The sequence below is a fragment of the Mustela putorius genome, unplaced genomic scaffold (assembly GCF_011764305.1).
Source record: "Mustela putorius furo isolate JIRA1106 unplaced genomic scaffold, ASM1176430v1.1 tig00003952_pilon_pilon_pilon, whole genome shotgun sequence".
NCBI lineage: Eukaryota > Metazoa > Chordata > Mammalia > Carnivora > Mustelidae > Mustela > Mustela putorius.
In genome coordinates, this window is record NW_025422096.1 from 1 (window position 1) to 144,179 (window position 144,179).

The 144,179-nt window shown below is 42.0% G+C and overlaps 2 protein-coding genes and 1 pseudogene across 15 annotated transcripts; 2 read left to right on the forward strand and 1 right to left on the reverse strand.

Moving 5' to 3' along the window:
• The first annotated feature begins 17 nt into the window (after positions 1-17).
• LOC123389134 (conserved oligomeric Golgi complex subunit 2-like) lies at positions 18-57,615 on the forward strand. 11 transcript variants are annotated; one of them, XR_006603662.1, is made up of 9 exons: positions 18,520-18,574; positions 19,655-19,816; positions 20,961-21,023; positions 23,272-23,352; positions 24,989-25,091; positions 27,347-27,446; positions 28,269-29,235; positions 30,101-30,228; positions 30,784-31,592. XR_006603662.1 is itself a non-coding variant. In XM_045069918.1 (4 exons), exons 1-4 carry the CDS (start codon positions 51-53, stop codon positions 23,296-23,298), a joined length of 258 nt encoding a protein of 85 aa, XP_044925853.1. In that variant the 5' UTR covers positions 18-50; the 3' UTR covers positions 23,299-23,352. The 11 variants fall into 11 exon arrangements, 1 of the variants encoding a protein (XP_044925853.1); XR_006603665.1 differs by lacking the exon at positions 30,784-31,592 and adding an exon at positions 57,509-57,615 and having other exon boundaries at positions 28,269-30,228; XR_006603661.1 differs by lacking the exon at positions 30,784-31,592 and adding an exon at positions 44,303-44,480 and having other exon boundaries at positions 28,269-30,228.
• On the reverse strand, positions 4,945-5,614 carry LOC123389133 (annotated as a pseudogene).
• A 1,068-nt stretch (positions 57,616-58,683) lies between the features above and the next one.
• Positions 58,684-101,529, forward strand: LOC123389135 (ral GTPase-activating protein subunit alpha-2-like). Of its 4 annotated transcripts, none has more exons than XR_006603670.1 (3): positions 58,684-58,767; positions 88,476-88,653; positions 94,017-94,413. XR_006603670.1 is itself a non-coding variant. In XM_045069919.1 (3 exons), the coding sequence occupies exons 1-3, from the start codon at positions 71,390-71,392 to the stop codon at positions 101,213-101,215; spliced, it is 348 nt and encodes a 115-aa protein (XP_044925854.1). In that variant the 5' UTR covers positions 71,338-71,389; the 3' UTR covers positions 101,216-101,529. The 4 variants fall into 4 exon arrangements, 2 of the variants coding, with proteins under 2 accessions (XP_044925854.1, XP_044925855.1); XM_045069919.1 differs by lacking the exons at positions 58,684-58,767; positions 94,017-94,413 and adding exons at positions 71,338-71,470; positions 101,127-101,529; XM_045069920.1 differs by lacking the exon at positions 58,684-58,767 and adding an exon at positions 71,338-71,470.
• Positions 101,530-144,179: the final 42,650 nt, after the last annotated feature.

A 144,179-nucleotide genomic window follows, 5' to 3' on the forward strand; every position in this document is an offset into this window, starting at 1 on the left:
GAACCTGCCCAAGGGGCCCGACCTAATCTCTGCTTGACAAGGACGAGTTCATGAAGGTGCGCGCCCCTGGGCTCTGCTCCCTGGATTCCGGGACCGTGTGGTGGCCTGCCCTCCTTGGCCCTCCGGGCCTCTCCATCGGGCTTCTCCTGCGGGCTTCCTGGGCTGTCCCCGACCCGGACGGGTCCTCGGCGGGGACCTCACTGCACTTCGCAGTGAGTCTCTTGGCCTCGGGTGGGCTAGGTGCAGCCTGGAGAAAGCACTCTGTGAAATCGTGCACATTGAATGAAAAGGCCTGAAAGTTCAGGGCAAGTGGTTTTGAGCTAAACGTAAAAAGCCCCGGACCCGTAGGACACACCCGCCTCTGGTACCGTGCGGCACAGTCAGACCACCGCTCCCCCGGCCTGACAGAAGCCTCCCAGTGCCTTGTGCCTAGAAGCTCAGCGACTGTGCGTTGAACACATCTCTGAACACACGTACTTACCAGGAAATCGGGTCAAACAAGGCACTTAACCTAACGTTTATGCCTGACTTTCGTCTTAAGACTCCCGGAATGAGAAATCTGAAAGACTGCACTGTCCTTTACTGGTTCTGGTCCAGTACTACAAAGCATACCAAGCTCCTTTTCTAAAGTTGCCCTACTTCTCTTGGTGAGGTCAGCCTGAAGCTGGCAGCAGATAACTGTAGGACATTAAACTTACAGAATAGAAATTTAAACTGAAAAGACTTTACTGACAGGAAAGGTTCATCAGACATAGCCTTGAAAATGTTCCAAGGTTTGAATCAGATCCAGGAGGAGCTTTTATCTGTTTTCTGTATCCCTCTGGGTCTGTACTTAAAACTATCAAAAACGTATATGTTTAATTTTCTAAGGATTGGGATTTAGTAGCTGGTTTCAGTGTTAAAAAGTTTTGGCTCTGTAGGTACCTAAAATTCTGAAAAGAGTTTGAATTTCTTACTTTTTTATGGCTTCAAGTCACAATATGTTTTTTTCTTTTTTGGGTTAACCAGCTAGTTCCTTTTTGATACTTGCATTCAGATCACATCTCCCAAACTCTGGCTTTAAAAGTGCTTATGTCTGGATCCTCTGCGGGGTGGCCATATCATTTTTAATATGTAGGGATGCCTAGATGAAGGTATATTGTACTCTTGTTCTTGTATGGTGATGTTAAGCCACTGTAATAAAAGGTGTAAATTGAATGGAGTGTCTGAAGGAGAGCACAGAGTGAATTCTCTGATCCAGAAACCTTTTGTTAACGAAGGACACGTGATGAGGAGAGAGGTCATTGGAAGAAGAAAAGGCACACACACAGACTTAAAGAATGTCAAAGCATGGAAGTCTCTTTAGCTTGTCTGTCTTTGGACTTCGTCAGGCTTTCTTTGGGCCTAACACTAGCATTTTCTTGCACTTCCTCGCCCCGCCATCTTTCTCACTCTGAGCTGACAGAATGCCTTTTGGTCAAAGCAGCTTCGGAAATAGAAAATCTCAAAATAGCAGTTCTAAAGTAGGACTTAGAGGTAGGAAGAGAGCAAACTGGGAAAGTGGCTAGAATGCCAGCAATTCCATATTCTTTCAAGGCTCTGACATTTCTGAATATAACGTACAATTTGTAGTGTTAATGAACGTGACCCCTTCATACATAGAAGGAAAATACATGGAACAGCTGTTCTGTGTAAAGTGGTATTGATCTTCTATGTGGGAGCTGGAGATAAAGGTTATATGCAATTTGTGTTTCCGTCAGAGAGATGTTTTGTTAAGTTACAGTTCCGAGGCAGAAATGAGTGGAGAGTTTGCTGTCGGGGTTGTATTTCTACATAGGTGTCTTGTTTGGCACATTTTGGAATGAGACTGAGATGGTAGAAAGGGAGATGGGGTGGGGCTGCGGTTGCACCTTGGACACTGCATACATTGAGGGGTCCACGTTGATGCAGTCTTCACGGTAGAGCTGCAGGTTTACAGCAGGAAGTTGCATGGTCATATCTGTTGAGTTCGAGCTGACTGGTGGCAGGAGACTACTTAAAAAGTCATGTTTATGAGATCTAATGAGAAATAGAAGGGGAAAGGTATGCAAAAGAGGTAGGTGATCAAAGTGCAGGAATGGCAGATGGGGAAGGGTCACCTGGGGCAGAGGCACTGGCAACATCATACTTTGTCAGCTTAGAAATACGAAAATCCTTTGGGTTGACAGCCAACTAATAGATGAGCAGGACATAAGGTATTGGTAGTAGGGGGAGAAAGTGGCATAACAGATAAATTAGACCATTTACATGGGTATGCTATTGACATCATATGTAGCCTTCCTCTTCCATCTCAACATATGACTTCATCTCCAGTTGTACAGAAAAATTAGCAGCCATCCCACGGGACCTCCTCCATCCTGCTGATCATGATCCCATTCTTGTATTTGTCCCTTCTCCTCGTCGCCTGGTACGGGGAGGGGCTCTCCTTCCTCCTCGGGTTCAGTCTCCACTCTGGCTTGGAGTCCATGCCCTCCCACCCTTCCAGGAGCCTGCGAGGATCCTGTCCCCTGCACTCCTTCCCATCATGTGCTCCTGTTTGATTCTCTCCCACTTGACTGCCCCACCTCTAGGTATTGCCCTATCACTGTCATGCATCACAGCCAGTGCTCAGGGGTTGACTTGACTTTCCCACCTTCCACCCTTCAGGCCCTGTCATTCCACTAAAGAGTTCTTACCAAAAATGTTTCTAAGTCAGCGCACCCGACCTTTCTCTGTCTCCTTACTCGACATCGCAGTAGACCAAATGCTCTGCATTGCTTCCTGTCTTTCTTCTACCTCTCTGATGTGTCTCCTGTGCAAAGTCATGCTCCTGGTAGCCACTGAATGCTAATTATGGGCTCAGGCCCATGTTCCTTTCTTTCCCTAGATGACCTTTTGTGCAGCTTCATGACCACCTCTCAGCAGGTCAGGCAGATTCCTGTCTCTGGCCCACACACCTCCTGAGCACCAGTTCTGTGTATCGGACTTGCTGACCTTTCTTCTCGGATGTGTCTGTGGCCCCTCAGACTCATCAGGTTCAAGACGGAATTCATGAGCACCTCCTCCACTGAAAACCACCTTTTTTATTCTATTGCCTCTCTCGGTAAACACTTCATCCGTTTAGCCTGGAATTGGGAAACCAGAAGTCAACTCCTACTCTGTCACCTTTCCAAAATCTAGTCTGTCACACCAAGTCCTGTGGATTTCGCTTCCTAAACCTCTTGAGTCCATATACTTCTTTCCATCTCTTCTTGTACCTTTGCAGTGCGCCCTTGCCGTCACACCGTAGAAGCTTCTCACCCAGTCTCCATGCGCCTTCCTTGTCTTTCTGGCCCCTGGTCTACACTGCAGGCAAGCCACTCTTGTCAGAATGCGGATGTGATCTTGTATGTACCAGGTGACTGGTCAGTCCACCAGCTCTTGAAAAACCATTTTTCCATGCACTCGAATGGATTTCAAAGAGAATCAGTCCCCCATGGGGTAGTTTTCCTTGGTAGACAGTTTGTTTCTGTGCTGAGCCAGTCTGCCTCCTTCGAACTTCTCTGTGTCAGTTCCTCTCTGGAACTTGTGGCTTCGTTGGCACCACGGGTAGGCACATGAAGACCTTTTCCATGAGAAGTGAAGGCAGGAGCCCTCTGGACGGTGAATATATGTACCCTCATGTTCCATAGGTAAAAGAACCGTGTGTGGGGGTGGGGGGGTAAGTCCTTGAGGCTCCTCCCTGTTCTAATTGGGTGAACTGGGAATTTTGAGACAGGCAGCAGGTCCTGTGTGTCCTTGTTTGCAGGGAGCATGCATTCTGATGGACAAAACGGAAAAGGGGAAGAATGAGCAGCTGCTCAGATCTGTTTGTACTGTGCTGGCTGATTAGCTGTGACCTGCAGATGTGGGTCCCATCCTCGGCTCTGCTCTCTGCCTGCTTATGTCTGACTTGGGGCAAATCACTCGCCTCCGGCCTTCTGTTTGCTTGTTAGTATAATGAGGTGGTGCTTATCTATGTGATCTTTGCCGGCTCCTCTGAAAAGACTCCAGTCCATCCTGGCTTGCAGATAAGGAAACTGAGGCCTGAGGTGTGATGACTTCCTTTAAAGCCACACAGCTAGTTGGGGCCAATCACAGGCCAGATCTCCTGACCCCCACGCATCAGTCCTTGGAAATCCTACTGTAATATGTTTCTTTCCAGAGGCCACAGGTGGGAACTGAGGGAAGTGGGACAATCAGAACATTAAGAATAGCCCAGAAGATGGCACAATGTCTGCATGCCTTGGCACCTGCATTTCACCAATAGGGCCACGTCTTACTTTAGAAGAAGTTCCCACAGGGCTGGTGATCTGGATGCCTGGCCTGGAGCTTAGCTACAGTAAATGGGACCAGAGGGAAGTGATGGCTGTTTGAGGTGGACTTTGTTGACGGCAGCTGGAGATAGCAGCTGACAGAGGAGGAAGAGGGAAGAGTGACAGACAGCAGATAGCCGCAGGCCCGCATGTCAGCCACTGTTGCCCAGGGTCACCCATCCCCAGGAGCTGTCTTCGTATCACAGGAGCTGAGTGCTTACCCTGTGGGTTCTTAGTTCGATGTCACGTCTTGATGACAAGATTCCATTCTCTTCCGCATCAGTTTGAGACAGACATCGTAATGAAATTCTAATTAGCCAAATATGGAATGTAAGCCTGGAACTCATTTTATAGAGATATTTTCTTATGTGAACTACTTTCCCTGATGATAGAGGAGTTGTGACGATGTAACATCAGATATAGTTTATCTGATTGGCACTTGTAAGAAGGGTTCCTGGCAAAAAAGAACTGTTTTTTTGTTGTTGTTGTCCTCCCTTTTGATCTTTTCCATTCCTTTTTTTTGTCTTGTGAGTAGTCATCTGATTTATAAAAAGATGCAACAAAAAGTAAAATGGTAGAAGATAATCAGTTTCAAAACATAAAAAAATGAGTGTCTTTAGCCATAGCTCAGAACAGAGGAACTGGGTAAGGAGAATTGCTTGTATGAACTGGCAACAGGAAAAGTTGGTAAAGGAGAGCTGAGGAACTCTATTAAGACATAGGAGTGAGGGGCTCCATCATCATCTGGCATTTGCTCAGTGTCGTCTATATGGTTAGAGATGTCCATGATGGGAACTCCAGCAATCTTCTGGGTCTGGGTCAGCTGATGCCACAGTGTAACACTCTGAATTACTTCCGTACTGAGCAGTCATCTGCATAGTTTGTCTTGTGTGTACGTGGTAATCGTTTGAATCTTGGCTCTTTCGCAATCCTTAGAGCCTCTTGATACTTTCACCCCGGTTTCTCAGTTTCAGCCATTACACAGTCAGTTGTACAACTGGTACACTTGGCACACAGCCCGTTCATCATTGACCGGTCAAGTTTGGCCTAAATAGAAAAGTTGATAAAGTCGGTACCAACCAGGATGTGGTAAGTCGGCCCAGCTGTGTGTTTATATTGGAAAAAGCAGGAGGGATGTTGGGGGACTTCTCTTTCCTTGAGTGCATGGGATCCTTCTTTTCTTTCTTTTTAGGTTTTAATCTGTTCTTCTCTCGGAGAAGGATCTCAGAGCTAAGCATTTGCTTCCCGGTCACATACTTTCTTGCTTTCTCTTGCTTCCCCATGTTTACATCATGCCCATTTCTCCTTGCTTTTGATTTTCTAATTCACTCTTTGTAGTACCATAAAACTCATTTAAATAAAATGTTGGCCTACTAAGTTATTGATTATTAGTAAGTTCTTTGTTCAAAATTTGAGAGCAAGAAGTATTATGTAAATATATCTTTTTGTTATTTAACTAGTCTTACAACATTTAGCATCAAATTTCTTGAAACATTTAAACAAATTAATCACAAACTGGGGCTTGGGCTCTTTCTTTCTTTTATTTTTTTTAAGTAATCTCTATACCCAACATGAGACTTGAACTCACAACCCTGAGATCAAGACCTGCACGCTCCAGTGACTGAACAAGCCAGGTGCCCTTTGGGCTTTTTCTTTTTAAGTTCCTCAGGTGAGGGGGTGCCTTAGTGGCTCAGAGGGTTAAGCTTCTGTCTTCAGCTCAGGTCATGGTCTCAGGGTCCTGGGATCGAGCCCTGCATGGGACACTCTGCTCAGCATGGAGCATGATTCCCTCCCTCTCTGCCTACTTGTGATCTCTCTCTCTGTGTCAAATAAATAAATAAAATCTTAAAAAAAAAAAGTTCCTTAAGTGATTCTAATGTGTGACCAGTGTTGAGAACTCTAGCACTGGATAATTCCTTTAAATAGCTCAAGAAATTAATTTTGAAAAGCGAACTAAAAGCCTACATAGATCATGATTGGTGTTGAATTGAGGGAAAAAAGGAGATAAAGAGAAGAAATCAGCTGGAATAGAGTGTAATTAGGTACTCAAATATTTGTTAGATGGATAAATGCATTTACGGAATGTAGGGTTTTTTTTTTTGTCTCTTCATAAATATGTCAAATGGGTATATAAATTCAAGAAAGGAGTTTGATATAAAATTGATTAAAATGTTAGAACAGAAGTTTTTTAGAATTTCAGTGTTACTATTTCATGATGCTTTTAAGATGATCTCTCTGTAGATGGTTGGAAGATCTTGTTAGCATATGTTTTTAATTTCTCAGGCTTGAATAATTTAGTCACCGAACAAAGATTTAGAATGAGTTTTGGGAGACACAAGTCCTAGATTATGTCCCCACCTAGCTGGGTCAGAGATTTGAGAGCAGGGGCTGGAGGGAAGAGCTCCAAGGACATTTTTGTATACATGCTGATACCTTGGGCGGGAACACTCTTCCCACACTTCCTGTGGCTAGCTCCTTTGTGTCATTTGGATCTCAACTCATTGTTCTATATTTCCTGGTTCATCCAAATTAAAATACATCCCCTTTGTCACTCAACCTTTACTGTGTCCTGTTTTCTTTTTAGCTGTGATCACTATTCATTAATCACTATTTGATCACTGTTCATTAATATAATGTTTGTTTACATATTTATTTTCTCATTTCTGCATTAGAATATCTGCTCCTTAAAAGCAGAGACCTTGTCTTTTCTTTTCATGACTGTGTCCCCAGGTCTTAGAGCAGAGCTGGAGTTGCATGATAAATATTTGAGGAATATTTATGGGATATACAGGGACATTTATTCATCTCTGTTGTCCATTGTTTTCAAGAATGGTTGGAAACACACACATACGTGAGCTCACACAAACTTTCTATGTCTTTCAACCCCTATGTAGTGTGCAGATTAGTGCTCAACTATTTTGGTTTTTTGTCTCGATGAAATGGGACATGTTTCATAAATTTCATATGCCCTCTTAGTACTTCTCATCATTACAGAGTGATGGTTCTGGGGGATTCTGCTTCTCGTGGAGATAGTATATAGTGATTTTATAAGTCCATGTATCTGGGAAGGAGTGTTTTACTTCTTGGCAGCTTAGAGAACTTCAATCTTTCCAAATTCCATGTAATTTTCATAGCATTAAAGCTACTAATTTCAGATTATTGGTAAGTTTTAAATGATTAATTCCCAGGTTACTTTGAATTAGTCTTTGTTTGCCATCCCTGATTGCAGCTAGTTAGTAAAGTAGCTAAACTTTTAAACTCTACTTGGTTTTAATTTTGAGTGATGTCACTGCATCTCTCATGGTTAATGGTTCTTAATTACCTGCAGCTTGTCTGGATTGCTCATTTATTTTCCTGTGTTCCAACACCTCTTGTGATCTCCCAACTTCTGGCCTTTTGGGGGATTTGTACTTTAACTGGGTTCAGATAGGAAATACCCCTGAGTACAAAGAGAAGATATTTTTCTTCTAACTTCACTATCTCCTATTATTAATGTATTACATTGTTGTGGTACATGTGTTACAACTGATGAACCAGCATTGATACAGTATTAATTAAAATCCATGGTTTACATTAGGGTTCACTCCTCTTTCTATAGTTCTGTGGGTTTTGACAAATGTATAATGTTATTTACCTACTGTTGGTATCTTACAGCCTAGTTTCATTGCCTTGAAAAACCCTGTACCTCATCTATTTGTTTCTTCTCCTCTCTCTGCACCCTCCTCGCTCACCCCTCAGCCCGGGGTCTTTTGACTGTCTAGAGTTTTACCTTTTCAGAGGCACCTGGCTGGCTTAGTTGCTAGGGCATCTGACTCTTGATCTCGGGGGTTGTGAGTTTTAACCACCACATTGGGTATAGAGATGACCTAAAAAAAAATAAAATAAAAATAAAAATGTTGGTTAATTTTTACCTTTTCCAGAATGCCATAGAGTTGGAATCATATAGTATTTAGCCTTTGAGACTGGTCTTTCACTTAGCAATATGCATTTAAGGTTCTTCAAAGTCTTGTGGCTTAATAATTCATCTTTTAATTGTTGAATAATCCGTTGTGTGGGTGTGGCACAGTGTACCTGTTCACCTACTGAAGGAGTTTGGATTGCTTCCAAGTTTTGGCACTTCAGAGAATAAAGCTGCTGTAAACATCCGTGTGCAGGTTTTTGTGTGGACACTAGTTTTAAGCTCTTTTGGGTAAATACAAAGGAGCACAATTACTGATCTTATAGTGAGAATGTGTTTAGTTCTGTGAGAAACTGCCAAGCTGTCTCACACAGTGCCTCCCATTTTGCATTCTGACCGAACAGTGAATGAGAGTTCGGTTGTCTCACATCCTTGCTAGCATTTGGTATTACTAGTGCTTTGGATTTTTTATATTCTACGTGATATGTAATAGTACCTTGTTTAAATTTGCAATTTCTTTTTTTTTTTTTTAATATTTTATTTATTTATTTGAGAGAGAGACAGTGAGAGAGAGCATGAGTGAGGAGAAGGTCAGAGAGAGAAGCAGACTCCCCATGGAGCTGGGAGCCCGATGCGGGACTCGATCCCGGGAATCCAGGATCATGACCTGAGCCGAAGGCAGTCATCCAACCAACTGAGCCACCCAGGCGTCCCAAATTTGCAATTTCTTAATGACATACAAAGTTGAGCATCTTTTCAGATCCTTTTTTTTTTCGTTTTTAAAGATTCTATTTATTTATTAACAGCACAAGCATACGGAGAGGTAGCAGCAGGCAGCGGGAGAGGGAAAAAAGCAGGCTCCTCGCTGAGCCACGGGCCCAGTGTGGATTTCAGCTCCAGGACCTGAGCTAAAGGCAGATGCTTAACTGACTGGGTTTCCCAGCCACTGCTCTTTTCACATTTTTAAATTAGGTTTGATTTCTTGTTGCTACTAAGACATCTTTATATTATATTACTTATTTTAAGTCCTTTACCATGGATGTGTTTTGCAGATATTTTCTCTACTCTGTGACTGGTCTTTTCATTCTCTCTCCTTTTTTTTTTTTTAAGATTTTATTTATTTATTTGTCAGAGAAAGAGCGAGCGAGAGTGAGCACAGGCAGACAGAGTAGAAGGTAGAGTCAGCGGGTGAAGCAGGCTCCCTGCGGAGCAAGGATCCCAATGTGGGACTCGATCCCAGGACGCTGGGATCATGACCTGAGCCAAAGGCAGCTGCTTAACCAAGTGAGCCACCCAGGCGTCCCGTCTTTTCATTCTCTTAACAGTGTCTTTTACAGAGAAGTTTAATTTTAACAAAGTCCCTCTCATCAATTTTTTTCTTTTTCTTTCGTAGATCATGCTTTTGGTTTTATATCTGAAAAGTCATTGCCAAATCCAAGGATCCCTACATTTTTTCTTATGTCATCTTTAAGAAGTTTTGCATTTTACGTTTAGGTTTTGTGAAAGGTGTGAAAAGTTTGTTTTTATTCTTTTCATTTGTTTGTTTATTGTTATCAATGTCCCATTGTTCGGTTCCATTTGTTGAAGACTGTCCTTGCCATTGAGTTGCCTTTGCCTGTGTGTGTGGATGTTGTTCTGGGCTCTCCACTCTGTTCCAAGCGCCTGTCTCTTTTGCCAGGCACCCTCTGTCTTAATCGCTATAGCTTTAATAGTAAGTCTTGAGATTGGGTGGTGGCAATCCTCAATTTCCTTTTTTTCCCCACTCTTTAATATTTTGTTGACTACTCTGGGACTCTTGGTTTTCCAGTTTTCCATCCAAATTTTAGAGTCAACATGTTGGTATCCACAGAATAACTTCCTGGCATTTTGATTGGGATTGCATTGAGTCTGTCGATCAGTTTGGGAAGAACTGACCTCTTAACAGTATTGAGTGTTCTTACCCAAGATTATGGACTTTCTTTCCACTTCACATCTTACCTTGCTTGTTATCTTTCATCAGAATTTTATACTTTTTCTCATATAGATCTTGTGCATATTTCATTAGATTTGCACCTAAGTATTAATTTTTTTTTGGTATGCTAATGTAAATGGTCTTGTGTTTTTAACTTCAAATTCCACTTGTACATTGCTGGTATATACGAAAGCAATTGACTTTTTAAATTTTTTAATTAAAATTCAATCTCGTTAACATATAGTGTACTTTTAGTTTCATGGTTAGAATTTTGTGATTCATTGGTTGCATACAACACCCAGAGCTCATCCCAACAAGTGCCCTCCTTAATACCCCTCACCCAGTTACCCCAACTTTCCCCTCTCCAGTAACCCTCAGTTTGTTTCCTGTAGTTAAGTCTCTTGTGATTTGCCTCCCTGTATGTTTCTATTTTTCCTTCCCTTCTCCTATATTCATCTGTTGTTTCTTAAGTTCCACATGTGACTGAAACTATATGGTATTTGTCTTCCTCTAGTTCCATCCATGTCCTTGCAAATGGCAAGATTTTGTTCTTTTTGATGGCTGAGTAGTGTGTGTGTGTGTGTGTGTGTGTGTGTGTATACCACATCTTCTTTATCCATTCATCTCTTGATGGACATCTGGGCTCTTTCAATAGTTTGACTATAAACATCAGGGTGCTTTTGCCCCTTCAAATCACTTTGTGTACTTTGGATAAACATCTAATAGGGCAATTGCTAAGTCGTTGGGTTGTTACATTTTTAACTTTTTGAGGAGCCTCCATACTGTTTCCCAGAGTTGCATTCCCACCAACAGTGTAGGAGGATTCCCCTTTCTCCACATCCTCGCCAACATCTGTTGTTTCCTGACTTGTTAATTTTAGCCATTTTGACTGATGTAAGGTGGTGTCTCATTGTGGTTTTGATTTGTATTTCCCTGATGCTGAGTGATGTGGAGCCCTTTTTCATGTGTCTGTTGGCCATTTGGATGTCTTCTTTGGTCTGTTCATGTCTTCTGTCCATTTTTGACTGGACTTTTTTTTGTTTTTTTTGGATGTTGAGTTTGATAAATTCTTTATAAATTTTGAATACTGGCCCTTTGTCTGATACATCATTGGAAAGCAATTGACTTCTGTATTTTAACTGTGTATTGTGCAGACTTGCTATAATCACTTGACTAGTTTCAGGAGGGTGTGGGGTGTGAAGTCTTTGTATTTTCTGTAGACAGTCATGTCATCTGTGAACAAAGTTTTATTCTTTCCCAGGTTGTATACCTTTTGTTTCCTTTTCTTACCTTATTTCATTAGTTTGGCCTTCCAGTATAGTATTGAATAGTAGTAGTAGGAGGGATATCCTTGCCTTGATTCCCTGTCTTCTATTTTCTCAGTATTAATATCATGTTAGCTGTGGATTTTTGGAGACATTCTTTATCAAGTTGAGGAAGTCCTCCTATTCCTAGTTTCCTGAGGGTTAATAATGAAGAGGTGTGGATTTTGTTAAATGTTTTTTTTTCTCCCTTCATTGATATGATCATGTGATTTTTTTTCTGTTGATATGATGGATCACATTGATTTTCTAATGTTGAACATTTTCTAATGTTGCATACCTGGAATAAATCCTACATGAACCTGGTGTATAATTTTTTAATATAGTGTTTGCTTTTATTTGCTAATTTTTGTTGAAGATTTTTGTGTCTGTGTTCATGAGAGATACTAGTTTGTAGCTTCTTTTCTTGTAGTATTAGTTTTGGTGTCAGGGTATTAATGATCTCCTAGAATGATTTAGGAAATATTCCTTCTAGTTTTACTTTCTGGAAGAGATTTTAGAGAATTGTGTAGTATTCCATAAATGTTTGGTTGAATTTACAGTGATTGGGATTGTTAGCAGTAGCCCTCCCTTCTTTCATCTGATATTAGTAATTTATGTCTTCTACCTTTTTTTCTTTGTTTGCCTGGCTAAGGGTGTATCTGTTTTATTGATGTTTTCAAAGAAACAGACTTGGGGTTTATTGATTTAAAAAAAAAAATTCCTGGTTTTAATTACATTGATTTCTGCTCTAATTTTTATTTTTTTCTACTTCCTTTAGGGTTTTGTTTTTTTTTTTAATGATTTTATTTGACACAGAGAGAGTCTGTGAGAGAGGGAATACAGGCAGGAGGAATGGGAGATGGAGAAGCAGCCTCCCTTAGCAGGAAGCTCTGATGCAGGGCTCTGTCCCAGGACCCTAGGACCATGTCCTGAGCCAAAGGCAGATGATTAACCAACTGAACCACCCAGGAGCCCCTCCTTACTTTAGATTTGATTTTGTTGTTGTTGCCTAAAATGGAAGCTTAGATTATTGACTTTAATCTTTTTTTTCTAATATTTGCATTCAGTACTGTATTTTCCCTTTAAGCAGCATTCCACACATTTTGCTACATTGTATTTTGTTGAGACTGGTCTCCTGTCATTTAGAAGTGTGTCATTTAATCTCCATGTATTTTGGACTTCTTCAGCTATCTTCTGTTACTGATTTTTAATTCCATTGCGGTCTGAGAACATACTTGGTATAATTTTTATTTTAAAAAATTTGTTGTGTTTTGTGGCCCAGAATTATTCTGTCTTGATGAGTGTTCCATATGAGCTTAAGAAGAATGTGTGTTGCACTATTACTGGGCGAAATTGTCTGTGTACATCTGTTGTAAGGTAATTGATGGTGGTGTTAAGTGTGCCATGTCTGGACTGAATGTGCACATCTGTCAAATCCTTGTTGCCCTGCTGCTGGATCGGCCCATTAATGATGGAGAAGTGTTGAAGTCACCAGCTGTGATAATGGAATTGTCTATTTCTCCCTGCAGTTCTGTTAGGTTATGTCTCATCTGTGTTGATCAGGCACACATACATTAAGGATAATTGTGTCTTCTTGGTCAGTCGATTTCTTTATCATTATGTAATGCTGCTCTTTATGCCTGATAATTTTCCTTCTCTGAAATCTGCTTTGTCTGAAATTCATGTAGCTACGCCATTGTTCCTGTGATTAGTGTTACTTTGGATTTTTTTTAAATGTATTCTAGCATTTAACTTGTTGATATTTAAGTTGTTTCATTTTTCATCAAAATATAATTCACAAAGCATAATAGTTGCTATTTTAAAGTGTACTCTTCTCTGGTTTTTAGTATATTTACTGTGTATATGGTACATACATCACTTCTGTCTAATTCCAGAATGCTTCCATCACCCGAAAAATAAACCTCTTAGTTCCAATTCTCCCCTCCCCTTATTCCCTGGCAATCATGAATCTACTTTCTGTTTTTATGGATTTGCCTTTTCTGGAACATCTCATATCAGTGGAATTGTATAACACGTGACCTTTTGTGTCTGGCTTCCTTTAACCTGAGAGTAGAATGTTTTCAGACTTCACTCGTGTTGTAGCAAGTAACAGTTTATTCCTTTTTATGGTTGTGTAAGAGGCTCTTCCACATTTTATGTATCCATTCATCAGTTGATGGATGTTGGGTATATACTCTTTTGGCTGTTACGAGCAGTGCTGCTGTGCACATTCATGTACAGGTTGTGGCAGGAACATCTGTTGTCAGTTCTGTCGGTGTCATACCCCTAGACGTAGAACTGCTGGGTAATTGTACGTGTGTAACTTCTTGAGAAGCTACCGAGCTGTTTGCTGCCTTAGCCACACTGTTTTACATTCTCACCGACAATACAGGAGGGTTCCAGCTTCTCCGCCTTCTTGCCAGCACTTTTCTTCTTTTTTTTTCTTTTTCTTTTTCTTATTTTACCATAGTTGTCCTAGTGGGTGTGACGTGGCATCTGCATGTGCTTTTGATTCACATTTCCCCAATGACTAAGGATGTCGAACATCCCGACATGTGCTCTTGACCGTCTGTGTATCATCTTTGGAGAAATGTCTATTCAAAAGTCTTTGGCTTGTTTTTAAATTAGGTTATTTGTCTTTTTGTTGTTGAGTTCTAAGAGTATATTTGCAGATTCTGGTTATTAGGTCCTTGTCAGACAAATGATTTGCAGATACTCTCTCCCATTTTGTGGGTTGTCTTTTCACGTTCTCCGTAGTGTCCTTTGACACATGAATGTTTTTATTTTGATCAAGTTCAGCTTATCTAATATTTCTTATTGCTTTGTGTATCATGTCTAAGAAAGCTTTTCCCCGATCCAAAGTCATACAGATTTTCACCTGTTTTCTCTGAGTGTTACAGTTTTTACTCTTACATTTAAATCTTTGATCCATTTTGAGTTATATTTTTGTGTATGTGTGACGTTGCTGTTCCAAGTTCATTCTTTTGTATGTAGATATTCACTTGTCCCAGTAGTAGGCACTCGAAAAGACTGTTTTTCCCCCATTAAATGGTCTTGGCATCCTTGTGAAAAATCAGTTGACCATAAATGTATGGGTTGTAAATACTTTCTTTTTGAATACTTGGGAAATCTACACTATAAAGTAAAACCATTCCTAAAGTAGTAAAACCATTCTTGGTTAAGTGAAATGGGTCTCTATTATGGCACTGTGAGCTTGGGTTTGCTTTTCACAGCAAACGCTGCCTAACCCAGTATTCACAGATGTTCCGAGTTATTTAGTCATGTGTTATGCAACTTTTGTTTATCTGAGAACAAATGCATAAATGGTAAGTTGAGTACTAATATTACCTAATAGCATTTGTTCACTGAGGCTAAGTTATACGATTTATTTATTTATTTATTTAAGATTTTATTTGAGAGTGAGAGAGTGCAGGAGCAGGAGGAAGGGACAGAGGGAGAAGTAGGCTCCTTGCTCAGCAGAGCGCCTGATGTGGAACTCAAACCCAAGAGACTGGGATCATGACCTGAGCCAAAGGCAGATGCTTAACCACATAGGCACCCCAGTTATACAATTTAGAATGCCGTCATGAAGTTCAAGAACTTCAACAATGTATAACTGAGGCAGGGAAAGTGATCGACCTAAAGGTATACAGTTGGTGAGTAGGATGGCCAGGATTATGAACCGAGACCCCCTCCCGTGATGTACTACATAACTATGATGTAAGGTCTGAAATGGTCTCAGGAGAGAAAGGTCCAGGCTAATTTGGTCACCAGTGTAAGGAGCAGGTGGCTTTCTGTAGATGACTGTCAAATTACAGTTTAGTATGAAGTCCTTCTCTCCGACACTAGCAGGGTCAGTCTTTGGTTGATTAACTAAAAAAGTCAGTTTAAACAAGTACTCTTAGGGAATGGTACATACAGTTTTTAGCATTTTATTTGGAAAAAATATATGTACATTTATTCTCCATTGAAACAGTGCCAGGTCTTTTCTCTGGAAACTGGCCTGCAGATTAGATTTCTGAGTTATCACAGCACTTGGGTCGCTCAATAGGTTAGGCATCTACCTTCGGTTCAGGTCATGACCTCGGGGTCCTGGGATGGAGTCCCGCATTGGGCTCCCTGTTCAGCAGGGAATCTCCTCCCATTGCCCCTTTCCCTGCTCATACTTTCTGTCTGTGTCTCAAATAAATAAAAAGAATCTTTAAAAAAAGCTTTCTATGTTGTCTTTTTTTGCATTCAGTTTCAGTTTCTTTAACTGAATTGAGTGAGAATCCTGTGATCACTCCCTCCCTGCCTGGTACTTGGTCATCTCACCCATACCTAACTTAGCAAAAAATTTCTTATTGATTTCTTTGTATCAAATCTTTCCAAAGTAGCTGTGTTAGTTTTCAAAAGAACAGTGATTTTTTTTTTTTTGCAGTCATATTTTGTTGGTTTACATAGTGTTTAATGAAAAGTAAGTGTAGGTGTCCTTAACTAGTTTGGGAATCATCACATTTGATTCTTGCTGACTAAACAGGTCATGGAGTAGCAGAGTCACAGGGGAAGTAGATAGTAATTTATTGCCTCTAAGCATATAAGCCTACCGGGGTATCACAGTATTGTAAAGGGGAAACACAGGATAGCTAATCCTGTGAGACCAATACTTGGAAATAGGTTATGAAAGATTTGGAACATCTGTTCAATGGGACACTCAGCATGCACATAAAATATTAATAGAAATGTATGTGTTTTATGTAAAGACATTCAAGTTATATTTTTAGATGGGAAATTTTTTTAATAGAATGGGTTTTTATTTTTTATTTTTTTATTCTTTTTTTAAGATTTTATTTATTTATTTGACAGAGAGAGAGAGAGGTCACAAGGAGGCAGAGAGACAGGCAGAGAGAGGGGGGAAAGTAGGCTCCCGGCTGAGCAGAGAGCCTGATGTGAGGCTTGATCTCAGGACCCTGAGATATGACCTGAGCCAAAGGCAGAGGCTTAACCCACTGAAACCCACTGAGCCACCCAGGTGCCCCTAGATGGGAAATAGTTTAGAAGAGCATGCATATTTGTGTGTGTGTGTGTGTGTGTGTGTGTGTGTGTGTACACGTGTGTGCACACATACATAGAGAAGGTCTGGGGTTTCCATTCAAGATGGTGGCATAGGAGGATCTTGAACTCATCTCTTCTATGAAATACACACTGAATCTATAGCTCCATATGGAAAAACTTCCTGTGGACAAAACCCTACAACTAGCTGAGTGACTCCTACACATTAGGTGAGTAAGGAAAAAAACCTATGTTGAAGTAAGAATCAGTCTTGCCATAAACCCCACCCCTGGTACAGCGACCTGGAATTGGGAGGGTACTCAAAACCCCAGGCTTCTCCCTGAGGAGCAAAGGGTTTGAGCCCCACTTCTGGCACCCCAACTTCCAAGATGTACATCTAAGAGACAAGACCCCAAAACATCCAGCTTTGAAAGCCATCAGAGCTTGCACCCATGAGACCCACAAGGCTATAGCAAACTGAGAAACAGTTCTTAAAGCAGTCGCACGAAACAGTTCTTAAAGCAGTCGCGCGAGTAGACTGACCCACCCTGGAACTCAGCACAGAAGCAGCAGACTGAAATGGTTCAGATTTCTGTGAAAGAGGCTCATTTGCTTATCTTAAAGCCCTGAGGGGCAGGCATCTAATTTAACGTGGATCTGGGAGCCTAGTAAGGTATTCTCCAAAGATGGAGCTGATGGGTACCATCTTTGCGCTGTCCCTCTAGCTCGCTTCTACTTTCTGGTATCTCCTGGAAAGGAGCTTGAATGCTCGTATGATGCCCCAAGGTTTGCAGTTGCTACCCAGGGTATACCTCTAGATCACCTGGCTCTAGCGGCCAGCAAGACTCACACTCACAGTAGTGAGTATCACAGTATTCACAACAACCAAGACTTGGAAATAACTAAAGTGTCCACCAACGGGGTGAATGGATAAAGAAAATGTGTGTGTATACGATGGAATATTACTCAACCATAAAAAGAAGGAAGTCTCGCCATTTGCAACAACATGGATGGACCTTAAGGATATTGTGCTGAGAGAAATAAGTCAGACAGAGAAAGAGAAATACTGTATGATCTCCCTCACATGTGGAATCTAAAAAACAAAACAAAATGAAGTCATAGAGAACAGATTGGTGGTTGCCAGAGGCGAGGTTGTGGAGGAAATAGATGAAGGGGTCCAGTGGTATAAACTTCCAGTTAATAAGATAAGCCTTGGGGATGTAATGTACATCATAGTAACTGTAGTAAATAATACTGTGTATTATTGTATATTAATTTTATTATTTTTTATTAGAAATATGTATTATTAGCCCCAGGGTTACAGGTCTATGAATTGTCAGGCTTACACACTTCCCAGCACTCACCGTAGTACATACCTTCCCCAATGTCCACAACCCCACCACCCTCTCCCTACACCCCTCCCCCCAGCAACCCTCAGTTTGTTTTGTGAGATTAAGAGTCTCTTATGGTTTGTCTCCCTCCCAATCCAATCTTTTTTTTTAAGATTTTATTTATTTATTGGACAGACAGAAATCACAAGTAGGCAGAGAGGCAGGCAGAGAGAGAGGAGGAAGCAGGATCCCCATTGAGCAGAGAGCCCAATGTGGCCTCGATTCCAGGACCCTGTGATCATGACCTGAGCCGAAGGCAGAGGCTTTAACCACTGAGCCACCCAGGTGCCCCCCTCCGAATCCAATCTTGTTTCATTTTTCCTTCCCTACCCCCACACCCCCCACTTTGCCTCTCAAATTCCTCATATAAGGGAGATTGTCTTTCTCTGATTATTTCACTCAGCATACCCTCTAGTTCCATCCACGTCATTGCACATGGCAAGATTTCATTTCTTTTGATGGCTGCATAGTATATTATATATATATATATATATTAAGATTTTATTTATTTATTTGACAGAGATCACAAGTAGGAAGAGAGGCAGGCAGAGAGAGAGGAGGAAACAGGCGCCCTGCTGAGGAGAGAGCCTGATGTGGGGCTCGATCCAAGGACCCTGGAATCATGACCTGAGCCGAAGGCAGAGGCCTTAACCCACTGAGCTACCCAGGTGCCGTATATTATTATATATTTAAAGTTGCTAAAGCTTAAGAGTTCTTAGCACAAGAAAAAAATGTGTATGTTTGGTGATGGATGTTAACTAGTCTTAGGGTGATCATTTCACAACAGATAAAAATATGGAATTTTTATGTTGTACGCCTGAAACTAACATGTGTCCATTTTATGTCAGTTTCTTTAAAAAGTAATTGATATTTTGTTTTTTTTTAATTATTTATTTATTAGACAGAGATCACAAGTAGGCAGAGAGGCAGGCAGAGAGAGAGGCAGAGAGAGAGACAGTGAAGCAGGCTCCCTGCTGAGCAGAAAGCCCAATGCGGGCTTGAACCCATAACCCTGGGATCATGACCTGAGCTAACGACAGAGGCCTTAACCCACTGAACCAGCCAGGCACCCCAAAAGTAATTTATATTTTAAAGAGAAAGACTAGGGCACCTGGGTGGCTCAGTCAGTTAAGTGTCTGCCTTCCGTTGAGATCTTGATTTCAGGGTCTTGGAATGAACCCTGGCATCAGGCTCCCAGCTCAGCAGAGAGCCGGCTTCTCCCTCTGCCCCTCTTCCCACTTGTTCTCTCTGTCTCTCTCTCTCAAATAAATAAAATCTTAAAAAAAAAAAAGTAAAGAGAAAGACCAAAACAAAGTCTGGAAGGATGTGAATCGCTGTGTTAAATAGCGAAGAAAAATAAACATTAACAGTGCTTAACTACAGAGCATTAGAGAGTGGGTGATTTTTTTTTTTCTCTCTTACAAAAGTATTTCTTGGTTGGTTGAAAGTTTGACAGTGAACATTTGTTACTTTTAAAATTAAGAAGAAAAAGCTGTTTCTATTTTGAGAAGAGCCTCTTTGAAATGTATAATTAAAAGAAATAAAATGCCTGTAGAGTTAGGCAACAGGAGAGAATGGTCTTGGTGAGGGGCCCCCTTTCCCATAATCTTAGGAAGTGAGCAGACCCCCTGATGTCCTGTGTGTGTTCCCCTGCAGTAATACGGCCTCTTATTCTTTCTCTGATCTTATTTTTCTATGTAAAATGTGGTATCAGTGCAATCATTTTTTCTTTCTGGTTTGATTTTCAGGAAGATTTCGATGTCAATCACTTTGTGTCTGACTGTAGGAAGCGTGTCCAGCTGGAGGAACTAAGAGGAGATCTGGAACTCTACTATAAACTTCTTAAAATAGCCATGGTCGAGCTCATCAACAAGGATTATGCAGATTTTGTCAACCTTTCCACAAACTTGGTAAACCTGAAAGTCACAAGTCCTACACACACACACACACACACACACACACTTTCTCTCTCCATATTTATTAAAAGGGCAGAGTTTTTAGAAACCTTTCAGTTGATTACCCCACCAACCCCACCAGAAACTTGAAGAAATTACCAATTTCATTAATAAAAGAACTAAACTTTTTGGAATACATTTTTTGTTTGTTTTAGTTTTTATTCATTTAAGGTTGCTCCAGTTTGATTATGTTTCAAATTCATTAGTCAACAGTGAAAAGTAAAGGATAATAATACCCAAGGGGTTGTTTTATTAGTTGCTAAGTGATTACCCTGAAGTCTTCCTTGATTTAGACTAATTTATAGGAGCAAATGTCCACCACTCTTACAATGTTTAATTTACTCCCAGGTATATCTGTTAGCCAGAGCTAGGTTGAGGGAACATTGGCCAATATTGATATTTAAAAAGTTTGGTTTTATAAAAATATAAGAATGATTTGCAGTGAGCTTATCAATTGTTTGTAAAAGCCGTTTAGAAATGTTGAATTTTGTTACTTGGCAGAAAAGTCTCCTTGTTGATGCTTCATTTTGTTTTAAATCTGTTTGTCCAGAGAAGCACAGAAAGTTGCAGCTCCGTGGGAATTTCAAGAAGCATTAAAATTAATGATGCACATTTGCTTTGGGGAAATATACCACTAAGATAAATATCCCAATAGGATTAAAAACCTAGAAAATTTTACTTCTGTTTAATTTCTATTTTTCTCAAGGCTTATAATAATGTTTAAGAGAGACGTAGCCCATCAGACTTTCACATCAGCTGGCTGAGTATCATCAATTACAGACAGAGAACTGTTCACCTTCTGTGAAAATTTTTCACATTCATTTAAAATGTCATCTAAAGGCAAATTGTTCTTAAGGAAACTTTCGTTTCTCATGACTTCCCTTATTTTTATAGTTTCATGTATTTCAGCAGATTTTTTTCATATTCTATGAACAACATTAATGGCCAAATAACACTTCTGTTGTTTAGCTAGTTATGTAGCAAAATACGGTTGTGCCAAAAAAATAACTTAAATCTGGTACTGCTTTGATCGTTAAATAGATACGTCACTATTACTCCTTATCGTGATGTGTTTGTGCCAACCTGGTTTTGCCTTTAGGTTGGCATGGACAAAGCCCTCAATGAACTTTCTGTGCCTTTGGGACAGTTACGAGAAGTTCTGGTAAGTCCCCAATTAATGAAAACAGTCTGCTGTGACACCTGTTGACCTCGTCGGCTTTTCTCTAAGAATTCTTTTCATCTGTTAGTTTGGTGGTACTGGTGGTTGTATTTTAACGGTTCATGATTATAATATTCACCTTCAGAAGAGTTGTAAATGATTTTGTTTTTGCATATGCTAAAAACCTAAAAAAACATGTTCAATTTGAAGAAGACATATTCTCAGAGTAGACAACCTTAAAATGTCAGGGGAGAGGAAGCATATTTCCAAATTCAACTTATTAATGCCACTTTGGTCATATGTAAGTGGTTTCTAACTTACGAATGACTTGTATTTTAACAGTTTGTAATCTTGTAAATATCCCCCCCCACCCCACGTAATCTACGTGTGGTTAGGTTCCTAGGCTGATCTACAAAAACTGTGTAATCCCTAATGGAACTGAAGGATAATATAAATAAAATGTAATACTTAATAAATGTTACATTTGCATGTTCTCTCAGAAAAATCTCTGTTGTGGGAATGGGACTCCCCACCTCTAAGCCATTGGGAATAGGAACTCCACCTGGGTGAACAGTGGAGGGGCAGTTGTGGCATCACTTCTAACAGAAAACTGTGCTGCCCTGTCCCCCCCCCTGTCTCCCCCCCCCCCCCCCCCCCCCGTCTGTGTCTGGTGCCCTGACTTACGGCCTCTGTCCGTTCTGATGCCCTGTTGTAAACTTGTCATAAACGACAACATCCTTCCTTGTGTGTCTCCTCTAGCTTGAGTGGCCTCGTGCGTCCCTCCCCTAAGACAGTGCCTGCATCCTAGAGAGAATATAAGGAGAACATAATTTAAGGGAAAACACAGTACATGGTTAGAACCAAGAAAAATGTGGAGTAATGGAAATATCAGTGCTGAGAAGCCTAGGGGAGGGGCAGGCAGGAAAGAGTTCGTGAAACAGGTAAAAATCTTGAGTTGTGCCTTGAGGTAGCCAATACTTTCCATGGTTTATGTCTCATTTGAATTTTACAAAATCTTGTTAAAGGTACTTTTCCTTGGAATGGAAGGGATTTTCATGGTCCGCTGTTGGATTCCACACCAGCCGCTGTGGGGGCTCTCCCACTGCCTCCTTGGTGTGCCTCTTCCTCCCGGGGCCTCATAGTGGTGTTGTTTCCCAAGCCTAGCCTTCCTTTGGCCTCCCACTCTTCTCTCCAACCCCCTCCCTGGAGGCAGATTTGCTCTACTCACACAGGCTCCCGTCCCACCTCACCCCCTGCCATCACCGTATCCCCTCCCTTTTCCATGGCCTGTTTTTATGGCCACTTTGGTCCTGCTCAGCCACAGGCCTGACCTGCCTTTCTGGTCCCAACTCTGAAGCTGTTCTGTGAGATTCTCAGACCACTGAGGGATACGACTATATCTGTCTTCATTGCATCCCTGTGGGCTGCCACAATACTGACGTCCAGGAGGTGTTTCATAATGTTGATGGAGTGAATTAATTCACCTTCCTGTGGAATTTTTGTGATATGCCTACTTCATTCTAGTTGTTTCTGTTAACCTTTGTTTTGGCCCTAATTCCGAATTATCTCTTTATTCATTAGCTTCTGGACATGTTTCTCTACCTCTGTGCTCTGCCTTTTTCTGGTCTTCTGTTCTTCATTCTTGATTCCTGGTATTTCCATACCCACATTTCATCATCATTCATCAGTGCTTTGACATTCTTTCATTCTCCAAAATATGCAGAATCTAAAGACCTCATCTCAGTGAAGTTGGCCCTCCATTCCTATTTCTGCTTCTCTCCAGAAGGAAGCCTGCAGTGCACATGGCTGTGTGCCTGTCTGACCCTGCCCCTGAGTGTGTGTGCACTTACATCTGCTCCCTATCCCCTCCCCACCTCGGCAGCTGTGTACACATGGCTTTCAGAGTCTGATTCGAGCCCCGTCTCATTTCCAGACTCTCCTGTACTTTGCTTCATATCATCTGTTCTCCATTCTATGCCCCCTCATCCCCATAACTTTCACTGTATATGTCATTCTTCTTCTGGCCATGCGACCCTGCCTTCGTGTCATTATGCCCCCAGATCATGAGTCCCCTCAAAAGTAACTGTGTCTGGTATATCATGTTTTTTTTTGTTTGTTTGTTTGTTTTTGTCAATATCTGCATAGTACTGGTGCACAGGTATTAAGTTCTGTGGAATTGAATGAGATGTAGGAACTTGATAATGTGACAAAACAATGTCTGTAATATGTTTTCTGTATTATTCTTTTAAAGAGTCTCAGGTCATCAGTCAGTGAATGAATTCGGGCAGTAGATGAACGAATGTGTAAACAAGAGGACATAAGGAAGAAAAAGGTACCCTCCAGTAGATTTCTTATGCTGCATGCCAGTTGAAGCCCTCTCCTCTTGTCTCCGCGAACTTGTCAGCACTATTCAGCTTTTTTTCTTTTTTTTTTAATTTAGCTTTTTTTTCAAAGCTCTCACGCATGTGCATTTTATGCATTATGTCACGTTATCTACCTGAAATAAGAAGACAGAATTTCAGATGTACCCACACGATCTCAAGATCACCCACTTTTTCCAGAACAAGAAACAATGATAACTGTTGTTGGTGCAGCGCTTGACAGTTAACGACTGTATAAATTGTCAGCGGCCCTGTAAAGAAAATAGGCCTATATTAGAGACTAGGGGAGAAGTGGGCTTTCCAAAGCAAACTCAGGATTCTGCCGTAGGTTTGTTGTTATTTTCTGATCCTGTGTTCTTTATGTTCTGGTGTTCACTTTAATTTTTTCGATTCCCAGTAGTTAGCATGCGGTGTTGGCTTAGTTTCAGGTGTGTGAGACAGGCAACGGCTCTGTACATCTGAGGGCTCACCCCAGGAGTGTGCCCCTTAGTGCTATCTCCAGTTCCAAGTGTTCCCGATATCATTCATGATCATAACGATGTAGGGGCACAGCGGGCATTGGGAGTCTGGGCTTCTGACTCTCGCCTGCTGCTCTGTACAATGTTTTCTATGTGTATTATTAGCACATTTGTTAAAATCTCAGTGGGGAGAAGCCTGTTTGAGGGACCTTCTGTTTAATTCGCCTCTGGATCTCCTCACAGCTTTTGTCCAAAGAATGCTTGTCGTGCACTTCCAGACAAAACAGTAAGTTTTGTGAGAGCAGGGTGTATTTCTTGCTTTATTTTCTCGTGCCCCCCCACCCCCCGTCGGAATGAATGTCGAGCTCCCAGGGGTGTTCATTATTATTATTATTTATTGAATGGATGACTTTGTATTTTTTTGTTCTTTAAGGATGAGAGTTTTCATAATGTCCCTCAACCTCTTTGATAATATTTGTAGTGTAAAGGGTCTTTAATGATTTGGTGCTTGGGCATATAGGTATATGCACATGTAAACTGAGAGGGCCAGTACAATCGGAAGCCAAAGTTAAAACATGAATAAAAGGCCATAAGAAAACAAATGGAGGGGCGCCTGGTGGCTCAGTTGGTTAAACGTCCGACTCTTGATTTTGGCTCAGGTCATGATCTCAGGATCATGAGATTGAGCCCCGCATTGAGCTCTGTGCTCAGCAGGATGTCTGCTCGAGATTCTCTCTCTCCCTCTGCCCCTCCCCTGCACGTGCACATGCAGTCTCTCTCTCTCTCAAATAAACAAATCTTTTTTAAAAAATAGGAAAGAAATGCCCATAGAAAGATTCAGGATGGAGAAAAGAAGAAATAAGAGTATAGAATATGAGAAAGCAAAGTCTAGGGTTTTTTTTTTTTCCTCTATAAACTTGCAATAGAATATGGAAGTATGCTTATTCTAGAACTAAGATTTGCATTCTAGAGAATTCTGTGTTTCATAGAAATATTCAAAATATAGCATGCCCTATATATTTGAAGTTAACTTTTGGTCTTATATTTTCCTGCATTTAGCATGGGAAATAAAGATGATTAAGAGTAAAGATGGTGATGTTTTTTGTTTGCTTAATTTTTATTTTTATAGATGTGTGTGTTGAGGCTTATACAGTTATTTGATCAGTTGAAAAGATGGAAAAAATCTTAAATTCACAAAGTTCTAAAGAAACCTCTGCACTAGAAGCAAGCAGGTAAGCATTTTTTTTTAACTAAGTAGCACATAAATTAATACTTCACATCCAATCTAATTAGGCGGGGATGGCTTAGTTAGAATTCATTTCTGAACAAGAAGAAAATCCAGGTTTGTGGCTAGAATGTAGCTCCAGGAGAGTGGAGAGCATGAAATGATGAAATCTATAACACGTTCCTATAAACCCTTTGGTTATAGACCACAGTTCCAACACGTCATTATGCTTGCAGTGGAAAAGTATATTTGGAATCACCTTCCCTGAGGACTAGCAAAGTCCTGTTGATCTTTAATACATACCTACCATTCATCTTGGTTTTTCTCCATCTCATTTTTTTTCCTAGACATGCCCAGAGTATTACCATTGATGTATTTTGCACCAGCATTATATTATTATGAAACAGTATAGGACATATCCAGTTGAAATTTACAAACAGGAAAGAAAAAGCTTATGAAATAGGGAAAAGATGATGGCTCTCTTTGTTATACTGTGATTGTCTTGTTCCCTTCCTGGTGTGAATTTTCAATCAGGCAGGGTAGATGAGTGACTCAGAAAATGAGTAGTTAGGTCCTGTCAGCACCGTGAGATGCACAGTGGTGCAGTGGGAGTAGCCGGGGCTGGTCCTACACATACCAGCTGGGATGCCTGCGTCAAGGTCGCCTGGTGCCCTGAGTGCTCTGTTGTGTGACGCTAACAGTCCCTCCCCTTGCAGGCGGAGTTAGGTTTCTTAATTTTAGGAATTAAAGTTTTAGATTTGGAAGGAACTTGAGAGACCCTGTGCTCCACATGTCTCATGATGGAGATTAAGAATGGACACATCCCAAAGGAAGCGATTCTCTGGTCCTAGGTCTCTGCCCCCTTTCACATCAAGGCATTCAACTAAGTGGTCAGCCTCCACTGTGCTTGTGTCTCTAGCCCGTTGCACTCATGCTTCTGCCCCGTTCGTCCACACTTAGCAGACAGTCTGCACGCGGCCCTTCTGCAGCCCGTGTGTCTCCAGCAGCTCTGCTTCGCTGCGGCCCTTGGCAGCGCCTGCAGCCCCTCCAGCCATGTCCACGTTCGACCCCTGGGGAGCTGGCCCTCCAGTGTTCTTCCCGTCTTTGCTGTTGCTGCTGTGCTCCTCAGATAGAAACACCTCAGTGAGCTCTGTGTCTACAATCATGTCCCTTTGCAACACTGTCCTTGATAAGCAGACATTGTGCACTTTCTTGCTCAGAATTACCTTGGAGGACTTTTTTCTCCAGAAGAGCAGCTCTGAGCTCTAGAGTCAGGAAAGCCAGAGCAGCGTCAGTGCACGGTAAATCCATCATGCTCTGCCAGGCCCAGAAATGCAGAGAAAAGGATAAATAGGAAATGCGCATGGGATCAGTCAGTAGAGGTTGGGATTAGGCTTCCGCTTTGGTCCTGCTGAGCGCTTGCCTTCCCTCCACACCAGTTCTGATGCTCTGGGATGGGGCACACCATGGCAGGTCTCCAGAGATTTTGGGTTTCCTTACAGTGTGTTTCCTCACTACCTGACTGCCCATCCTCAGATGTGGGATGCCTCATAGAGCCCAGCAGGGGCTTTGGGGCCTTTGTTGTGTTTTTTTTTTTTTCTTTCACTGTTCGACTTCCTTTTGAATGGGGTTGACGCTTTCTAATGTGGGGGGCAAGAGGGAAGTGTATCCAGTCCACTTGATGGCAGATGCACTGTGAGTGATTTCTCACCAGCTCCCGGAGCATTGAGCTTGCTCTTTCTGCCTTTGGGTAAATTTAAACTTGGAGTCCGCTGCTCTGAGCGATTTCCCAGGTTGCTGCTAGGCGGTCAGTTTTAGCTAATTGAGGAGACAGCAGTAGTTGGTTCTGGGGAGGTACTTGGGAGGGAGAATGAGGCAGGCAAAGAATAAGAGGGGGCTTCGGGTATGAACGGTAGGACAGGGCAAGAGAGAGGAGGGGGTTAGAGAATGGGAGAAGAAGGGAGAAGAAGGGCACGAATGGGAGAGCCCGAGGAACGTGGTGGAAACATGCAGTTGTACCCACATTGACCTAAAATAGCTCCATCCCCTTGCCTGGGCCCTGTGGCCCGGGCCAGGCTGCATTGGTGGCTTCTACGACCTCCCCGCTCCTCACCCCTCGCACTGGGGCCTGCTACACAGACAGTTTGTCATGAAAATTGATGGCGTGCAGGTGCAGGTGCCTGAGCGCTGTAAGGCATGGGAGGCTGTGGGGGTGGCAGGTTTTAACTTTGGGAATTACATTTCTCTAATTGTCTCTACTAGCCCTCTCTGGACTAGACAGATTTTGGAGAGAATTGCCACAGAATTTAACCAGTTACAGTTTCATGCTGTTCAGAACAAAGGCATGCCTCTTCTGGACAAAGTAAGACCAGCAAGTGTTGGTTTCAATTTTCAATTTGCTGTTTGTGAATTTCCTGGATGATTTTGGTTTGACCTAGCATTGCCCCTGATAATTGCTACTCTACAGGATTTTGAAGCTAGCTTTGAATTTTTTTTTTTTTTCAGTGTCTCCTGCTTGGGACCCTGCTTCCATTATGTCACACTAGATAGATTTTGTGTAAAGACACAAGCATAGTCTCCAAACTATGCAAGTAAAATTAATTCTGAATTTCATGTAACTTGACACATCATATGATGTAGTCAGACTTCATTTATCCAAAGCCCTTGACTGGGTTTAAATGCACGTTTGTCAGATTTACTCCATAGCTTAAGAGGCAAATAACTTTTTGTCGTTCAGTAATTGTCTAAACTTCACTTTGATGAAGCCGACTTACTTTCAAAGAAATCATAGGGAGGGGACACCTCAGTGGCTCAGTCAGTTAAGCCACTGCCTCTGGCTTAGGTCATGATCCCAGGGTCCTGGGATCGAGTCCCACCTTGGGCTCCTTGCTTGGCAGGAAGCCTGCTTCTCTTTCTGCCTGTACCTCCTTGTGTGCTTGTGCTCTCTCTCGACAAATAAATAAATAAAAACCTTTAAAAAAAAAGAAAGAAAGCAATCATGGGGAGAAGAGATTCATTGTTATTCTCTAGGAAATGTTGGGATTTTATTCTTACATATATTCTGGTAGAATTAGAGGCTCGCTTTATATATATAACACATATGTATATAAATTATACACATATATTTGAGCTTTTAGAAACTGTGGTGCCTGGACCTTCTTTCCTGGTCTCTCTGTTCTTGCAGCGTATAGCCCACATTACGGCCATGCTGCAGCAGTCCCTGGGGGGCCTGCTGCTAGAAGGGCTTCAGACTTCCAAAGTGGACATCATACGGCACTGCCCCCAGACTTACGCTACAATTGACAAGACACGGGATGCAGAGGCGTTAGTTGGTTAAGTACTGGTGAAACCGTACATGGATGAGGTTTGTGCCCCCATGCACCTCATTCCACAAACACAGAGCATCTAATCTGGCTTCGTTTCTTGACTGGGTGTGAGAGAACTCAGGGCTCTTCCTTGAAGATGCTCTTAGTTCCTGCTCTTCTGGTTGTAAGAAAAGGTTGGTCCCGCTTGGTGCCCATCAGCATGGCAGGAATCAGGCATGCGCTCTGGTCTCTTCCAGTGATGCCATAACTCAGGGATCATCTTAATTTAGTAGGGGTGAGGGACTTGCCTAGGAAGAAGGTATGGATCAGAACATTTTCAGGTCAATTTCCATTTCCATAAGTTATACGTTAATGAAGTTGCCGAAAAGCGTGACCCCACCAAGGCGCCCGTGCCCACTGGAGGAGCTGGAAGACAGCTCTGTGCGCAGGGAAAGTCTGTGAGGGGAGGCGTCTTCGCAGAATTGATGTGGCCTAAGTCTTGAAGACCATGGGGGAGTTTGCCAGGCTAGGAAGGTGGGAGGGAGGGAATATTCAAAGATAAAGGGCTTTGAAGGGCGAGTTAGCGGGGTAGTACCTTAAGTCCGGAACTTGGTTACTCAGTGTTCTTGACCTATAAGGATACAGTTAAATACAGGGAGTCAGTGTATCCTGCCTCTGAGCGGCTGGAGTATGGGCTGCACCATGTGAGGCCGCCAGCAATCAGCAGCTTCCCACTTAGAGAACGTCGGTTTCATCTAGTTCAGGCTGACAGAAGTCATGAAGCCAGTCTCAGCGTTTGAGGGCTTTCTAACAGTCACCTGCCAGTGCGAGTGTTCTTTCTGTCTGGTAAGTATAAAGCTACCCACCATGACTTCAGGATGAAAGGCTTCCAGTTTTAAAATGAGACAGTATCCCAGTGATAGAAGTGAAATTGAAGGATTAATTTCAGTAATCTTCTCAGCTTCATTAAGACTACTAAAAGTAAATGATCTGTCAGTTCTTTGTATGTATCCTATTATAGTTCATAGCTCTCTCTGTGGGGGTGAAAAAGATCACATTATTCTTTGTCACTAAATGAAAATATTTTAGTTATTTAATTTATGCCCTTTTCATTGAACTGAATCTAATATGCTAAATGAGGGAAGTACTTTACATTTCTGTGTCATTAAATGAACTGTGGCCACGTTTGTATTTTAAGTTTGTATGCTTGTCATTCACCTCCTGCAACTCAGCCTCACCAAAAAAAAATAATATACTAAAGCAAAATAAGATGTGTTTTCTTCCATCACTTTCCATCTCAGCCCTTTCCCTGTTCTGGAGACGGTAGAGGATAAGGCCAGGGTGAAGATGGTACAGAGCTGTTGTCTGCAGATACAGTATTTCGCTTTTAAGCTCAGAAGGGAAGCAGATGAGTGTGTGTGATGTTTTAGCTTCAGGCCAGTCTCTGTCCCTCAGCCTCTGTGTCCCCCAGGGTTGGAGCAGTATTCCCAAATCCTGGGACCTAGATTTTCATGCCATTGTTACTTACCTCCTGTTTAGAAAGCATACTGAGTGGGGAGGAGGAAGGACGAAGTGCATTTGTAAGGTTTACTCGATTCTTTTCTCTGTAGTGTATAGTTCATACTTCTCTTTTAGGTGCTTTAAAAACAAACAAAACACAAACAAACAAACAAATAAATAAATAAAAATAAAACGCTCTTCCTTCTGCTAGGTGAGTGTAGAGCAGATCGTCGAGTCTCATCCAGACGGCCTGAAGATCATGTATGCTAATAAGCTCCTGGAGTTCGTTCCTCACCACTGCCACCTTCTTCGAGAGGTCACAGGAGGAGCCATCTCAAGGTGACGTAAAATGCTGTGTATGCACCTGAGCTCAGTTTAGTGACCACATGTCACCTCCTCATGTGCCACTGATCCCTGGCTGTCCTGTCTGACCTGGGAACGTGGGAACGTGTGCTCTTCCCTATTTGTTACCAGTGCTGTGAGGCAGGTGTCGTTTGCCTGGGTTTACAGGGAAGGGAATGAAGAGTGGGGACGAATCTCAACGGTGACATTTGTGTGACTCCAGAGCCTCTGCTTTTCTCTTGTCTATACTTTCTCCTTAACCAGGTTCAAAATCAAAATTGGTTTCCTTCCATTATTGTGATGTCATCATCGGTCCAGAAATACCAATTCATTTTAATTCAACACGTTTTATACTGATGGCAATTAAAGTCATGTTCGGTTTTCCCTCCCTCTCTTATTTCATTTCCATGGCTTTCCAGTTCTGTTTCATGAATATCCCATTACCTTCCACCATCTCGGTCATCCCAGTCCAGACCTTTGTTGCCTTTTGTTCGAGGGTAGCGGGCTCTCCCCACCTGGTCTCCCAGCTCCACCTGTCCCTCTTCATTGCAGCCCTCAGCTGTGTCCCACCTGCCCAGAGCTCTTCAGCCTTCCTGAGTCGCTCGTGGCTTCTCATCGCCCACAGAAGAGAATCCAGTCTTCCTGGCACAACCTGTGACCATTGGTGCTTGAGTCCAAGTGGTTCTCCGCTGTAGAACATTCTACTGTGGAACTTTCCCCCATACCACTATGGTTCCTGGCCAGACAGGAACGCTTGACCTTCCCTAACACACCTGGTACAGAAGATCCCTGACTTCACCTTGGTTCAGTTTATGGTTTTTTGACTTTTTATAATAGTGCAGAAGTGATATGCATTTAGTTTGGATCTTTTCCCAGGCTGGCGATCTACAGTAGGGTCCTCTTTTGTAATGCTGGGCAGGGGCAGCGAGCACAGCCCCCAGGCAAACCACGTGATCACGAGGGTCAGCAACCAACACACTTGAACCGTCCTGTTCTGGCTTTCAGTGCAGTGTTCAGTAAGTTACATGAGATACCAGACACTTTATTGTGAAATAGGCTTTGTGTTAGAGGATTTTGCCCAACTGTGCAATACTGTAAGTGTTCTCAAGACATTTAAGTTTGGCGGGGCTAAGCTCTGATGTTCAGTCGCTTAGGTGTTTTCCATGCATTTTCAACTAAAGAGATTTCCAGCTGAACAATGGGTTTATTAGAAGCTAAGGCCGTCATAAGCCGAGGAACATCTGTCTATACTGTGTGCCTCTGTGTTTTCCTTCATTGCTTCCTGTCTCTTATCCCTTTGTCTTTCTGTTGATCTGTCACTCCACATGAAGCTCCAGTCAAATACAACTTCTTTTTTTTTTTTTTAGGTTATTTATTTATTTACTTATTAGAGAAAGCATAAGCAGAGGGGGAGGCAAAGAGTGAAGCAGGCTCCCCACTGAGCAGGGAGCCCGATGTGGGACTCAATCCCAGGACCCTGAGATCATGACCTGAGCCACCCAAGCGCCCCCAGGCTATGGTTATTTCAAGAAAAAGTCATATTTGTGAATTCTTAATCTAGTGAAGATGAATTAAAATCAGAAAGTCAACTCTGCCACATTTAAAAACCAAGGAACAGAAAAAAATTCCATGAGTAGGTATAACCCTATCCACAATAAATCACTTTCAATCCAGTCCTGAAAACTAATACAGAGTAGGAAGAAAGCATTACAGAAAAATTTTGTTTTCATTAATCAAGCTGGAAAATAACGGGCCTTACATGAATGCCCTTTAGGAAGACAGTTCTTATAGTTTTATGTTGATGGAAACTAACATTACATTCGAAATGCATGTTAAAACCATGACTGTAGATTAACTACCACTTTCAGTCGTCAGAAGATGAAAAATGGTCAAGAGTCACCCAAACTGAATCCTGGTTCCTCCTGGAAAATGTGTTCCTAAATATTTTCCCCCTGAACTACTGTGCTCTTTCTGTATCTTACACAGCAGACACTGCGATGCACAAACACATCCAGAAGGCCTTTGAGGGCTGACAGCCTGCTGGAACAATGAGGAATTCACCCAGGTTTCTGCTTTTCTGCCGGGCCCAGAAAGTTCTGGGTAACCTAGGTGACCTGTCATGATAATACAAGTGTAGCGCACACCATATGTATTATCTCCTCAGGGTAGACACCAAAATCCATGTTCATATATGAAAATCCGAGATGCGTACAGAAATCAATAGTGATTCTGTCATCTTGAAAGAAAAACACACTGTTGTGCTGCCACATGCCTCGTTTCTCCTCGAGTGACTGCAGGAAGTAGCGATTGCAGTCAGAAATCTCAGAAAGAAAAATTAGAGTAAGGGCAACACCTGAAGTTTATTCCTGAAAATACTTGGAGAACGACTGTGACCAATAAACCAGGGCTTAGTTCATGAGACTATGTCAATGAGCTTATACCATCCCATGTCCTGGTCAAACCCTCATGTCTGGGAGATGGAGGGACGTCTTCATCTTCCAGAGCTACTATTAGGGAAAAAGGTGGAGACAATACTGACTGAGTCCCTACTTCAGCAGGAGAGCCAAAAACACCTTGCCCCTCCATAATCCCAAATGAAAATAAACATCTCGGGGCGCCTGGGTGGGTTAAGCTTCTGCCTTTGGCTGGGATCGAGCCCCACATCGGGCTCTTTGCTCAGCAGGGAGCCCACTTCCCTCCTTCTCTCTCTGCCTGCCTCTCTGCCTACTTGTGATCTCTGTCTGTCAAATAAATAAAATAAATAAAATCTTTAAAAAAGGAAAGAAAAGAAACATCTCATTTTACTAGTGTGCAGCAGTGACTATGCAGGAGAAATTATTATTATTAGATGATATATTATTATTATTATTATTATTATTGTACTATATTGTTAACCTTTTGAATTCGGACACCTAAAATTTTTAATAAAATATGAAGTCCTTTTTTTTTAAAGATTTTATTTATTTGAAAGACAGAGATCACAAGTAGGCAGAGAGGCAGGCAGAGAGAGGGGGAAGCAGGCTCCCCACTGAACAGAGAATCCGATGCGGGGCTTGATCCCAGGACCCTGGGATCATGACCTGAGCTGAAGGCAAGAGGCTTTAGCCCACTGAGCCACCCAGGTGCCCCATGAAGGCTTTTTTTTTTTTTTTTAAAGATTTTACCTATTTATTTGACAGAGAGATCACAAGTAGGCAGAGAGGCAGGCAGACAGAGAGAGAGGAGGAAGCAGGCTCCCCGCTGAGCAGAGAGCCCAACGTGGGACTCGATCCCAGGACCCTGAGATCATGACTTGAGCAGAAGGCAGCGGCTTAACCCACTGAGCCACCCAGGCGCCCCATGAAGGCTTTTTTTAAAGAACAAGAACTTCAGACTATATCTTTATCCTATAAGTTCCCACTACAGCTGGCTTCTGTCTTGGCCAACATTTAGCCATTCAGATAAAGTCCGTATTTAGTGCTTCGTGTGTATGCATGTGTAAAATAAGAGGACAGTCATAAATCTTTAAGATTGTGTATAATAACCGTGAAATAAGGATTCTTGATACACAAGGTCTTGCCTGGGGAAAACAGCTGGAGAACAGTATGCAGTTTTCAAATGATGGAGGGGAAATACGCATTCGGTTATGAGAAAGGGAAGGAGAACAAGACCAAATATTAATAAAAGGGAAAAAAGCTTTTTCTGCCATCTTTCCGTGCCGCAGTAACAGTGTGAACAAATGTCCCACGGATGCCCTCAAGAACATTAACACTGCTGAAAGGGGGGGCGAAGGCCAGGTTCTTAGGAGGCCCTGCACCAAAGTCATCGTCCCGTTTCCTCACTGTGATGACGAAGCATGAGTACATTGGAAAATTTGAAATACTTGATGACCACAGATCTGGGAAAACTGCTGTGAACCTCACGGGCAAGTTAAACAAGTGTGGCATGACCAGCCCTAGACTTGTATAACTGAAAGATCTAGAAAAGTGGCAGAATATTTCCATCCCCTCAGTTTGGTTTCACTGCATGGAAAAATTCTTCTGGCATCATGCACCATGAAGAAGGAAGAATCCAGGCAGGAGGGAAAATCCTGGGATTCCTATTTCCTAGAAATATAATATACATGGCACGTGAAATGCCTCAATGGGGAAAAAAAAAAAGGAAAATAAATTACAGTCAACTAATGTTTGACAAGGGTGCCAAACAATTCAATGGGGGTAAGAACAGTATTTTACTCCCAAGCAGCCACATGCAAATAATGAAACAGGAGTCCTGCCTCACATCATACAGAGAAAATAACCCAAAATGCATCAAAGACATAAATGTAAGCATTAAAATGATAAACTTTGGGATGCCTGGGTAGCTCAGTTGGTTGGACGGCTGCCTTCTGCTCAGGTCATGATCCCGGAGTTCCCGGATCGAGTCCTGCATCAGGCTCCAAGCTCCACAGGGAGTCTGCTTCTCCCTCTGACCTTCTCCTCGCTCATGCTCTCTCTCATTGTCTCTTTCTCAAATAAATAAAATCTTTTAGAAAATAAAAATAAAGTAAAATGATAAAGTTTTCAGAAGAAAACACAAAGGTAAATGTTAGTGGTCTTGAATCTAACAACGGCTCCTCAGCCAAACACCAAAGTACAAGCAACTTAAAAAAAATAATAAACAAATAAATGGGACTCAACCAAAATATCCCAGTTTTGTGCTTCCAAGGACCCCATTGACAAAGTCAAAAGACAAGCCACTAAATGGGAGAAAATATTTGCAGGTCATATATAAGGAACATGCATTCAGACTGTGTGAAGAATTCTTACAACTCAAATAAAAAGACAACCAAGTTAAGAAATGAGCAAAGAGGGGTGCCTGGGTGGCTCAGGGGGTTAAGCTGCTGCCTTCGGCTCAGGTCTTGAACTCGGAGTCCTGGGATCGAGCCCCATATCAGGCTCTCTGCTCACCAGGGAGCCTGCTTCTTCCTCTCTCTCTGCCTGCCTCTCTGCCTGCTTGTGATCTCTCTCAATAAATCTCTCTCAAATAAATAAAGAAAATCTCTTTAAAAAATGAGCAAAGAACTTGAATATACATTTCTCTAATATTCAAATGTATACATTAATATATAAATGTATATATAAATATATTTTACATTATCATATATTTATATAAACATATAAATATATTTACATTCTTAAATATGTATTTAAATATAAATAAAATATGAAATATATAATATATATTTAAAGATACATATAAGGTATATATAAAATATATGGGACAATACGCACGTGAAAATATTCTCAACATCACTAATCCTTCGGGAAATGCAAATCAAAACCATGGTGAGATACCACCTCCCACCCACGTGGATGGCTACTATCAAAAAACCCAAAAGCAGGTGTTGGAAGGATGTGAAGAGCTGGAACCTGTAAATTGCTGGTGGGCTTGGAAAATGGCACAGTCACATTAGAAATGGTTTAGTAGCTCCTCAAAATGCAGAACACAGAGTTGCCATATGACACATCAATGTCACTCCTGTGTATAGAGCCAAGAAAAAAACTATGCCCACACAAAAACTTGTGCATGAAGGTTTAGGGTTTATTCGTAATAGCGAAAAGGTGAGAACAACCCAGATGTTCATCAACTGATGAAGAGATAAATAAAATGTGATCCATCCAGCCTGTGGAATATTATTCAGCCTTGAAAAGGAATAGAATTTTGATATGTGCCACGACACAGAGGAGCCTTGAAAACATTCTGCTGATTGAGAGAAGTCAGTCACAGAAGACCACATATTGCATAATTTGATTTATATGGAATTTCCAGAATAGCTAAATCTACAGAGACCGAAAGTAGATTAGCGGTTGCCTAAGACTGGTGGTGATGGCTAAAGTTTTCTTTTGAGGATGATGAAAATGTGTAGGTAGTTCAGTATAGTATAGTTAAATATAGTGAAAGCCATTAAATTGTCCACATTAGATGGTGAGTGGTATGGCCTGTGAATTATATCTCAATTAAGCTGTCATCTAAAAATACAAAGAACTATATTTATCAAGTTAGAAAAAGAATGAACTTGATTAAAAACATCAAAAATGGGGAAAATAAAAACAAACAAAATAAGATGGGAGGAATAAAATCATTAATTTAAATGTGTACAGACTGACTTTTTCTATTCAAGTGCCTATCAGGGGGTTACAGATCCACGCTGTTCAAGAAACATACTTAAAATGCAAAAGGGATTGAGAATGTATCAGGTGAGGAGATACCATGCAAAAGAGAAAGCCGGAATGGCAAAATTCATCGCAGACAAGTTGGGTCTAAAGTTATAGGTACTAAGATGAAGAGGGACATTTTTAAAGGCAGAGTTTGGAAAGAAGATGTAAAAGGTATAAGCAGGTATACATCTAACAACATAATACCTAAAGACTCTAAAAATGCAATAGCAAGGTAAAATTTTAGCTTTTCAAATGGGAGTATCTACTAGAAGGAGGGAAAAACAAGGACACACAGAAAATAGACATCCTGGGGCGCCTGGGTGGCTCAGTGGGTTAAAGCCTCTGCCTTCAGCTCAGGTCATGATCCCAGGGTCCTAGGATCGAGCCCCACATCGGGCTCTCTGCTCCGCGGAGAGCCTGCCTCCTCCTCTCTCTCACTCTCTGCCTGCCTCTCTGCCTACTTGTGATCTCTGTCTGTCAAATAAATAAATAAAATATTTAAAAAAAAAAGAAAATAGACATCTTTATTTCCCTTGGAAAACATTTCTTTCTTACACCTAAGGAAAGCCATATTTGTAAAGATTAATTGCATACTAGGCAACAAAAGAAACCTTTACAAGCCTTCCAAATTAAAGATTTAAAGAACAGTTCTTTGATCACAATCCAGTAGAATCAGAATTAGATAACCTGGTAACAAAAAATTGAAACTACATACAAGTTAAGAAATACAGTCTTCAGTCAAAGAAGAAATCATAAGACGACTGAAGAAAATCTTGAAAGCAATGGAAAGGAGACTATATCATACCAAAACTTACAGAAGACACCAGAAGTTATACTCTAAGGAGACTTTAGTCAAATGTCTTCAATTTCAAACATTTTTTTGAATAAAAGAAACTACTCATTTACACCCATCAGAAAAGGGCAGCTCAATCAAAAGAAAGGAAGTAGTTATAATAAAGATAAAATTTTTTTTAAGATTTTATTTATTTATTTGACAGAGAGAGATCACAAGTAGGCAGAGAGAGAGAGGAGGAAGCAGGCTCCCTTCCGAGCAGAGAGCCCGATGCGGGACTCGATCCCAGGACCCCGAGATCATGACCTGAGCCGAAGGCAGCGGCTTAACCCACTGAGCCACCCAGGCGCCCCATAAAGATAAATTTTTAAACTAATAAAAAATATGAGGGGCAAATAAACTCAAAGTTGTTTCTATGAAAGTCAAATGAAATAATAATAATAAAAAAAAACTTCACATGCCCTATTAAGGATAAGAGAGGGGGAAGATGGGGTGTGGGAGGAGGTGGGGAGAGGGAAGGGGAATGGGGAAAGGGGGGTTTCAGGGAGGAGGGGACAGAGAGAGGGAGAGAGTTGCAAAACATATAAGGATTGGGAACAGATATAAAAGCAAATGCATAATATAAAAGAATCACTAAACTGCAAGGCACTTTATACTAATCAATTTGATAACCTAGAAGAAACGATGATTTCCTAGGAAAACAAAATCATCCAAATGATTCAAGAATGGAAAATTAAGAAGATGTGTTCCAAGATCAGACAGGTTTGCAGCTGGATAACTGTCATTCTACTTTTAAATGGCAACAGGCAATTAAACAATAATAAGTCAATTCACTTGATGAAGCTGAGCACAATTTTAATACCCAAACCTGAGAGGGAGGAACGGGGAAGCTATTAACAAATCTGGCTTAGGACAGATTAGTTAACAGAAACTGAACTAATGTTAGCAAATAACAGAAGTCAGGCATCTATCAAAGGACTATATCCTGAGACCAACTTGGATTCATTCCAGGAAAATAAAGGGAGCTCAAGACCAGAAAATCAGTAAGATTTACCTCATCACTAAATTAACTGTGATAAAACTCTTAAGACCATAGCAATAAATGCATTTGATAAAAAAATAAAGGCACCTGATTAAAGGTGAGCAGCCATTCTTTATAAAAATGAAGATAAAAACAGAAGGACGTTATGCAGGAGGGATTATTAACTGGGAAGCACTAGATCAAGGGGTAGATAAAATGAGCCCATATTTGTTAAACAGTGACAGAGCCCCATGCGTGTGTGGATAGAGGCGAATGAGCTTATGGATGAGCACCAGGCTGTCAACAGGTATTATAGGGACGAAGGCAGCGGTGAGGAGAGTCTTAACAACAGGGAAGAAGGTAAAAGGAGGATTGCAGTTAAAAATTGTTCATGATACAAACACATGCAAATAAGACCGGATATTTTCCCGTATATAGTTTTTTAAAACCCTGCACACATTACTGGAACTACCAACTCTTGCTTTCAGCTCCGCAGCCCTCGCGTGCTTTCCCAGTACCAGGATGCAGGGGTAGATCCTCCGTTGGTGACATCCTATGTCATTGTACTCCTAAAGGGACAGGTGAAACAGCGCAGGGGCTGGAGGTCGGAACTTAGGCATCGCTGCGCCCACCCCAGCTCTCTGCTCACCCAGCCCCCACTCTGAAGCAGCGGGCACTTGGAGCTGTTAAGAAGCAGGGATCTGAGCAGTTCTCTGGTTTCCCCTGGAGCCATCTGCATCCATCATATTTCCCACAGCTCTCCCCGAGTGTTGGTGCTGGCTCCCCCCGAGTGTTCCCTTAACTCCTAGCACACCCTTCTTATGACAGCACCTAGTACTCCCCGTCACAGTGCTCTGTCTGTCACATGCATCCATTGATTGACTTTGTGCTGGTTGAGGGCTGGAGCCCCCTCCTGTTAACTTCTCAAGTCCATTTCTAATGCAGCAGCACCTGGCACTTAAGCACCTTGTCAGTACCTGCCAAATGAATGAAATGTACTCAAAACATAGTATGAAGTCTGCGTTTTGAAACTCCTTTTTGGAGCCGTTTGCTATCATTTTCCCAGGCAATTTAAAAAATTTCCAGCCTTGCTGCCAATAACCTGAAGGGGTAAAGGAATGCCGGCGTGCCCCATGGGACATGTCACTCTGGATGGTCCTTCAGCAGCAGGGACTTTGATAGCGCTCTTACAAACCCAGCAGGATGGTGGAATGGGTACGTGGCTGAGTGCCTCCCGGGTCTGACCCTGTGTGACGCCACCCGGTGCCTGCAGCTGCCCTCTGGAAGGTGTTGCTTTTGCGGCAGAGCCGGAGGCAACAAGCGTGTGTCTGTCTCCAAAGTCCTGGGCACCACATCACAATGGCCTTCCTGAGAAGCAGAATCAAGGACAGTTGCTGATCTTCATTCCTTCCCACCAAAGGTATCTCATCATACACCATCTTTGGAAGTTGGAGCCAGGGGGGTGCCTGGGTGGCTCAGTCGGTTAAGTGTCTGCCTTCAGCTCAGGTCATGATCCCAGGGTCCTGGGATCGAGTCCCACACATTTGCCTCCCTGCTCAGCGGGGAGCATGCTTCTCCTTCTCCCTCTGCCATTCCCCCAACTTGTGCTTTCTGGCTCTCTGTGTGTCAAATAAGTGAATAAAAAATTTTTTAAAAGTTTGGGCCATACTCTTTAGCCATTCTACTTTCCCTGGGGTAATTTGCCACCTCCCTGAATTTACCTGAATCTTTCCCCCAAAATCTACTTATCTTCCAGCCTTCTTGACCATAATAAGTCTATAAATTTTCAATAGACAGTGTGAGCTTACACTTGCTAATATTTGCATAACATGCACCTCTTTCAATCTCAAAGAAAAGCTTTGCACTACAATGGTCTCTAATCTCCAATTAGGTTCTGTTCCGGGATCCCACTGGAATTCTATGCGCCTGTCCCAAAGAGATGCCATAAATTGTGGTCCAGTTTTCCCAGCCAGCCAAGGAAAGCACATGGGAAATCTTGCTGAAGTATGAGTAAGAGCCAACGAAAGGGAACATATTTATCTGCCTCGAATGCTGGGACCTGAGGAAAGCAAGTTTCATTACAGACAAATCAGGAAGGAGGTGCAGATTGCTTTTTATGTCACTCTGGAGTGGAGGTCTGCCATTGATCATTAAGGCCATTTCCTGCAATGCACTCACCAAAGTGATACTCACTTCGGAGTGGACAAAACTTAGGAAACGGCCAAGGGGAGCTCTGCTTACACTTTACACTCTCAGCATTTATTTGTATTATTTTCTTTATGGGGCAGTATAGAGACTTGAGACCACATTAAAAAAAGCAAAGCTTGTCATCCTGTGGCCTTGGGTCAAGAATAGAGATAGTGCTGCTCATGTCAGTTTCAACCTCCAGTGGCCAAGTGTTTGATCTGATGCTCTTTCAAGTTTTCACCATAGCCTTTATCAAGCTCAATGGCCAATAATCCCACAGGAGGAGATTTTAGGGCCCTCTCAAACTTCTGTTTTTTGCTATCTCTCCCCAGCCTGCTTCCTCTGCAAAAGTCACCACTTTGCCTGTGCATCTACTACCTCTTAGAGCCTTTGGAATCAGCCACGAATTGCAGTGCTGATTCCTTCCATGACCACATATTGTTTACAGGAAAACTCTTCTTCATTATGCCTTGCCAGTCAGAGTGATGGGTTTCATCCGCAACCTGGACCAGGTTCGGGAATGTTCTACACATAAATGTGAGCAAATGTCTTCTGTATTGAGAGACATGTACATGCTGTAAATGGACTCTATTGAAAAACCAATACATAGGGTACACTTATGTCCTGACCCAGCTGGAAGGAGGCACTTCATTTCCATCTTTCAGAAAATTGGTGTAACACATTGATTTTCATAACAAAGAAAGCAGTTTTGTGTCCTCTACCAAAAGACTGTCATAGTAAGCAATAAATTGCCTCTTTGGGGTGAACAAATTAATAAGACATTTTCTAAATTTCAAAATAACAAAGACAGAACGATGTCTGTAATGCTAAGTGCATCCCCTTCGTTGCAGGGCATTGTGTCATGGACCACCTGAGCAATGACACATGGTGGCCGGTAGTCTGATTTGTACATCAATTCACCTGGCAACCTGTTAAAAGAAAGTCTTGCACATGACAAGCTTTCAATAAGACACTGACAAGATGGCCAGGAAGCCCCCTTAGCTGGCTTTTTCAGGTGTCCAGACATCTAGTCAACCTACCTCACCAACTCATCACCATGCTTACTGGAGTAAACCCAATCTCTTCCTTCCCCCCTGGAGATGGGAGAAGAGCCACTCACACGTTTGTATGGAATTCTCATTCCCCCTCGCTCTGTCCCCACATGGCGCTGTCCGTGTAATAAATAAACAAATCTTTATGTCACCCGGAAGTTCCTGGGTCAAATTACACAACTCGGACAATTTTGGGTCAGTACAGCCTTTTGTTTTTCTCTCCACCTTAAGCCTTCTGGGTGACCAACAACTATCTAAAACTCATGTGGCTGCAATATGCTGTTGTTCTGCTTCATCTTCCCAGTAAAGTTCAGTATTTTTCCCTAAAGTTTGGTTTATCAGCATCTCCAGCGTCTATCTCCAGCTAGGGTCATGATCCCAGGTCCTGGGATCAAGTCCCTTTCTGGACTTCCTGCTCTGCGGGAAGCCTGCTTCTGCCTCTGCCTCCCATTTCTTATGAATAAATAAAGAAAATCTTTAAAAAAATTTTAAAAACCATGTCTATCTTCCCACTTTTAAAGATTAATTCTAGGAATTATTGCTATAAATCCAGTGTCCTATCTCTTTCTTAAAAAGTCTTCTCCAGGGCACCTGAGTGTCTCAGTTGATTAAATGTCTGACTCAAAATTTTGGCTCAAGTCATAATCTCAGGGTCATGGGATTGAGCCCTTAGTGAGGCCTCTGTGCTCAATGGGGAGTCTGCTTCTCTCCTTTTCCCTTTGCCCCACCCCCCTACTCACATGTGCACACACGTGTTGTCTCTCTCTCTCTCTCAATAAATAAATAAACAAATCTTTAAAAAGTCTTCTCCAAAGGGAGTTTGACAAATAGTCCAGTAAGAGGCAGGAAGAAAATATTATAAGTTTTATGCATATTTCATGTCATCCATTTAACTGTTTAGCTTTTGCATGTCATTTATAATGTGCACAATAATTTAGTAGAGTAGTAGAGTTTATACTTTATCAAAAATTTGCTTAAATTGGTGGTATGTCTGCAAATATTTTTTATGTATGTATGTATGTATGTATTTATGTATTTATTTATTTTTGTGAAAGAGAGGTGCACAGTAAAAAAAGGAGATCACTGCTCCAGGGACCCAGATGTTTCCCCAAGTCCTGTTTCCTTCCATTCCTTCTGGGCTTCATTAGACCCCCTTAACACCAATCTTGTCCCTAAAACACGCCCTCTGAAGCACCAAGTTCACTGCAGGCTGTACCAGGATGACCTTAGGGAAAAGGGTGGTGGGTCTCACGGGTTAGCTGTGTCACCTCCATGAACAGTCCTTTGTTCTGAACAGCTAGTGCAGCCCACGTTTGCAATCACAGGCTCTGGCACCAGAGTGGGCGTAGAGCCCAGCTGGCCCCTCAGTAGCAATATGGCTTTGGGAAAGTTGTGCCATTTCTGGCCCAGACTTAAGGCTCATCCATAACGTGGAGGAGAAGACAGTGTGACCCTCAGTGGGCTGTTGAAAGGATCACGAGATGGTTCGACTCAGGTGCTCCGAGGTACCCAGCACACAGTAGGCCCACAGTAGAACAAAAAGTTGTTCTATTGATCTTATAGTTACTATTACTCATACTAACAAAACTGATCATTTGAGATGATTTTCAAGTGAAGTGTCTTCGCCTGGATTTCTAAGATTAACCTACTTCAAAATGAATTCTGCTCTACTGTAAAAAACGAGCTAACCAGCAGGTTTCTTCTGCGTCTTTTCTGAACTTTTTAGGATCCTCTCTAGAGAAAGGTTCTAAAGGAAGGCAAAGTGCAGAAATACTCTTGCTTCAAAGGATGTGTAGGAAATGATTAATTTTGCCAAAAAACAGTGCCTTGAACATAAAAGATGTTTGACGAAGCTCACTGTAGACAGTGTATCCCTCCAGGATTCATAAGTTGAAAACTCAATGTCCAAAGGGACATAACTAGGAGATGGGGTCCTTGGGAGATGTTTAGGTCATGAGGGTGGAGTCCTCATGGGCGAGATTAGTGTCTCCATAAGAGAGACCCCACAAGATCCCTCGCCTCCTCCACCTTGGAGGTTATAGGGAGAAGATGGTCATCTGTGACCCAGGAAGTGGGCACTTGAACAGACACGGAATCTTCCAGGGTCTTGATCGTAGACTTCCCAGCTTCCAGAACTGAGAGAAATAAGTATGTCTTTAAAGCACCTAGTTTATGGTGCTCTTGTTACATCAGCCCAAACTAAGATAAAGCTTGTCTCTTATACTGAAAAATAACACAAATGTTAACAACAATTAAAAAAAGGAACATTGTGGCCAATGACATGTAATGAACATCATCTCTCCTCTACAGTGCCAAGAGCTTAATTAGTTTCGGGCAACTCAGTAGAGTATGATTAAACCAAAGAGCAGCAAAGAGCTCAAGTCCTCTGCCTCCTACTTTTCTGCCAAAACAAAAGAAAAGCCCTAGGCTGGTTTTGGTTACCACCAAGCACAAAACAGCCAAATTCCAAATTAAAAAGCTCTGGGGTTTAATTGTGGATGTATGGAATTACATAGAAGCTCTCTTTGATCATTCCAAAGGATGTTTCCCTCAAAGGTTACAAATACATCTCAGCCTACCAACCATCTCAGGCCTACCACAAAAAATTATATATATACACTTTTAGCATTTTAAAATGTGTCTAAATTTCAGTTTTCGGATCCAGTTTTGACTATTGTTATGGGCTTAGTTGGATGCCCCCAGATTCCTACGTTGACGTCCTAACACCCAGCATCTCAGACTGTGGCAGTATTCAGAGACAGGATTTTTAAAGAGGTGATAAAGGGAAAACGAGCTCACTGGGGGTGGGCACCATCCAACAGGACTGGTGTGCTTACAGGAAGAAGAGATTAGGACACAGACAGTACAGACTGAAGGACAATCGTTTGAAGACAGAGTGGAGAACACAGCTATCTGCAAGCCAAGGAGAGACGTTTGAAGAATGGAACCCTACTGCCACCTTGATCTTGGACTTCCAGCGCCCAGAACCATGAGAAAATAAATTGTATGTTGCCTAAGCCACCCAGCTGTTATTTTGTTTACGACAGCCCATGACTCAGAAATTTGAGGACCTCCCCCCCAGACTTTATCCTGAAGTTCTGTTTCAGCATCAGGGGCTTGTGTAATACTACTGTATCAAGGAGGGAGGCTCCTGCCATTCCCTGCACTGGGTCATTGAGACACTGCACAGCTGTCCCCAGGGCTGGCTACATAATTTACAAGCCCCATGCAAAATGAAGATATAGGGCCCTTTGGGCAAAAACAGGGAGGAAGTGTTTGTTAAAGGTACTAAAATAGAAAGCTCATTTCCTCCATGGTCTGTCTTCTGAAGGGGCATGGCTGCTGTTTTCTATTTGCATTTAATGTCATTCCAAGCAAATAAAAATTTTTTAAAATGTGATTATGGGCATGATTTTTGCCATTCATCTTCGCAGGGTGCAATGTCAGTGTTAAATAATTCACGCAGGGATTCCACAGCTGGGGCACACCCACGTGCCCTCTTCTTATCAGAACCGTGGAAATCCTGCACAAGACCAGCTCTGCCATCTTTACCTCACCTGGGGACTCACACCTGTTCCACCGACCCTGCCGCCCTCGGCTTCCTGATGAGTAAGGAACTTGACAGGATCAGGAGCCGGGGGGCTGCCTTCTTTCCCTTCCCTCCTAAGTCACCACTTCCAAGGCTTGGCTAACACAGGGAGGTGACATGAGTGAGAAAGGACAAGACAGGGTTCTGGGCTGCTCACAAGAGGCCACCGCCTCCTGCCGGTGCTCAGAGCAAGCTCTGGTCTGTAGGGAAGGCGAGCTCCGGTTGACTCGGTCATAGACGTCACGTGGTCAGCGAGTCTCGTTGACCACCACTCACGAGGTGTCCATTTCCATGCTGTGCTCCACGGGCAGGGCGAGCAGTACATGCAAATGAGGAGGCAAGGAATGGTGGATACCCACAGTGGGCTGTCCCCTCCGCTATGTACGTGCTCCACTGTCCCACCTGTTATGCCCCAATAATGGGTCCATGATTAAAAGAGCGAGACTGATACAAAGCGAAGGTCAAACAAAGCTTTATTTCGCACCAAGCATCAAGAATCAAACTGACCAGCCAGGGCCGCTTTTCTTACAGAGAAGTCAACCCCTCTCTCCTTTACGGACTAGCTTTTAAGGACATAGGCCATGCGGTTGGGCCTGGTCATGCACAGGTGGCCAATTAAATTGTAACACACAGAGAAAGCTGCACAGTGATGCTAGGTGACCAATTGAATTACAACTTACCTTTTAGTAGATATTTGACCTAGCCTATCACCTTGGTTAGGATTTTCGCCCAAAAGACTCACAAAGGGCGGGACCCATACTCCTTGGTAGCTAGGGAGACAGTATGCAACCCTCCACTGATCAGATGTCTTACCTGGCCTGACCCACCCTTGTATTTGGGCTTTGTTACCTGAGGTTGATTTCCGGGACTTGTTTTTAAGTAAGTCCCCTGGGAGAAGGGGAGCAGGGACAGCTTAAGGGTTAAACAACAAGGTTATTGTGTAACCTCAATGGAAGCCTCTGGCTAAAATATAAAAATATAAAATAGGTCCTTACACCACCCACTTCGCTCAAAAAAACACAAAGTCAAAAAAATAAAACTGAGTAATTCCTAGACAGTGAGAGAGAAGCACACTGACTTCACCTTAGAACCCTTCTGAGGGCGGGTGCTTGGCAGGGGGGGGGGGGTGTGGGGGGGGGGTGGGTGGGGGTGGATAATGGGACCTCTGAAGGGGTGTGGCCAAAGGGCAGGGCCCTTCTGGGGAAGGGGCTTTCTGGGGGAGGGGCCCTTCTGGGAGCAAAGCCCTGGGTGGGGGCATTCCCTCTGGGGGCAGGGCTGGGAGCAACCCCAGAAACCTGGCCCACAGAGAAGCTGGTCCTACGTCTCTCCCTCTGCCCCCTTTCCCCAGGGACCCCTAGGCTTTGGAGACTAAAGTCAAAATTAAAGCCATATGTCTAAATGGTTCATACTGTGGTTGGGTAGTGTTTTTAACATATTAATTGACTGGTTTTTCTCAGTATTTGTCAAACCTTTCCCAACTCAAGGCTTTCTCTTAAGCAGCAGCGCAAGGCTGGCCCTTCAGTTGGGTCAAGCTGTTTGGTGATTCTCTGTAAAAACCCACCCTCTTGCGCTGCTCAGAAGGGCAGTGTTGCATCCTAGGATAAACATAAATATATATCAAATGTGTTTACAAATTATATTTATATGTATACATTCAATTCTATGTTTACTTATATATGTATAAAATAAAAATAAAAATATTGTTTAAAAGGCTGTTTTCCGGGGTGCCTGGGTGACTCGGTGGGTTAAAGCCTCTGCCTTCGGCTCAGGTCATGATCCCAGGGTCCTGGGATGGAGCCCCGCATCAGGCTCTCTGCTCAGCGGGGAGCCTGCTTCTCCCTCTCTCTCTGCCTGCTTCTCTGCCTACTTGTGATCTCTGTCTGTCAAATTAATAAATAAAATCTTTAAAAAAAATGCTGTTTTGCAGGGAACCTGGGTGGCTCAGTCCTAAAGTGTCTTTTTTCCACTCAGATCATGATCTTAGGGTCTTGGGATGGAGGCCCACATTGGGCTCCCTGCTCAGCAGGAAGCCTTCTTCTCCCTCTCCCACTCCCCCTGCTTGTATTCCTGCTCTGTCTCTCTGTCAAATAAATAATTTTTAAAAAAGAAATACTTTATTAAAAAAATAAGTAAAATGCTATTTTGCCCTCTATCCTGGTAAGATTGAACACATTCCTAATAAGAGATGTTCCTTGACTCCGTGATAAAAATTTAACATTGTCTTAATGAACCCTCACAACATCCGCCTCCCCAACCCTTCTCAGATGTTACAATTAAGGTTCAGTGAAGTCCAAACACTGGGCCTGAGGTAATATACCCAGTATGTGGCCTCTTGGCATAGTCTAGCAGCCCAAATTGGGGGCGAGGGTGTTTGAGTGTCGTTGGCCAGGATGAAAAAGCTGAAAGATGAAAAGAAGGGTAGTCTTGCTTTTTGGCCCAAAAAAAAGAGGATTTAGAAAGAAAGAGACCTGTCGCCCAAAGGAAGAGGCTCCCCACTGATCCCGGCTGGGCAGGAGTCAGAGCAGAAGGAAAACTCCCATCACCAAGGAGAATGGGCTTCTCCTTCATACAAAAGCATAGGATCCCTCTCACCTGATATTTTTCTGTCCCATAGTCATCCCCCTGTGCCTGCCCCATAATAGCATTCACAGGAAATGGCTGAGAGTTACATTCAACTTGCAGAATTATAGCAAATAAAGTAATCTTTGACCCATCCTGGGAGCTTCTGATTACTCGGAGGGGCCAAGCCATCCTAGGGCAAGTGCACTCATTTCAAGAACCAGTAAAATGACTCCAAGAGTATCATAAGGGCTAGTGATCATGACTGGTCCAGAAATATTTCTGGGAGTCCCTTTTAGCATCCCTCCCATCATTTCTTCTCATCTCCAAGGGAATGGTACTTAGATATTCTGAAAGAAATATGCATGACTAGTAAACTGTGTGTGACCCCTGCCGCCTAATTCATCCCTCACCAGCAATTAACACTGATGGTTTGAAGGATGGCTACTCCCCTGGCAGGGCAAGAGCTGAAGCAGAATGTATGGGGCGAGGCGACTCTTCCCCCTGGATATAAATAATTAAACCCAGTAGCCACCCTTCCTGCCTGGCCACTGTCATTTAGGTATGGCTGATTATCCCTAAATGGGAATGAGATGGGGGTGGGGGTGGGGGAGGGAAGCAGGTGACGGTCAAAAAAAACTACAGTAGCTGCCACTGAGGGTCCAACCTGGCATTAGACTGAGCTCAAGTCCTGATTCCATCATATACGAGCTGTATGAACTTGGAAAACTGAGTTCAACTCTCGAAGCATCTGCTTTGCCCCCCCTTGGAGTGAGAATAGTCAGTAGTATTGACTTCACAGGGCTTATTAGGAGGATTAAATTAGATACTGTTCATTTAGCACAGTTTCTGGCCTATAGAAGGCACACATAAAAGTTGATTATCGTTTTTATGGACCTCCAACTTTAAGCCTTCTATAAAGAACCAAATGATATCTCTGAAAAATACCAACTGCCTACAAGGTTGTAGGGAAAGTGGTATCTATGTTGACCTGATTAGAAAAAAGTGGAAAATCTCTCTTGTTTAAGCCTTGTTGAAAATTTTCTAAACTCTGTCCGCTCTTCTGCTTTAGTAATTAGAACAAACGTTGGAGACTCGTGGTTTTCTGATAATTGAGTTGCTCGTTGTAACGCAGGGCAATTCGACATTAGTGTTTATTTAAAAAATTACCGCAAATGAAGATAAATGGTGAGACGCGCACTAAATTTGATGAAAATCCTGACGTGAGTGTTTCTTCTTGGGATTCTCTCTCTCTCTCTTTTTTTTCTCCTATGATCTGAGAGCAGATTACATTCTACTTGGGTGATGGCTCAGGTCAAATGTGTGGTTTTGCAGGTGCCTAGCCTTTCACAGATAATCTTGGAAGAACCATCATTGTCTCTGTAAGAAAACGGAGGGAAAGATGTGATTTTAACACTCAGCCTACAACAGTTCAACAATCTACCAATGTGAATTTAGAAACGCTGAGCAGGTCCCCCTTCTAGTAAGGAATATCTCTCCCGTTTTCTTATAATACCTGAGTTTCTACAACTGAGCAATCTACTCTTTTGTGTAAAACAGCTTCCCAGGATTGTTTCTCCTTTAAACGCAAGTGAACTTTGGGGATGGCACTCAGATCCCTTTCTTTTACTGGACAACTGTGGAGCAGGGGTTGGGTGTGTTTCAAGAGGGAAAATATCCACAAGGGGACAGAAAAAGGACATAAATGTACAAAATCCCATTTTCCAAGAATGTAAAAAGCTAACTTCCAGGGGAGCCTGGGTAGCTCAATTGCTAAGCATCTGCCCTTCGGCTCAGGTCATGATCCCAGGGGCCTGAGAATCCAGCCCCGCGTCGGGCTCCCTTCTCAGAGGAAAAACCTGCTTCTCCCTCTCCCACTCCCCCTGCTTGTATTCCCTATCTCATTGTGTCTCTGTCAAATAAATAAATAAAATCTTAAAAAAAAAAAGCGAACTTCCAATATGTATTTTTTTCCTTTGCTCTAAATATCTCAATGTTCACTTGTTGAAAGCAATTGATTGAAGCCCTGGAAGAGAATGGTGGTAGATTGAAGCACTCATCAGAGTTGTTTGTGCTGCTTTGCAGGGGGGTCTGGCTGCACTAAATTATTTCAAGAAGTATTAATTATCTAAGTCACTCAGAAGAAGCCATTTACCTATTTCATTTTTTTTTTTTTGAAGAGAATCTTTTTTTTTTTTTAAGATTTTATTTATTTTTCAGAGAGAGAGAGGGAGCGAGAGCGAGCACAGGCAGACAGAGTGGCAGGACAGAGACAGAGGGAGAAGCAGGCTCCCTGCCAAGCAAGGAGCCCGATGTGGGACTTGATCCCAGGACGCTGGGATCATGACCTGAGCCGAAGGCAGCTGCTTAACCAACTGAGCCACCCAGGCGTCCCCCTATTTCATTTTCTGTGGTTCTTGATCCTTCCCCCAAATTCTCACAGGCCTCCGCAGCTGGCACAGAGTCCGCTCCCATAACTATAATCCCTGTCCCATACTCTCACCTCCATCATACATCATACATACCTGATAAAACCCCACCTTGGTAAAAACCCAACCCTCTGTCCACCCTACGTCTGCCCCTGGCAGCTGAACGTGGTTGGTGAGAAAAGCAACGATGCTGGAAGCTTTCATATTAAATTCTTTTTTTTTTTAAGACTTTATTTATTTATTTGACAGAGAGAGATCACAGTAGGAGAGAGGAAGGGAAGAGATCACAGAGAGAGAGGAAGGGAAGCAGGCCCCCTGCTGAGCAGAGAGCCCGATGTGGGACTCGATCCCAGGACCCTGAGATCATGACCTGAGCCGAAGGCAGTGGCTTAACCCACTGAGCCACCCAGGTGCCCCTTTCACATTAAATTCTCAGCCACAAATCCAAGTATGTTTCTCTGACCGACAGAATCTCCACTCTTCTCGTGAAATATTTTGACTATTTCACATCTTCTTTCCTCCAACCTTAAGCCAGGGCTTCTCAACACTGGCCACACTTTTGAATAACCTGGAAGACTTTAAAACACAGGAGTGCCCACCTACAGAGGATCTGATCTAATTGGTGTAGAACCAATTAGATTAATAGCCAATTAGGGTCTGGATATAAGTGTGCTTTTAAAATTCTCCCAGTGATTCTAATGTACAGCCATTTTGTTCAGAGTGTGAACTGAACACCTTCCATCAGATACAGCTGATGACCAACCATTCTGATGACTTCACTGAGAAAAGTAAATTGGGGGCACCTGGGTGGCTTCAGCTCAGATCATGGTCTCAGGGTCTCGGGCTCTCGCATCAGGGCTCTCTGCTCAGCAGGGAAACCTGCTTCTCCCTCTCCCTCTGCCTGCCTCTCTGCCTACTTGTGTCTCTCTCTCTCTCTCTCTCTCTCTCTCTGTGTCAAATAAATAAATGAATAAAAATATTTTAAAAAAAAAGAAAGAAAAACAAATTGGGTGGGTGTCTAGGTGGCTAAGTGGTTAAGCGTGTGAATCTTGGCTCAGGTCATGAGCTCAGGGTTATGGAATCGAGCCCCACGTCAGGCTCCATGCTCAGCGGGGAATCTGATTGAGATTCTCTCCCTCTCCTTCTGTCTCTTCCCCCTGCATGTGTGTGCTCTGCTCTCTCTCTCTCTCTCTCTCTCTCTCTCTCTCTCTCTCTCAAATAAATCTTGAAAAGAAAAAAAATCGGTAAGGAAAGAAGACCCACAGAATCCCACTAAGTTTACCTGGGTGGAACCCTTACTCCAATCCCTTCTGAGTGAGGACAAGCCCCTCCACTTGGGGTTTCTTCTCATTTCCCTGATCTCTGAGTATGAATGTGCTCCAGGACCCAACCTCAGACTTCTCCTCTGTCTACACTGAGTCCTTGGTGACTGTCCCTCTTCTACCATCTATCTCCTGATGACTCCACATCTCCACCTCCAGTCCAGACCTGGATTTTGAACTTTCTTCCACTGCCTGCTTTCCAGATCTACCTAGATGAGTTAAACCCAACATGTTCAAAACCAAGCTCTTATTCTTCTCGAGCTCTGCTGGTCTTGCAATAGCTCAAACAGGAAACTGTAGAGTCATTCTTGATTCATCTCTTTCTTTCACTGCCCACGTTTAATTCTTTGGTAGAAGCTGTGGATTCTATCTTCAAAATATATTCTAAATCTGACCAGTTCTCCACACTTCAGTTACTCCCACTGTGGTCCAAAAAAAACACCGTCTTCTATAGCCTGAGTTATTGTAATAGTCTCCTATCTGGTCTTCTGGATTCCATTTTTGCTCTGTTCTAGTTTATTTTCCACTCAGCAGTTAAAGCAATCCGTTTAAGACAAAAGTCAGACCTTGTTATTTCTCTGCTCTAAGATCTCCAATGGCTCCCCACTTCACTCAATACAAAATTCAGTCTTACAAAATTTAACACTCAACTTCCTTCTCAATTCATCTCCTACCTCTTCACTCAGCTGTCTCTGCCTCCGCTCACCAGCCTCCTTAGTGTTTAACAGAGTACAGCAAGTGCGTGCCTCCCTTGGGGGGTTGCACTTGTTTCCTCTTCTTAAATGTACCCGTCTTGTTCTCTGAATCCACTCAAGGATCTGCCAATGTCTTCTTATCAGAGTAATCTCCCCTAACTGCACACACAGCCAGCACCAGCACCATCACAATCAACATAATTTCTGTCCCTCTCTACTTTTGACTTCTTATCAACAGCTGACATATTATATATTTATTTATTTACTATCTGTTCTCTCTCTTCTATTTGAATGCATGTGCTATATAAATGGTATTTGTGGGTTTTTTTCCTGATTTATTCTGTGTTCAGAAGAGGATTTGATACATAATACTCAGTACATAATTGTTGAATGAATGAATGAATCAATCAATCAATGGAAATATCAGGTTATCTCAATCATAAGAGAGATTTCTCTCAAGCATTTTCTATAGTATTGCCCTATTTCATTCTCTGCATCTCTGGGTTGATTAGTAGATAAAATCATCATGTAAAATCAGTTTGAGCAAGGTTGGATCCTTAAGCTTCTATGTCACCTAGGACTCCAAATGTCACGGTGTACCATGCACATTTGCCTCCAGCCTTCTCCCCCATATTTTGGTCATGGTTAAGCAGCTGTGGCATCGTTCAGCTTTCTTTTCCCCTCCCCTGTCTCAGTTCCAGGAGGTCCTCTTTGGCTTTGGGCCCCCTCCTTGTGGGTGATGAAGGCAATGTAGGGAGAGGCAGCAGCTGCCCTGACTCACCCCTGCTTTCTCCATTCATACTGATCCAGTAACACATAGCCTGTGCAGTACAGGGCTGGCCAAGTCAGTCTCTGCCACCTTAGGACCTCATTTTTGTTCCCTGTGGCAGCTTGGCCATTTGCAAAATCAGAAATTGTAAAAGTACAAACAGGAGACAATATGCCATATTTTATGGATTTTAAGATGCCCCTCCCCTCCCATTTTCTTTCACATCTCCAATGTCAGGAATTGTCTTATAGTTGGAGCTGAGCAGGTGGAAGTCCCTATAAAGTTACCACAGCTTGACCCTGTGTCATGTGGTTACTGCTCCTAGGGCACAACTGATCATCTACATCCCTTGGCATGCCAAGCCACAGGCCTTTTGAGGATCATTTAAAGAAAGAAATAAACTGGTTATTATATGAAAATCTCAGATAAGGAAAAAAAAAAGAAAAAAAAAAAAAGAGAAACCCCACCAGCATCAAACCAAGCAGAATGGAGGGGTGGCAATTTGGATGAACTCAGAATACTTTTATAAGAAGTGCAGCATGCAAAACAATCTTGAGAAAGGAGAACAAAGCTGGAGGTATCAGTTTCTTGGATTTCAAGATATACTACAAAGTTATAGTAATTAAAACAGTAGGGTACTGGGAGAAAATATACGCATAAATCAATGGAAACAGGATAGAGAGCCCAGAAATAAATCCACAATTATATGGTCAATTAATCTTTGACAAAGGAGGCAAGAATATGTAACAGAAGAAAGTCTCCTCAAAAACAGTGTTGGGAAAACTGGAGAGCCATATGCAAAAGAATGAAACTAGACCACATTCTTTTACCATACATGTAAAGAAACTCAAAACGGATCAAAGATCTAAATGTGAAATCTGAGGTGTGCCTGCCTGGCTCAGCCTGTACAGCATGCGACTCTTATTCTTGAGGCTGTGAGTTTAGGTCCCACATTCAGTGTAAAGCTTACTTAAAAAAAAATGAAATGAAATGAATAAATGAGAGACCTGAAACCATAAAACTCCTAAAAGACAATAAGCAGTAATCACTTGGGGATTGGTTTTAGCAACATTATTTGTGGATATGTCTGCTTAGGCAAGGGAAACAAGAACAAAAATAAATTATTAAGACTACAACAAAATAAAAAGCTTTTGCACAGTAAGGGAAACCCACAAGAAAACCAAAAGGGAACCTACAGAATGGGAGAAAATAGTGCTGAATGATAAATATAATAAAGGATTAATAACAAAAATATGTAAAGAACACACACACACACACAAAACCCCCAAAAAACCCAAACCCTAACATATAATCCAATTAAAAAATGGGCAGAGGACTTAATAGACATTTTTCCAAAAAATACATACAGACATCCAATAGACATGTGAAAAGATGCTCAATATCACTCATCATCAGGAAAATAAAATCAAAACCACAGGGAGATCTATCACCTTATACTTGTCAGAATGGCTAGTATTAAAAAGACAAGAAAGAACAAGTGTTGGCCAGGATGTGGAGAAAAAGGAACCTCTGTACATTTTTAGTGGGAATGTAAATTGGTGCAACAACTGTGGAAAACAGTATGGAGGTTCCTCAAAAAATTAAAAATAGACTTACCATATGCTTCAGTAATTCTAGTACTTGATATTTACCCAAAGGAAATAAAAACACTTGATTCAAAAAGATATATGCCCTCCTAGGTTTTCTGCAGCACTATTTATAATAGCCAGGATATGGAAGCAGTCCAGGTGTTCATCAGTAGATGAATGGGTAAAGATATGGTGTATATAGATATATAATGGAATATTATCCAGCTATAAAAAAGAATGAGATCTTGCCATTTGTGACAACATGGCTGGATCTAGAGGGTATTAGGTTAAGAGAAATAAGTCAGATCGAGAAAGGCAAATACCATATGATTTCACTTCCTTTTTTTTTTTTCTTTTTTAAGATTTTATTTATTATTTGAAAGAGAGAGAGAGAGATCACAAGTAGGCAGAGAGACAGGCAGAGAGGCAGGTGAAGCAGGGTCCCCACCGAGCAGAGAGCCCGACTCGGGGCTCGATTCCAGGAACCTGGTATCATGACCTGAGCCAAAGGCAGAGGCTTTAACCCACTAAGCCACCCAGGGGCCCCTGTAATTTCACTTCTATATGGAATCTAAAAAAAGAAACAAGTGAACAAAAAAAAAAAAAAAAACCAGAAATAGACTCTTAAATACAAAGAACAAACTGGTGGTTATGGGAGGGAAGGTGGATGGGGGATGGGTGAAATAGGTGAAGGGGATTAAGAGGTACAAATTTCCTGTTATAAAATAAATAAAATAATTTCCTGTTCTCATCTGGAGATGAAAAGTACAGCATTGGGAATACAGCCAATGATATTATAATAAGTTTATATGGTGACGTGATGATATACTTACTGTGGTGATCACTGAGTAATGTATAGAATTGTCAAATTACTATGTTGTACACCTGAAACTAATTTAACATTGAATGTCAGCTATATGTCTAATAATAATTTTTTAAGTGCAGCATGACAGAAGCTCTGGGTGGCTCAGAGGAACATATTGTGAGAAAAATCTGGGCACTGAAATCTCTCAGTTAGAAAGTAAATAAAAGTAGTGAGATTCTTAATGTGAGGTTTGGAAAAACGTTAACCAAAAATTTTAACTTTTATTTTTATGTATGCATTAAGGCCATACGTGATAAAAATCTGTCTAAATACTTACCAAAGAGCTTTTTGAATACATTTAAATTAAAATATTAATGAAAAGAAAACATTGTATCATAGTTTGAATGGTAGCATTTTTTGTTTCTTATTAAACTATACCAGGAAAGGAGGCCAAGACTCAATGAAATATGGCTATTATCCCCAGTTTCACAAGAGCATGAACCTCTCTGGCTTAACAAAGCCTAAGGAATCTACTACAGAAATGGATTGTTCTTACTACCCTGGAGCCTTTTGTGCAGACTATGAACCAAAAGCTCAATATTAATCTTAAAATTAATTATATTACAAAGTTGTATTATTTGGAAGATGTGTTTAAATGACTCAAAGTTAAAAGATCTCAGTATAATGCTGGTTCTATAATTATCCTCCCAGAAAACATTACTTGTAAAACTTAATGATGTAGAACCATAATCATAGCATCGAGTAGGAGGTTGCCAAGCAGATGGGAAAGTTTTTTGGTTTTTGTTTTCCAGTTGTTTTCTTCCCTTTCCTCCCCTCCTTTCACAAGGAGAATCAGCCACCTGTTTTTAAAGGCTGAAGTATTTTTACTGTTCTTGGTCGGAAACATTTGTTTAAACAAAGTAGCACTTGGTTGCTAAACCCTTGATTCTAAATGGACATAGCCATCTCATTTTTGTTGGGCCAGGGTTTGGATAACAATTTGATTTCCCAGTCTGTTTCTTTTGTGACCATATAATCCTCTCCCAGTGTTGCATGCTCTGTGAGCTACAAGCACTTGAGAGCTCATAAGCACAAAGACTCTAAGGTTTCTTTGGGATTAGCACCATACAAATGCAGATTTGGGACAATGGAAGACTGTGTCCATCCTTGTAACTGTTACTGCTCTACTTCCTGCTTCCTCTGGGTAGCAAAGCAAGCCACTGTTTTTAAAATACACACTCACTTTAGCTGCTGACTTTTTCATTGGCTGCCTGGAGAAGAGAAGGAGTTCTTGCCTATGTATTTCAGTGTTTTGATCCCTTTCAATTATTTTTTAAAATATATATCATTAAATTTTACAGGAGTATTACAGAATTCCTAATTGCAGAATTTGAACTTGAGCTACGCAGTCTTACTTTTCGTCTTCAATCTATGTGTCATTGACCTTTTTAAGTCTGATTACCTGTATGAACTCTCTTCAGAATCTTTCCCTGGTTAACACAGTATAGAGAAGTGCTGGAAACCAGTTCTTTTCTGTGACACAATTCTCCCAACGGAGTTGAAATGCTTTGCAAACAATTTCACGTATATCAGCCAATTCATATACAAAGCAATGTCATGTGAATCCTTTCCTTTTTATATATCATCTTTCAGTGATGATCAGGAATTCATGCTGGTACAGAGACTCTGGTTTGGGGGAGGAGGAAACAGGGGCTTGCGAGGGGAGGGCGAGAGCAGAAGCTGCTCACCTGCTGTTAGAACTGACCTTAGCTGGTGGTCCCAACATCTTCACCCTTTATGCATCTGCATCCTTTATGCATGAAATAGCAATATGCCTTTCCTTTTCGTGTAATCCTTATTTAGTTAATACCCAGTAGGATTTGCAAGCCCTTCACATCTCTGTGGATTTATTTTATTTCAGAGTGCAAGTGACTTTATGGCCCAATTACCATCATTGTGACTTATTGCATTATTGTGGGAGGGAGAGAGGAGCAAGAAACGCCTGATCATGTGTATCGTCATCAATGGAATGAGTGCCACGCACTCCTGGCCAAGGCAGAGGGATGGATGAAACCTTTCTGATCTATTGTTTATCAGAACACTGAAGCCTGGGTGATTGTGCCGTATTTTAACAGACAAGTGTGTCAAATGTATGGGTGAAGATGTTGCAATGGTGCTGTTAGAGTAATTAATATTTGGAAGGTAATGAATATTTTGAGTTTAAAGATGTCAAAGGTCAAAGACGGGAGGAATGACTAAGATCGGATGTTGACCCCCTCAAATTACAGGGGTATTGAAGCGAGACTGAGTCACCACCTGACCCCAGGAATGAACCGGCGAGGCGGGCTCCTTATTAGAGCAAGGCTCCCGGAAGCCAGATAGCCCTTGTGCTTGCAAGAGCTCAAGGCACAGCCGGCTGTGGAGCACGGAAGCAGCAGCAGCCACAGCAGCCGCGGGAATCGTGACCCTCGGGCCGGCGCCTACCTGGAATTTCCGCAGCGCCTGGTTCAGAACCACCGGGTAGGACAGCTCCCCGCCGCCGCCGGCGCCGACTGCGGAAGGGGACCGTGAGCCGGCTCGGGCGGCGGGAAGACCGGCTGCGTCCCCCCCCAACCCCCGACACCCACTCGGTTCCTCCCTTCCCCCTGCGGGGCCGCGCGGGGCCTGCGGGTGGCCATCCCGGGCCACACGTCCCGCAGGCGAGGAAGCCACCGGCCGCCCTCCCCCTTGCCGCCGCGCCGCCGCCGCCGCCGCTGCTCTCCTCGCCCCGCTCGGCCCAGGGATGTGGGGCGTGCCCCGCGCGGGCCCCGCCCCGGCCTGCTCCCCATTGGCCGGCGGGCCGGACGTGCGAGGAGGCGGGACCCGTCTCTGGCGGCTCGCGCCCGGGAAGGTCGGCCAGGGAGCGCGGGGTGCGGCGGGAGGGCGCGCAGGGACGCAGCGGGCGCCGAGGAGATGCAGCGGCGGCAGTAGCGGTGGCGCCTGGGCCAGGCCGCAGCCCCTGCCTCCCGCCGGCGCGCCCTGCGTCCCGCCGCGGCCTGCAGCCTGCGGCGCCCGAGCTCCGAGGGCGCTTCCTTGGGCGCTGGGCCCGAGGCGGCCAAGACGGCGGGCCGGCCGGGCGCGGGGCGGCGGGCGCTGTGCTGCGGGCTGCGCTGGTGCGGGGCGGCGAGCCGCGGCGCGGGCCAGGGCCCGGCGCGTGCGGCTGGGAGGCGGCCGGGGCCATGGCCGAGGTCGGCGGGAGCGCGCGGAGGAGGGCGCCCGCGCTGCTCCAGGCGGCCCGTGCGCTACGAGAGCCTGCACATCTGAGACAACGTGTTCGGCGAGTCCGGCCCAGACAACGGCGGGAACCCCTTCTACAGCACGTCCGCCGCCTCGCGCTCCTCCTCTCGGCCGCCTCCTCGGACGACGACGAACACGAGCGCCCCCCCCCCCCCCGCCGCCTCCCGGCGACCCCCCCGAAGCGCAGGAGTCCGACGAGGACGAGGCCAGCGCGGGTTGGAGTGCCACGCTGCGGGACCGCCCCCGCCCCCGCGCTTCGAGGACACTGGCGGTAAGGCGCGGCCCGCGGGGGCGGGGGCGGCCTGGGGAGGCGTGAGCGCGCGGGCTGGGAGAACTCCAGACGCTCCGCGGGCCGGCTGCTTGAGGGCGGCTTTTCGCGTCAGCACACAGATGGGGCCCCGGCAGCGGGCAGCGGGGATTTGAAGTGCGAGAATCAATCTGGTTGCGTGGTGGTGGTTGGTGGGGGGCCGCTCCGACTTCCCCGCGGATGGAGAGGATGAGGCGGAGGCCCAGGCGGCACCCTGCCGCTGGCAAGGACCCAGGGGGGGGGGCCTTCCCTCCCTTGCTGGGAGTGTCCAACCCAGTCACACCTGTGGGGTTGCTCGTTAGGGGTGCGTTTGAGTTAGGTTCCTAAAGCCCGATGCAGTGTGTGTGTGTGTGTGTGTGTGTGTGTGTGTGTGTGTGTGTGTGTGTGTGTGTTGGGGGGGGGGGGGTGCGTAAATCGTTTTGTGTGGATGGCCCCAGAGCAGCGTTACCCAGGTGCCAGGGGTGGGGCAGCCAGCCTTTGGAGGGAGGCCCAGTGCGAGCCGGGACGTCTTCACTGGCTCGTGTTTTCTCCAGTGAATCTGACCAACTTTGTCCATGCCTTTCAGGATCACTTGCTCAGAGCAGAGAAGAGTGAGAGGACCAGTTAGCAGCGTTAAGCTGTCTGCTCTCGCTCCAGAAGGCACTTGTGTGTTCTGCTTACCGACACGGTCATGGTCAAGCCCCTGATATCTGGAGGTCGCAGGCCTGCTGGCAGTTGTGGCTGCTTTGAAGTCCTCCTTTACTGCCTACTTTTTGGGAAGGTAATTCTGACACGTCTCTGCTTAGCCTGCAGAAGCTCTGCGGCCTCTGCCCTCTGGGAGAGGTGGAGACCAGCCAGCAGTCCCACCTGTCCCCTGATGCTTTCTGTTCCTTGCTCGACAGCCTACTGTGGCAGGCCCTTGTTTCTGCACACCATTTTCTTGTGTTGAAGAGTGTGCAACCAGTGTTGTGGAGGACCAGGGAGTGGCCATACTGGACCCAATGCCGCTCTCCCTGTGGCTCTCCATGATTGTTGTTCAACCATAGGAGGGCAGGCCAAAGGGAACCCTGGCTGGTGCCTGGGCTTGGATCTGGACCTTGTGCCACAGCCTGCTGGTAGGCTGATTGGGTTGGCTGGACTCTCTCAGCAGGGAGTGGTCTGCAGACCTCCCACGGACAGGCTGCAGTGTGGACACCCTGAGCTACAGCTGGGCTCTAGGGTCCGAGTCAACTGTGCTGTGTTTTGGAATGGGTGAATTTAACATATTCTCATTTAGGCTTCAGTTCAGAGTTTGGGAATTTTGAAAGTCACATCACCCTGCATAAAAAACCCCATACATTTCCCAGAATGTCATAAGGGTTTCCAGCCCCAGATGGCTGTTTTCCATTCAATTAGCTCTTTAAGAATTGTACGTACCCAGAACTCTGGTTTGGCAGACTTGATGCTGTGAGTGCTGTGATCCAGTTTTTGCTCTTGGAACATGAGAGACATGTCCTCTTGTTTCCCTCCCTATCTGGGGAAAATAGGGGAATCGTGTTAGCTTAAGCCTGGTTATGACTAAGAGCCATGAGTGTTGGTCTGAGAAGGATGAGCGCACCTAAATACATTTTCAAGCAATATTATGTTTCTCAGTAACCTATACTTGGGAGAAATTCTGCATCAGAGCAATTTAATCTAGCCACTGCGGCACTTAAATGGTCATGAAGTTCAGGATCATTTGTCATTTAGCATCAGGTTCAAATTCTGCTTCCTTTGGATGTGCACTGAGCTCACATCTGGACCCGAGAATCACAGGCAGGCAGGTGCTTTAACCAAAGACATTTAGTGGTTATTGGATGGTATTTATACCCAATTTTGTTTTCCAGTTTTTTTTTGTGGAAGCTTGCTTTTAAAATCCAGCCCTAATGAAGAATTTCCTTTTCTTCTTGAAACAGTCTTTCCCTGTGGGAAATTCGGGGTGGTGGCGGAAGGGTGATGTGGATGGTTTATTAAGCATGAGTTCAGATGGCCTGGAACAATGGGATATGATTTATGGGGCCTGGAAATAGATGCCGGGCAGAGAAAACCCTTGTGCCCCCCGCGGGGGGGGGGGAGAGAGATGGACGGGTTTGTTAAGAGTGAGAGCTGCACCCTGGCCAGTCTGAGAGCAGAGAGGCTCAGGCTCTGAGGTTTATTAAAGTGTCAAATATAACCCCACTTTAGGAAGGCAGCTTGGGCCTGTCTTCCATCATTTTTGTTCCCTGGTTCACTGACAGACGTCAGCGGGCCGGTGGGGGTAGGAAAGGGTGGCAAACAGGACGGTGGCATTTGGATCTGTGATCAACCCTCGAATAGGAAAATCCGTAGCAGAAATGGCTGTTGCTGCTAGAAGCAGATGAGGAAAGCAAAGGACTTAGGGAACAGGTTTCATGCCTGCCTTCTGCTGCAAAAGTGTGTGTGTGTGTGTGTGTGTGTGTGTGTGTGTGTGTATGTGTAATAAGTGAATGTGTATGTGTGCATAGGTGTCTTACACATAAATATGTATTGCTTGTGCTGGCTTGGGCTGGTTGGGGATTTTGGTTTTGGTTTTAAATTAGAGATCACAGGTGCTGTCTAGGAGTCCCGCTGATGCCCTAGAGTCCCTGCGCCAGAGAGAGGCATCGGCACTGGGCACCCCTGAGCTTGGATCTGCATCTGGAGTGCAGTAGGGAGGCACCTGGTGCCCAGCCGAGGGGAGGAGGGCAGGGAGGCAGAGGTGTTTCTGTGGTTCAGGTTGAGACTAGTCCGCGAGCAGCTCTTCTAGTCTTCCAGTCTTCCCAGATTCTTCCTTCTGTTCTGTCCACGCATTTAGCTTCCTGGATCAGGCGCTCCAGAAGTGCAGCCAGCAGATAGGAGTGGAGGTACCCTCTCCCTCTCCCCCTTCCCTCTCCTCCCTGGCTTCTGGTTGTGCCTGGAGATATGGGCCCCCTTGAGGTGATTTAAATACAAAGACCATGCTTGCCCTGCTGCCTCTTAAACCCTGTCTGAAGGGAGGGTCAGCCTGGAAGCTGGAGATGTGTGCTGGGACCCCAGGGTCCAGAACCTTCTCCTGATCAGACTTACAGCTCTCCCTCTAAAATAACCCCTTCAAGCTGTCAGCCTCACCTGCCCACTGTGTAAATAACTGACACAGCAGGCGGGCTCACTCCTTGGAAGCAGCACAAAATTCAGGACGCGCTGGTTTCCGGGCTTCTGCCCTTCTCATTTCCCATTCCGAGCAGTCTTGTGACTCGTTCCCTCTGAGGAGGCAAAGGAACAGGCAGATTCCCAGATGCTCAGGGGCCCCTCTGTGTTTGGCTTTGTCCGTGGTTCCTTTGCCGTGGCTGGCTGGTTTCTGAGCTGTTTGCTTTTTCTCTTAGAGGCTGGACATCCTAAGAGTTTTTTTTTCTGTGTACCGTGTCAGCAACCCTCGGTAATCATTCAGCAGGGAGGTGTGACCTTGAGAAGCTGAAGACGACCGTAGGGCTTTGGAAATTAACATGGTTAAATGTTTTATCTTAGGGTTTGTTGTTGGTTTACTCGGCTTAAAGTCTTTTTTGACTGAGAAGTAAGAGGAGAAACATCTTAAAGCTAGAGTTAAATGTATACGCTCGTAATGGGTTTGTGAGCTGAGGTACCTGGGCCCTCGTCATTGGTGTCCACGGTGAGCCCCTGCTCCCAGCTTTAGCTCTGTATGGCATTCGGTGGCTCCGGGAGGAGCTGGGCGTCTGGGCGAGCGACAGGGTACGCCTTAGGAAGTGCTCCCTAATAGTCAGCCACATGCCCCTACCTTCAGAGAAGGGAGCTTCCTGGAGGGAGGTGGTGTTCAGGCTGTGGGCATGACGGTGACCACAACCAGCGGGCCCCAGTCATAGCGTTCCGTTTCATAACCACGCCAAACCTTTGTGAGTACTCCCAGAGAGCCGGGATCACCTCCACTTCACAGAGAAACATGGTTTCCTCTGAGGCGATGAGATTACCTGGGGAAGTGGTAGCCTTCTCTCGAGGGAGACTTGATTAATCAGGGAAGGTCGTGCCTTTTTAGTTTTTTTTTTTTTTTTCTTTTTTCTTTACAGCATCTGAAAACTTTTGCTGTCAGAAATACTTTCGTATTTTTACAGGGAATTACTTGTAACTTTTTCTCAGGGCGTACGCAGTTCAGTGTATGGATTTGGATTTGTGTAACCAATCTGCACAGTCGGATAAGAGACAGGAAATCTGGAATGTTATCTCTTTATTTAATCTGTCTCAGCCACTGTGATGAGCGTCAATAGAGTGCTTCTGCAGGCAGCAGGGCTCTGAATCCATGGGGAATCTGGGGGTTGTGTGGGGTCTGGTACTCAGTTTTATTTTATTTATTTTATTTTTTTAAAAGATTTTATTTATTTTATTTGACAGATAGAGATCACAAGTAGGCAGAGAGGCAGGCAGAGAGAGGGATGAGGAAGCAGACTCCCTGCTGAGCAGAGAGCCCGATGCGGGGCTCAATCCCAGGACCCTGGGATCATGACCTGAGCCGAAGGCAGAGGCTTTAACCGACTGAACCATCCAGGCGCCCCTGGTACTCAGTTTTAGAGTTGAAACTCACCTTTATTTTTAAGAAGTGTGATTGTGTATCTTTTCTTATTAATAAGTAATATATGTACATTTTAGGGAAAAAATGATAAAATTTTAAGAAATCCCATAACCCCTCATGACCTTAGCTAATCATAGTTAATCATATTGAGTATATTCTTCATATATCTTAGGTGTCACCTTGTTGGGTGACCTGCTCTTTAATTGTAATTAATATATTGTAGTCGTTTTCCATTTACATTTTTAAATGTCGATTTTAATGAGTCCGCGGTATCACACAGTTTCCTCTGGGTCGGTGTTGTTGCTGCCTCCCTCTTGTATTTGTTCTGCTGTGATAAATATTCTTGAAACCTAAGTCTGTGTGCACATCTGTAGCACAATCCTTAGCAGAAAATGACCGAAGCAGAATTGAATCAAGGACCCACTGTAAGGTTTTTGGTGTCTGTGGTGAAATAGGTCTCCAGAAAAACATATCTACAATGCTCCTGCCGGCTGTGCACCGAAATCCTTAGAAAGTCATGCTCGGAGGACCTGCTCCAGTGTGTGATTCCTGCCCGCTGGGGCTCTTAGAGGACCGTTGCCTTTGGTAAAGCTTGCTGAGGTGTAATACACACACACAGCACGTGAGTCCTAGCATGCGGCACGCTGTGTGTAACTACTACCCAGATGAGGATCAGGAACGTTCTGAGCACACCAGAGGTTCCCTCCTGCTCCTTCCCAGTCAGTCACTCCCTGCCCCCTGCTTCTCTTCCATCACCAGCGATCAAGTTTGCCTGTTACCTTGCTCTGGTGGTTCGGTTCCTCAGGACATCTGTGGATTCCTTCTTGTTGTCGCGTATGTGGCATCTTAAATTTCGTTATCGTCTGTTGTCTTCCATCACGTAGGTACTGTAGTCGGTTATCCGTTCTCCTGTTAATGGTCTTTTACATGGCATCCAGTTTGGGGCTTCTGAGGATAAGCTGCTTCAGACATTCTTGTGGTTTTGATGGACAGATACATTTCCCTTGAGCATGTAAACCTAGGAAAAGGTTTGCCAGGTCCTAGATTAGATGCGGGTCTCCCCCTCTGCACTGTCGACCTCGTGGACTGGGTGATGTTTTGCTGAGGCCTGTCTTGTGCATGGCCAGATGTTGGCCACCTCCATTCAGCCTCTCCCCACCAAATGCCCATTGGCGCCCTTTCCTCCAATTACATCAACCAAACGTTTCTCCAGGCATTGCCATATGTCCCCTGGGGAGCCAAATCACCTGCAGCTGAGAACAACTGATTAATTTTTTAAAAATTTATTTTAAATTTATTTTTTGAAAAGATTTTATTTATTTATTTGAGAGGGAGGGGAGAAGCAGAGGGAGAGGGAGAAGCCAACTCGCTGTTGAGTAGGGAGCCCGGTGCAGGGCTGGATCCCAGGACCTCAGGATCATGACCTGAGCCGAAGGCAGATGCTTCACTGACCGAGCCCTCTGGTGCTCTGAGAACCCCTGCTTCAGTACATGCTGCCACACTGTGTTCCAGTTCATCCAGCTGCCAGCGATGTGCAGGACATGCCATGTGTTAATTCAGCAACATATTGAACCCTGCTGGGATAAAATGATGAGTGAGACCTGTCTCCTGGGGTCCAGCAGGAGAGACAAAGTAAAGACAAGGAGAAAGAGCCTCTGGGAGGCAGTGGGATCAACGTTCACAGGGATTTATATGGAATTCTGGGGAGGGTCACCTGGTCCAGCGGGTTTGGGGAGGAGGTGGCCCCTCTGATGGAGGTGGCCCCCTGAGCTGCTTCTGGAAGCAGAGATAATGATTACTCAGGTGAAGAGGAAGGAACAGGGCATCTCCAAATCGGGCAAAGGCCAGGAGGAGAGAGAAGGTATGCCATTCTGCCCAGGGGCGGACCCACCCTTTTCCTACCCTGAGCATCCCGACCCGAGGCCTTATTTACGAAAATGTCCTGAAACGCGACATGATGTCCTTGTTACCACAGCACAAGTAACTGTAGCTGGGATCCAAGGTCCCATGTTCAGGTGCAGATACAGATGTTTCCGGCGTTTCCTGGCGCCCACGGGGAGGGGAATGTGGTCGGCTCGGTGAGATCTACGAACTTAGGATGGAATCTCTGGAATCTCTGGAGAAGCCCTGAGCTCTGCCCTCGAAAGAAGGAAGAGGGAAAGGGAAAAACTCAACTTATGTTGGCGGAAAGAGGCACGGTGGGAGGGATGTCGTACTAAAAGGATAACAGGCTCCGAAAACACCCTGTAATGTGACGATGATGTTCCGCCCCGACTGGCACGTGGTGCAGAGAGCCCCTCTCCCCTTTTTGAGTTTCAGAAAAAACTTATTACAAAAGTAGGAACCCCGGGCCATAGTTAGCTGTGTGTTTAATAAGCCACTTTACTAAAAAGTTTAGAACTGCAAATCTTTACACTCTCACTGCGACAGACTCACTCCTTGGCCAGGATATTGGAAACTTCATCTGCTTCCATTTCCAGCTTCTAGGCTCGTGGACACCCAACCCCATCCCCATTTCTTCTGTGGAAGAGGAGTGATCTTTTACAAAGATAGGCTAATCTGATGATTCCCCGCTTAAACCTTCATGTAGCTTCCGGCTGAAACCAAAGGGAATTCCAGAGTCCTTCGCAAGGCCTCCAATGCTGACAGCTGCTCCGCAGCCTTCCTTTCCAGTGTCCCCTTAGTCCCCTGTCCTGCCGTCTGCACATAATCTATTCATTTCCGCCTTCATACCTATGGGGCCCATACCTGGAATGTTCTTCATGGCAGGCTCTGCTTGTTAGTTTGGTCTTGATTCAGATGTCACTGCCTTACCCCATCCCTCTTTGCTGCCACATTTGCTAATATGTTTCCCTTGTGGGATGAGATGCTGGATGTCTTGGTCACAGTTAGGACACGGTGAGTCCTCTGTGTTTGTTGAATAAAGGAACTAACAGAAGACCAGATGAACACACAGCTAGATTGTTAAAAATGAGGATGGAATCAGCACCAATGGAGAAATGTCTAAACGTTTTCTACATCCCAAATAGTGGAAGAGAGGTTGGACCACTCTTGAGGGAACGGATTCCCTACTAGGAAGGCAGCGAAGCAAGTCTGGGATGTATTTTACAGGTTTTCTGTCCTGCATAGAAAACTGAACTTGGCCTCGGAGGAACTCTACAACCTTGGGCTTCTGCGGCCTGTCCACTTCCTAAGAGCTAGAGACCCCCAGACAGGAGCCTATTAGAAATCTGAAGGGAAGCCAGCCTCTTGTACCCTTTTATCTGTTTAACAAGTGCTTTTGTGTCCTGTACTATGTGCAGATAGTGTTCTAAGAACTTCGTTTTATTTTTAAGATTTTATTTATATATTAGAGAGAGAGAGAGAGGGCAGGAAGTGAAGAGGGAGGGAGAGGGACATGCAGACTCCTCGCTGAGCAAGGAGCCTGACACGGCCCTATCCCAGGACCCTGAGATCGTGACCTGAGCTGAAGTCAGATGCTTACCCACTGAGCCACCCAGGTGCCTCTAAACACTTTGTAACGTGTGTGCTCCTCAAAACAATCTTGTGAGGTATTATTATCCTCATTTTTAGTATAAGGAAACTGAGTCACCGATTGGTCAAGTGATCTCGGGTGAAAGAGTTCCTTTGATTAGGGCTCGAGGAAACCCCATCCTTACGGCGTGAATGTGGAACACAGTATATCTGGTCAGATCTGCTAATTAATGGTATTTCCCTTGTGAGGGGCCCTTGAAGGCCAGTGTCATTCTCCAGATCTGTCTGACCTGCTGCCTCTCTTCCTGGTGGCGGCACCTCGTTACTCAGCACCCTTTGTAGTGAGACGGGGCCGCTGCCTGGATTCAGGGTGGTGGAAAATGAGCCCAAGGGTGGGCTCCACTCTCAGGCCTGGCCGCGGGGAGGCCCCTGGGAGCCACACGTCAGGGATGTTGGGGGCCGGCAGGCAAAAGGACCTCGTATCGAAATCACCATTTGGAGAAAAGCTGCTCCCGCATCAGCCACAGCTCTCAGGGATTAAAGGCTTGTCGGCCAGAAATGAACTTCTTCCCCAGTTGGTTCATGGTACGTTTGGTGGGGGGTGTTAGAGGAGCCGGGTTTGCAGACACAGACGCTGAAGAAAAGCGGATTCCTCGGGGGAAGTGGATTCAGAGCAGTAGGGCCCACGCGGCATTGCTGCGTGGGGACTCCTGAGGGGCTACGAGGGAAGACAACCCAGAGGATAAAAATCGATTCCCTGTCTCCTTGCTGCGACATTCCCACGGTGACTTTGGGAGCGGCCAGGGAAGGGTGCCGGGAAGCCACGTGCATCCGGCGCTCTGGAGATGGGTGCTGAACCGCACGTCCGTGGTTTGAGGCTGTAGATGGTTTGGAAGGGGCTAGGGGGTCAGTTTATGGCTGGAGAGGTCCTGGGGCAGGAGGCCGGCTGTGCGTGGGCTCCCCCTGTGACTTTGCACCAAGGAGCTCCTTCCCAGGGTTCTGAGGGTCAGGAAAGATGTGCGGGGAAGCCCAGAGCTGCTGGCTCATTCTGGGGAGCTTTATCTTTCTTCCTTTAAACTCCCTCTGTCCCGTGTGGCCAAAATGCACATGATGGGGCTTTTGTGCTACTTAGGAGATTTTCAGACGTTTGCAGCAACCAGGAACCTTAAAGAGGGCAAACCCAGGGTACCTATATGAGGCAGGGGAAAGCAGGTGCTGTCTTTGAAGTTGGGAGTGGGAGGGCCCCAGAGCCCCCCACCCCACCCCAGGGTGCTTCCACACCCCATCCCGCTCAGTTCCTCATACTCTAATGTGAAGGACCTTTGGCTGGGACCTGGGTCAGGAGGGGAGAGAGGCCTCTGAGAGGCACCCAGTCCTTTTCTGAGATGGTGAAGAGGACACTGATAAGTCAATGAGATTCTGGTGTTTCAAAGCCACCCAAAAGTGTCTATGGCAAAGTGATTAAAAATTGAATTATTTGGGGGCTTCCTGGGTGCCTCAGTTGGTTAAGCATCTGCCTTCGGTTCAGGTCATGGTCTCAGGGTCCTGGGATCGAGCCCCAAATCGGGCTTCCTGCTCAGTGGGAGAGTCTGCTTGTCCCTCTGCTTATGTGTGCTCTGTCTCAACAAATCACAAATTTTTTTTTAATTTTAAAGATTTTTATTTTATTATTTTGGATGGAACTGGAATGGGAGGACACCTGTTTCCTTCTTTAGGAAACTGTTACAAAAAGAAGATCATGGATTGGGAGAGAGGATGATTTTCTAGGAAGAAAAAAGGTAAATAAGTGTAATTGTCTAAAAGTGGTGACAGTCTTGCTTGTAGATGTTCCTCCTGCATTTTGGGAAGTTGGAGAATCCGTAATACTTTCAATTAAAGTTTTCCTGAGAATCCCCAGCTGACTTTGGGGGTGGGGGGCATTGTCCTTTGTGAAGATTTTGAGCTTCTGTGAGTGAGCAGACCTCCACTCCAGAGTGACATAAAAAGCAATCTGCACCTCCTTCCTGATTTGTCTGTAATGAAACTTGCTTTCCTCAGGTCCCAGCATTCGAGGCAGATAAATATGTTCCCTTTCGTTGGCTCTTACTCATACTTCAGCAAGATTTCCCATGTGCTTTCCTTGGCTGGCTGGGAAACTGGACCACAATTTATGGCATCTTAGGGGACAGGCGCGTAGAATTCCAGTGGGATCCCAGAACAGAACCTAATTGGAGATTAGAGACCATTGCGGTGTGAAGCTTTTCTTTGAGATCGAAAGAGGTGCATGTTATGCAAATATTAGCAAGTGTAAGTTCACACTATCTATTGAAAATTTATAGACTCATTATGGTCAAGAAGGCTGGAAGACAAATAGATTTGGGAAAGATGCAGGTAAATTCAGGGAGGTGGCAAATTACCCCAGGGAAAGTAGAATGGCTAAAGAGTATGGCCCAAACTTTTTTTTTTAAGATTTTATTTATTTGCCAGAGATAGAGAGAGAGAGAGTACACATAAGCAGGCAGAGAGGCAGGCAGAGGCAGCAAGAGAAGCAGGCTCCTCGCCGAGCAAGGAGCCCGATGTGGGACTCAATTCCAGGACCTTGGAATCATGACCCGAGCCGAAGGCAGCGGCTTAACCAGGCATCACTGGCCCAAACTTTTTTTTTTTTTTAAGATTTTATTTATTTATTTGACAGAGAGAAATCACAAGTAGATGGAGAGGCAGGCAGAGAGAGAGAGAGAGGGAAGCAGGCTCCCTGCCGAGCAGAGGACTCCATCCCAGGACCCTGAGATCATGACCTGAGCCGAAGGCAGCGACTTAACCCACTGAGCCACCCAGGCGCCCCCTGGCTCCAACTTCCAAAGATGGTGTATGAGCTACCTTTGGTGGGAAGGAATGAAGATCAGCAACTGTCCTTGATTCTGCTTCTCAGGAAGGCATTGTGATGTGGTGCCCAGGACTTTGGAGACAGACACACGCTTGGTGCCCTCCGGCTCTGCCGCTAAAGCAACACCTTCCAGAGGGCAGCTGCAGGCACCGGGTGGCGTCACACAGGGTCAGACCCGGGAGGCACTCAGCCATGTACCCCTTCCACCATCCTGCTGGGGTTAAAAAAATTACCTATATATATATATAAAAAAAAATGAACCAGAATAGTGGGAATGAATGAAAAATAAAAGTTTTCCTATGAAGTAGTGGTGGTTCTCTTGTAGTACCTTTTCTCTCTCTCTCTCTTTTTTTTTTCTTTCTTGGTTTGTTTTCTGGGGAAGGGGCCTGCCATGTGGGTTTTCAGTCAATGATGTTCCCCCTGACTTAAGTCCTCCCGCCCCCCTCAAGGGGGTGGGCTCTGAGGAAACTTTTTTTTTTTTTTCAGGCTTTTGTTCTCTGGCGGTTTTTTTGTTTATTCACTTTTTTTCTCATTTTGACCGCTTTTGATGGTTTTTGTAGTTTTAGAGGAAAACAAACCGCACCCTGATCTCCCTCTCAGAGAGAAGCCTCAGTCTGGCTGCAGAGCCCAAATAAGTTCCCCCTTGGCCGCTGGCAGAGCAGGTTCCAAGTCGCTGTCCCTGGGGATGGAGGATCTTTTGCTTGTACCCAAAACCACGGCAGCAGCAGCTTTGGGCACCTCCAGACCGCTAGAGAGGTTCCAAGCAGCAATCGCACACTGAGATTTTCCCGCTGGCCCGGGCTGGGAGTGCCTGGTCTTTCTGGTCTAAGAGCGCCCACCTTGTACGCACCAATTTCAGGGAAGGCAGAGGTTCGCGCGCGCGGGTCTCAGGCCCTGAGAACGGGGCACAGGTCCGAGAGCACCAGGCTGGGCCTTCGCGCACCTCTCTGGGGCGAGAGTTTGGTGCAGGCTCTGAAACAAGGGCGTGTATCAAAGGGCACCGGCGGGGCCTTTATACCTCTCTCAGGGGAGTATCTCAGGCTCTATAGCAGGACTCTCGCATTCTGCCGCCTGGTGTGGCTCCCATCCCCTCACAGGAAAGGGACCCCATGCATTCTCTGGTGCGCTGGCAGCTTAGGGACCAAGAGCTGGTTTCTCCGCCGCACTCTCTCTGCCTCAGCGCCACGGGAGGCTGTCCTGGGACCGGGGACTTAAGCCCCTGTCCCTAGCCGCCCCGATTCCCACAATTTCCCCCGAGATCCTTTGCTCTTTTGGAGTGCTTTCAACCAGTCTCCGAGTTAATGCTGGTCCCCAGACGCAGGGCACTCTCGCTCGTATTGGGGTATTACTTTCCAACTGGTTGCCTCTGGTAGCTCCCTCCCCCTTTTGTTTATCTTCTGATATCAGTTCACAGTTCCCACTCCGCTTTACCTGCCCACTGGCATCTTCTCCCCCTGTAGAGATCCAGACGTGTATAATTCTGATCTCAGGCTGATTTCATGGGTGATTGGAGTTCATGGGTGATTGGTAGGTAATCAGCTCATTTTGGGGTACAAGTTGAAAAGACGCCTCCTCCTACTTCTGCGCCATTTTGTCCCCCCTCTTAACTTTTTTTTTTTTTTAATTTTATTTGACAGCACAAGTAGAGGGAGAGGATGAAAGAGAAGCAGGATCTGCACTGAGCAGGGAGCCAGATGCAGGGCTGGATCCCAGGACCCTGGACAGATGCTGCACTGAGGGAGCCACCCAGACACCCTTTTAGACCTAGGATGCAGGTAGGAGAAGCAAGCCAGGGGTTCCTTGGCCCAACACTAATGACCATGGCTCAGACAAATCCATCTTCCACTGCAGGCTTCCAGATACTCTGCGAAGGAGACATTCCCCTTCCTGTCCCTGAATGCTCTGCCAGTTCAAGGCAGATCCATGTTTCTGAGGGTTCCTCTTTGGTCATTCTGTCAGGGACAGCCAAGAGGGCTCCAAGCCTGTGTGGACCCCAGGCCTGGGGATCCCAGCCCTGAACTCTTTCCTCTGCCCTTGATGACCCCAGAATAGATCAATTCAGCAACTGTCAATCCATGCCAGGCCAGGGAACAAACACAGCAGTACACAAGATCAACTTGCTTTGGCCCCAGGAGCCTGGATTCCCCAAGGAGGGCTTCACCTGGTCTCTGAAGGGGATTCCGGGGGTTCCAAGATGGCCATGGGTGGAGCCCACCAGGTAGAGAGGCCCCTGGAGAGTGTCCACTGGCGCTGAGCAGACGGAAGATCCCCTCAGGCCTTCCCTCGCGGCTCCACTGTGCCCTGGGGAGAGAAAAGGGCCAGCCACACCGCACCGGGGGGCCGCAGCTCGGCCGCCCAGGAGCGGCAGCGGGCCTAGCCTGGAGCTCAAGCAGCGGCAGGGAGGCCGGGACTGGGCGGGGGACTGGGGTCCTGGAGTCAGCAGAAGAGCAGTGGGAACCGGCAGGGGGCGCAGCCAGCCCCCTCACCGGACAGGACAGAACAGGAGGCTGGGCGAGGGCCCGCGGGCCTGCAGAGGCCTGCACCGCTGTTTGCCGCCCCCCACCCGCCGCAGCGCGCCCGCACCTGCCTGCCCCGCCCACCGCCTTCTGCGGGCCCAGCGAACTCACTGCGCAAGTAGCGCCTCCCGGGGAGGCAGGGGTTCTGGGCTGGCCGGGCAGGGCACGGGGCAGGGCGCGGGGGATTGCATCGGAGCCCCACTGACTCAGGTACTGAGGGGCTGGGGAGGGGTAGGGGCGCTAGGGAGAGAGGGAGGCTGGGGCCCTCCTGCCCGCTGCCACCTGCTGCTTCGTCCGCGGGAGCGGGAGGGGGGCCTGGCGGACAGGTTCCTGCTGGCCTGGTGCGCCCCTAGCCCTTGCCCCACAGCCCTTGCCCCACAGCCCTTGCCCCCGCAGCCCTCGCTCCACTTCTCGGTATCCAGGGAACCCGTGTGGGGCCCTACTGACATCAAGGGGCCCAGCACCACTGGGCTCGTCTGACCCCCAGAGAGACGCCTGTGCTGACAGGCTTCTTTTCCAGAACTTGATGGAAAATTTTGTCCCTCAGAATCGCTGGGCTCCCCAGCCCGAGAGGAGCTGGCTCTGCCATGCAGCCTGGGCCCCACTGGGCCCCCTCCACCTCAACTGCTTTTTACCCAGGAGCCCCAGGATACCATTCCTTTCTGGCCCATGGACCCCTTCCCCCCCCCCCCCCCCCCCACACCTCTACTTTGGGCCTGCGACCACCCTGGGATCACTTCCATCCCCGGCCCCCTACCCCACAGGTCCTTGTCCACCTCCAGGCTTGACCCCTGGCCACTCTCACCTCTGGAGTCACTGAAACCCTTCCACTTGGGGGCCACTGGCATCTGAGATCCCAGACTCCCAGGACTCCCCTCTACCTTGGAGCTCCCTACCCTGTTTCCTCTAGGAACTGCTGTGCCTAGAGCACTGAAACCCCACATTCTCAAGCCAGCTGTCTTCGGGCCAGGGACTCAGGTATTCTCAGGGACCCTCCTTTCTGGGGCACATACTCCTCTCTGTGCAGGAGAGACCAGAGAGAGCAGGCTTGGGGATCCTTCACTCCAGCTGGATGGAGGGGCAGAAGCTGGGGTGTGTGTGAGGGGGTGCTCACAGGTGGCCTCCCTGGGTAAGGAGCTTCCAGGAGGAAACTTCAGGGCGAGGCCATGATGTGGAAGCCTCAGGAAGCACTGGCTGCACAGACTCCAGGCTCCTGGCTTGGGCAGTGGGCATTTAGTGGCCAGAGCCCTACAGGGCCAACCCCATCCAAACCCACCCCACCCTGGCCGGCTTTTTTGTCTTGAATTTGCACAGCAACCTTTTCTCCAGTATGAAATTGAAAGCTTTGCTTTGGAAAGTTTTGTGTCCAGGAGGCTCCTGGGCATCCACTTACTTTATTTCCGGAGGCTAGTTGAGGAGGGTGGAGTCTTTGGGACCTTAACAGCAGGTCTCCTGATCCTTCCTGACTTCCTTTTTTTTTTTTTTTTTTTTTTTAGATTTATTTATTTGAGAGAGAGAGAGAGATAAAGAGCACACCACAGAACACATGCAGGCACAGGTGAATGGGCCAGGTGAATGGACCTGTGCCAAAACAAAGAGTCAGATGCTCAACCAGCTGCAACCACCACCCCCCGCCCCCCTTTTACAGATGGGTTACATCTACACACTGTTAGGTGCTTTGCCTGGACCCGGCTAGTCTTACAGCAGTCCTAGGACACCGTCTCTTGCCCAGTGTCTCTGGTCAGTACCAACCCATGCCTCAAGTGTGGGAATGACTTCTTCCTGACTCCTTTTTTTTTTTTTAAGATTTTTTATTTTATTTTATTTATTTGACAGAGAGAGATCACAAGTAGGCAGAGAGGCAGGCAGAGAGAGAGAGAGGAGGAAGCAGGCTCCCTGCTGAGCAGAGAGCCCGATGCGGGACTCGATCCCAGGACCCTGAGATCATGACCTGAGCCGAAGGCAGCGGCTTAACCCACTGAGCCACCCAGGCGCCCTTCCTGACTCCTTCTTAACTCCCTGTCCAGCCTGGGTTGCCCACCCCCCTCCAGGCTGTCCTAGTTGTATATATTGGATCTCTGTAGATTGTGGGCACCATCAGATCCTCACCTGTCGTGGCCGGCGCAACAAATCAACCAGGAACATGAGGGTAAGAGGATGAAGAAAAGAACTCGAGAAGCAAAGAGATGGGGGGCAGGAGGAGCACTGAGGAGGATGTCCAACAGTGCTAAGTTTATTCAAAGCATTAAGGCCATATATATAGTGACATTACATCTGTGTTTAGTTAAGCAACTACGGTTCCTCATGACGCCAAATGGCTGATGCCAGTACAAATACAGCAAACCTGAAAGTAATTTATGGGCTGTACTAAGGCAGCAAGGACCAGCAACGAACTTTTTAGCCCAACCGAATTGTTCTCATTTGTTTAGTAAGCGTGTGGGAAGTCACGTAGGCGAGCGCACAACACATAGCACAGACTCTTTCCCAGTGCTACTCAACTTTTCCCGTCCTAAACCTTTTGTTAGGTTATTTGGACTTTAAAGGAGGCACAAGTCAGGGTCTGGTTTGGTTCTCGTCTCAAGCCTTATTGCGGCCTCCCACACTCACCGAAATGAGAACATGGCTCAGGGGTTATGGAGTGAATATACCCTTTAGGAAACATTAAAGGACGTAGCATAACTGGTCCGGGGTCACCCAGCCTGTGAGAGGCATGGGTGAGATTCAGACTGCACTGGGTCCCACAGCCATTTTCAGCTCACCTTAGTGTCCAACCTGGTCCCAGAAGGTTCCTGCTCAGGACTTTGCTTTGTGCTGAGCTGGGCTTGCTTCCTGCCTGTGAAGCCATTTTCACAGTGTGTCCCCAGCCCACCCTCTCACATTGAGCATCAGTGCTGCCTTGGCTGGCCTCTGTTGATCGTGCCGTTCCTCTCCATCCCTCTGTCACCCCTCCGGCCCACTGTCCTACTGCCCTCTGTCCAGTGGGCCAAGTTCTGAGTTTCTTGCCTGCACTTCCTCTTAACTGTGCTCTGTTGAAATCCTCTCTAACAGGGAGGACCTGCTTATCAGAGCAGCTTGATTTGGAATCCGTCTCCCCTGGAGGTCAGAGCTTCTGACCATCATGTCCCCAGCCTCAGCACTGGGGATGCCTGCCCAGCCTATTCTGGGTGCTCGTGGAGCTCTGGGATCTTGGAGAAGATTTGCCATGAAAATAAGCATTTATACATAATACGGAAGAGAAGATTTGAGGAAAATGAGTGGGTGTCATCTGGTAATGTTTGTGTTAGGATGGTTCTGAAATTTCTGGGCCCTGAGTTACCAAGAATCCTAGGTTGCCCAGCTGGAAGGACCTCAGATAGATCAGCTGGGCTCCTCACCTCATTTGACAGATGGGAAGTTGAGGCCCAGAGCTTAGTGCCACAGAGCAGGAGTGAGTGAGGAGAGATGTTAGTGACAGGAAGAAACCATAGGGTAAGCACAAAGTGGCTGAGCCTGGGCTTTGTTTATGCAAATGAGTTGCTAAAACAGTGGGCCTGAGGCTGCTGACCCTATCTAGTGCCCAGCAAGAAGTAACACCAGCCCACACCTTCTGAGGTTTAACTCATGCCAGGAATGATTCTCAATGTTTTATTTGTGGGCACCTGGGTGGCTCAGTTGTTCAGCTGAGGTTATGCTCCCAGGGTGCTGGGATCTAATCCTCACCAGGCTTCCTGCTCAGTGGGAAGCCTGCTTCTCCCTTTCACACTCCCCCTGTGTGTGTTCCCTCTCACCCTGTCTCTCTCTCTCTGTCAAATAAATAATAAAATCTTAAAACAACAACAACAACAACACCAAAATGCTTTATTTGCCTTAGGAGATAGGGTCTGTTATGGCTACCATTTTAATGCATGGAAATATGGGCACAGGGGAGCTAAAGGAGTCCAAGGTCACACAGCTTGCAAGTGGAGGAGCCAAGATTTGAACCCTGGGCAGCCTGCCTCCAGAACCTGTATTATTTTTTCCCCTTGTGTATGTCATTTTTAAAAACCTTTCCCTGAATTCTAACAGAGATGTGTAAACATTGTTAAGCATGTAGTTTATTGATCATCACAAAGCTTAGGTTCTGAAGCATTGCAGCAAGCTGGGGTGGGCTTTGATGTCAGACCTAATTGGAATCCAGTTTCTGGTGCTGCATGACCTTAGGTGACTTACTCAGCCTCAGTTTCTGCACTGAGTTGGGCAGCCTTGTGATGAGTAGATCATGTGACAGTGCCTAGCGGGTTTGGTGCCTGGCGAGTGTTTAATAAATGGTTTTCTCTTCTTAATAATGAAGATTCTAAGTTGTGTTGGTTTTGTTAAGCAGTCCGAATACCTTCCTCATCGGTCAGTTGCCTGTCAGTCGCCTTGTAGGTACTTGTGATGAGTCACTTTGGTAAGTCACTATATATAGCTGAAACATTTGGGGGTAGGGGGGACACCCCCCTGCCCCCACTGCCCCTGCATTGAAAGTCTGTAATTTAAAATGTTCCACCTGTGCCTGTTTTTTTTTTTTTTTTTTTTTTAAACATAATCACTTTGGGACAGTGAAATTTATATGTCTTCTCCTTAGGGTTGTGACGGAGCCTTTGGGGACCTGCAACAGCTTACTTCCAGTTTCTGTCTGGCATGCTGATGGGCCAGAACTTATTTTAACAACATTCCATCACATTCCAGGCACCTGGAAGGAGGAATATGTTGAACTTCTCGGAAATTATTTTTTGGAACTGTTTTTATCCTGAGGAATAACCCATTTAAAAATTGAATGACCTTTATGGTTGACTTTTCCACTCTACATAATGCAAACTGAAAAACTCGTTGTTTTCAGCTGCTTCTGCAGCAGTGGGAAGAGCAAGCCTGTGGGAGTCCTCCCCAGGTTGGCCCCAGCACAGAGCTGCATCATTCTACACACCCCTCATGCCTTGTCTCCTTGTCTGTGAGGTGGTAATGATGGTGCAGGGAGCTCCAGGGGTTGTCGTGAAGGTTACAGAGATGGGGGGTGTAAACTTTGAACAGTGTGCCCCACATAAAATGCAGATCTGGTGAGCAGAGGCAGCTGCTCACATTAATTGTTGATGCCAAGGCACTGGAGTTCCACAACAGCCTATGCCTTTCTTTCCTGGGTCCTTTTTGTCTCAGCCACCACCTTAGAGAAAGTGACTCAGCAAGGCTGGTGCTTGTGGAGCCCTCTACAAAGCCAGCTAATTCACACGGGCGATGCCCTGGAGATAAGGGGGTTTTCCTGGGTGGTAGGACCCCATTTCAGAGGCTTAACTAGCCGGTTTCTCCTAACTGGTCCTGTCCTCCAGGGTCAAGATGAAGGCCTGCCAGGAGCCTGGTGGTCTCACCAGAGTTTTCCACTGGAAGCATGAAGGACCCCATGGGGCCTCGTGCAGAATGACATGGGTGTGGAGGGGAGGAGAACAGGGGGGACATCGCCTGTACCATCATGGGCAGGTCACTATATCTGGCTCAGCCGGCTTTCTTCCCATCTGGGAAATGGCAGAAGACCATGCTTTTTCACAGGAGGGATGAGGGTTTAGGGAGGTATTTGATGACTGTGTTGGGGCTGCATGAGTAACAGAGTTGACGGAGGGGCCTTGGAGTCACAGACTTGGGTTCAGGCCCCTGCTGCTGCCACATAAAAGTAGATCGCTTGGGTAAGCCATGGACCTCAGTGTCCCCCTCTGTGCACTGGGGATAATACCTAGCATGTAGGTCTGTGAGGGGTACAAAATAGAAGGCCATATTAGGAGCTTAGAGCAGAGCCTGGTACTCACTAGATTGTAGTTTTATGGTGATACTCTGGCATCACTGGTGTTGCAGACCTGGTCCTATCCTCTGGAAGCTTTGGCTGTGTGACAGATGGCTTATGAGGCCGTGGCTGACAGAAAGAAGTGGTGTCTGTCTTTTCTTAAGATTAAGGGTACAGAGGGGTGCCTGGTGGCTCAGTCGTTGAAGCATCCAACTCTTGGTTTCAGCTAAGGTCATGATCTCAGGGTGGTGGGATTGAGCCCTGAGGTGTGCTCTGCTCTCAGTGTAGAATCTGCTGGAGGTTCTATCTCCCTGTATTTGTGTGTGTGTGCTCTCTCTGTATCTCTGTCTCTGTCTCTCTCTCCCTAAAATAAATGAATCTGTAAAAATAAATAAATACATACATGCATAAGTTAATTAATTATGGGGACAGAAATCAGTGATGGAGCTGGGCTGATGGGACGCTTGGCAGCAAACACAGGTGCACCCTGCTTGAAGGCTCGGGGGTAGCTGCGGTGTCGCCAGTGGTGATGGGGGTGTGAGGAAGTTGCCTCATGCAGCATCCAGAGGGGAACTTAGATGGGGAGGGTTCCAGGGAGTAAATGCCCATGGGTAGGAAGCATCTTCAGGCAGATGAATGTCAGAGGGTGTCCTCATGGATGGGGAGGCACCCTTTCTCCCTGAAGCTGCCCACGAGTGGAGGTTTGCCTGCTGGGGACATAACTAAATCATTGGGGTTTAGCCTCCTAAGCTGTTAATTTATGAAGATGTGGCCAAGACCTTGTCTCACTGCTTTTTAAAGAGAAGTAAATTAAACTGTTGTTTGGGATGGTGTTGTCTTCCAAAGGCTCATTCAGAGTCAGTGGCAGAGCTGCTGTGGGCTTTCCAACTTGTCTTGAAAGCCTGGTCCAGGCAAGGGTGAGGGATATTCCCATCTCTTGGGGTCTCTTGCCCTCTCTGTTTATGGCAGAACGTGGTTTTGTGACTGGTAAATGAACAGGCATCTTGTGCAGATCCTTCAGCTCTTCGTGTGGCTGCAGTAGAGGAAATTCCCATTCACTGGGCACAGACTGTGGCTGGACGGGCGGTGTGGCGGGGCTCTCACCGAGCATTCTCCTTTCACGTAATCCCCGACCAGACATGAGTTTTGTGGTGTTGCCACTTTCCTGCTGGCCAGGAGGGAAGTTGAGGCCCAGGAAAGTTACACTTTCTCGCTGTGGTAAGCGGCAGAGCCATGTCAGCCGGTCCAGGCCCTGGCTTTCAGGTCTGTTTGCTGTGAGCATTTCCTCTTGTGTTTCCAGCTTTTGGCCTGTTTGACCTATCAAACTATTGATGGTGTATTGATAATTCTAATACTCTCGACATTGTGAGAGATTAGCTCTTCACTTTTGTGCTAGAAATGTTTCTTGCTGTATTTTTCTTTTAATTAAAAAAAAAAAAAGTCAAAGTCCCACGTTTCTGCCCATTTGAATCTCCCTGAGTCTCCCTGTTGTGAAGTGGTTGGGTTTGGGGATTTCTAGGGCAGGGGCCCTGACATAGTTGGTGGTGGCTTTGCCTGGAGGAGCCCATGGCTCAGGACTTAGAGTGGGGACTGGAGCAGTGTGAACTGTGGCCTGAAAATGTGTTCGTGTGTGCTGAGGTGGTGCCCAGATTCTTTTGGAGGATGAACTGAGGTTTTGATCAGTAGGTTAGAGAAACACTTGATGGAATAACACTGATAATTTTGTTTTTGTATTCAATCCTAATTTTGTGTTTTTGTTTTCGTGTAGTGCAGTGTGCTCTATGTTCTAAGAAAAAATTGGCAATCAATTCATACAGTATCATGATTTAATAATCCTTCCTCACTCACCGGGTCATATTTCAGGTTTTTATATGTAGTTTTTATATCTGTAGTTCTGTTTCTGAATTCTGCATTTTGATTCATTCCTTCATTTTTAAATTTCTTATTTTAAAGATTTTATTTATTTGAGAGAGAGAGAGAGAGAATGAGCTAGGAGCAGGGGCAGAGGGAGAAGGAAAGGGAGACTCCTCACTGAGCAGGGAGCCTGATGTGGGTCTCAGATCCCAGGTCTCTGAGATCAGGACCTGACCCAAAGGCAGATGCTTAACAGACTGAGCTACCCAGGTGCTGCCACATTCCTTCATATTTTTATTTTTACTCCAGTGCTGCACTGTTTGGCTGGTTGCTTCAGTTTCTGGGAGGGAGGGAGATGACCCCCTCCCCTGTTCTTCTAACAAGTTTGCTTTTGCTGCGTTGACTGGAGAAGGGCCAGGCTTCCTGAAGATGAGTAGGATGATTCAGTGACACCCAAAAGGCAGTGGCTATCATTGTTCCCACTGTGCTTCAACAACTTCACCCACTGACTCTTTGATGATGGCAGCCACCAGCAAATCTTCTGCAGAGGACTGCTGCCTTGGGATGCTTTTCTTGTGGTGCTGGACTTCATTCCCCCTGGCAGCCAGTACAGCTAGGATTAGAACCTAGGAAAAGTCCCATTAGAACCCAAGAAAGTGGGGTGCCTGGGTGGCTTAATCGATTGTCTGCCTTTGGCTCAGTTCATGGTCTTAGGGTCCTGAGATCAAACCCTGCACTAGTGTCCGTGCTGGCTGTGGAGCCTACTTAAAATCAAACAATCAGAAATCAGCCCAAGAAAGTACCATCCTTTGTGTTGTTCTATACTGTGGATCAGATTTTTTTTTTTCTTTCTTTTTTCTTTCTTCTTTCTTTTTAAAGATTATTTATTTGTCAGTGAGAGAGCACAAGCAGGGGGAGCAACAGGCAGAGGGAGAGGCAGGCTTCTGGTTGGGTAAGGAGTCTGATGCCGGACTTGATCCCAGGACCCTGTGATCATGACCTGAGTCATGTTAGGCTGCTGCCTAACAGACTGAGCCAACCAGGCATCCCCCAGGATCAGACTTCAATAACCCTACCAGATTTCTTTAGCTTTGACATTTTAAAGGACAATGAAAGCTAGCTAAACCTACACCAGGATTCTGCATCTGCTGGGGCTGTGCTGTCCGGGCCTATGTGCCTCCTGTTCTTCTAACCCCATCAATTCCACCCATGTTTTAGCCAGAGAACTGTAGGCAGGTGTGGGTGTGTCACTGAAAGCTTTGACTCATCATTCATATCTTTATTGTAAGCTTATAATCTTATTTTTTTTTTTTTTTTGGGTAAGATTTTATTGATTTGTTTTGTTTATGAGAATGAATGGGGGGGAGCAGAGGCAGAGGGAGAAGCAGACTCCCTGCTGAGCAGGAAGTCTGACATAGGGCAAGATCCCAGGATTATGACCTGAGCCCAATGCAGATGCTTAACCGACTGAGCCACCCAGGCGCCTCTTTATTTTTCCTTTATTGATTATCTGCCTTTCTGAGGCAGCGTTCTACCTGGGTTTTCATAACTCCACACTAAGGTATTCTTCCACTAGTGTGGCCTATTTTGAGGTAATTCCTATACATTCTGGCTATGCTGCTAAATGATGCTATGATCTTGGACTCTTTTTTTTTTTTTAACCTCTCTGAGCCTTGGTTTCCTCTGTGCTAATGGGGATAATATACCCTCTCTTGCAGATGTGTGGAGGGCCATGGCTGACTTGGATGCAGTTGGAGTCCTCTCACGGCACATGGAATACACAATTTATCTTGCTTCCTGTCTTGATAACATCTTGGTTTTCATGCTGTCTTAGAACAAGTAGAACTTGACTTACATGTAAGGTGTGAATTCACGTACTTTTGACAGAGGTGTTATTTTAGTTTAGTTTAGTTTAGTTTAGTTTAGTTTAGTTTAAAGCAGGCTCCACACCCAGTGCAGAGCCCAGTGTGGAACTCAAACTCACCACCGTGAGATCAAGACCCGAGCTGAGATCAAGAGTTGGCCGCTCAACCAGCCTAGTCACCCAGGCATCCCTTCTGTTTATCATTTTTCAAAAAATGTGACAAGTAACACTTTCTCTGCCTGGACCTGTCCTCACACCTGCTATGCTGTCCTGGGGGTCAGACGTGTAACTGGTGTGGTGCTGGTGATGAGGAGCAAGACAATTGTTAAGTCTTTTTACCCTAATTGCTGTTGTCCTATTATTTCCCTTTTTTAAAAAAAAGATTTTATTTTATATCGTGGTGATATATGCTAAAACTGTTGCTTCTGGTCCTGCATTAAAACTTGAATATGTAGGGCATTTTTCAAGGATTCATCCCTGGAGATACAGTATTTGTTTTTCTCTGTCTGACTTATTTTGCTTAGCACAATACCCTCTAGGTACATCCATACTGTTGTAAATATCAGGATCTCATCCTTTTTGATGGCTGAGTAATATACCATTGTGTGTATGTACCACTTTGTCTTCTCTTGCCGGATACTTGGGCTGCTTCCATATCTCGGCTATGGAAAAAAAAAATGCTGCAGTAGGCTTAGGGGTGCCTCTGTGCTTTCAGAATGTTGAGTCTGATGTGTCAACTGCCACAACAGTCGTGGCAACTCAGGAAGGGAGCCGGGTCCAGGAGGTAAGAGGAGGAGTGCAGCTTTAGGCAATCTGAGTTGAGGTGTCTGTGGGACCCGCAGGTGTAGGTTCTGGTTGGACAGTCAAAATGTAGGGATGGGTGCTTGGGGGAAGAGAGATGCAATCATGCTGTTGCCAAGGGATATATTCCTTGTAGAGAGAGTGACAGTTAAGGATTTAGGGTAATTCCTTCTTTTCTTGGGCAGATAAAGGGGAAGAATAAAGGAGTAGTGGATGGAAGGGGAGGGACGTGGCTTTGATGCCAGGAAGGCATTTTTGCACAGATGTCTAGAGAAGAGAGATTTCAAGGAATGAAATGTCAGCAATGTTCGATGATGTGAAAAGTTGCAAAGCAGCTTGATTAGGGGGTGGGGGTAGATCGAGGAGGTTGTCACTGAGTACTGAAAGAAAATGGGAGGTGAGTCGTGGAGTCCTAAGCCAGACAGAGAGATAGAGTGACTGGGCCTGAAACCATGGAGGTCACATACAAGAATAGCCTTTTAGAAAGTTTGATGGTAAAGACACAGACGATCATAACTCCAGACATAGCTTGGACAAGGTGGGTTTTACAGGCTGTGTTTACCTATTTGCAGGTTGACTGAAGGGAGATGACAGATGGTGCATGCTGCTGGGTGTTGTGGGTTGAGATGGGATCAGGTATACAGAAAAGCACACAGAGAGGAGTGTATGGATGCCCTGACTGCTTCTGTAGAACGCGAGGCCAACATTAGGCATGGAGGGAATGGAACGAACGTGGCTCAAGGAGATGTGCAGTCTCAGATACAGACCACATGGCTCAGAGTCTTACAGGGCTCTCCTTGCCTCTGCGTGGCCCTTCTCACAGGGTTTAAGTTTTGAACAGTCCTTTTGTTGCTCTGGGTTTGGGGTGTGACTGGAGAGACAGAGCAGAGAGCAAGGGCTGAGGAAAGACCAAGAGGGCAGGAACTCACAGAGGGGAGTCTACTACCCTCTCTGCCTTCCCTTGTATGGGCTCTCTCCTGATCTGGATGGACGGATGACCTGCCATTACTTCTTTTAAAAATGCATTTTGCTTTACCCTGCCAGAAAGCAACACATGTTTATTGAAGAATAGTGGGAAACCCCAGAGAAACTGAAGGAAGAAAATAAGCACTCAGCTGAAGACAACCATTCAAAAGTTCTGGCACCTTTTCCTCCCAACTTTCACTGAAGTTGAACAGAAAATGTATATATATGAAGTGATTTCTGGGAAAGAAAAAAAAAAAAAAAAAAAAAAAAAAAGATACCAACAACAAGAAAACAAAAAAGAGAACAAAGCAGAAGAAAACGGTGTTCATTTTCTTCCTGAGGCTGCCCTTCCTCCGTACTGCTACTTGGTTTTACTACCTGCTTTTCTCCCTGGGCTTTCTTGACAAAACATGGTTCCACTACTTTTACCTTCTTCAAAGTGTTTGACAGAGTCGTTTGCTTTCAACATGGAGTTTGAGCAAAATGGACTATTGTTTATTCTATCATGTGTGCTGTAATATCTCATCCTGGACATGATACAAATGCTATGATAAAAAAAGGTGATGCTTTTAAAGTGATCACCAGAGTTGTGAAATTCATTGGCATGATCCTTTTTTTTTTTTTCAAGATTTTATTTATTTATTTGACAGACAGAGATCACAAGTAGGCAGAGAGGCAGGCAGAGAGAGAGAAGGAAGCAGGCTCCCTGCAGAGCAGAAAGCCCGATGCGGGGCTCGATCCCAGGACCCTGGGATCATGACCTGAGCTGAGGGCAGAGGCTTAACCCACTGAGCCACCCAGGCACCCCGAAATGATCCTTCTTTTGAGGGTCATAATTCATTTAATTTTTTTTCTGCTCCAGCTTAACCTTCGCAGTCTTCAGTTGTTATGTGCATTAGACACAGTATTAGCAGTAGTGGCAGTAAAAATACTCCTGTCACCCTTTACAGGTACCATTTTACTAGCATCTCCTTACCACTGTAGCAGCTTTAAACCCTGTTTCCACCCTGTTCATTCCTTTAAATGCCTTTTCTCTCTGGCTTTCCTTAAAACCTTTTTCTTAGTTTTTGGTGTTCTATAGCTTTACCACAAAATGTTTAATTGAAGATTTCTCATCTTGCTTGGTATCTGTGCATTTCCTGTATTTCTGGATTTATCATTTCTGTAATATCCTCAGCTGTTTTCTTCTGAAATGTTGACTCTGTCCTTCTGCTGTACTTCCCAGGATTCTTATTTAAACCTCCCGTCTGTTGTTCGTGTCTCTCAAGCTGGCGTTCATCCTCTTCTCCTGCCTCCTTGTGTTGCATTCTGGGGAATGTCTTCACTTCTTGGTGCAGTGTTGTGAAGTCCTTCATTCGGGGCTCATCTACTGCCCCACCATTCTGGTGTGTTTTCTGTTGTGTTTTACGTCTCAGTGATTTTTGGTCCCTGTTTAACTTCCTTCAGTTCCATGTTCACACTTGGCCTGTTGCTTTTGATAGGCTCTTGATCCTTCTTCATTTTTAAACCTCTTTTGTGTTCTTTAACAATTAACATGTAATATTTTCTATTCTGTATCTGATCATTCCAGTGTCTGAAGTCTTCATTTTCCCTCAGTCTTCTGTCTCTCACAGTGGCCTCATTTCTTGCATGCTCTGTGAAGGGTTTTTGAGACCAGATTTATTGGAACATAGATGTAATCTCTTTTAATTCTGTTTTTTGGTGGTTTTTTGGTTTGTTTGTTTTTTCCTGGAGGGTTTGTCTTTCCTTTGCCTGGAGGCTGGGAGTGTTCTTAGTTGGGATCACTTTGGTCCCATTTGAGGGTCCTGGTTTATTAAGGAAATCTCAGGTTCAGTTCCCCCAACTTACCATGTGGTGGGAACGGGGTCTGGAGGGCACAGGCCTGTAGAGATCCTGCAGTGAAAATGGCATTTGTTCTCTGGCACCCTGATTTGTTTCTCTTGAACTTGTTGCTTACAGATCAGGTTTTGGCTCACTTGTTTCTGCCACCTCCCTCTTCCTGCTTTTTTTCCTACTGTTTTCTAAGTCCTTTGTTAGTTTTCCGATGTCCTCTAAAGCCCAGAAATGTTTTGTGAATTCCATTTGCCATCACTAATTGCAAGTCTCATCCTGCAGCAGGAAGGCCAGAGCCAGACACTGTAATGCTCTGCCTCCCACAGAGGATATTTTAATACCCTCTCCTCGTGTTCAGAAATTCTAGATTGGAGATGGAGTTATGGATACATTACCATCTACAGAGGATTAGTTGCCTATATAGTAGAACAAGTATGCATTATTCTAATCTTCCTAAAACTTCCATTTTGCATAATAAATATGAATGAATAAGGAACCCGCATTACTTTAGTTTATGCAGATGTTCTCTTTCTGTTTCTGGCTTTAGATGGTTGGTTGTAATTTGTATGGTTCATTCTGAAAATTGGGTAACTTCATTCTTATTTTCTACATGTTGGTGCCATATAAAGTGATGATTTATGGAGATTCAGAGGTAAATATTTATCAACATCTAAATAATTGGGGAAGGCTTCCTTTACAAAAGGTAGAATTATTAAGACCTGTTTAATCACAGAAGGGATATCCTGTAAAGCTAGCCCATAAATAAAAAGTGGATCAGAAGAAAGCAGAGAGAGGAGAGAATTTGGAAGGAGCACGTGTAGGGACACCTACTGCCTATCCCTGTAAGTCAGGGGCAATCCGGAAGGGAAACCTTGTTAAAGGAGGCAGTAGTGTTTAGATGTAATGAGCTACTGGAAACCTCACAGTGTTCTGGTGAAGCAAGTGGTGTGCAATCAAGTCCGCCAGCCCAGTTGAAGTTGTGGCTTCAGGCAGCAAGCGAGCAGGCCTTTCTGTCTGCCTTTATCTCCAGTGGGAGCGACTTGTCCTCCTTGAAGTCAGCCTCCAGACATCTTTTCCTGTCGCTACACATCTGTGCATCACTGAGAATTTCTGCGGTTGCTGCTTCATGGAGATGTTTGTCAGTTTTGGGTTTTGTTTGTTTTGTTTTTTACCGAGGTTCACTTGCTAACTTTTCTTTTCTCTTAAAAAAATATATATTTAATCTAGGGGTGCCTGGGTGGCTCAGTGGGTTAAAGCCTCTGCCTTCGGCTCGGCTCGAAGAGCCCCACATCAGGCTCTCTGCTCAGCAGGGAGCCTGCTTCCCTTCCTCTCTCTCTGCCTGCCTCTCTGCCTATTTGTGATCTCTGTCTGCCAAATAAATAAATAAAATCTTTAAAAAAAAAATATATGTGTTTAATCTAGGGGCACCTGGGTGGCTAAGTGGGTGGGTTAAGCCTGTCTCTTCAGCTCAGGTTATGATCTCAGGGTCCTGGGATTGAGTCCTGCATCAGCAGGGAGCCCTCTTCCTCCTCCTCTCTCTCTCTCTCTCTCTCTGCCTCTCTGCCTACTTGTGATCTCTCTCTGTCAAATAAATAAGTAAGTAAATAAATCTTTTAAAAATATATATATAATCTCTTCCAGGAAGAGATTATGCTGAGTGAAATAAGTCAAGCAGAGAGAGTCAATTATCATATGGTTTCACTTATTTGTGGAGCATTACAAATAGCATGGTGGACAAGGGGAGATGGAGAGAAGGGAGTTGAGGGAAACTGGAAGGGGAGGTGAACCATGACAGACTATGGACTCTGAAAAATAATCTGAGGGTTTTGAAGGGGTAGGGGGGGTGGGAGGTTGGGGGAACTAGGTGGTGGGTATTAGAGAGGGCACGGATTGCATGGAGCACTGGGTGTGGTGCAAAAACAACGAATACTGTTACACTGAAAAATATATATATATATATTTCATCTATCATTACCATGTATTTCAAATGGTAGTGGGGGATGATGGTGTGGGACCCCATGAAGTGAATTTACACTGCCATCTTGACAATATAAGTGTCGTACACAGCCGTCCTGTGTCCCCTTTCCTTCTGAAATGGATTCTCTCTTCCCAGCTGTTATCAATAGAAGACAGGGGTCTTTGTTCTTGTAGGTGACTTGTCCAAGATCGCACAGCATTCGAGGTTTAACCTTTGGTCTGATTGTAGGACCCATTTTCTTTAACTCAGTGCCATGCAACCTACCATGTAGGAGTCTCAATACTCTCCTGCTTTTGAAGCTGTACTCCACAGGCCACGTCTACCAGTGCATATCTATTTTTGTCTAGTTCACTCATTTATTGCACACATTTACTGGATGCCAGCTATGTGTTTCAGGCACCTTTCTAGGTGCTGGAGATATGGCAGTGGGCAAGTCAAACACAACCCCCTGCTCTCATTGAGCATGTTCCATTTCCTACTACTGGAAGCATCCACCAGGAACAATGGACTTAGGCCAGAAATCCATCAATGATATGAGTTCCAGAAATTTCTGAATGGTTCTTTGTGGAAGTGATGATTTGGCGGCAGCCCTCGAGGTAGCTACCTGCACAGGCAAAAAAAAAAAGGAGGGCTGGTGTAGAAATGCCTGATGAATGGGCTTCAAGGTCAAATAACTGAGCCAGGTCTTTAAGGTCTTATTTAGCTCTGAGATTTTTCAAGAGCTTTCCATGATACATATGCATATTATAGAAAAAACCCTATTCAAAGCACACTGTAAATTTGGAGGATGATTGCTTTTGCATTATTTTTGTGATTAAATGACAGTTGATGATACAGGCACTGTTGTAAGTCACTTATCCCCGTGCCAGCACTTTGTGGTAAATTCTTTTATCATCCTTATTTTTCAGAGGTAGAGACTGATGCAAAGGGAGAAGTTTGGTGGTTCTCCACTGGCCACAGCTAAGCTAGCAAAAAGCAAAAAGCAGAGCCTGCATTGGAACCAGGCACTGTGGCTCCAGACCCCAACTCTTCACCCTTGGGCTTCTTGCAGCACGCCTGATTTCTTGTCACTAAGAACTTGATGCAGGAGTTTAACGGTACCTTTAACTTCTAGTTTTTCTTTCTCAGAACTGAATCTGCATTGCAGTGCATCTCTGCATAAACATGTGTTTAATTTTGTCACCTTTAATTTTGTTTTTAGGTAAGATCTGAAGGAGTCAATCTGTTTCTTCTGTGGCTTCAAGCACTTCAGACAAACTTTGCAGAAGAGCAGGTGCTGATTTTTGCTTGCCTCGTGCCTGGTTTCCCAGCGATCATGTCATCCAGAGGGACCTGCATGGTGGAGACACTCATCAGTCCTAGCCCTGGTGTGGCGGATGGTGAGGAACATTTTAGCCAGCCTTACAGGTTGAAATGACTCTGGAAGTTCTCTTGAGGGATTCCTCAGCTTGTCATGATCCTGAATAGAACCCTTTATTTCGTAGATGGGTTTGGAGGAGGAATTATCCCCTGCTCTTGTTCACAGTAATGTCTTACAGACATTAGAATAGAAAGAATCAGAGCCTTTTTTATATGCAATGAGGACGGGAGACATTTACTGAAGTGGTGGAAACAGGAATGGAAGGGAGGACTCAGATGTTGGAAACAGCAGGAAGTGGAGACACATCATGTATCTGGAGTGTTTTCTTGGCTGTGAATGAAATTTAAATCTGCCATCCAAAACTACTGTTTATTGTCCTCAGCATGATTGTTTCACGAGTGGACATTCATCTGCTCACCCAGCTGTGTATTTTCATGCTGCATTCATGGAAAGACAGTAGCTGCTTCCTGGGAAAGTCATGGCAACCATCTGTGTCCCATGAGTTTTTAAGGAACTTGCCAGTTAGGGCCAATGATTGATTAATGCACATCACTTTATTGCCCAAAGACAGGTATTTGATCCTTAGGCTGACCGAAGCAGAATTTGGCAGAGAGAAGAATAGTTTAGAGGGAGAGGTGGCTTCATGGGACTTTGTACCGTATTTCCAACCCCTTGATGCTCGCTGGCCTGGAGTGTAGTAGTGTGAGCAGGTTCCAAAGGAGGGGCAGATGTATTTTAATGAAGGCCATTTTTAAAAACCCTTTGAACGTTGGTGAAAGAACTCCTTTTTTTTCCCCACTCTGGAGCAAAGATATATCCACAAGAATCACTCCACTCTTGCCGGCCATATCAGGGGAAAGGATCGCTGAGGACCAAACATGCTTTTTCCTTCAAGTACTATTGAACTGTATGGTTATTCAGGTAAAAGCAAAATCTTGGATAATTCAGGAATGGTCTTTCTCTTGATAGGAAAGAGGAAACATTGCTTATTTTCTCCCAGCTCATCCATATTTTGTATGTTTGCTTTGTTTGTTTGTTTGTTTGTTTTTTGAGTTGACTCTTTATGATATTTCACTAGAACTTGAATATGTGCTATATCACATCAGCAAAGACCTGGCATACATAATATTTTGTGTGAGAGTGTATGTCAAGGAAACATTTCAGTTCTCCCATCTGCTTTCATATTACCATATTCACACAGAACACTTCACTTCTAACACTGTGGCTGAGGCTGTGGATTTTTCCCTCACCAGGCAACTCTGCAACACCAGCTGGGTGTCCTGTAGTTTCACTCAGCTTTGACACTGTCTGCCTTGATATGGCATCTGATCCCACAGGTTAAGGGCTCAGTCCCGTGAGACTGTTCCATCACATTCAGGTGCCAGTCACAAGTAGGAGGGGCCCAGGTTACCCACAACTTCTCTACAACTTGGCTACAAATCAGAGGTTCCTTCAGCTCCTCCTCCGGTTCAACTGAGTGGCTCGCAGAACTCTGGGAAACATTTGTTTTCATTTACAAATAATAAAAGATATGATAAAGGATGCAGATGAACAGTCAGATGCAGAGACACAAAGGGCACAGTCTGGGAGGGTCCCAAGCACAGGAATGTCTATTCCTGTGGAGCTGGGTTTCATCCCCCTCCTGATACCTGGATATGTTTACTTACCTGGAAGTTTCCTGAAACCCCTGCTTTGAGGATTTTTTTAGAAAAGATTTTATTTATTTATCAGAGAGAGAGAGGGGGAGAGAGCAAACACAGGCAGAGGCAGAGGGAGAAGCAGGCTCCCTGCTGAGCAAGGAGCCCGATGTGGGACTCGATCCCAGGACGCTGGGATCATGACCTGAGCCGAAGGCAGCTGCTTAACCAACTGAGCCACCCAGGCGTCCCTGCTATGAGGATTTTTATGGAGGCTTCCTTACATAGATGTGCTCTGCTTTTAGCCCCCTCCCCTCTCTGGGGGAATGTAGGGGTTGGGGTGGGGGTGCCGAAGATTCTAAATTCTAATCATGGTGTGGTCTTCCTGGTGATGTGTCCCCACTGAGGAGCCATCTGGGAGCCCACCCAGAGTTGTGTTATTAGAACAAAATATTAAACTCAAAATGGATGGAAGACCTCAATGTGAGATAGGAATTCTTGCCAGTTTTCTTAAGGTGATTCTTTCTCTCTGCTATCCCTCAAGATTCTGTCCTTGCCTCCCTTCCTGACTGCACTGTCCTGTTGGGCAATCTTGCCTATTGGGCAGGTGGAATGGACCAGTAGGGTCAAAATGCACAGCTTCTAGAAGACAAAGGGATACTCCAATCTGCTCTCAGGACTTTGGAGTCTTTGTGTTTTTGGTGCTGGTGAAAGGAAATGAGAGAGGAGAGCAGACAAGAAAGAATGCTAAGTCATTAGAGAGAACTGGTGGGATAAAATACAGGCATGATGAGTAGAATGAGTTTAAAAACATGATACCATTGGGTGATTTTTTTTTAATACTCAGTAAGAATATTTTTAACAAAGTGAACCATTTAGTTTTGAAATATTCATTCTTAGCATGTTTTGAGTTTTAAGATAGGATTACATTACATGATTGTCAACATTATTTGTCACCATGACTTTTTTTTAATTTCGGATAGGAATTTTAATAAGATAGCATTTTATTTCAGTAGACATTTAAGTTAAAATTTAAATGTATATATGTTCTTTCCCACATATTATCCAAAGGCTACAAATTAGAGTGGAAGAATAAGGAGAATCAAGATACTTGTTTTAAAGTTCTTTTTACACTGTTGAAAAAAAATATTGTCTTCCTCATTTATTTCCATCATTTACCATGTTAGCAAAATCTACAAACTTGTACTTGGTAAGTACTGATTGGGCTGGGTATAGAGGATGTCCACAGGGAAGCTGCCATTCTCTTTCAAAGTGACCTTTGTTTATTTTTAAGCAAAATAGTCACTTTATTCTTATATTTAATGGTAACTTTATTGTAAGAGGTTTAAAGTTTCCTAATAAATGATTTTACCTATTTGTACAAACTATTTATTTGTACCTCAGGAAGACTGTGGCTCCTAAAATAATTCAACATGTGTCATGATTCTTCTTGGTATAATTATATTTAAAATTAAGTTTTAAAATTTTAATTTTTTATTGAAACTGTTTATTGAAGGCAGTGTTTATTTTCTCAGGCAAAGATGGTGAAATAAACATTCTTGTTGAAGTCTTCTCTTAACGGTGTTGAGGTATGGTGACCCCAGACCCCAGACCTTGCCCAGTGGTGAGGCAGACCATCCCAGGCCATGCAACTGCCCAGAGTAGCCCTTCCTTATATCCTGGATCTTTCATCCACTAGGTGCTACTTACAGCTTCTTATGGAGGGGCCAATATTTGGGCAACTGTGCAACCTAAGGGCAGTAAGCTCCAGAAAGGAAGGAAACATGAGGGAATTTCTAGTTTCACTGCTCAGGGTTTTTTGGGTTTCTGTTTGTTTGTTTGTTTGTTTTCCCCTATGAAAAATGAAGGCTCACAGGACAGAAGTATCCCTTTGATTGGTGCTGGGGTGGGGAAGCAAATTTTCTTCTCCCTATTATTGGAAAGCAGGCAAAATTAGTTAAAGTGAATAATCAGAAACAATTTGGGAGGGAAAGAGATCACAACAGGCATTAATCCATGTGGTGAATGTGGACTACTAATTCAGTTGTCTTTGGGTGTTTACTTACATACACACAAATGTGCATGCTTGGATCAGGGGAAAACAGCAGAAACTTGATGCCTTTTGAAATATGTAGAAGTACTAACCTTTAGAGGTACCGGGCTGTGTATTTGTTAGCTATCTGTATATGGGTATTTTTTTTCAGAACTTGTTTGATTTGATAAATAGTCTATATTCACTGTGGAAAACATAGTATACTTTAATATATTGAAATTAAAGTTCTTTATTGAGAACTTGTCTGCCTCATGCAAGTGCCTCCAGGTATATAAAAGGTGGGAGGTCGGGGTACCAGGTGGTGGGTATTATAGAGGGCACGGATTGCATGGAGCACTGGGTGTGGTACAAAAACAATGAATACTGTTATGCTGAAAATAAAAAAAAAGAAAGTCAGTAAGAGAGCTGGACATACAGCAAGTAGTAGCTCAAGTCCAATACCATGTAACTTTTTGTATTGATTATGAAATTTAAAGAAGGAGAAAGGGACTTTTTTTTTTATTATTCTATTTCTTTTCAGTGTTCCAGAATTCATTGTTTATGTACCACACCCAGTGCTTCATGCAATACGTGCCCTCCATAATACCCATCACCAGGCTCACCCAACCCCCTACCTGCCTCCCTTCTAAAGCCCTCAGTTTGCTTCTCAGAGTCCACAGTCTCTCATGGTTTGTCTCCCCCACCAATTTCCCTCAACTCACTTCTCCCCTCCATCTCCCAATGTCCTCTGTGTTACTCCTTATGCTCCAGAAGTAAGAAACCATATGATAATTGACTCTGGTGACTTATTTCACTCAGCATAATCTCTTCCAGTCCAGTTCATGTTGATACAAAAGTTGGGTATTCATTCTTTCTGATGGAGGCATAATAATCCATATTGTATATGGACCACATCTTTATCCATTCATCCATTGAAGGGCATCTTGGTTCTTTCCACACTTTAGTGACTTTGGCCATTGCTGCTATGAACATTGGTGTACAGATGGCCCTTCTTTTCACTACATCTGTATCTTCTTGGTATATACCGAGTGCAGTTGCAGGGTCATAGGGCAGCTCCATTTTAATTTTTTTGAGGAATTTCCACACTGTTTCCCAATGTGGCTGCACCAAGAAAGGGACTTGTTATTAATTCTGTGGAGCTGGTCAAGTCTGATACTCAAAGATGAATTCTTTCAGACATAAAGTAGTTTATACTGATTCTATTCTTCAGATTCATCTACAAGGAAAAGGCTATAAAACTAAAGTCCCATGGATTTGATTAGGGTAGTATTGGATGTTAAAGTACCTGAAATGATGAAGAATGTCTGTACATTCTTCTAGATTTGTTTCAGTCCTAAAATATTAAATTAGTTATAATGTATGTGAAAATATCCTTACTATTAGAATTGCTTATCCTTTCTCAAATTTTTTAGTGGCTTAGTACTTAGTACTTCCACCGCTGTATGCCATAGCTGTAATAAGCAAGCAGTAACAGGAGCCACCATCCCACCTTTGTCAGGTCACAAGGCAGAATCAGAAACAAGTCTACCAAAAAATGTCATCCCTAATAATTTCTGGTACTTTAATTTTAAAGTTTTAGTTGATATTCATCCAACCAAATATATAGCTGAGTTATATGTTTGTGAGAAATTGAACTGTTTAGGGTGGTGGGTTACACTCACTCCCCTAATCATGTATTCTGTTTCCTTCCAGACATCCCCCATTTGAGACCAGCGCCAGTGTATGTACATTACTACCACTCAAGACAATGAAAACATTTATAGTATAAAAATTCCATACATGGCAATTCACATTGTTTTTATTAAATGGATTATAAATTTCTTTTTGGAAAAAAAGTATCTAGCTATAATCCCAAACACTCAAAATCGAGTTGCTGTACTGCCCCAAATCATACAGGTATGTCATTCCTCTTTTTCTTATATTTTACATAGGTAAAAATACACTAACACATACCAAAGTAATTGACTCATAGGGGTTTTGGTTCCTAAAGGATGCTGGTTTTAGGGATTATGTTTATGGGTGGGCTCTCTCTCTGTTGCTGAGGTGTCAGAGGGACTTCTGAGGTAGCACTTGCCATGCTTTGCTGACATTGCTATGACAAGGTGATCTTGGGGGCCAGGGAGATGTTCTGAGAACATGGTGCTGTGTGCAGTCTCCTGGACCCTCTCATTTTCCTTCCTTTGCTCAAGAGCCAGTGACATCAGAGCACAAGACCAGGGGCCTGTGTTGCCTTCACCCATCCCCAGCACCAGGCAGGCCCTCAAGAATCATGTAGGTGGGCTGTGGGAAGGACCTATTCGACTGCCAAGTTCGTTTTGGCATCTCAGGGGGAGCAGTGGAAGAGCATCTCAGGATTTTGAGGTGCCATGATGGAATGCCTGGAAGAAAAGGCAGACTCTCTTTCGAAGGCTTTCAGTGAAGACCTCTTTCTGTGTGGGGCCCATGGTATAACTTCCCTCTTTTGTGGTCCTTGGTCATAGAGAAATGGGCTTTCCCATCAGGTTGAGTTGCTTAGAGACTTTGTGCTGTGTAGGGAAGGACAACTTGGGGAGGTTTAAGAGGGGCTGCTTCATGGCAGGGGCCTGCTTTTATGCACAAAGCATGGTCCCCTTAGAGCAGGTTCGCTGATGCCCCAGAGTTCCCAAAAGTGTGACTAGGCCTGAGCTGCAAGAGTTCACACACCTGAGTGGCAGGTAGCATCTTGGTGGAGGAGCACCAAACTGAGGTCCAGAGCATGTGTCCTCATTGATTAAGAACTGACTACAGAGCTAGAGAAACTTACTGTCAAGAAGTCTGAGGGGGATACAGTTACAGTAAAGAGCAGCAAAATACTTACTGAAGATTTTGAAAGGGAGCTTTGGGGTGCGTGGATGGCTCAGTTGGTTAAATGTCTGCCAGAGATCAAACCCTGTGGTGGGGGGTGGGGAGTCCCTGCTAAGTGGGGAGTCTGCTTCTCCCTCTCCTTTTCCCTCTGCCACTCTTCCTGTCTGTGCTCACTTTCTCTCTGTCTCTCTGTGTCAAATAAATTTTATAAATCTTTTAAAACATAAAAATACAAGAAAGATTTGAAACTTAAATTCACTAGTTGTAACATGTAATAGGAACCCTGTAAACAGTAATAATCACTGCTGAGAACAAAATTGATTTTTTTAAAGATTTTATTTATTTGGCAGAGAGAGATCCCAAGTAGGCAGAAAAAGGCAAGAGAGAGAGAGGAGGAAGCAGGCTCCCCACCGAGCAGTGAGCCCAATGCAGGACTCGATCCCAGGACCCTGAGATCATGACCTGAGCTGAAGGCAGTGGCTTAACCCACTGAGCCACCCAGGTGCCCCACAAAATTGATTTTCCAAAGGAATATCCCAGAACACTGAGGAAAATTTCAAAGAGATGGAAATGAGAAATGAAAAAGTAAGATCTGAGGTCAGGTCCAAATCTACCTTGCAAGTACCCTGAGGACAAAAGGAGAAAATAACAGAAGTTATAACTGAACTAATGCAGCATTTACTTGAGCTGAAAAACAGTCATGCCTTCAGTTCATAAAGCCTTCAAGTCCCAGGGAGAATTAGCTGAACAGACTCAAACCAAAACAGACATAAACCTATTTGACTTTCAGGGACTAAGAAAAAATTGTCAGAGTTTCAAACAGAAACCACCAGTTCCTTCTAGAAAATGAGACAGAGTATCATTGAATATTGACTTTAAGCTCTATCCCCCAGAGCTGAAAGAACTCTCTTTCTTAGAACTCTTGCTTCCTATCACATATGTAAGCAGATGTCAGATTGATTAACCTTGTAAATTGGTTTAAGTTCTAACTCTACAAACAAAATGATAAAGAATTTGGAGACAATCTAGGGGCATGTAAAAATTTGGGAAGTGGTAGACTACCTTAGGTAGAAATAAGACCCACAGACCATAGAAGAAATGACATGCCACTTTATTTTAAAAATTTGAAAAAGATTTGTATATCAAAAAAGAGTAAAGCTGCATGTGGGCAACAGGCTGTGAAAAGCATCTGTAACATCAGCTGTTCAAGGAGTTCATGTCTCTGACGTGCCTACAAATTGAGAAGAAGACAAACAGTCCGATTGAAAAACAGACCAAATGAGAGGAAGGAGAAGTTCATGGAAAAGGAAACAGAAATGACCCTGGATTTCATAGTGAGCCAGGGAACACCATTAGTTCTGGACCATGTTGAGACACCTTTATTCACTCACCCTGTAGACAAAAACTAAAAATCATCAGGTAGACAAAAATTTGCATGAAATCATATATAAGAAACTCAGCCCCACTCTTTGATAAATTTTACAGTCTATCTTGTGTGATTGTTAAGTCAATTCAAAACAATCTGTTTAGAGACTCTGTTCCCTACTTGGTTACAAATTTTCAGGGAACCATCACTGTATTCATTGAGAATAAGTTCCTCATTCTTGAAAAATACTTTTGAGTGATGAAAAATAGCAAGAATAGCGGAATAACCACAAATCCAAGGTTCTAGTTTTACCCCCGCCCTTAGTTGGAAAGGAAACTTTTCACACATGTGAGTCATCTACTTTTATTATCTGGCTTTCTTAGTTTCCGTAAAGTCTGACGTCCTGAATCAGTTTGGATGGTTGTCTCATCCTAACTCAAACTGTCTTAAAGAATAAAAAAAATAAAAACAAAAACAAAACAACAACAAAAAAAAACCCCTTCAATCTCATGAAGAAGCAGCTCATGGCAGGGCTTGCAGAGAATGTGTTTTATTCACACTGTCTCCATGATTTTCTCCATTTTTCCCTACTCTGCCCTTTCCCTCTGGCCAGTTTGTCTTCCACCCCCTGCTGACTGTGTGATGGCTGCCCGCAGTGGGGGCACTGCTTTCCTTGTTCACATTCAGAGACAACCCAGATATTTCTGTAAAGCCCTTCCCGTTTGTGTGTGGGGGACAACCTAGGTTACTGTCCCTCGTAGAACAGTAAGAAGGCACTGACTGTCGTGCAGCTGGTTGTGTGAATGGCCCACGAGGAACATGACTGGCTTCCATGACAGAACCCTTCCCTGTCGTGTGGATGGGGCCAGCTTCCTGTGAGTCACCTGGGCTGCAGTGGCGGAGGCACACAGTGCACTGGGGTTCAGGAAGGGGGAGGGAGGAAGGAGGCTGGCAGTCAACTCTCCAGACCCAGTACTACCACACCCTGAAGACAGTCCTACCTAGAAATGGTCCCTGCCATTGTACAGACTCAATATGTCTCAGTGAGTTCTTCTAGTAGTTTTTTAGTGCCACTGTAGCAAATGACAAATTCTCAGTGGCTTGAAACAACACAAATTGATTATCTTGCAGTTCTGGAGGTCAGAAGTTCAAAAATCAGTCTCAGTGTGGTAAAATCAGGGTGTTAACAGCCTGTGTTCCTTCTGGAGGCTCTAGAGGAGAATCCACTTTCTTGCCTTGTCCTGCTTCTAAAGCTGCCTGCATTCCCTGACTTGTGGCCCTTCATTGCACCACCTTTTATCCCTCTGTTTCCAACCTCACATTGCCTTCTGATTCTGATCCTCCTGTCTCCTTATGGATTCTCATGATTACATTGGGACCACCGAGGTAATCCAGGATAATCTCTCCCCCCTCACACCTTAATTTAATCATGCTTGCTAAATCCCATTTGCCAGGTAAGGTAAAGTACTCAGAGCTTCTTGGGCTCAGGATATGGTCATCTTTGGGGCAGTCGCTATTCAGCTGATCAGTTGCCTCCTGTGCTCCCTTTTATGCCTCACACCTCATCTCACATGTGTCTGCATTGCAAATGAGAAATGCAGCAATTTAAACCATTGAATATTAGATTTTGGAGATAGTTGCGGGAATAAAAGCACATATAATTTTATTTGTGTCCTAAAAGTTTTTGTTTGGAATTTTAAATTTTATCTAATTGTCCCTAGGTAAATTAAATATGATTCAATCAGTTGATCTGAAAAATCTTTTCAAATAGTATACCGCTGTTGTAAAGGCCCTTCAAAACAGTATTTTGAGTGCTGTTTCCAAATGAAGTTTACACTTTCACCCTTATCACTGTATTAAAGGTCATGTTGGGGGTGCCTGGGTGGCTCAGTTGGTTGGACGACTGCCTTCAGCTCAGGTCATGATCCTCGAGTCCCACATCAGGCTCCCAGCTCCATGGGAAGTCTGCTTCTCCCTCTGACCTTCTCCTCACTCATGTTCTCTCTCACTGTCTCTCTTTCAAATAAATAAATAAAAATTCTTTAAAAAAAATAAATAAAATAAAATAAAGGTCATGTTGGAGGGTTTTGTGTGTGTGTGTGTGCTTTTTTCCAAAGTGAACTTGCTTCTCTGTCTAAAACTAATACCTCTAACAGTATTTTTCACCAGGGAGGAGAGGAATTAGTGTACCTTCTAGACTAAGTTTTCTTTCCACGTGAAGAGTCTGTTAGGACTAATATTCATGGGAGAAGGAAAAGACAGTAGCTCTTACACCCCATATACTATGTTGACAACAGCAGTATAAGCCTGACCAAAGCTGTACATCTTGGTGCATCATTTCAGCTGAAACGTGTTCAGTGAAGTATGATTTATTCCTTAGTAATTTATTTTTTGTGTGAGATAAAAGTACATCAACAGAAATTAGGGAATGCAGAGTGGTAATTTTAAAATTTCATCAGTGACTGTTTTTTTTACCAGTTCTATAAGCACATTAATTGATATTAAAACCCATAAAAGTTCATTTGGGAATAAAAAAGAAAGTTTGAGGTGGTATTGATTTTTTTAATGATATTTGTATTTATGTGTATGATTACGCTTAGTTACACTTTGATTGAGTCCGAATGTGCCCTTAACAATAATCCATGGGCTCTGGGTTTCCTGAAATTGTATGTCATGGGGTGAACAGTTAGAAAAAGTGAATCCCACAAATTGACAACCCTATGGGTTTTTATATATTACACAAACACATTTTTTGTTGACTGCCACTCCAGTACATTCTGTGTCCTAGAGCTCTACCCACGTGGTGCAGGCTGCCCCCATCTGTGCTGGAGAATCATGACGGGGCATTCAGTGGCCTTAGGCATCCCCACAGAGCTGCAGTTGCATCCTCTCATTTCCCACCTAGTTGTGGGCATCCCCCTTTAGCTTGACCCTGACAGTGGACAGGTCTCAGTATGAGCTGTCTGTGGGAAGAAACAAGATGTTGGGGGGCAGCGGTAGTTGTTGATGGGAAGTTTTAAGTGTCAGGTTGTATCTTGCAATTTTCTGAACCCTGGAATTGCAGGCCTGGGCCAACCTGGTATGTCTGTTTCACCGACCAAATCATCCTCATGTGCCCAAGAAGTGAAACCATATTTGCATTTGCCACCAGAATCAACTAATACTAAATAATAGTTGAAAATTCCAGCTTGATTATAGTGAGTGGAAAATGGACCTCTCTCTGGTTAATTCTTACATATGATTTTACTGTTCATCTTCGTAAAAGGGATAATAAATGAGGAAACATGGATTATCAGTTTGTTTTCACTCTCATCACTCACTGCAGTTATAATTTTCAAAATACCAAGATGTTTTTCGAAAGTAGTTTTGTTTTTTTTTTGTTTTTTTGTTTTTTGTTTTTTGTGGAGGGAGTAGGGACTAAGACTAAGGAAAGCATTGTTCTATCAAGAGAAGTCGTTTTCAATTTATGGTATGATGGGAAATCCATCTCGTATGTCCTATTTGGATAACAGAGCTCACTTTTAATTTTTTTAAACTTCCTTTGATTTTTTAATTGAAGTATAGCTGACCCACAATGTTGCATTAGTTTCAGATATAAAACAACAAGATTTGACAAGTCTGTATGTTATGCTGCGCTCGCCGTACTGTACCACCAACCATATTCCCTATGCTGTGCCTTTCGTCCTGCAACTTATTAATTTTGTAACTGGAAGCCTGTTATCTCCCACTGTATTTCACGCATTTTGCCTGTCCACCCGCTGCCTCCTCTTTGGAAACGATCAATTTGTTCTCTGTAGTTATGGGTCTCTTTCTGTTTTTCTGTGTGTTCAGAGAACTTTTTAAGATAACTTGGTGCCTTTAAACATATTCCTTGATTTACATTATTTTGGATACGTATTTGCCATGTTACCCAGTTATGTAATGACTTCAAAGTTTGGGGGCTTAAAACAACCCTTTTGTCATATTACATATGTTTTGGGGGTCAGAAATTAGGGCAGGATCTCATGGGGCAATTTTTATGCTTAATACGGCATTAACTGAGGTCAGTGGGTGGTGGCCTTCAGCAGGTGGCTGCTTGGTCTAGAGGATCCAGGATGACTTCATGCACATGCCTGTCACTTTGATGGGTACAGTTGGGAGATGAGGCTCAGATGGCCCTCCACTCCCGTGCAGTCTTTGTAACAAGGTTGTTGGACTTCTTTCCTGTCCACTCAGAGCTCCAATAGCAAATGTTCCAAGAGAGGGGTTCCTTTTGGACTTGGGCCTGAAACTGACACGTTTCTTTCACTGTTTAACACAGTCACATAGCCCATGTGAATCAAAGGGAATGGGGAGTCATAGGATTTGTGATCATTTTTTAACGTGCTACATATGTTCATATGTGCATTTTTTCCCGTTTCTCTGACCTGTGGGAAAATGGAAGTTATCGATCAAAGAGTCACAGGTTATCAAGCTGTACGAGAGACTTCAGACTTAATCCAACCTCCATACTTTATAGATTAAAGAATATATATGTAGGTGCACATGTACATCTCCATATCAGTTATTATATATACACTTGTATATCACTAAAAATGGTATCTGTGGATCAGCCAATTCTTCTATTTTCATAGGAATGAAAAGGACTCGTCATTCCCCGGCAAATCTGAAGAAAGAAGCCAGAGCAAGAGTAAGGGAGAAAGAGAGTGAGAGGAGCATCTGATGGGATAGGATTTCTTACAAAAGGACTCCTGAAATGACCAGGGAAAACAGACCAACAGAAAAGGGCAGACTTTGACCAAGCGGTGCTCAACGACGTGAATATCCACATGGAACAGAAGAGGTTTTAACGCTATTCCCTACTGATGTAGCCTACATACTAAAGAGGACATCAGAAGTTTTCTGGAAGATACAATAGAAAACCATTTTGAGGACCTGGGGGCGGTGGCAGAGATGAGTGGAACAGAACACCAAAAACAGGAAGCCCAAGAAAGCTTGGGTGCGGCTTCCAGTCGGTGACGAGAGAAGAATTAGGCACGAACCAGTCAGCTGCAAAAGACTGGGAGCAGGGGACAACAGTCGAAAAGGACGGCTGCCAGGAGCAACTCCACAGTCTCACTTTTATTGGATAGAAAACAATAGCCAATAGAAGGATTGAGGAAGGTCAAATGTTAATCCCATCTTGCTGACAAGCAAGAAGGAGGGTAAAGTTTATAGTTAAACAAGCACTTTGAAAGAACTCTTCTAACTAACAACGGGCACTTCTGGGAAGAGAAAGGCTCGATGGCGGATAAGGGAGGCAGGCGGTTTTCATTCCACCCTGAGCTAACCTGGCGTTCCCGGGTGCTCCGCTTTCCTGAAGCAGGCGGCATTCCGCCCTGGGCCGGCCGGGCTTCCAGCCAGCGCAGCTTCTGTGAGGGGGCTGCGTTCCGCCATGAGCAAGCGAGGTATCCCCCGCTGCCCAGCTTCTGTGAGGGGCGGTGTTCCGCCCTGAGCGAGCTGGGCATCCCCAGCTACCCAGCTTCACAGTCATATATCATCCTTTTCCCCAAAGACCTGTTGCCAGTATATGTATTTCTAGAGGTCATATGTAAATGTGCTTGGTAACTAGTAAAATCCTCCAGGGGTTACAGTTGAAGTAACAAATTGTTCCGAGGGGCAGCAGCAGTTGGGAAGTTGGACTCTACTCATTCCAAGGTTCCAAACAAAAAAATCTTGCCCAACAAATGACAAGACTAAAACTATTAAAGGCTCTATGGAGATACCAGATAAGGAACTGTATACAACTCTAAATAGGAGAACTAGGAATCAAGAAGGATAGATAGGTAACTTCAAAACAATGAAAATCCTAGAGCAGAAATATCCCAAGGAGGAAACCATCGGCCAAGAAACATGAAAAGATTCCTGAAATCCTCAGTGATCACAAAAGAGCAAAGGAAAACACAATGTGTTAGTGTTAACCCAAGGAGGCAGACCCCAAAGAGTGTTGCTTAATCCAATGGATTGAATCGTGAAAAACGGATTTAATTATGGAGTGGGGCACCTGGGTGGCTGCTTTCTGCTGGGGTCCTGATGCCAGTGTCTTGGGCTCCAGACCTTTCTGGGGCTCTGTGCTCAGCAGGAAGCCTGCTTCTCCCTCTCCCACTTCCATGGCTTCTACTCCTTCTCAAATTGGGCTTCCTCTCTCGCTGTCTCTGTCTTTCTGTCCAATTCATCAATCAATCAACCAATTCCTTCAATTCAAGAAGTAAAAATCAAATGTTGACGCATGGGGCCCTAAAGAACGACAAGAATATGGAGGGTTGTTTGATGATTTTTTTAAGATTTTCTTTCTTCCTTTGACAGACAGAGAGGAGAAGGAGGGAGAGAGACAGGCAGAGAGGGAGGGGTAAACAGGCTCCCTGCTAAGGAAAGAGCCAGATGCAGGGCAGGGTGCGCAGGCTGCTGCCTCGCCAAGTCCAGCATGAAGCCCTGCAGCAGCTCCAGCAGTCCCAAGGGGATCTCTCTGTAGGTCTTGCCTGCCCCTCCCCCCCCGGGGGGCACCTGGGCGCCGCCCTCACCTCCTCCCTGGACCGACCTGTGGCCCCCCCCCCCCCACCCCCGCAACGAGCACGCTCAGAGGGCGCTGGAGGCGCTCAAGGAGGCTTGCCCCAAGGCTCCCTGGGCTCAGCTGCTCCCTGCTGCTCCCTGCCACAGCAGCACCGAGGGTGGCGGGGGCGAAGGTGGCATCCGCTGAGGGAGCCCGGCCCTGGCAGGGCGGGCAGCACCGAGGGCACCTCCCGCTCGCCCTGGGGCCTGTCACTTCTCTCCCCACCCCTCCCACTCTCAACCATTGTTCCCTTCTGTGAAGGGTTTTCATACTTGGTTTTAGGGCAAGAGCACAATTGAGTGTGAGGGGGAAAGGGCAGGACCGAAAGAGAGACCCAGTGGACTCTGCCCTGAGCCCAGAGCTTGCCTCAGGGCTCAATCTCAAGAGCCTGAGATCACCACCTGAGCCAGAACCAAAGAGTTGGGTGCTTCACTGAGGGTGCCACTCAGGTGCCCCTCAGCTGTTGTGGACCAATTTCTGGAGAGGGGTGTCTGTGTGGCTCTGTTAGTTCAGCGACTGCCTTGGGCTCAGGTCATGACCCCGGTCTTGCAGGAGCTCCTCCCGCCTCGGCCGCCCAGCTCCTTGGGGAGTTGGCTTCTCCCACTGACATTCTCCTCTCTCATGCTCTCTCTCACTCATTCTCTCACAAAGAAAGAAAGAAAAGCTTTCCAAAAAATGTCTTTAGCCTTGTTTTATGGGCTTCAACCTGGTTGATCTCAATGAGTTTTCTCATCAGATGCAGACAACTTGAGGATAGCCATGTGTTTCTAAAAGGGTCCTTTTGTGTTCTGAAATGTCTTCTTTCTCTGTTCATTTATCAGGTGTCTTTCCATTGTCTCTTCTCAAGACCTAGGAAAAGCAGCCTTTGAGGATTCGTTTGGGTAAGGTCTAGTCCTTTTCATCCTTTTTCTTTCCACAAAATCTATACTAGCCTCTGCTTCCTTCTAAGTAGAGTTTATTTTTCACTGCCCTATTGAGGTCTTTTCTTTCAATAGAATTTGAGTCGTTCACTCTGAAGGTCATTGTTGAAATGTTGAATTTGAAGTCTACTACCTCGCTAGGCGTATTTTCTTTTTCCTGTCTATTCCTTCTTCCCTTTCCCTTTAGAACTGCCTTCCTTTCGATGACCTGAGTCCTTTGGAGGCTAATCTCTGCCTTCTTTGATTGGCTGTCACAGGGGAATTCAGAGATTAGTAGGTATTTCTGACCCTTTTTACAGTTGTTCTCCTCTTCTTTAGGGAAGCTCTAGAGTCAGCTTTCTCCGAGGGATCATTTCATCCCGCTCCTAACTCATGCTCCTTACCGGGTCTCTACTGAATATTGTGACTTAGCCAGAAGAACACTTCCCTCTGGCTGGTAGGAACTCCAATGACCTCTAGCCTTGTAGGAGTCTTGGCAATATCCTGGTTCCGTTGCCTTGACTCTTTGTCAGAACCTGGAGCATTTTCTAAGACACACACTGCTTCCTATGGACCAAGGACTCAAGAGGACTCCAATGTGTATTTTCAAGAGCTTGTTTTCTACGTGAATTCCGTCTCTCTGGAACCCATGGCGTTTTCATCACTCCAGCCTTCCTGAATTCCAATCTCTCTTTCCTCATACCAGAGAGACTCCCATCTTTTCCTTGGAATCTCCTCCCTACCCTCACCATCCAGAATTCCTCCAGGTGAAAAGCCAAGTGAATCCTGGGGCTCGGTTTATTTTTTCTTTTTTTTTTTTTTTTGCTTGTTTTTCTTTTCACAGGGTTCACAAATGTGCGTTCATTTTCAATGTTTTAAAGAGTTAGATATATAGATATATATAGATAGATAGATAGATAGATATGGACATATCTATATCTATATAGATAGATAGATACTTTTTTTCTTTTCAATTCCCCATGGGCTTCTGGTTGGTTACTTTTCCTCTCACAGGTTTGTATTAGTTTTCTAGGGGTGCTATTACAAGATACCACAAGCCTAGAGGCTGAAACAACAAAGTGGACAGAATTTGAGTCGTTCACTCTGAAGGTCATTGCTGAAATATTAAACTTGAAGTCTACTACCTCGCTAGGCATATTTTCCCCCCCTGTCTATTCCTTCTTCCCTTTCCCTTTTGAACTGCCTTCCTTTTTATAACCTGAGTCCTTTGGAGGCTACTGTCTGCCTTCTTTTATTGGCTGTCACATGGGCAGTGAGAGATTAGTAGGTAATTCTGACCCTTTTTACAACTAACTAACTCAGGCTCCTTACCCGGTCTCTACAGAATATTCTGACTTAGCCAGAGGAACTCTTCCCTCTGGCTGGTTGTTACTCCAATGACCTCTAGCCTTGTAGGAGTTTTGGCAACCATCTGGTTCCATTGCCTTGACTCTTTGTTAGTACCTGAAGTATTTTCTTAGGCACACACTGCTTCCTATGGAGCAAGGACTGAAGAGGACACCAGTGTGTATTTTTCCAAGAGTTTGATTTCTACTTGACTTATTTTTCTCTTGAACCCATGGCCTTTTCATCACTCCAGCCTTCCTGAATCCCAATCTCTCTTTCCTCACAGCAGGGAGACTTCCATCTTTTCCTTGGAATCTCCTCCCTACGCGCACCATCCAGAACTATTCCAGGTGAAAATTTGAGTGAATCCTGGGGCTCAGTTTTTGTTTGTTTGTTTGCTTGCTTGCTTTCCTTTTCACATGGTTTTCAAATGTCCGTTCGTTTTCAATGTTTTAAAGAGTAATTTATGTAGATATAGATATAGACATATCTATATAGATAGATAGATTTTTTTTTCTCTTTTCCAATTCCTCATGGGCTTCTGATTGGTTACTTTTCCTCTAACAGGATTGTATTAGATTTCTATGGTTGCTATTACAAGATACCACAAGCCTAGAGGCTGAAACAACAGAAGTGGACAGTATCACAGTTCTAGAGGCTACAGTGCTCGTAGACCATGCTCCTTTTGGAGGTATTATGGGAGGATCTGTTCCAGGCCCCTTCCCAGCTTGATGTATTTGGACTTTGGACTTCTTCACATGGCCCTCTCCCTCAGTGCATATCTGTGTATCCACAGTCTCCCTTAGAAGGACACAAGTCCTCCTGAATTAGGGGCCCAGGCTATTCAAATATGATCTCATCCACGCTAGTTACATCTCCAGGGACCCTATTTCCAAATAAGGTCACAAACCCAGGTGCTGGGGTTTAGGACTGGGATAGTATATATGCATACACACACAAACACACACACGTGTGTGTATGTCTCTCTCTCTATATATTTATATTTACATTTATATTTATATGTACATATACTTTTTGAGGTTTTTTTTTTTTTTTTTTTTTTTTTTGCCTAATAAAACATTTTTGTTCAGAATCTCAGTCTTCCTTCATTTCAATAGAATATGATTCGCGGGGCACCTGGGTGGCTCAGTGGGTTAAAGCCTCTGCCTTTGGCTCAGGTCATGATCCCAGGGACCTGGGATCGATCCCCGCATCGGGCTCTCTGCTCAGTGGGGAGCCTGCTTCCTCCTCTCTCTCTCTGCCTGCCTCTCTGCCTACTTGTGATCTCTGCCTGTCAAATAAATAAATAAAATCTTTAAAAAAAAAAAAAAGAATATGATTCGCATGCTTTTGGTGCCTCCTGAACAATTTGAACACTTCTACCTCCTCAATTTCCATGAAAGTTATTCTTACCTAAAGTCGTCTGCCAATTTTTTTTAAAAACAGTTGGCATCTTTATGCAGTTTACAGTGTTTTTGGTTTGAGTATATGTTGATAGGCTGATAAAGGTGACTTTCGTCCTATTCTTTCCTTCCGAATTTGTTCCTTTTTGGGAAAGTAAATTTTCTACTCTTTAAAAACAAGGACCTAGAAAAGCAAAATGGTTCTTTTTTGTGAGTCTGCATTCCATTTTCTCATTTTGCATGTGCTTTATGTGACCACAGTTTTGGGGGCTGACAGCATTTATCAACATTTAAAAGAAAAAAATGAAAGTAAATTTAAATTAATTTAAATTAAATATATTTAAATTTAAAAAACAAATTAAAATTAAAAATGTAAATTAAATGCATTGGAAGGGGATGTGAAACATGAGAGACTAAGGACTCTGAAAATCAATCTGAGGGATTTGTAGGGGTGGGGTGGGAGGTTGGGGGAACCAGGTGGTGGGTATTAGAGAGGGCACATATTGCATGGAGCACTGGGTGAGGTGTAAAAACAAGGAATACTGTTATGCTGAAAATAAAAATTAAAAAAAAAAAACAGAAAAATTGAAAAAAACTTAAATACTTTTAAAGAAAAAACAATGTATTTTAAAAAAGGGATCTATGACTTTCTTTTTTTTTCTTGTTACTGTCAATGACATGAAGACAAAGTCAGCCTAACCTAGCCCTGTCAGCTATTAGCATGATCACTTATTTCAATGTGGAGTTAATTTAAAATGAACACTCTGGGAGAAATAAACTATATAAATCAAATATATAAGCATTATTCTAAAGTTTTGGACTTTGCTTCAAGAGAGTTGGCATATCTTTAGTTTCACTGTGAGAGCAATAACCAGTCACTGGGGTATCTAGTAGGATGTGTAAACTGGAAGCAAACTGAAATGAATGCTAATATATATATCCATATACATGTATGCATTGTTTATACGGTATAATCATATATTAAATCCCATGGCTTTGGAAGAAAGTTCTGAACATCTCTAATATAAAATGATAGAGAATATTGCAAAATAGAATATGTAGACTTTCAAATTGGAATTCAAAGTTTTGTGACAATTGTCAATATTTGCCAAACTTTTCAGTAGGTTCTTTGATGCCTGATTCTTTATTTGGGTATCAGAAAATCTTTTCCCATATGGAAGCTTTACACATATTCCTAAGCCATATGGAATAGACACTTTGACTTATATGCAAAAGATTTGTGGTCTTTGCAGAGTCATTACAATTTCTCTTGTGGTACAGATGAAGCCATAAATAAATATATTTATATTTATTTATAAATAAGTATATTTATATATATATACTTTATACTTTATTTATGCTTATAAATAAGTATATTTATAAATATACACATATTACATAAATTGTCTCATATGTTTTTGAGTATCTTACTTGCTCTTACTCATCAGAGGTAAATCACTGCATAGGCCCATACTTAAAGGAAGTGTGCACAGTGGGTTTCATCAAATATAATATTTTTCTTCTCTTTGTACCCTCATCCAATTCCAGTAAGTACTTTACTTACACTAAATCCCGTCAACTTAACCTGTACTGGTTATTCTTGTAAAAAAGAAATGTTAAAGAGTCTCAAAAACATGGTGTTTTTTCCTTCTAAAATTTTGTCTCTTTTTTAATGTAAGCTAAAAAGAAAAGATAATCATTCTGTTAGAAACTTAGCCAACTGCATCTTCAGGTCTTCCTCTGTTATAACATATATTTTTAGTATGTCCTTCATACTAAATCTCTAATAGTATTCATTTCACAGGCTTTTGTGCTCAGAAAGGAAAATAAAGGAGACCTTGAGATTATAATAGCATTGACTAGTATTAAATGTGAGAATTTGATACCCAAAAAGGATAGCATTTGTTCAAGTTTACTTTGGTTTTAAAAATTAATATTTATTTATTTGAGTAATAAATTCATAAACCTAATTCATTCTTATATTTTTAAGTTCAACAGGCAAAATTTATTACTCCATTTATAACTCAAAAAATATTAACAATCACTTCTCAGGAGACTGAGATTACTTTATAAACACATTAAAAAGTTAGCTTAGGTAACCTGAGTGGCTCAGTCAGTTAAGCATCTGACTCTGGTTTTGGCTCAGGTGGTGATCTCAGGGCTGTGAGAAAGCCCCAAGGTGGGCACTTCACCCAGCATGTCTGCCTGTACCTCTCCCTTTGCCTCTGCCCCTCCCCCTTGCTCTCAGAAACATGCACGCACACACACCGTCTCTTTCCCTCTCAAATAAATATATAAAATCTTTTTAAAATTTTTTAAATGTTAGTTTAGATTTCTTTAAATATTTTTAATTGCATCTATATCTATTTGGATAATTAATTGTCCAATTTACAGACATATTTAAAATCTTTCATATATTTAACTCTTCTATACATAATAAATTAAACTTATAGACATGATGGACATCAAGTTCTCTTAAATATTCCAATATTATGCATAATCTTTTGACCTTTGACTTAAAAAACCACAAGACTAAAATGATTATGCAGGCTACACATTTTGAATTAGAATCCTTATCTAATGTTATTTTTAATGAGTGATGGTTGACATGAAAACTAATAACCAATAACCTTCCAGATTCATGGTAAGAATGTGCTTTTGAAGATAGGTCGGGCCATGTGATTTGTTTTGGCCAATAAAATAAGAGCAGAAGCAACATGTGTTGCTTTGATGCCAGAAAACTTCAAGAGGCAGTGCTATATTGTCTTCCCCCAGAAACATTGATCAGCATTGCTCCAGATCGTGGTGACTCTGTCAGTGTCAGTCCCTGGTATTTTCCTGTCCTTCCTTTTGTAACAACACGGGTGGAAACTGAGGGCATCATGCCAAGTGAAATTAGTCAGAAAAGAAAAATATCATGAATCTCTTATATTTGGAATCTGAAAAAGGCTTTCAACTTAGAGAGTAGAATGGTGGTTGCAAAGAGTTAGGTGCTGAGGAATATGGAGAGATGTTGGTCAAAGGGTACAAACTTTCAGGTAAAAGATGAATAGGTTCTGAGGATATAGCCACCCAGGCATCCCTAGAATGATTACTGTTTTAAAGACTGATAATAACAAGTGAAAATGTGGATCTATAGGAAATCTCAAACATTATTGATAGGAATATAAAATAATGTCATTGCTTTTGAAAAAAAAAATTTATACTTTAAGTTACATGTAAAACCTACACATGACCAAGTATTTCCAAAAAAAAATAAAATAAAATAAAACTATATTTCCACCCAACATCTTCTATTTGAATTTTTAAAGAACTTTATTCAGAATAGCCCAAACTAAAAACAACCCAAGTGTTCATCAAATAGTTAATGGATTAACACATTGCGGCATATTCACACAACAAAATACTACTCAATAGTAAAAGAATATGAACATAAGGGAATAATCTCTTATATATACAACATTGCAAATTAATTCTAAAGCATTATGCTAAGTAAAAGAAGCCAGGTACAAACACCAGATGTTATATGATTCCATAAACTACAGTGTAATGTGTAAAGAAAAGCAATTATCTAAGGTCACTGAAGACTGAGCAAAGCAGACATGTCACAGGTAAGTCAACACTTGCTAGAAGAGAAAAATCCTAGGTAATCTTCCTAGTTTCACCACTCAGAGCCTGAGGACAGACAGCACCAACATTAGTGCAATGTTGTGCAACTACAATATGGATGTGATAAAACTTTTTTAATAGACTGATGAACCAAGAAGAGCAGAGTCTGGGACAACTACACAGCTGAAAAATTAAGAGGGTGCAGAGTAGAGTGAGGGCAGGATTTCTAAAAAGAGAGATAAGGTAGAAACATCACATTATGCCTAAATATTTGGCGAACTTGCCATGCATCACATGGAAAAAAAATGTAGTTTGAGTTCTGTCAAACTGCACACTCAAAAAAAACAACAACAACAACATTCTTTGAAAGTATATAACCTAATCCAGAATCTCTACAATGTATAATTCATACCCAGAACACAAATCCAAATTACACAAATTCCAATGAAATGGGAAAATGCCACACTCAAAGAAAAAAACAATCAGCAAAGACAAAAGTAGAGATGGATCAAGATGTTGGCATCAGAACAGATTTTAAACAAGCTACTATAATTATCTTCATGGATATGGAAATACATTGATGATGAATAAAAAGACAAATCTCAGCAAAGGAATAGAAGCTATAAGAATAAAAAAGAAATTAAAAAGTGGAAAATACAATCTGAAATAAAAATTTCACCTGACAGGATTAACAACATATCGAGGATAAAGTAAATGAACTTTAAGACAGATAAATAATAAATTAGATAAGAGAGAATTAAATGCAAAAAATGAACAGACTCAGAAAAAGTGCAACAATTGAAGATGGCCTAACATATATGCTGTGATTGTACCAGGAGAGGAAAAAAAAAAATAAAGGGACAGAATAAATGGATTAAAAAATGTGGCTTGTTTCTCAAATTTGGTAAAAAACATAAATGTACAAATTCAAGCTCATTAGAACATAAGCATAGTAAGTGCAAGGAAAATAACATCTACACACATACAGTCAAATGTATGCTTCATTTGAAAGTTTTGAAAGCAGCCATAGAAAAACAACATATTAAGCAACATACAGAAGAACAAAATTGACTTGAGATCAGTCAAGGTAACTCTTCAATCTCCACAATGTAATGCAGAGATGTCAGAAATAGTAGAAATCTTGTAGATATTTACTGAAGAGATATTTATTGAGATGTCCAAATGAGGCTATTAATTACTTCAGTTGGTGTAGGTAGTGGGAAAATCACAATATTTGGGGGTAGAAGAGCTCAGTTAAGGTTCACATTGACCATCAAGTAGCTGAGATTCTGAACAAGTTCCTTAGACTTTCTAACTCTATAAGTCTAATCTGCTTATCTTTAAAATTGAAATAATTGCTCCACAAGGTCCTTGTGAAGATGACCTAAGACAATCCACATGAAGAGGTGCCTGGGTGGCTCACTCTGTTAAAGTGGCTGCATTCAGCTCAGGTGGGATTTCAGGGTCCTGGGACCAAGCCCAGAATTTGGATCCCTGCTCAGTGGGGAGTTGACTTGTCCTTCTCCCTCTGCCCCTACCCCCGCTCCACCCCCCTTGTGTGCCCACACTCTCTCCCTCTCTTTCCCTCTCAAATAAACAAATGAAATCTTGAAAAAAAAGATGATCCATGTGAAAATGTCTGTTTTTAACATATACAAATTATAATATTTATGATATTTAGTTGAATCCAAATGATGTTTCATGTTTGAGTATTTCTTACAAAGATACACTGTTTAATTTCTGCAGAAAGGCCATAATTTTGGTACCATTTTTCTGTATCAGTGGTTTATGGACTAAAAATAATTGTCCAATATAAAGGCAAATTACCTGTTGACATCTGCAAAATGACTTAAATCTTTAAAATCTTGTCCATATGTCCTCTCACTTCCCAGCATGGTGACAGAATTTTTAATTAATGCTTCTAGTTATTGATTTTCTACAAATGACCATCCTCCAAAATTTTCTTACATGGACTTTTAAAAATAATTCTTATATTAAGATTTCTAGGGGCGCCTGGGTGGCTCAGTGGGTTAAAGCCTCTGCCTTCCGCTCAGGTCATGGTCCCAGAGTCCTGGGATCGAGCCCCGCATCAGGCTCTCTGCTCAGCAGGGAGCCTGCTTCCTCCTCTCTCTCTCTCTGCCTGCCTCTCTGCCTACTTGTAATCTCTGCCTGTCAAATAAATAAATAAAATCTTTAAAAAAAAGATTTCTAATAAATTGAAATTAATTTTCCTTAACATTATTTGAGAATTTTATTTTGCATTTGCCATTTATTCCATCTCATTAAACATCACTATCTAATATCTACCTCCAAATAGCTACTAGCATTTTTAACATTTATACCACAATAAACTTTGATGGTTTAATAGTTGTCAAAGTATACTGCAATGTTTAGCTATACTGCTATTGCATATAAAATCAGGACTTGGTAAAGCATACCAAATATACACAAATGTACATTTTTTATCCAGTAAGATTCAATTTATCTGAGGTAGACTGTTTTATATAGAAGTATCTTGAACAAATAGGAATATGTTTTCTTCTTTTATAGATTAATACTTCCAAAAAGAGATAGCTTATTTGACAAAGTTTCTGAAACAAACTATGACCTCCTACAAAACTGAAGTGGTTGAAAGACAAAATATTACTAAATAGCCAACAATACTATGTTTTTATTCGCTGGAATCTGGAGATTAAGGAAAAAATACATTCTACTCTAAGCCATGTTAGGTTGAAATTATTATCCTAATACTGTGAAGAAAATTTTCATTAAGTCATGGATTTTTATGTGTGAAGTACAAGCAGAGAATTATCTTTAGGAAATGGGAGAAAATTGCAACTACTTTTCAAATGTAACCTTGACATTTTGAAAAATGCAGTCATGGATCTGTCCCCATGGGGACAAATATATTACCCTTCATTTCTGCACCAAAATTCGGCACATCATAGCCAGATCTGATCTAATCTCCATGGTCTGTCTTAGGGGGGTTATATGCTTATAAAGATATGTCCCAATGAACAGCAAAGATTCACTGAATGTTTCTGTTCCCCACCATTTCAATTGATACTGACAGTCATCCTTTTTTTAGCCTCAGGCTTTTCAAGATATAAATCAGTTTTTATGCAGTAAAATAGATGATTCAGTCAAAAGAAAAAGTTTGTGAGAACTTCAAAGCAACCACAATTCTTGGGACTAAGAATTAGACCCTATGGTTCCATTCTCCCAGTAGGACACACTTACAGAAATCAACATTGCTTACAAACATCCAGAGTTTGCCTTCATTTAACCCCTTATTAATGATAGATGGAAGGAAGGTTTAGAGTCACTAAATCCACTGCCACTTAGGTCATTATTTTCTTTTTTTTTTCCTCTTTGCATTGAGATAATCTATACAAAAGTGCTTTACCTGGTACCTGAAATGAATTAGTTATCCAATAATGTGTTCATTGTGGTCTTCTAATTGTTTTGTTTCATTCATTTTTCCCTTTACACCTTGAAAAGATACTAATTAAGAAATTTTAATCAATACAGTCAAACAGCAGACATCCTGTTTATTATCTGCAGACCTTTCTAAATCTCTAGAACAAAAACAAAACTTTTTAATGAATCTCATCATTGGCAAGTTCTTACTGGTAATTTCATACGTGTGAGTCATTAAAATTTTGCCTCTGTGTATGCTGAGGAATAGGAGAACTTCGATTTTTGTCACTTTGCCAATGTGCTCGACTTAAGCATGATCTCTTCTTATATTTCAATGTTGCTGTCTATCATGGGGTCTGAGGACCTGGCCTTTGAAAGCACTATAGAACTTGCTTCCAATGCAAAAACACAGTAATTTCACTTCAACACCATATCACAATATATCTAAATAGCAAAATCACATAGTTAACCCAATATAACTCAATAACTTATTCATTTCAGGGTTTTTATTTTTTCTTAATTGCTTTATATTTGTACTGTCCACATGGAATTTTGCTTTTATGTACCTCCATTTCCATAGTAGGCAATATCAAACATTATGAACACAGTTCACTTACAAAGGCAAAAACCTTATGATAATTCATTTCATGCATTACTGTTTTTAACCTAATTGATTTTACTTATGGAAAATTTTAACACATAAAATGACGTAGTGCCTTTGTTTGTTTACTTACTTGCCATCTCTCTTCTACACTAGAATATCAAGTTTAGGAGGGCAGGAACTGTATTTCTTTGCTGCTATATCCTCATTGAATACAGTACCTAGCACACATCAGATGTACAATAAAGATTTGTTAGATGAATGAGCAAATAAACAAAAGCACAGTAAATGTCTGTCTGTACTTGTTCAATCTTATGGAGGGTCAAAAACTTACACTATTAGGTGGGACAATATGGCTCCAACGGAATGGAATTGAGTATTTTGCTCCTCTTAGGTCACTTAGGCTCTGTCAAAGGACCAGAAGGCTAGGGGTGGTGGTTAAATCCCCTAAATAAGAAATATATTAAGAGCTGACATTATTATTTGTAATCTCAAGGACTCCAAATTCTGTTTTTTTTCTTCCATTTGTATCTTCCTTTCCCCAAATTATTTTATAGAGATCTGTCTGATCTATTGATCAGAGATCAACACTCTAGGTCAGAAATAGCCTAATAGAATCTGTATTCTTAATATTTCTAATAATGTTCTAAAAATAAAACCAAAACCAATGTACTCATAAACATCATTTGAGAATCATAAATTTATGACATTTCTCTGTTTACATAATATGTGCACATACATGTATACTATATACTCATATTCTTACAAAAACAAGAATATAAAATGCATACACAAACTGAGAAATAAACCAGGAAAATAGTTTATAAAGAAGGAATGGTTCATATCAATTAAAATTGTACAAGTTTTCATAAATTTCTAGCTGGCCTATTAGCAAATTGGAGGTTTTTTTTGAATGGCCAATTATCTCCTTAGGAAGTATACATCTTCTAGCCTCCAAAGGTGACAGACAGGGCCAAAACAGGAAATATTATTAGTTGAATGGTATTAACAAGTTCTGAGTTCCAAGGTTGGAAAGTAAACTAGAGAGCTCCAAATGTGGAATTCCTGAAAAGTCAGAGAAATAAGTTCAACAAAAGAGCAACTGGCAAGGGATGGGATGTCTTAAAATTTGTTCATTGCATATATGATGTCTTTAAATATGCAGGTTTTGTTGTGCTAAAAAAAAGTTCCCTTTTATGCCTAGTGTTTTAAAATTTTGTAATCACTGAAAATACTGAACTTTATAAAATGTTGTTATGGGGTCTATGGGTGCCTTGGTAGGTTAAGTATCTATCTGCCTTTGGCTCAGGTCATGATTTGGGAGTCTTGGGATGGAGCCCCATGTAGGGCTGCCTGCTCAAGGAGTCTGCTTCTCCTTCTCCTCTGCCCCTCTCCTCACTTGTGCTTTCTTTCTCTCTCTCAAATAAAATCTTTCTTAAAATGTTATGACATCTACCAAGATACATTTTTTTTTTTTGCACAGTGACACATTGCCTGATACTCAAATGATAAATCATCCTTGAATATTTGGATTAGATTCTTTCTGTAATGTAATGTAATGTAATGTAATGTAATGTAATGTGTTACCATATTTTACATAGTAAACATACTATTGAATTTATATTATTTTACTGACCTTTTCCTTTATTACAAGTTTTTGGATTACCTTTACACTGTTGGACTGATTTCATTGTATAGGTTATCTCAAATCATTTTTCGGATCAGGTGGGGTAAAAATAATCACACATTTATGGCACAAGAAGGATAAACAGAAGAACAACTTTGACTCTCATGCTTCCATCAATGAGAAAATAGTTATATTTCTATATATACATAAATATGCATATTTATGTCATTATGTACATATTTGTACCCATATGAGATGTTACAATCAGTATATTGAGCAGTGATTCTTTTTTTATTAAAGGTTTTATTTATTTATTTGACAGAGATCACAAGTAGGCAGAGAGGCAGGCAGAGAGAGAGGGGGAAGCAGGCTCTCGCTGAGCAGAGAGCCTGATGCGGGGCTCGATCCCAGGACCCTGAGATCATGACCTGAGCTGAAGGCAAAGGCTTAACCCACTGTGCCACCCAGGAACCCTGAGTTTAGTATAATTTCTAGTTCAAATTTAATTTCTAACTCTATCTTTATTAAAATATCAAACAATCAGGGTAACACAAGAAGTAAAAATAGTACAGGTTCCTGGCTATATTTTAACCTCTCTATACATATATATTTCTGCTGTTAAAGGCTCTAGACTCTATTCCTTCAGTATATAGACAGAGAGAGAGACCCAGCCCTAGAAATAGTAGTTGTAACATCAGAATCATACAGTAGCAAAGCTTTTCAGTAAAAGGGTAGAGAAATAATCCTAACTGAGAATATCTTCTACTCTTCTATTGGCAGAAGGTCTCAACTATTACCCTAGAATATTATGCAGTAAGACACCTGGTACACAAGGTCAAATAACATTACTGATTATATATATATATATATATATATATATATATATATATATATATATATATATTTCTATTTTTATGACTGCCAATCAGGAAAATACTTCTCCCCAATTTGGGGATGAGATAAATGACTGACCCATCTGACTCAAAAGTAGTATCCATGTCTATCACAGTAATTATAAACTATGTGAGTATAGGGGAGGCTATCCATTTAAATTACTTCATATTCTTTGTTCTAACTGAATTCTGTCCCCTATACTCTACAAAAAATATGTTAGAATCATAATCTCCAGCACCTCAGAAGGTGATTCTGTTTTGGAAATGGGATCTTTATAGAGTTAAGTTAAACCGAGGCCATTTGGGTGGCCCCTAATCCAAAAGAACTGTTATCCTGATAAAAATGGGACATGTAGACAGAGAGACAGAGACACGTAGAGGGAAGATGATATGAAGAGACATAGGGAGAAGACAGCAACTGACAAGCCAAGAAGAGAGGCCTAGAACAGCTAACTGAACATTAAAAAGAAAGAACGAAAGAACAAAAGAAAGAAAAGAACCTTCTCTCGTAAAGCCACACCTGCTGACACCTTAATCACAGACCTCCAGCCATTAGAACTGCAAGGAAATAAATTTCTTTTGCTTAAGTCATCAAGTGTATGGTATTTTGTTATGGCAGCCCTAGAAAACTAACATGCCTAGTTTCCCATAATGGTAGCATCGTGCAACAGTAGAGTAAAATATCACAACTGGGATACTGACATTGATAGAGTCAAGATACAGAACAGATCCATTACTACAAGGATTTTTCCTGATGCTTTTTTAACACTACATCCATCTTCTTCCCACCTCCCTCTTCTGGTCTCTGAATGCCAGTGACAACTAATTTGTAAGAATGTCATATAAATAAATCATGGGGTGTATAAACTTTTGGGATTGGCTCCCCCCCCTTAGAAAATTACATAGACATTTATCCAAGTAGTTGTGTACATCAGGAGTCTGTTACTGAGTAATATTCCTTGATATGGATGAACCCAGGATATTTAACCAATCACCCCTTAGAGAATGTGTTTAGTATCTCTAGTTCTTGGCAATTATGAATGGATCTTCTTGGAATAATTGTGTACAGGTTTCTGGGTGAACATAAATGTTCATTTCCTGGAGATAAATGACCAAATATGCAATTGGGTCATTTGATAGTTACATAATTTGTTTTATAAGAAATTAACAACCTGGGGGCGCCTGGGTGGCTCAGTCATTGGGCATCTGCCTTTGGCTCAGGTCATGGTCCCAGGGTCCTGGGATCAAACCCTGCAACAGGCTCCCTACTCAGTGGGAAGCCTGCTTCTCCCTCTCCCACTCCCCCTGCTTATGTTCCTTCTCTCATTGTGTTTCTCTCTGTCAAATAAATAAATAAATCTAAAAAAAATAAAAAAAATACATGGAATATCATCAAAAAAAGAAATTAACACCCCTGTTTTTCAGAATCACTGTACCGTTGTATAATCCCATCAACAACCTATGAATGATCTAGTTTTTCCTATATCCTCATGCATATTTGATGTTGAGACTATTATTTTTAATTTCAGTCTTTGTGATAAGTACAAAGTGAAAATTCATTGTGATTTTAACTTACATTTCCATGATTGATGATGATGTTGAATATTTTTATTTGCTTAATTTATATTTATATGTATTCTTTGGTGAAACGTCTATTCATATCTTTTGTTCGTTTTTCTAAATGAATTGTTTCCATATTGTTGAGTTTTTTTTTTTTTTTTTTTTGTATTTTAGACAAAAGTTCTTTGTCAGATATGTGATTTGCAAAATTTTTTTATCCCATTCTGTACCTTCACTCCCCCCCCCCCCCCGTTAACAGGGTCTTTTGTTGAATGTTTTTACGTGTGATGAAGTACAGTTGCTCAGTTCTTTCATTTATGGATCCTATGTCAAGTCAAAGAAATCTTGCCTAGATCTTGGATCCTAAGATATTTTTCTTTTATTATTTGTTATTTAGTTTTGTCTAAGACTTTTATAGTTTTATGTTTTACATTTAAATTTGGGATATATTTTGCATTAATTTTTTGTACAATGTGAGGCTTAGGCTGAGGTTCTTTTAAAAACTTTCTTATGGGGAGAAACTGGGTAGCTCAGTTGATTCTGTCTGACTCTTGATTTTGGCTTAGGTCATGACGTCAAGGTTGTAAGATCGAGTCCCACATTGGGCTCCAAGCTGGGCATGCAGCCTGCTTAAGATTCTCTCTCTATCTGCCCTTCCCCCTCTTTTTCTAAATAAATAAAAATAAAATAAAGATAAAATAGAAATAAAAAAATTTGCTTATGGGTACCCAGCTGCTTCAGTACCATTTGCTAAGAAGGCTCTCCTCAACTGAATTGTGTTTTGCTTGTTTGTTTGTTTTTCTTTGCATTTTTGATAACAAATCATTTAGGTACATTTCTATGGGCCTGCTTCTGGGTTATCTTGTTTTGTTTCATTGATCTATGTGTTTTCCATTTTTCCAACATCATACCGCCTTAATATATATCTGTAGGTGCTTATCAGGCTTTATATTAGGTACAGTGATTCCTCCCACCATATTTTCCTTTGTCAAGTTTGTTTTTGCTATTGCAGGATGTGTGCCTTTTTGTTTAAATTTTATTATGAGTTTATCTTTGCAAAAACGCTTTCTTGGATATTGTGTTTTTAGTTTTAGTTTTCATATTCATTGTTAGTATACAGAAATGTGGTGACTTTTTGTGGGTTGGTCTTGTATCCTATGACCTTGCTGAACTACTGATTAGTTCTAGGGTTTTATTATTGTTGTTGTTAGCTTCCTATGGATTTTTAATAGACAGTCATACCATCAGCAGATAGGAGAAGTTTTATTTACTTATTTCCAGTCTATATATTTCTTTCTTTCTTATCTCATTGTAGTGGTTAGAACCTTCATATTTTGTTTAAATAAGAATGAGGGAGTGGATCTTTGCCCTCTTGCCAATCTTAGATGGAAAGCTATCAGTCTTTCATTACTAAATATAATGTGGGTTATAGGAAGTTTTTGAAGATGCTGTTTATTAAGCTGAAGAAGTTCCCATATGTATCTTGTTTGGTAAAAGTTTTCATGTGAAGGGGTTTTGGATTTTGTAAAATACTACTTTATCAATTGATATCAAAATATGATTTCCTTAGTCTGTTCATATAGATGGTAGATTATAAAGATTGGTATTTGAATGTTAAAACACTTTAGCATAACCAGAATAAATCCTGCTTGACAATGGTATATATATTCTTTGTAGACATTGCTCGATTGGATTTGCTATACTTTGTTGACAACTTCTGTATCTAAGTTCATGAGAGACAGTATCTGTAGAGTATTTTTTTTTCTTTTTATATTGTCTTAGTCTGGTTTTGGTAACAAAATAATACTAGCCTCATGAAAATTACTTGAGCAGTGTTTCCTCCTCTTCTGTTTTCTGGAGGTAATTCTATAAAATAGGTATTAATTTTTCTTTAAATATTTGGTAAAATTCTCTAGAGAAGCAATCTAGGCCCAAAGATTTCTTTTTCAGTAACCTTATTTTAATTGGAAGTACTCTGAGAAATGCATACTCCTGCTTGGAAGGGTAGGAAAAGGGTAAGAGGAGATGTGGTGGAAGAAAAATCATCAACTTCTTGCTCTGTGCCAATCAAACCATAGTGGGGAGGGAGGGAAGCATCCTGGTTTTTCTGATAGTATTTAGCTGGAGTTGAAAATAGATTACCAGACAACATCTAATGTTGGGTTGTCCAGTTTGGGGCCATTTGGTTATAGTTTCAGGCTTTATTGGAGATTTTTTGGTTTGTTTGTATTGGTGATTCAGGATTGGATGCTTCTGTAGGACATTAAGAAATCCAGGGAACCCCCTGACATGCTATTCTTCAAGTCCTCCCTTCTCCAAGCACCATGTTTTCTTATTCCCATCTTTCAGAGAGTTCCCATGCTTTATGTGCAGGGCTTTTTTGTTATGTGTGAGAAGACCCATGAGGAATGGAACTATTCCACACTGACAGAATTGGAAATCCATCTACGTTGCCCTATTTTTTAGAATAAAATAAAAATTGAGAGAATGTTTGTGAGAATTACATGATGTGATGATTAACTCAAAGCCTGGAATATTAAAAGTATATACTTTGAGCTATTAAGGGTCTTCTAATGACTTTGATGAGAAATAAGTTCAGAAGCAGGAAGGGTTGGGAAGAAATGAGAAAAATGGAAAGTAAAAAAGGCCAGAGTATGAAGTACAGGTTAAAGCTCTGAAGGACTGAGGTGACAGATACTCAGTGCAAGCACACATCTGGTGACCTAAAAGTGCTGGGCGGGACTGGGCCATCCTCTCTCCTGTCTTTCAGTGCCAATCCACTTGCCTGATATCAGATATTTCTCAATGTCAGAGAAATACTGATATGGCTAATGGAGAGAAAGTGAAGATAAATTTTATTTTCATCTGAGGGTAGATAAAAATGAATTACTTTTAATCATCTGTATTTTTTTTTCTTGGCTTTACTACAAACTCACATTTAGAATATCTACTAAAATCTAGTCATGAAAAACACAAATTTAAAGCTATGTCAACAATCATGCAATAATTCATAGAGGTAGGGGAAAAAATACCTGAGACTGGAAAATAAAATATTAATATTTGGTGATTTAGAAATACTCCTAATAAGTAAAATAAAGCAAAGTCTGGAAATATAAACATAATCACTGTATCAATATTTAATCATAATATTTTATCAATCCATAAATCTCATTTCTCTAGAATTCTGAGTGAAGTTCATTTGAATCATAAAATAATCATCCATCTTTTATAAACTTCACTAATGTAAATAAAGTTAAATATTGACAATAAAATTAATTTTTTTATAAGACCATCAGATAAATATCTTTTTTTTTCCCCCCTGACAAGATAGTGGACATTTTTTTTTAACAGTTAATCTAACATTTTATTAGTTTACTGGTAACAGGAGGCTGAGAAAACTTCCACCAACCTTTAAGAATCATTGAATTCAACATCACTTCTTTCTAGAAAGGACCATATTCACATGCTGCTAGATAAATTAAGTTTTCCTTTCTTTCTTTTTTTTTTCACTTTATGGCAAGCATTTTTATCTTTAAACAACTTTAAACTAACATAAAAATGACAAGAAAAGTACCAAGAATTTATTTTTGCCCTTCACCTGGATTCTGCAATTGCTGACATTTTGCCATATTTAATTTTATTACTGTCTTTCTGATTCATTAGAGAGTAGGCAGCAATCACAGGACTCCTTTCCTATTAAGTATGTCAGTTCAGATCCCCAAATTATCCACAAATAGGAAACAATATTAATAAAATAATATTGGCTAAGTAAAGATTTCAAGTTTTTTTTTTAAATTAACACTTAATTTATTATTTGCCCCAGGGATACAGGTCTGTGAATTATCATGCTTACACATGTCCCAGCACTCACCATAACACATACCTTTGCCATTGTCCATACCCAGCCATCCTATCCCTACCCCTCCACCCTCCAGCAGCCCTCAGTTTGTTTCATGAGATTCAGAGTCTCTTATGGTTTGTCTCCTTCTGTTCCCATTAGATTTCAAGCTTTGTAGATTGTCTCAATAATGTTTGTTACGACAAAAATTATATTTCTGCTCTATGATACAATCTTGAATCACATTTCACATTTAGATTTGGCATCTTTTTTATTAATAAAAACTAATATTTAATGAGTATTTACTAAGCGTCAGGCATTTGTGTAATGTTTTTTTGCATTGGTATTTTATTTATTTATTTACATTTTTTTAATGTTTAAAAAACCTCATCAGTTTTTTTGAGGTAGTGTTCCATGATCCATTGTTTGTGTACAACACCCAGTCCTCTATGCAATATGTGCCTTCCATAATACCCATTACTGGGCTTACCCATCCCCTCTACACCCCCCAACCCTCATTTGATTCCCAGAGTCCACAGTCTCTCATGGTTCATCCAACCCTCTGAATCCCTCTCCCCCTTCATTTTTCCCTTCCTTCTCCTAATATTCTCCATGCTATTCCTTATGTTCCACAAATAAGTGAAACTGTATGATAATTGCCTTTCTCTGTTTGACTTATTTCACTTAGCATAATCTCCTCCGCTTACATCTGGGTTGATGCAAATATTAGGCATCCATCCTTCCTGATGGCTGAGTAATATTCCGTTGTATATGTGGACCTCATCTTCTTTATCCATTCATCTGTTCAAGGGCATCTCAGCTCCTTCCACAGATTGGCTACTGTGGACATTGATGCTATGAACATCAATCAAGGTGCATATGGCCCATCTTTTCACTATATCTGTATCTTTGGGTTAAATACCCAGTAGTTCAATTGCTGGTTCATAGGATAGCTCTATTTTTAACTTTTTGAGGAATCTCCACACTGTTTTCCAAAGTGGGGCACCTGGGTGGCTCAGTGGATTAGGCCGCTTCCTTCGGCTCGGGTCATGATCTCAGGGTCCTGGGATCGAGTGCCGCATCGGGCTCTCTGCTCAGCAGGGAGCCTGCTTCCTCCTCTCTCTCTCTGCCTGCCTCTCTGCCTACTTGTGATCTCTGTCTGTCAAATAAACAAATAAAATCTTTAAAACAAAAAAACAAAAAAACCAAAGTGTTTTACCACCTTGTGTTCCCACCAGCAGTGTAACAGGTTACACTGGGGAAAGGATACCCTTTCTCCACAACCTCTGCAACATTTTTTTTTCTTGTCTTGTTAATTTTTGCCAAGCTGATTGGTGTAAGATAGTATCTCAGTGTGGTTCTGATTTGAATTTCCGTGATGGTTAATGATAATGATCATTTTTTCATGTGTCTGTTAGCCATTTGTATGTTTTCTTTGGAGAAGTGTCTGTTCATGTCTTCTGCCCATTTTTTGACGTGATTATCTGTTTTGTGTGTGTTGAGTTTGAAGCATTCTTTATAGATCTTGGATATCAATCCTTTGTCTGTAGTGTCATTTGTGAATATCTTCTCCCATTCCGTGGTTGTTGCTTTGTTTTGTTGACTGTTCTCTTTGCTGTGCAGACTTTTGATCTTGATGAAGTCCCAAAAGTTCATTTTTGCTTTTGTTTCCCTTGCCTTTGGAGACATGTCTTGATAGAAGTTGCTGTGGCTGCTGATGTCAAAGAGGTTACTTTCTATGTTCTCTAGGATTTTGATAGATTCCTACCTCATGTTGAGGTCTTTCATCCATTTTGAGTGTATCTTGTGTATGGTGTAAGAGAATGGTCAAGTTTCATTCTTCTGGATGTGGCTGTCCAATTTTCCCAGCACCATTAATTGAAGAGACTGTCTTTTTCCATTGGATATATTTTTTTGCTTTGTCCATAGAGTTGAGAGTCCATATCTGGGCTCTCTATTCTGTTCCATTGATCTTTGTATCTGTTTTTGTGCTAGTACCATGCTGTCTTGATTATCACAGCTTGGTAATGTATCTTGAAATCAGAAAACATAATGCCCCAGCTTTGTTTTTCTTTTACAACATTTCCTTGGCAATTCACGTTTTTTTTCTGGTCTCATACAAATTTTAGGATTATTTATTCTAGCACTTTGAAAAATGCCATTGGTATCTTGATTGGGATGGCGTTGAAAGTATAGATTGCTCTGGGCAGTATAGACTTTTTAACAAAAGTTTTTATTCTTCTGACCCATGAACATGGAATGTTTTTCCATCTTTTTTGTGTCTTCTATAATTTCCTTCATAAGTCTTCTGTAGTTTATCTAGAGGATAGATCCTTCACCTCTTTGGTTAAGTTTATTCCAAGTTATCTTATGGTTTTTGGTGCTGTTGTAAATGGAATCAATTCTCTAATTTCTCTTTCTTTCTACAGTTACATTGTTAGTGTATAGAAAAGCAACTGATTGCTGTGTATTAATTCTGTATCTGTATCTTGCCACATTACTGAATTGAATTGTTGTATGAGTTCTAGTTATTTAGGGGTGGAGTCTTTGGGGTTTTCCACAGAAAAGGATCATGTCATCTGCAAAGAGAGAGAGTTTGACTTCTTCTTTGCCAGTTTGATATCTTTTTTTATTTCTTTTTGTTGTCTGTTTGCTGTTGCTAGGATTTCTAGTACTAAGTTGAACAATAGTGGTGAGAGTGAGTATCCTTGTCATGCTCCTGATCTTAAGGGAAGAGAATGATATTTGTTGTGGGCTTTCATAGACGGTTTTTATGAAATTGAGGAATTTTCCCTCTATCTCTACAGTTTGATGAGTTTAAATCAGGAAAGGATGCTTATTTTGTCAAATGCTTTTTCTGCACCAGTTGAGAGGACTATATGGTTCTTCTCTCTCTCCTCTTATTAATGTGTTCTACCACATTGATTGATTTGCAAATGTTGAACCACCCTTGTATCTCTGGGATAAATCCCACCTGCTCATGATGGATAATCCTTTTAGTGTATTGTTGGATCCTATTAGCTAGGATCTTGTTGAAAATTTTGGCATCCATATTCATCAGGGATATTGGTCTGAAACTCTTCTTGATGGGGTCTTTGCCTGGTTTTGGGATCAAGGTAATGCTGGCCTCATAGAACGAGTCTGAAAGATTTCCTTCTGCTTTTATTTTTTGAAAAAGCTTCAGGAGAATAGGTATTATTTCTTTAAATTTTTGGTTGAATCCCCCAGGGAATCCATCAGGCCCTGGACTCTTGTTCTTTGGGAGGTTTTTAATCACTGCTTCAATCTTGTTTATGGTTATTGTTTGTGGAAACTGAGGCTGTCAGTTTCTCCTGTTTCAGTCTTGGTAGTTCATAGGTTTTCAGGAAGACATCCATTTCTTCCAGGTTGCTTAATTTATTGGCATATAGTGGTTGATAATAATTTCTAATAATTGTTTCTATTTCTTTGGTGTTAGTTGTGATCTCTCCCCTTTCATTCATAATTTTATTAATTTGGGTCCCTTCTCTTTTCTTTTGAATAAATCTGGCTAGTGGTTTATCGATCTTATTAATTCTTTCAAAGAACCAACTTCTAGTTTTGTTGATTCCCTATACTATATTTCTGGCTTCTAATTCATTGATCTCTGATCTAATCTTAATAACTTCTCTTCTAATTCATGATTTAAGCTTTATTTGTTGTTTTTTCTCCAGTTCTTTAAGGTGTATAGTTAATTTGTGTATTCAGGATATATATATATATATATATATATATATATATATATATAAATTATTTTTATTTTTTATTTTTTTGATTAAGGCTTGGATGGCTATGTATTTCCCTCTTAGGACTGCCTTTGCAGGATCCCATAGGTTTTCTCCAATGTGTTTTTATTCTCATTGGTTTCCATGAATTGTTTAAGTTCTTTCTTGATTCCCTGGTTGACCCAAACATTCCTTAGCAGGATGGTCTTTAGATTCCAAGTGTTTGAATTTCTTCCAAATTTTTCTTGTGATTGAGTTCCAGTTTCAAAGCATTATGGTCTTAGAATATACAGGAAATAATCTCAGTCTTTTGGTATCAGCTGAGTCTTGATTTGTGACCCAGTATGCGATCTATTCTGGAGAAATATCCAAGTGCATTCAAGAAAAATTAATATTCTGTTATTTTAGGGTGGATTCTGTATATATCTATGAGGTCCATCTGGTGTGGTATCTCATTCAGAGTTCTTGTTTCTTTCTTTGATTGATTTTCTGCATCAATGACCTGTCTATTGCTGAGTTGAGGGCTGAGGTCTCCTCCTGTTAGCATGTTATTATCAGTATGTCTCTTTATTTTGGTTAATAGTTGGTTATGTAATTGGCTGCTACCATGTTGGCAGCATACCGTATTTACAATTGTTAGATACTCTTGTTGGATAAAGCCTTTAATATTTATATTGTGTCCTTCTGTAAAGACTATAGTCTTTAACTTAAAACCAAATTTGTCTGATATAAGAATTGCTACCCCAGCTTACTTTGAGGTCAACTGGCATGATAGATGGCCCTCCATCCCTTCACTTTCAGTCTGGATGCATCTTGAGGTTGAAAATGAGTATCATGTAGAGAGCATATGGATGGGTCCTATCTTTTTATAATCTGCAACCTTGTGCTGTTTCATGGGAGCATTTAGGGCATTCATGTTGAGAGTGATTATTGAAAGATATGATTTTATTTTCATCATGTTGCCTGTGAAGTCCTTGTTTCTATAGATTGTAAATTTCTGTTCTATATCACTCTTGGGGTCTTTCTCCTTTTATAGAACCCCCTTTAATATTTCTTGTAGGGTTAGCTTGATGGTAACAAATTCTTTCCATTTCTGCTGGTCTTGGAACCTCCTTATCTCTCCATCCATTCCGTTATCTTTCTGGATAAAGTATCCTTGGCAGCATGTTTTTTCATTTATTACCCTGAATATGTCTTATAGCCCTTTCTGGCTTGCCAAGTATCTGGGTACAGGTCTGACATTATTCTAATTTTCCTCCCTTTATAAATAAGAAACTCCCCTCTTCCTGCTTTCAAGATTGTTTCCTTGGATCTAAATTTGCAAATTGTTCTATTATATGCTGTGGCAATGGTCTGTTTTTGTTGATCTTGTGAATGGTCCGCTCTGACTCTTGGACATGAATGCTTATATTTTTCCCTCAGATTAGGGAAATTCTCAGCTACAATTTACTCAAATATATCGTCTAGAACCCCCCCCCCCTCTACCCCTTCAAGGATCCCAATAATTCTTAAATTGAACATTTCATTCTGTCACTAATCTCTTCTAGTTTGATTTCTTGGTTTTTAATTTGTTTTTCCCATGCCGCCTCAATTTCCATCTCTTCTTCTATCATCTTATCTTCTATCTCACTAATTTCGTTCTTCTGCCTATTTATTTACTCTGACAGTCAATGTATCCTGCTTAGACTGCATTTACATTCACCACATTTTTAAGTTCCAGCCTGATTAGATCCCATCTCTGTCCTTAGAGATTCTACATTGTTGTTAATATTTTTTCAGGCCTAGATATTGCCTTGATAACTGTTACTCTAAAATCAATTTTTGACATCTTGATTGTATCCATATCCAGTTTCTTAGTTCTATGGCAGAGACCACTTTTTTTGGTTCTTTCTTTTAGGGTTCCTTCTCCTAGTCATTCTGTTGAGGGGTGGTTGAAGGGATTGTACAGAGTCCAAATTATTGACCACAACCCAAGCAAGATGCACCTGTTTTATAGGGACCTTAGGGATGTTGGCCTCTTGTTCTTCCAGCCTATTTTCTGGTGGATGGTGGATAGGCCTGTGGTGCTATTACTCAGGCAACCTTGTTTGGGCGAAATTATTACCCTGCCCCCTGTGGGGAGGGGATGTATTCATTGAAACCTTTTTAGTTTTGATTTTTGTTGTTGTTGTTGTTGTTGTTGTCTGGCATCTTTCCCTGGCAGCTTTGTGCATCTCTTCTGAGAGTGAGAGCAGAAGTGATTGTATCCAAACCTTTGTCTCAGAATAGAGAGAATGCAGTCTGATCTTCATGGAACTCTCCAGGCCACACTGTCTCTGCTTTTGTATGTGCTGCTAAAACCACAGTGTTCTGGGTTGTGCACCTCACAGCAGCACTCCCAGCCCTTGCTTCTAGGTCCAGGCATGTCTCTACCCTTTGTGCAGAAGCAAGGCACCCTTGGGTTGCTTGTGTGCTCCTAAAGCTCTAGGTATAAGTCTGGTGGACTGTCCTAAAGTCCTTCCTTACTGCTATGGATCTTCAAGTCTGTGCCTGGTCCATAGTGTGGGCAGCTTTTGAGTGCTCTTGTGTTATTTCACCTTCCAGGCTGAAGAGAGAAGCAGGCCTCTTCTCCTTCTGTTTATCTTACAGTATTTGTTCACAGAATCATGGATCCCTGCTTCATACCTCAATAGCAACCACCAGAGATATTCTGTTTGTGGAGATCCGGATATATCTTCTTATATCTCAGGCTGATTTTGTGGTGTTCTTACTAGTCTGGTAGAAATCCTGCTCAATTCAGGGGACCAGTTGAAATAGGGTCCCCTACTTCTCTACCATCTTTTTCCTCTTTCTCTGCCATCTTTTTTATTGCTATGTAATTCACATATCATGACATTTACCCTATTAGAGTGTTGTTGGTGTTTTTTTTTTTTTTTTGCACTTATTTGGTTTTTAGTATATTCACAAGGTTGTATAAAAATCACCACTATTTAATGCTTGGAATATTTTTATTACTTCAAAAGAAAAACTGCGTATATACTAGCAGTTATACTTCATTCTCCCCTCCCCCAGCCCTGGCTGCCACTAGTCTGATTTCAGTCTCTTAGATATACTTTTTCTGGAAAATTCATTTTTATGAAATTATACCATATGCAGCCTTTTGTGTCAATCTTCTTTCACTTAGCATAAGGTTTAAAAATTAATCTGTATTGTAGCACATACAACATTTTATTTCTTTTAATAGTCAAATACTATTCCATTGTATGGATATATTACAATTTGTTTACCCATTTTTAGTTGTTGGATATCTGTGTTGTTTCCATTTGGAGCTGTTAAGAATAATGTTGTTATGAACATTCATATACATGGTTTTCTTTATGTAAACATATGTTTTCAGTTCTGTTAGAAAAATATATACCTAGTAGTAGAATTCTTGGTTTATATGATAACTCTAAATTTGACTTTTTGAGGAACTGTCAAATTGTTTTGACAGAGGAAATCCATCATTTTATGTTTCTTTTTTTCTTTTAATTACTCCATTTGTATAGAATATTTAGTTTTTTTTTCAATTATTTTATGATGAATAATACTATGGTTGACATTCTTATAGATTAATTTTTGTACAGATACTTGATTATATCTTTAGCATAAATTCCTAGGTGTGGAATTATTTAAATCTTAAATGCATTTGATTTTTTATTTTTTCTTTGTTTTCTTTTCTTTCTTTTTTTTTTTAAGTTAACATATAATGTATTATTTGTTTCAGGGGTACAGATCTGTGATCCATCAGTCTTATACAATTCACAGTCTTCATTATAGCACATACCCTCCTCAATGTCCATCACCCCCATTTTATGTTTCAACAAGGAATAGATGAGGATTCTAATTTCTCAACATATATGGCAACACTTTTTATTTTCTGACTTTACTGATTATTGCCATCTTGATTGGTATGAAGTAACATTTCATTGTGGCTTTAATAAGTATTTACCTAATGGCTTGTGATGTTGTGCCTGTTCACATGCCCTTATTGGCTATTTGTATTCTTGGAGAAATGTCTATTCAAGTTATTTCCTTATTTTCTAATTGGGTGGTTGTCTCTTGGTCATGTTGTAAGAGTTCTTGATATACTCTGGATGTGAAAGTCACAAGATATATGAATTGCAAATATCTTCACCCATTCTGTGGATAGTCTTTCATTTTCATGATCATGTCCTTGGAGATGGAGAAAAAAATAATTTTGGTGAAATCTTATTTATCTGTTTTTTCTTTGTATGTTGGACTTTAGGAATTATTTCTAAGAAACTATTACCTAATTCAAGATGAAAAATATTTACACATATGTTTTATTCTAAGAGTTTTATAGTTTTAGTTCTTATAGTTTATTTATTTATTTATTTATATAGTTGTTTTTAAAAATTAGATAGTTAATTTTTATATATGGTATGAGGTAGGAGTCCAAATTGATTCCTTTGCATAAGATTACTAGCTGTCCTTCAGCACTAATTGTTGAAAAGACTATTCTTTCACCTACTGAGTTGTCTTGGGACCCTCATCAAAAGTCAGTTTCTCAAAGATATATGGTGTTATTTTGGAACATTAATTTTTATCCCATTAATTCATTAATCTACTCTTAATCCAATAACACACATAATTAAATTTTTAACTTTGTGATGAGTTGTGAATTCAGGAGGTATGAGTCTTCTAATTTTGTTCTTTTAATTTTTTTTTTTTTTTTTGCTATTTGGAGCCCTGCTGGTTTTGATAGAAATTGTATTATATCTATAGATCAATTTGAGTAGGATTGCCATTTTAATAGTATTAAATGTTCCAGCTCATGAACATGGTATATCTTTTAATGCATTTAGTACTTTATAAAATTTCTTTCAGTGATTTTTATATTTTTTACTGTACAAGTTTTGTAGTTCTTTTAAGTTTATTTCCACTTAATTTATTATTTTTTTCTATTGAAAATTAAATTGCTTTCTTAATTTCATTTCCAGATTGTTCATTTCTAGTGTATAAAATCACCACTAAATTTGTATATTGATATTGTATCCTGAAACCTTGCTGAATTTATTTGCTCTAAATTTCCTTGTGTATTTTCATATGTTTCCCTAGAAACATTTCATATGTTTCTATATACACAAGATCATGTCATGAAAATACAGATAGTTTTATCCCTTCCTTTCTAATCTTAATATCTTTTTAACTGTTCTTGCATTATTGCTTTGGCTACAATCTTTTAAAATATTAGATAGAAATAATGAGAGTGGCCATCCTAGTGTTGTTTTGAATTTATGGAGAAATTTTTGGTCTTTCATCATTAAGTGTGATGTTAGCTGTGGGTTTTATCAAGTAGTTTATCATCATGGATTGATACAATTACATTTTCTCCCCTACTCTCTTAATAATACATATTGCATAAATACATAATCTTTTCTTGAAATACATCTTATGCTTGGGATAAAGACAATTTGAACTTAGATTTTTTTTTCAAAATATACTGTTGTGTTTGATTTAGCATACTTTATTTAATATGAAGGTGAATTATAATGAAATCAGTAGAAACATATATTTTTCCTAGACTACCTGGTGCTATCAAAAGTAGCTGAAACATGAGCAAAAGCATTTACTCTCTTTGTCACCCAAATCACGTCTTTATAAAAACTAAAATATCATTTAACTCACATGTATATTTAAGGATTAAATAAACTAATATGGATGAAATTTTATGTTTTTTTTTTTTCTATTTTTATAATAATTATTACTACTGCATTTTTTTTTCTGTAAGAGAGTTGGTCTAAATTTTATTTTTTTATCTCTTTTTACTTTATTTGATTTAAATCTTATTCTATCCTTATAAAGTTTGTTAGCCATTTCTTATTTATTGAACAAATATTCATGATGTGTTTTTCTTAAAAAAAAAAGTATTGTAAGGGCCTATTTAGCCAGAACAATTCCACCAGGTTAAACAATGACCTTGTTGTTTACACAGTAAGACTTAAACTGTCCCTGCTTCCCCCCCCCCCCCCACTTCCCCCAGGGGACTTACTTAAAACAAGTCCTGGAAACTAGTCCCAGGTAACAAAGCCCAAATACAAGGGTGGGTCAGGCCAGGTGGAGGTATTCAATCAGTAGGGGCTCATATTGTCTCCCTAGCTACCAAGGAGTATGGGCCCCACCTTTGGGTGCCTTTTGGGCACTAATTCTGACCAAGGTGAAAGGCTAGTTCAAATATCTACTATAGGGTAAATTGTAATTCAATTGGTCACTTATGTGTGACCTAGCAGGACTATACAGCTTTCTCTGTGTTACAATCTCACTGGCCACCTGTGCATGGCCAGGCCCAACCACATGGCCTTTGCCCTTTAAAAGCTAGTCTGTAAGGCAGAGAGAGGTCACCTCTTTGCATGAGATGGTCCTGGCTGGTCAGTTTGATTCTTGATGCTTGGCACAAAATAAAGCTTTGCTTGACCTTCTCTTTGGATCAGTCTTGCCCCCTCTTCCATGGACCCAATAGTACAATAAGGGAATTGCTACTTTATTGAAGGTTCCCTGGCATTAGCTTATAAAACATTTTCGAACTAACAAATAATATTTTTGGTAACTTTTACTTGCTGATTTAATCACTTTTATGGCTTTGGATATATTTAGATTTTAATTGTGTGTGTGTGTAGAAAATTTATAAAGATATATTGATAGAAATGTCATTTTTACCTTTTTTCTTATATATCATTTGAAGTTTTTTATAATTTCTTCTGATTTTTATTTTTAATTTTAAAGATTTTATTTATTTGACAGAGAGAGAGAGAGATCACAAGTAGGCAGAGAGTCAGGCAGAGAGAGAGGGGGAAGCAGACTCCCCACTGAGCAGAGAGCCCAATGTGGGGCTGGATCCCAGAACCCTGAGATCATGGCCTGAGCTGAAGGCAGAGGCTAACCCACTGAGCCATCCAGGGACTCCAATTCTGATTTTTAAACTTCATTTATATATCCAGAATTATTTTCAATTTTTCAAACCCAATATTGTTTGGGGATTTATTTATTTATCTTTAGTCAGTTGCGATAGAAGTTTGCCTTTTGAGGTTAATGTTCAGCATGAAATCAGCCATAAGACTGGGCTTGCTAAAATGTAACACTAAGGCTGCTGGGGGGAAAGAAGTTTTTTCAGAGAATGGATAGGCCTTTGGAATGCCTAGGCCTGATGGACCTCTCTGCCTTTGGAATGCTGCAGAGACTTGCTTTCCCCAAGGCTCTCTTAACCCAAACAGTCACCCTGTGATCTAAGAGATATATGCATTGTCCCTTAAGCTATGTCTAGGAGGACAGGCAGATTAGCATATCTTATCTTTCCTGTAAACAGATCCTCCTAGTTTCAGAAAGACCCCTTGTCAACATCACAGGCCTCAGAAACAGTGATAAGGATTTGTGATTATTGTGAAGGATCAATAAAAGGAGGAGCAAAGAAGAGCAAAGGGTCTTTGCTCTGGGCATTGACCCCCTTGCCTTCTACTCTCTTTCACAGCCAAGTCTGGAGTGACCTTTCATTTGTTGGGATAGGGATTGCTGGCCGTTCCCAGCATTTGCCTGTGTCTAGGTCTTCAGTCTTCTTCCAGGTTTCATACGTATATCTGTGTACAAATGACAGTCTGTGTCTGTGTTGTTTGTAATTAAATTGAACTCACACACACGTGTGTGTGTAAAACTTTTATGTAGTTCAATAGATGTGTTCATTATTAACTATAAATCTATATTATCTGGTGCAATGACAAAGTATCTTTAAAATATTATGCACAGTGAAACAATATTTTTATAAAATATATGCTTATGTAATTGTAAAATGCACTACATGCATGGAACAAATCTAGATTTAAGTACACTAAAACATTAGTACTCTTTACCTCACTGTAGGTGAATTGGAGATGATTTTATTTACCTAACCTGCAGTTTAGCATTTCTCAGGAGCAACCATTACTGATTTTCATTTTAAGTGGAAAATTTTCTTTTATATTGTACTGACATTTTCCAAAATGATTCCTTTTAATTATATCAATCATTTTCTCAAAATGCTCCAGTGATTTGTTGTTCCCAAAGGGTAGAGTTGAAATTCTTTATTCTAATATTCAAAGTCCTCTGTCACTTGGCAGCAAACTGTATTTCTTCTCTTATCCTAATTCTCACACTAAATACAACAATTCCAACCAAATGCTTTTACCAGCTGTTCTCACAAATTTCTCTCTCCAATCTTCATACTTTTTGTGCACTCTGTTTCATCTACCCAACTGAAAATATCTCTATCTTTTTTTTCTGCTTATGTGAATCCTACCTATTCTTCAAAATGCAATTACTCTTTCTTCATCTTTTATAAAGTCTTCCTGGGGGGAAGGGAAACAAAACAAAACAAAACAAAAGGGAGTTCTTTGAATATCTTAATGCCAATATTACTTTACTAATTTTCTAATTAATATTTTACTACTCTGGCATCCATTTTAGTGGCATTAACTCAGGATTGCATAAACTCGTTGCATTTTGGGACATGTTCGAAGCTGCCCAGCTAACAGGGTGAGTGGGGAAAGCTATCCAGTGCGTGCATGCTGGCTACTCAAGCTGTGTATCTTAGTATAAAGCTGCATCTGCCCAGAGCAAAGAAAGACTATTTTTTTTTAAGATTTAATTTATTTATTTGACAGACAGAGATCACAAGTAGGCAGAGAGGCAGGCAGAGAGAGAGAGAGGGAAGCAGGCTTCCTGTGGAGCAGAGAGCCCGATGCGGGGCCCGATCCCAGGACCCTGAGATCATGACCCGAGCCGAAGGCAGCAGCCCAAACCACTGAGCCACCCAGGTGCCCCGAGAAAGACTATTTTTATAAAAAGATTCCATCCATAGAGGAAGTCTTGTTGCAATTATAGTCTGTCCAGAGCCTGCATCCTTATATAAGCCACAGGATGTTCAGATAAATAAGTAATTTCATGGCTCCTCATAGTTAACATTTTAAAGGGATTATATCTGTTCCATCAAATTAGGATATGGAGTGTTTCTGTAATTTTTTGTATACATTAGATCACCTAGCACAATGCCACATGAATGGTTTATGAACAGATATGCACAATTCAGATATATCTGACATGAAACAAAATTTCAGGGATATCAAGACAGATTCCTACATTTCAAGCAAATTGTAGCTGCAGCAACTTTGCCACCTACTTTTACAAACGCCTGTGAGGCAAAGAGAAGAGTTTGGAAGATAATAATCACCATAACCTTTACTCATTATCAGTTATTACTTAACAATAGTAACTAGCATTTAAAGACTATTTTACAGGTTTAAGGTACATCATCATTAGATAATACCCATGTCCTTCCCATTTGTTTTTTGATGCCTAGGTTGGTACCTGGAATAGTAGCCTCCTGGCAAATATTTCTTAAAGGAATAAAATAAATTCAATATTAATTATCACTACATACATAAGTGAAACACCATGGACTTTTTCATACTGTTGAGCATCCTGTGATGGGAGTGGGAAAAATCAGAGTCACAAGGCCAGAAAGTGGAATGTACTCTCTGTTGTGGCTTTCTTATTAAAAGAAGGAGTGGAGAAAGCACATTTCCTGCAGAGTACAGGTAATAAAGAGTATACTAAACTATAAAAGTCACTTAAGCATTCTCTTACATGTTCATAATGGTATTTAAAATCAAATAGTTTATTTTCCTCCAAATTAGAAATGTTTTTCTGGTAGAGGCCATGCTGCCTGTGTTTATTTGAGAAACAGACCCAAGTTAATATGCTTGTCCTTAGGGATTTCAACAAGTGACCTTGGAAAGTTGTCACAACTAAATATAGAGCTGAATATTGTGATGAATGCTATTAGAAATAACCACTTTGAGAGTTTGTCTCTAGCATATTAATTGTGGAGATGTCATCAAATCTGCCACATATGTTTACAATGGCTAGCTACAAAAGAATACAGGTTGAAGAGCTGTTCACACAGACGTGATGCAGTGTCATGCACCACTCTTCTGCTGAAGCCAGAACAATGTGTGCGGCCTTTTGCAGGGAACATGCACTTGGTTTATTCCATACACTCTCACTAAAAATGCATTCTGCTTCAAAGCACCAGAAAGTGGTGCTTTGTGATAACACAAAACTTTTAACCTCCAGTTGTTCTATCGGCATTAGCTTCTGGGAAATTCTGATCTGAGCTAATAGCACAACTTTAAGAATTGTTCAAGTCCTTGCTGCATGCATATGTTTCTACGTGCTCACTTTCACTGTGGTTGAATACTTCATTTTCATTTTTCTTTGAGTTTAAAAATTTGTTTTATCTTAATTATTCATGTTTTTGGTAATTTGCCTGAAAGTCCTTAGAAGGAACTGGGGTAAACATGTAGACAAATTGTTCTCCAGTACAAGCTACCAAGTTAAAAGTAGAAACAGAAAAATGTGGGAACCCATTTTACAGATAAAGAACCTGAGGAACTCTCTCTCTGCCCACCTCCCACCTCCGATCTCTGTAAAAAAAAAAAAAAAAAAAAAAAAAAAAGAACCTGAGGCACTGAAGTGTAACATGACCTAAGGACAAACACAGATTTTTAAACCATAGCTGTGTGAATCTTCACAGTCCCATTTGTTTTCCTCTTCTCACAGGGACATGTGATGAGTGCACACAAACTTGCATAGTTTCATCCCTCACTGGTTTCCACTCTGTCCTCAGCTGTGCCCTCTGCCCCATTTGCAACAGAACCTAAAAAGGTAAAGAAAAAGACTGTTGACTTAGATTAGACTGTGCCCCCAGACACCCAGTGTGTTCCCACTTAGAAAACGGGTTGACGGGCACCTGGGTGACTCAGTGGGTTACAGCCTCTGCCTTCAGCTTGGGTCATGATCTCGGGGTGCTGGGATCAAGCCCACATTGGGCTCTTTGCTCGGCAGGGAGCCTGCTTACCCCCTCTCTCTGACTGCTGCTCTGCTTACTTGTGATCTCTCCCTCTCTCTATCAGGTAAATAGATAAAATCTTAAAAAAAAAAAAAGAAAGAGAGAGAGAAAGGAAACGGGTTGACTTGAGTTCAACTTTTCTTTTTTTTTTTAATATTTTATTTATTTATTTGACAGAGAGAAAGATCACAAGTAGGCAGAGAAGCAGGAAGAGAGAGGGTGAAACAGGCTCCCACTGAGCAGAGAGCCCAATGAGGGGCTCGATTCCAGGACCCTGAGACCAGTGACCCACCCAGGAGCCCCTCAATTTTCTTTTGCAAAATTTCAACTAGGTATCTTAACACATGCCAAATATTAAACCTTGAATTTGAAATCTTTTCTGTGGATTTCTTATTGATAAGTAATGCTTGGGATGGGATTTGTTAAATGGCAAATATTGTAACATAGTATTCAAGTTAAAGTCCCCTAGTTTGACCAACTTTGAGAAGGAAACAAAAAATTGCATCTGCATCAGGACTATGTCAGAAACTGTGCCAAGGAAGGTCTGAAATGAATGAAGATACTACAAAGTGTCACAAAGCTAATTAGTGTGCTGAATATTCCTGTAGAAGGAAATTTGTTGGCATCACCCCTGGGTCCTAATTTGAGAATGACCTCAAGTCATACTCCCCAAGGTACTATTAAAGAAATACCAAACTGAGGAGGACTTTTGATAGATGAATAAAATAAATATTTATTCTCTCCATACATAAATAAGTTTATTTCTTTAACTGTTAAAGCTAAATCATTTATTTTTATTACAGGTTTCTTTATTACAGAGAGCCTTAATGTGTTAATAAACACTGTCAGTCTCAAAGAAAGGAAGGCAATGATCAGTTTCTCTTTAGTTTCTGTGGCCAAGGGTAAAAAGCTTCCTGAAGATTGTGCCCTACAAATCACAGTTTGTGAAATATTAAGACACATAAGAAATGATACATCACTTTACTTACTGTTATTCTAAAAAATAAAAATGTAAGTGTATAGATAGTCTTAAATGCATATTTGATTTTATGGGTGTGGAATCCTGTTGCTTGGGTTTGTACGTGGCTCTACCACTTACTAGTTGTGTGAACTGGAACAAATAATTTAGCTTTCTGTTCTTTGGTTTACTCATAGGCTAAATAAGGATAATGAAAGAAGACAAATTGCAATGATAAATGTATTTAGAGCCTATAGCTGCACATTTTTCATTTTCTAATTCACGTTTTTTTTTTTTCTTCTCACATGAACATATATGTGTGGTGTGTGCATTAACTTGGCACAGCCTCCTTCCCCTCTTTACTGCTTTCCACTGATTCTTCAAGTGTGCCCTTCTCTTTTCGAGACAGAATTGGGTTGTTTTGATGATTCCTATGTATAGAAGAGCCTAGAAAAAAACTCAGTGAATATTAGCTAATGTACATGTGATTTATTTTTTATTAAATATATTATTATATATTATATATATATGCATAAGAAATATATATGTATGCAATAATTATAAATAACATACTATTTATATATATATTTATATAAGTCTTATATAAGTTATGTATTATGGAACATATATTATTAAATAATATTTATATATTATTATATTATAATTATATAATTATATATATAAGGCATATATATTTATAAGGCATAAATATTCTTACAATCATGAATAAAATAATTTAAAAATAATTATATTTAAAAACATCTCCAAGTTGATAGCTTATATTTTACTGTTGTAACACATATACATTAAGTATCATGCATTTTCAGTCTTATAAAATCTCTCTACCATGCCTCCAAGGCAAGTTCCCTCAAGAGCTGGAGAGGTCTTTTGGCCAGAACCTTTGCACATTTAACCTCTATACTGTTCTGAGACTAACTATAAGCACATGTCTCCATAGGAAGCATTTAGCAAAGCATTTGCTACCATCAGCTGAGTCCCTATAATGTGCACAATTCTTGACACCTGCTATTTCAAATCCTCATGCTTGTCTTATAAGGTCAATAATGTCACTGTCAGATAAAGAAACTGGGGCTAGAGGAAGTTTCACAGCTAGTAACACATGGAACTTGGATTACAAACCAGGACTTACTGATGTGAAAGTTCACTTCTTTGAGCTCCCTGCTGCAGCCATAGGAGCCATAGGAGCTTGGAAATCCAATCCAGCCATGACTCTCACATGGAGAGGCTAGGTGGCAAGGCAACTGAAGCACACCAACCAGATTAAGGGCAGCAAAACACGGAATCAGGAATTATCCCAATGAATCTGAATACTCCATGCCGTCTTCTATGTTTAATGTAAAATGTGAGAAAAATGAAAGGATTATTTTCCCAATTTTCTATTTTTCTATTCATTAGATTTTTGAAAATGTCTCTTTAAGTTCTCCCCATAAATCAATATCAATGGTATGTCTTAGCTTAACCATGAGGCTTGCTTACTCAGTTGTATTGTTATGTGAGGTTGCACAGACATACACTTAGCACGTTTTCTTAAGAGGAAATAAAATATTTCATATTTTACTTCATTAATCTCCTCAGTACTCCTACAATTTCTAAGGAAGTATTCACTTATACATACGAATCAGGTAAACTGGATTCAGAAAGAGCGGCGTCAGTAGAAGCTTTAATTTGTCAAGTTGACAAGGGTATTTCCTTGTTCATGATGCCATATCTAAAACTCAGGCTTTCTTTAGTGGTCACAAATCACTAAATGAGATTATAATGAATAAGGTTTGGACATGGAAGAGATTATCATGTTTTCAAACTATGTATTACCTAGGTGCTCATTTTACAATATTTACCAAATACCTACTACATGCAGGCATTGTTTGAAGGGTTTTAGATACAGAAAAGGACAAAATAGGAAAGAATCCCTGCATGTGTAAGACTTACATTCAAATGGGAAAAAAGATAATAAACTGGTGAATTACACAGACACACCCTTTACATATACCACACCACCTTACATATAAAGGTGATAAATGCTATGGAGAAAATGAAAGCAGGAAAGAAGAGGAAATACAGTTCAAACAAAGAGAGGTCTGATTTTAAATAGTGTGTTCAGGAAAAATCACTGTGAGAAGTCGTTTCCTTTTTAGATTTTTTCCTTTTCTTTCCTTTTTCTTTCTTTCTTTTTTTTTTTCCTTTTTATTGCTCTTGTTTTGTGATTTTTTGTTTTTTAAAATTTGAAGGTGGTCAAGTGCAACCTATGCTGGTGTTGGTCAGGAGTATTCCTGCCAGGAGAAATGATTGTAAAGATGGGCATGTACCTCGTGTGCCAGAGGAATAACAGAGAAATCAGTGGGGGCAGAATGAGTTTGTGGTGAGGAGCCCAGGAACAAATGAGATCAGACAGTTAATAGAAGCCCAGCTCTTACTGGTCTGGAAGAAAGTTCTAAAGATTTTGGTTTTGGCTGAGAGAAGATAAGCTATCTAGTAGTAGGTTATCTAGCAAAGACTTTGAGAAGAATTATGTGATAAGATTTTTATTTTAAAAGATCACTCTGGACCTTTTTATCTAATTTATAAAAAGCTGCAGAAGACTGGCCCACAGATCTTATAATGACAAGAAGATATTTCACCAGAAGGCAGAAAACACAAAGAATCATAAATGAGCTAAATTCTGAATGGGTGAGGCTGTTCTTAGGAGTCTAGAGACCCATGGATGCTTTATCACTGGTTCAGAGCTAGAAGGAACAATCATAAAAGAGGGAATTGAAGAAAAAGCCCACCTTCAAATGACACCATGAGGCCTGGTATGAGGAATGAGAGTTCCCAGATATCCTACCACGGAGTGAATCGACAACAATCAGCACTCCCCGCCACCCTCACCCCGCCATGGGCCTTCCACTGCAGGCAGCAGTACAGAAAAGACTCAGGAATAAGTGTGATAAAGTCCATAGAATTTCTCCCAAAACATCCAAGACCATTGCTTGGTGCTGAGCAGCAGCCTAATGAAGGGTTTTAAAATAACTATGGTAAATATATAATAAAACCAAGTGGAAAAGAAAAGTGATATATAGGATCAGATAAGGAGTCTCAGCAACTCAAGGGAAACTACAAAAAGTAAGTAATGGCAATTTTAGAATTTAAAAAATACATTAGAAATTAATAGTCATTTGGTAGATTTGACCATAACCCAGACACAACAAAGGAAAGGATCAAGAACTAACATATAAAGACCCAAATAGATTTTAAAGAACCAAACAGACCATCTGAGACTTGTAGGAGAGTATTAAATGGTCTAACATACTTGCAATTGAAGTCCTAGTAGGAGATGTGAGAGGGATAGAGATATAATGCTTTTGTTTTGTTTTAAATAATGAAGAAAATAAACCCACAGATCTAAGAACAGCAATAAACTCCAAACAGGAGAAATACTACTTAGACACACCAGAGACAAACTGTTGAAGACCTAAGATAAAATGAAAATCGATAAATCAACCAAGCAATTGGACACATGACATTCAGGAAAACAAAAATAAGGATGTCTAGGGGCACCTGGGTGGCTTAGTTAAGTGTCTGCCTTCAGCTCAGGTCATGATCCCAGGGTCCTGGGATCAAGCCCCACATTGGGCTCCCTGCTCAGCAGGAAGCTTGCTTCTCCCTCTCCCACTCCCCCTGCTTGTGTTCCCTCTCTTACTGGGACTCTCTGTCAAATAAACAAATAAATATAAAATCTTAAAAAAAAAAAAAAAGATGTCTGTCTTCTACTCAGAAATAGTAGAAGCCCAAAGGCAGTGGCAGGGAATTTCACCTAAGGCAAGAAACATCCAATGTATAGCCAGTGGACATGGTTTTCAAAAATAAGGTGATATAAAATTATTTTATGGCAGACAAAGACAAAATAAATTAATTTTCAGGCTAAAGAAGGGAAATCATATGTACATGTGAATTAATGTGGATGAAACATATGACAAAATTCAAAATATATTATAATGAACAACTCTCCACAAATTAAGAATAGAGAGAAATCATCTTCATTTTCTGAAGAGTGTTTACAAAATTCTAATGATAGCCTACTCCTTAATGACAAAAGACTGAATGCTTTCTTTCTAAGACTGGGAACACAGTAATGATGCTTGCTCTCATCATTTTCATTTGACGCAGTACTGACATTTCTAGTCATTGCATTAAGGTAATAAAAATTAAAAGCCGGGGCGCCTGGGTGGCTCAGTGGATTAAGCCGCTGCCTTCAGCTCGGGTCATGATCTCAGGGTCCTGGGATCGAGTCCTGCGTCGGGCTCTCTGCTCAGCGGGGAGCCTGCTTCTCTCTCTCTCTCTCTCTCTCTGCCTGCCTCTCTGTCTGCTGTGATCTCTCTCTCTGTCAAATAAATAAAATCTTAAAAAAAAAAAATTAAAAGCCTACATATTAGAAAGGAAGAGGCAAAGAACTACTTCTATTTATAGATGACTTCGATGTCTGTATGAAAAATCCAAAAAAAAATCTTTAAAAAACAAATCCTAGAATGAATACATGAGGTTGGTTAGGTCACAGCATCCAAGGCCAATACACAAACATTAGATGAAAGTTCAAATTACCTCTTCCAGATTCATCTCTTGTAGTTACTAACAAGCTTCATTGCATGGTTTTCTCTGTGAAATGTAGTACTTATCTCTCCAACTGATATATCACTTCTAGAATAGGCATTAGAATTCATATAAAATATATATGAGAAGGCACTACAGTAACTAAAATAAAATCTTGTAAAAGGAGAGTAAAGTGAGAAAAATCACTCTACCCTTATGGAAGAGCTAATATATATATCTAGACTAATTACATAGTGTAGTCTTGGTAGAGGGAGAAGGGCTGCGGTCAGTGCAACAGAAGAGAGAACCCAACAATAGACCCACCTAAATCTGTCCAGCTGTGTTTTGACAAAGGTACAAAGGCAATTCAGGAGAATAAAGATACCCTTTTTCAGGAAGTGGTGCTGGAGCAACCAAAGGTCCATAGGGAAAAAAGAGCTTTTGTGGAGAGGTTAGGCCAAAAGCCTGAATGCGGTGGATGCAAGAAAGAACAAGGGAAAGATGTTTGCAAAACCCCAAGAACAAAATATTGTTTGGAACATAAGTATCATAAGGACCAGAAAGAATTATGAGAGTGGCAGGAAAAAGCAGGCCGGGTCAAGAAAGTAACATTAACACAACCTTTGTTCTCACTTAGAAAGGGATTATAGATACCAGTCCTTTGTATTCATTAAAAGTCATGCCTATAATCCATCTAATTAATAGAAGCTATTTGCTTCTACAAATTTCTATTATTGCACATTGTAATTATAATTGGATTTTTACTACTTTTAGCTGATCTTCTCCTCTGATATACTAAAATATTATTTAATAACCTGTACTGTGGTTTTCCTCATCACAGTTCCAATGTCTAGTAACTGCCAAGCATATAGCTGGAACTGGAGAAATATTCATTAAATGCAATTAAACTAAATGAAGCCAAGTTACTAAATGGCTTGATTTCAGTTTTAAAGCCATTGCTCTCATGCTCTTTACCCCTGAAACTTTGCCTAAGCAAATTTCCCCCCAGACTCTCTCCAAATGAGTCTAACTTCAGCCACAGGTCCCACTCCTTCTATGCTATTTGGATGCAAGTTCAAATTAACTCTTCCAGATTCATCTCTTGTAGTTACTAACAAGCTTCATTGCATGGTTTTTCTCTGTGAAATGTAGTACTTATCTCTCCAAATGATATATCACTTCTAGAACGTCCCTAGAGTTCCCATAACCTTTAGATTTTGTTCGTTGATAGATTATATGTTCCCAGAGAGGGAACATGAATCTCCGATTTCTTCTGTTCCTTTGTGTTCATCCTTATTTCTAGCATTTCTTCAAATGTGAAGTCAATGCTGTGGTTATTCCATTCATGTACTAGATTGTATTTGACTCTATAATATTCCAAACCCTGAAACTAATGAAATAGATTTGCTTCTTGGATAATTTATCATAGCAATGATATTTTCAGTCTAGATTTCTACAGCTTATCTTCACTAGATCATCCACTTAGTACATGACATTTCTAATAGGCGCCCTTATAATCTGGTTAAGATATGTATGTAGTATTAATACAGGTGTTTTTTTCTTCTTCTTTTTGTTCCTAACCACATGTCTCTGGTTGAGTAGAATTAGCTGTGGGGTGTTTAAGCCAATGGGTCAACAATGGCATGGAGTCCTTTCTAGGGAGAGCGTATCTCAATAAATGTTTGGATTGCTTAT

What these genes read in the sequence shown, in the direction of transcription:
- LOC123389135 (XM_045069919.1), top strand. Translation starts at nt 71,390, where the DNA reads ATGCAGGGCTGGATCCCAGGACCCTGGACAGATGCTGCACTGAGGGAG. An exon ending in CTTTTAGACCTAGGATGCAG is followed by an intron (nt 71,471 to 88,475) that starts GTAGGAGAAGCA and finishes TTTTGTTTTTAG; the next exon opens with GTAAGATCTGAAGGAGTCAA. An exon ending in TAGCCCTGGTGTGGCGGATG is followed by an intron (nt 88,654 to 101,126) that starts GTGAGGAACATT and finishes CTATTTTCATAG; the next exon opens with GAATGAAAAGGACTCGTCAT.
- LOC123389134 (XM_045069918.1), top strand. An exon ending in TCAACCTTTCCACAAACTTG is followed by an intron (nt 19,817 to 20,960) that starts GTAAACCTGAAA and finishes TTTTGCCTTTAG; the next exon opens with GTTGGCATGGACAAAGCCCT. An exon ending in GACAGTTACGAGAAGTTCTG is followed by an intron (nt 21,024 to 23,271) that starts GTAAGTCCCCAA and finishes ATTCTTTTAAAG; the next exon opens with AGTCTCAGGTCATCAGTCAG.